This window comes from Crassostrea angulata, chromosome 6 (assembly GCF_025612915.1).
Source record: "Crassostrea angulata isolate pt1a10 chromosome 6, ASM2561291v2, whole genome shotgun sequence".
NCBI classification, from domain to species: domain Eukaryota; kingdom Metazoa; phylum Mollusca; class Bivalvia; order Ostreida; family Ostreidae; genus Magallana; species Magallana angulata.
The window spans coordinates 48,466,344-48,610,522 of NC_069116.1; the positions used below are offsets into that span (position 1 = coordinate 48,466,344).

A 144,179-nucleotide genomic window follows, 5' to 3' on the forward strand; every position below is an offset into this window, starting at 1 on the left:
TTGTGAGCAAATCTCTGTATCTTGCTTATAAATCGAAGCGTAACACTCAAATATGGTTAGTAAATAGAAATTGTAAACAATTAAACACAAGAAACATGCACTATAACAAATAAAGAACACAATTTATTTTTTCGAAATGAATCATATATATACATGTATATACCTACATATTTCCGTCAGCGATATCAAACTCTATTTAAACTGAATAAACTCGAGAAAATGCCGAGCGACTCAACAAAACCTATTGCATTGTAATCTACCATTACGCAAAAGATAATGCCGAATTACCGATAGAATGAATTGTATTTCAGTACTTTTTTGATACATCAGATTTTGCTTAATTTGCGCAGGTAAACAGTTAACTGTTTGATTTACCGAAGTATCTGTTTGATTTGATACGTAAAAATCACGAAATACAGACGATAGTCTCCAAGTTACAAAGCATAAATAATGAAAACGAAACGAAAATCAGAACAAGCTAACACCAACGTCATGTGTGAAAACTGTCAACGCATTGAAATATTTAGCCTCAATTTACTTCACAAAATCGGCACCAATATATTTTGCATGTTTCAAAAATTTCTCTTCATACGCGAACTGTTGCATAACAAGCAAATTTATCATAGTCAGGTCGACCCTTTTTCGTATAATGTCATAGCTGCTTTAAACAAAGAGCCTCGTTTTAGAAGTATGGAATACGAGTCTTGGTAAAATGGGTATGCAAACCCGGGCCGTGGCAAAATAAAAGCCGGGGCAGATCGGCAATCGTCAATTACAAATACGCATTATTTTGCGGCATATTTACAGCGAATACAAATATTACTGGTCCATCAAATATCCTGAAATTTTAATGAGATTGGCAGATTAATAACTGCCAATCTTTTGTTTTGCCCAGGCCAAGTCTTGCCTACCCATTTTACCGGATGCCGAACGCGAAGCTGAAACACGCCTTTCCTTTATTATTGATTTCGTAATAACTCAGATTTGAAACAGAATTAGACCTTAATTTTTGCAATTTATATTTTCCTTCCCATAAGGATAATTTATGCTAAACTACGTTGAATTGAAATCAGTAGTTCTTGAGAAGAAGATTTTTAAAAATGCACCCCCCTTTTTCTACAGTTTCAAGGTTTTCTCCGCTTTGAATACAGATCGGACTTTTATTTCTGCAATTTATATTCGCCATCCCTTAAGGATGCTTTGTGCCAAATTTGGTTGAAATTGGATAAGCGGTTTTAGAGAAGAAGTTCAAAATGTAAAAAGTTTACAGACGGACGGACGGACGGACAGACAGACGGACAGACGGACGACGGACAAAATGTGATCAGAATAGCTCACTTGAGCTTTCAGCTCAGGTGAGCTAAAAAAGTATTTGTAATTGAGTGTAATTAATTACATTTTTCAAAGTAATTGAAAGTAATTTGTAATTGAGTCTGTCTTCAATTACAAGTAATTGAATGTATTTAAATACATTCCAAAAATATTGTGTATTTTCAATTACTTTTCAATTACATCTCAATTATTTTTTTCCAATTTAAAATATAAAAAAGGTGTCTTATAATGATAAATAGATTTTATACATGTTTGGCACGGACTTTTGTTTATACAATAATTAAATGTCCCATAATGTTTCATATGTTTATACAGCATAACACACTGCCCAGGGCAATAGGTAAAGATCTAACTTTGTGGAGGTGTGAACTCCTCTAATACCCAAGAATCCCCATTGATTTTAGACTTAAGGGTGTCAAAATATCTCATTCTTGTGAATTATAGCAATTATTATTTATATACTGATATGCTGTACTGTCGAAAGTTGTACTTTCTGAAAAAACATAGTTTTAATATGTGATTAAAAATTAATTCACTATAGAGAAAATATTTTTCAGAACCAAAAATGAACTCAATGGTACTTAATGAATTTAATGTAAAAGAATTTTTTTCTAGAAATTTTCAAGAAATCTGATCTGAACTGAACTATACAACCTTTAAAAACATAACCGTACATAAAGCTCTGTATATCTTAATGCTGTTAATATATGTATAAGTTCTCAAGATTTAAAGAAATAAAACTAAAGTATTAGAAATTTAATTAATTACATTTATCAAAGTAATTGAGAGTAATTAATTACATTTTAAAAAATCAATGTAATTGTAATTGCAAGTAATTGATAAAATTGTCAATGTATTTGAAAGTAATTAATTACTTTTCAAAGTAATTGACTCCAACTCTGATATATATATATATCTGTGTGTGTGTGTGTGTGTGTGGTATGTAAAAATCTTGCTTCTTGCTGCGCTCGCCACAACGGTGGCACCGTAAACCATAATATTTCTACAGAACGTATACTCCTCTTTACACAGGCTTATGATACAGTTGTATATGTATGAACACAGTCCTTGTTAAGATAGAAGTAGAAATATGTTTACACGGAATTTACAGTAAATGATAAACTGATTGATTTATATAAGGGAAATTATATTCAAGTAGATATGAAATGTATACAGACTGGAATTTAACGTGTACTAATCTACCAAACAACGCATTTGTCTTTTGGATTCATATAACTTCCCAGTGGACAATTAAACGCATTGCTGAACTCTTTGTTGTTCTGTAGAGGCCCGATAACCCTGGAAAAATATTTCAAACCTACAATTATCTTATTGGATAGTTTTTATTACAGTAACTGTGATAACAAGTCGTTAACTAGAAACACAGCTAAAAACTTTGGTACGTAAACAAAAAAAAAACAATATTCACAATAGAGCTTGACAATTATTGCTAAAAGTTGCTATAAATTGAATCACTTGAAAGTTTTACCGTGATTTGAAATCTGCGTGTTTGTCTGTGAGGATTAAGTTTGCTGCCTGATCTGGTCATACTAAACCGCACCAGATCTGTTGGAAATGTGAATAAAAAGGATAAAGTAAATAATACGGTAATGACAGGTTCAGTGGTAAGCAGGGATTAGTTGACCCCCTTTTCCTACCCCAACTCCACAAAAAAAACCACACAAAAATATCAAATATGTAAATTCAGTAGTGTATTAGTTTATTTAAAATCGGTTTAAAAGCTTTAGAGACAATTCAAGAATATCTTTTACAACATGCACAATATCATAGCATTTAAATCTCATACATGTACCATAGCATCGAAATCTTACCACAGCATTGGAATATCATAGCATATCATTAAATTCTCATGTGACATAGCATAATATAGCATACAGTCATTCCAGTAATATCTTTCACAAATTTATGCTATGCTATGATATGCGATTCAAATGATATGCTATGAAATTTCGATGCAATGCCATGAGATTTGTGTGCTATGCCATGAGATATTGAAATGGGAGCTTAATGATATGGTATGTTATGCTATGCTATGCTATGCTATGAGATTTGAACAAAACGCCTCCATACACAATAGAGTTCCAAACAATTTAAAGTAAAAATGATAAGAAGCCAAAGTTTACCACTAATCTGCAATTTGAAATTTATTCTTTTTAATTAAAGCATTTTTAACGGAGCTAAAACCACGCTGTACATGTATGCTATGCTATGGTACTCGTATGGTATGCTATTCGTATGATATGACGAATAAGGATCTATGAGATTGTATGCTATGCTATAAGATTTCAATGTTATGATATGAGATTCGAATGTTACAGTGGTAACAACGTTATTGTTGACAAGCCAATCGTGTTAAATGGTGTACCGTGGGTGATCGTTCGTGTAACGCGTGGGATCGTGCGTGTATCAGAAAAACCTGGTTTGCGTTTTTTTATTGTGCGTGATCGTGCGGTTTTTCTGTTTTGGAACTTTTTTAGGGAATGCCAGGGTAAGTAATTATTCAGTGTATATCAAGCAGTCGTACTATCTTCACACATAATTTTCATCATATTAGCATGCGAGACCCGCGAATGAAAGCGATGAAGCTTACCCGTTAATCGTTCAAACTTAACAATTATTCCGTAAGTTTTCTTTTAAATGAAAATATGATACACATTCCTCTCTGTTACACTGTATAAACATTCATTAGAAATAAAATTTATTTAGACACTTATAGAATTTAAGTTTACAAAAAATAAAAATTCAATAAATCGGGTACCTGTATATTATGAAAATATGTGAAATTGAAATTCTTTGGAACAAGGTAACATATTTAACTGTATCTCGCATAATTAAATCATATGTAAGGGCACTGGATTATAAAAACATGAACTCTTACATGTATGTAAATAATTTCGTGTAGTTTATGCATTATTATCATTTCTTGTGTTCTTAATTTTCTTTAACTTATAATAGAAGTTCTATTTGTTGTTGACACAAAACAATTTAATTAGTAACTATATGGATTTTATCACATCGTTTACTCGTAAAAATAAAACAGTGTATGGCTTCTGTTCATGCTGCTTTTCAAACTAAAAAAACTAAAAACACAAGCATATAATAATACATTTGAAGCAATACGTTTTCTTGCTTCTTATCTTAAAAAATTATTTTGATTTTGCGAGTTAAATGGTGTAGGGTCGTTCGTTTGCGTGTTTAATCGTTATCGTTCGAGTATCGTGAAAATTCAGTAAGTTAGTGATCGTCCGTGTATCGTGCTTGATTGTTCGTGTATCGTGCGAGATCGTTCGTGTATCAGCATCGTGCGCGTTGTTTGTCAACAATAACGTTGCTACCACTGTATGCTATGAGATTTCACTGCTATGCTTTACTATGCGATGGTGTATGTTGCAAAAGATACGCTTGAACTGACTGTATATATATCATGTTATATATATATATATATATATATATATATATATATATATATATATATATATATATATATATATATATTTATATATACACATATATTATATACATATTATAGCATACATCAGAATTTCATCTCGGCTTCAATGATTGTATTCTGAAAAATTTATGTAGATTAGAGGTAAATTTCAGATATTTATTATTTTACTATGAAATGTTTTGAACTCTTTTGTATGTTGATGCAGTTTTATTAAACTCTCATTGCATACTATTCCATTCATTTCAATTTCTCATAGCATAGCATATATCTTTTAGTATTGCTTTAAAATCTTATAGCATATCATTAAAATTGCATACCATAGCATAGCATAAAGTTGTGAAAGATATGCAAGAAATAAATGTATGATATATACTTAGAGAAGGTTATACATAACAAAGTTAACAAAAAAACTATATATGATTTTAGTCAAATTTGGCCCCGAAATTCGCTATTTTTAAAATGATTCAGGTACATTAATTTGTTGTGTTATTTTATAAAAGAGTTGACATGAAATATGTTTTCACCTATTTATTTGATTTATATGCACTCACTGGCAGTATATGACGTCAGAAGTGACGCTATTTTTATAATTCAATCAAAATCAACCAAAAATTGACATTTTTCTTATCTTTTTTCGAATGGGAAATATAGAGCGACTCTTTGAACAAGAACGGTTTTTTTGTCACTTATAAGTATTGGAAAGATACATCTTTGGTGAAAATATTTTGTTTGTTCAAGTTGTCGCTCAATGTTTCCTTAAAGAAAAACTGCCTCAAAACAAGCCATTTAATGCTAAAAATGAGAAAATGGCGGGAAAAGGTAATCTTTATGATGTCATATTTTTAAATTGTGGGCACTAAAATCAAAATGAAAATTATGAAAAAACTTCAAATGTATATTTGTACAAATAAAACAAAGAATTACAGTAAAATGACAATGTTTATTTTAGGGGGCCATTTTAGGCTCAAACCATATATAGTCCTTTAACTAGTTAACCAAATATTATTTAATAGGGCCAATATCTAATGAATAATTTTAAAGTGTCTATATGCTGCTTGATCCATTATGACCTCATAATTATTTTGTTATGTTTTTTCCCGTACTCTACAGCTTTAAAGAAATTATGTAGAAAACTGTCCGTTTTTGCTATCAGTTTTAAATCATAGGAAAAGTAATCCGGATACCCAATGTTTTTGACATTATTTTAAAGAGCTGTCAAAAGCAAAATTTTATTGGGAAATAGAATTTCCATTTATTGTAAGACTTTGCAATGATTTATCTTAATGAATGTAGGTTTGAAATATAAGCAAAATGAAAATCAATAAATCAAATAAATAAACTATTTTTAAAACTGCAAACAGTTACTGTACAATTTGTATATATCTTAACAAATTTCATTTCACTGTATACATGTATATATCCTCAGCAATTATACACACGTGTGCTGCGTTAAGGAAGAAGAGCTGTTTGGGGGTGTAGTCAAGACCAGGTAAGAATGGCTCAGGTTCCCCGTTTCTAGAAGTCTGGAGCCATTTTTCATATGCCTGAAAAAAATATTACAACAGAATATGTAAAATACATGTATCTTTTTTAATCTAATAACTACATGTAAAATGTAATAATGAGAATATTTTTCTATAACATCATATCATTTAACAATAAGACACACAGCATTCAGAAATACTCCTCATAGGAGGAAATGTTTCAAAATGTTGAATTTGAAAAAAAAAACCGTTCAATAAATGTTTTACCATCCAGCTTTCTTTTAGCCCACCATTATCAGCGATATTTTCATCCAGCGTTAAATCACCATTCAGCTGTATTCGGAAATATCAGTCATAAGATATAAATATGCCTCGCAAAGGTTGCAGAGGTACATGTATACTACATAAAGTTTTTAGAAATGAGATTCAATGGTAAAAATTTATATTTAGGTAAACAAAGATCGAGTCTTATACTTGTTTACAAATACTGAATAGTAAAAAAAGTTACCATGTATGTGACAAAACTACTCGTTACAAAAAAGATAGTCTGATTCATATGTTCTTTGCAGATATTTTCTAAAACAAAAACAACATTTAACCGTAACTTACACTATTACAGTACAAAAACTTGTAAATGATAAAAAGAATCGATTTTTGTTCACAAAACAAAGAATTTCAAACTCTGTTTCTTGCTTGTAACTGGATATTTGACTTTCAAAATTTAACAAAGCAGTCAAAATACATTACGGCGGCGTGGATGGGCCAGATGAGAAAATTAATAAATCTTATTTGTTCGGACGAATTACCTATTTGCTCGGACGAATTATGATTTGTTCGGACGAATTAGGATTTGTTCGGACAAATAAATTATTTGTTTGGACGAATTAGCCATTTGTTCGGACAAAAAAGTTATTTGTTTGGACAAATTACAATTTGTTCGGACGAATTACAATTTGTTCGGACGAATTAAGAATTGTTCGGACGAATTAGTAATTTGTTCGGACAAATTAGGATTTGTTCGGACGAATTAGGATTTGTTGGGACGAATTAGGATTTGTTCGGACAAATAAGTTATTTGCTCGGACAAATTACTCATTTTTTTGGACGAATTATCTATTTTTTCTCTTATTTTTTCGAACGAATAAAATATTTGGTCTGAAAAAGTTAATTATTATAACAGAGAGAGAGAGAGAGAGAGAGAGAGAGAGAGAGAGAGAGAGAGAGAGAGATTAATTTTCATAATCATGGTTACGCAGATGTGAAAAGTCTAAATCAGTTTACGAGATTATGCGCAGATCCAGGAATATTTCCCGATTAGGAGGTGGAGGGGTTATAGATAATTTTATTTTTTCCCCATCCCCCATCCCCCCACCCACTACCTTTGAGATCTTGAGATACATCCCCTGAAGATGCCCATTCTAGGCAGCGCAGGTTTTTCTTATAGTAACTAACAAAAAATCGCGCTATGCCATAATAAATAGTATTACTCCAGCCATTATCGACATGCAAAATTTTGAGACTACAGCTAATATTCTGGCAGCAAAATATGCCAGATTGTGTATAAGTGCAGGGGCATATAAAAATGTTTCATATTGTGGCAGCAAATTTGATCGATAAGTGGGGGCGGGGGGGGGGGGGGGGTGGGCGCGTTGAAACAAATTCAAGTTTAAAATCATTCTACAGTGTGTCAAGTTTATCTTGAATTTGATAAATCATATGGTCGCTTTTTTGATGGCACTTTATAAGAAACCAGACAATGTTATACTTTATCATTATTTCTTACCTTTGACGATATAATATGTGTATCTAGTCAAGATAATACAACTCACATTTATATTAAAGAAGTTTATGTGCATCAACCGTACCCCTTAAAAAATCAATTTTCTTAGATTTACCTGAAATAGGCCCAAGACCTCCCCCTCGGCAAACATAGATATCCCTTAGACCCCCCTCCCCAGAAGCATTTTTGGATCCGCGCAAGTGCATGTATAACAGTATAAGCACAAATTATGTCCACGTAAATTTGATTCAACTTATCAATCTCTGTTGAACTTCAAAGACGTTCAAAATCCTTGAATGGATTGCCGTAAATCGTGTGCTTATATATATATATATATATATATATATATATATATATATATATATATATATATATATATATATATATAAATGTATTGCCATAGCTCATACATGTAAAATATATGAGATTAGTTGTATCTGACTTGTAATTGATCACCAAAGCTGAAGAACGGTTTTTTTTCAATGTCGAACCTATGTAATTAATTCAATGATGAAACACAAATATTTACCCCACTTTTGACCGTTTAAACAATTAATTAAGTTAACACTTCGCCGCTCCATTGAACAAAATCGCCGTTATCATCGCCGCTTCAATGAATACAGATCGCCGTTATAAGATTTCAATTCAGTCTTAATTTTTGGGAGTTGATTTTAATCCACCTCTCCTATGCAGTTACTCTGGCAAACCGAAAGTGAAACAGTGTTTTGACCTAAGCACAAAACATCACCGCTGAAAAGACTTAGTTCTTGAAAATAATACAAAAATTCGATGTAATGTATGCCGAAGAATTGTTTTTCAAGGAAACTTATCTATAAACACTTTGAGAATAGTCAGATTTTATATAATACGAACAATTTAGATATTTTTGTAGTCTTATGTGTTCCTACGCTAGAGTTTTATAAAGTCTCGTTCAACCAGACGCTCGGCTGTCTCCGTAAATCTCCGACAAGCAGAGAGGCTCTCTTGCTTGTCGGAGATTAACGGAGACAGCCGAGCGTCTGGTTGAACGAGACTAGAGTTCGATATCAATAGTGCCTGGATCCATACAATTCTTAGAATTGTTTCGATTACTAATACAAAGTTTGAAATCTATCTTTAAATATTACACAACATGATTCGTACGGGGTTTCTTGAAATTCTTTTCGGAAAAGTCTGAAAATTCATATAATAAAAAAAGCGTAATTCAAATACAGACTAGAAACTAATTGCCATGCAAGATAAGTTGATTTTAATATAAATGATAATCGATAAAATCAACTCCCGTTAGTACTTCAGCACTTTGATTAAATTTATTCTTTGGCAAAATTATAAGGGCGGGTACCGCCTCTGCCGCCCCTGTTGAAATATCCCCCGCCATTGTAGAAATATCAGTGACTAGTACATGTATAACATATAAGTGCAATCATTTGAAGGAAAAACGACATCCAAGGAAAGGCCCGGGGTGGCTTGATCACAAACTCTCTCCCCCTTTATCATATACATTATTGCCAGATCAGATAGTCTTGCAAATTACTCATCAACTATTCTGTTTTTATATACAAACATAACTTGTTCGTCCAAAAAATAGCTAATATGTTCGAACAAATAGCTAATTCGTCCGAACAAATCGTAATTCCTCCGAGCAAATCGTAATTCGTCAGAACAAGTCGTTATTAGTCCGAACAAATAACTTATTTGTCCGAACAAATAACTTATTTGTCCGAACAAATAGCTATTTCATCCGAACAAATCCTAATTCGTCCAAAAATATATTAGCTAATTTGTCCGAACAAATCCTAATTCGAATAACATTTGTTTTTTTTATTTGGCCCTCCACGCCGTTGTTTATGGTAACCATTCTAGACATTAAAGGGGCATGGTCACGATTTGGCTCAAATTTTATTTTTCTGTTTTTATTATTTGCAATGCCTTAGGAATGCATTTCTAATGATGAAATGAAATTTGGGTGCCAGTCGTTGAGTTTTAAGCAACATATAGTAAGGGCTTACAATTCTTCGTCATGTAAACAAGGCTCGTGCCCTGTTTTTTTTTTTTACATAGGTTCAATTTACCAGTAAAAATCTTTTTAAAGCTGGTTTGTGTATCTTATTATACATTTTAAACAAAAATAAACAGTTCCTAACGATTAACACATTCATTTCAGGTCTAAAACGGAAATTTTCACTTCAACATTCAAAATGTAAACAAACGCTTTGTTTACATAGCGAAGAATTGTAAGCTCTGTAACTCGCTTATGACTCATCAAATGACACTCAAATTTTGGTTGCCTATTAAAAATGCCTTACTGAAGCATTGTAAACATTAAAACCGAAAAAATAATTTTTGACCAAAATCGTGACCATGCCCCTTTAAATTAAAATGGAAAAATAAAATTTGAAAAATTTTGAGCTCAGATTGTGTCTAGGTCCCTTTAATGTTGATGAAATGAGGTTTTAAGGACTCTCTAAGCACAGCAGTTCCTGACTTTATGTTAAAATATTGGGCAGTCAAGGTAAATTGTCATTTGAAAATATTTTAATCTGTAATCTACACTATCTGACATATTCTAAAATCTATAAAATAAATAATGAAAGTGAAAGTTTCAATCATGAATACTTCAACGCATGTATTTAAAAAAAATTTGTTTCAGAGAAAAAAGATGCACACACATCCTTTTTAAAATAGTGCACTTAAAATATGTACAAATGTGTCCGATTAAATGTTTCTATAAAGCCCCAAGTATTATCACTGTTACACATACATTGAGGGACATTAAAGTGTAGTAAAACACATCAATTTTCTACATGTAATATGTAGATAGAATTGAAAGGCTGTTCAAAGATTGTTTATACTAGCACAGCAGTTTTTAAGACATTAAAGTAATACTGTAATAATGTGCAGCAAAGTAAAATACAAATCAGATCTTATAATTTTACCTTTTGGCCCGCTTCCCCAACCGTATAACTGTTGTACTGATTAATCATACATTCTATCTTCTCGATGAAGTTAAAGGTGGCCCCATTAGACCACCATTTCCTCAGATTTCCCGATCTATCATACTGGCGTCCTAAAATGTAATAATTACATGTAACTGCTACAGAAAGATTTAAAATAAAACAAAATGAGTTTTGGTGCAATTTAATTGGATGGAATTTATGTACTTTATTTTTTTTGTGTATTATTTTAAGCATGTAGGGTACACACAGAAAGAAATAAAAACCTCTATCATGATTATTTACTATATTTCGAAGAACCAATATGATTTGCAATATGTAACATTTGACAAAATTCTGATTAGCAACAATGTACATGTATATACCTCACTACTGTAAAACACTGTGCAGAAATGATATCATTTTCAAATAAGCTACTTAACTGTTTTACAATCAGGTTTAGCATCTGCTCTATTTCCATTCACTTTGTTTTCTATTTACAGCTACATTTATGTGAACCTTGTGTAAACATATGATTTTCAACTATTTTCCACTTTAAGGATAAATTACTTTTGGAATCCCGGCGTCTTTCTCGATCATTTTACAGTTGTTTTGTACAAATAAAATGGGTAAATATCATAATTATGAAACACCGCTTCATAACTACTGTATTGATTATCATTATTTATTCTACTTGAAATAAATATGCGTACCCATTTTATCAAAACCGTGAGTGATTTCATGACCAATTAAATATCCAATTCCACCATAATTTAGGTACCTGAACAGAAAGTTGATCATCCTTTTTAATAAGCATTGATATAATAATATATTAAACGAAACAACTCAAAATATTAAAAATATAAATACAAACGACGAAACGATGGTTTTTTTTATTTAGAAGAATAAACCTTGAAGCAGTAGATGGTAATTATTATAGCGAGCGCAGCGAAGCGGCGCGAAGCGCCGCTCGCGTAGCGAGCTCCATAGACAACGTGTACGAACGGAGGAAATTCGAGTTGAAATCTGCACATTGTTCAAAGAAAATTTTATGAGGCCACGTGAAAACGTTCTACTATCCCAGTGATCCTTTGCGGTGCATAGCAACATGGTGGAACAGAAAGTGTTTCTACGGAAAATTCTTACCTCTACATCGCATACATCATTTTCATTTAACAATAAAAAATCCGTTTAAAACCATTAAAGTAAACAACACACATGCTTACGTAAAAAACTGTACTTATGACGTCATTTCCTTCCCCGAATTTGTCCGACAGTCTACGAAAAACTGTCGAGCGCAAAATGTTAAGTATGACGTCACAGTGATCTCGCATTTTATAATCCCGCGATACATTTAGAGGTGGATCAAGCATCTGTACTGAATGTAACGTGTAGGAAATACTCAGTGGGGAGTCACCGTTAATACTGATACTGCGCTCGCTATTAACGGTGACTCTTTGGCTGATTAGTTTTGTTTTGATGATTTTTTTTTTGCTCAGTAAATACACATGCAAGTTCCATGCTAAATTTATTGTCAAATTGATCCAATCATTGTATACGTTAGGTATAGGTGACAAATAATTATTTAAAAAGAAAAGTATAATCGTTATTAGATCTACGTGTAGCCACGTCATTTTGTAATGAATAAATAAAAGAAAAAAATTAAACTGTTAAAATATCTTCATGTATTTGTTATAGTTGCATATGTGGTCAAACCTTTCAATAATGATATTGGATATCACACACTAAAAAGAGGGGGAGGGCACATATGTCTACAACGCTTATATAGCGTACAAAAATTAAAAAGATTAAAAACAAAATTGATGTCACAGAGGAAAATAATTAAAACACCGGTAACAACAAGGAACATAATGAGAAATAACACAGACACACAATTTATTGATTTTAATGATCATTATTAAAAGGTAAAGAAGAGATAAAAAAATTAAAAAAAAACCGGCTTTGTGTTTATCAAAATATTTTAATAAGTCTGTTTAACATTTTATTAATGCTCAGTGGTAGTTTTTTGTTTAAGTGTATGAGCCTAGGAAGGGACCATTGCAATAAAAGTTTGATATCTTCCGGTTCCTTGCGGTGATAACAGTTTTCGAGACAAAGCCAAAGTTTTTTGCATGGTTTGGTTAAGTCCACGGGTTGCATTTAAACAGATGTGTTGCTCCTTCTGCGCTCGCCCCAACGGTCACACCGTAAACATATTAGTGAAATAAAGAATGTTGGATACTTACTGCGGATATCCCTTTTTGAAGAATGGTGGTTGTATAATTCCAGCTGGAATCACTAGGAAAAAAAGTTGCATTCATTGGCATGTTAAAGAAAGTAAAGGAAAGTTCACCACTGAATAATTTTGAGAAAGGAGGTACAATTTGTTTAATTTGTTAGGTGTATTGTTAAGCACAATGTGATGTCATATACTATACACAAGAGCTGCATTGAGTCTTACAGATATGGTTCGCAGAATTATCGTAGAAGGCGTTGGTGGTTGTTGGGGGTAAATCCCACCTGTAAACATTGTCACAAAATACACAAGTTCTAGATAATAAATTTACAATACAATGCCTTTTTGATATTTGAACAATTTCTAGCTAAATGTGTATTGACTTGCATCTGCCCATTAACCGAATTTCTATACTTATAAATTTAGACATTTTGCCAATAAACTACAAAATGCCTGCAACAGAGTAACTGCTTACACCTTTAGAATTTCAACACGTGTGATTTGATGTCCGTAAGCTATATAATTTTACCAGATACGTAATTATTGGAAAAAAAATAAAAAAACCTACTTTCATTTTTAAACCAGCTCGAAATATCAAAAATAAGTATAAGGTGGTGAACACGCCTGGCGGATCCAATCAGTGGGAGTTTGCATCAAAGAATAAATATGATTGCAATGATATAATATTGAATGACTACGTAAAGAGTAAATATATTTACTGCGAACTTAAATAGCGTATTTATAGACATTCAGATATGACAAATGCTGAATAGATAAATGATCCATTTCGTTCTTGAATGCACAATTTTAATTTTGATGGATAGAGCTTTCCAGAACGAAGTAACCAGGAACATGGTTTAACTAATTTTTTTCATGGCGGGAAGTGTAGGGCTGGTTATTTATCGGGCAGTTACCTTGGATATGACAACTTTCGTTTAAGATATGCAAATCAATGGGTTTTTAATTACATACATTTTTATATCACTTCAGATTGGAGGTTAACCTTATACACTGAATTGCGACCCACAAACAGATGGTGTTAACAACGTTAACTATACGTTTGTATGAATTAATGATGTGGGAATAAAACGGGGACGTTGAATGGGGGAGGGGGGGCGGGAGTCTTTTATCTAAAATTTATTATTGGCAGTTGTAATAGTAAAAGTAAGATTATATCTTTAAAAAACATATAGAAAAGAGATACGTCGCACTATATACCCACTCCCTAATTTGAAATGAAAAAGAAAAGTTTTTTCCAGCCGCCTGCATAAAAAAGGCCACGTACAGAAAGCATTGTATTATATTAATTTATAAAGTGTTTATTCCCACGCCTGTGCGGGACACAATCTAGTGACCTGATAATTATGACTATACTGTAGTTAGAGCATAAACAAATGACTTCACTTTATAAATTGAACATGTCGATTTTTGTACTTGTATTTTGTTATGGAAAAAAGACGTCACCTACTTGTTTTTATCCACCGGTTTTAAAAGTTCTTTGAAGGTCTCCCTGATGCTTTGTTTCGTCAACAAAAGGAAGTTTTCAAAAAACTTTGTTTCGTTGACTTTATACTGTGAAATAAAAAAATACAATGCTTGTTTTTATTATTTTATTATCATGGAATATAATATTTTTCAATAATTATGAACATTATCATGTGTAAATAAAAAAATCTTTAAAAAAGGAATCATCCTTGCATATATAGCTTTTTTAAATATTCAAATATCTTTTTCAACAAAATGTATATTTAATAATTAACACCATTTAATTTTTTTTAAACCCTTTCATTGATATGATTCTTTTTTTTTGTATGATAATGCTTTATTGATATGATTTGAAGAACCAAAATGTTGTTTCATTTCGTAAGGTTCGAAGGGTAATTTATTAAAAGTTGTATTTACAGACAAATATAATTATACACAAATATGATGTTTATCAAATGCTCACATGTCTATATCTTTCGTTCAGAAACGTCTCATTTTTAATTTCTGCTGAATATCCGATTTTTTCCACCATTTGGTCAGCCTAAAATGTTCAATTTTGCATCTCATTTACACATTGAATGCATCATGCAAGTTCAAACACCTTAATCATCTACAAAATTTGAATATCTAATTCAAATTTTGATTAACTTATATTAAACAATTACAGTCATTTCACTCTTGGACATATCATCTGTATTTTACAGGCTAAAAAACCATGTTCATTTTCTAGGAAGCTTATCGTATACCTTTTCTACTGCCTTCAAAATGGTTCCATTGTCCATCCATTCGCTGCTCCTAATCAATTCTTTCATTGCTAACCGCAAGTTTTCTATCATTTCATCTACCTATTAAGACAAGCATTATTAAGTAGTTTAAAACTGACAGACATTGAGCGCAGCAAAAAGATACCTTACAAAAACGTTAAAGGTTGTGTACCCAGGTTTATACTTGATGTTAATTTGATAAGATTTACAAGAATAAAGCCTTGCCTTCGGGGAATGGAATATCGAAACATATTTCTCCAAGCTGATCGTTTTTATTATTTTTTTTTTGTTGGAAAAAAGAACAAATAACCATTTTATTTTCATGTTTTTATAACTATTATTGACTTTATTCGATTTTTACTTATATTTCTCTTTTTAATTATGCACATGTAAGATAGATTCTTATGATTTATTTTTTACATTTTCTAAGAATGCGTATGCAACAACAATGTTGGATCAAATATACCAAGTATTTGGACTGAACGTCAAAGGTCTCGTCTAGAAAGGGTTTCACAACCGCTAGCCCCATAGCTTTACTAGTCTCAGAAACACATGTCTTCCAGCGAAGAGGTTGTATCGTAGACCCTGACAACACCTATATATGAATTTAAACAATGTGAAAAAATGACGAGAGAGAGAGAGAGAGAGAGAGAGAGAGAGAGAGAATATAAAAGTATGGTTACTTTAAGGAATAACTATTTGTCGGGTTTCAAAAGTTTGTATACAATTTCTTGTCTTTTAAATATTTTACAGATATATGTCTTACTTCAACAATGAAACAATAAATCTTTTTTATTATTTTTTTACTTAGAATCTTGAACATTAATCGAAGCGTTACACAGTACCTTATTGAAGTTGACGTAAGCGTCTCTCGCTTCGGTAGTCAATGCGATCCTAAAGTCATTGAGAGTCCGCCAAATAACGTAGTTTTGGATAGTTCTGTGAATTTAAAATGGTTTTTTTCAGACTATGATACAACCCCTATTTTGTATATCTGGGTTTTCGTCAATAATTAAGGGTTTCGTTTAATGTGCCCCAGCAATTAGCAAGATTAGTCTGCTTAGTTGTTTTCTCAAAACGAAGGAACATAAATCACACAATTTTAAGTAAATGAGTATAAAAACCTTTTACTATATGAGTTGAGTCTATTGAAAATATTTTCTATATAATCTGGATCTCTGTTGACAATAGGTGTTGTAATATCCACACTAATATTGACGTCATCACGCCCAAAAATTGCTTGAATAAACTCCAGCCACTGAAACTGTAGAAGATAAAAGATAATAATACAGAATAAAAAGAGTATTATGCATCTGCATGAGTATTCGTAATAATCGCTTGTCACATTATTTCGCATGTAAAGCATACAGGTATGTTTTAATGCTTTTTCATTGTTATATATAACACGATGCAACAACGATGTCAACCAAACGACGTGTTTATTCTGTCCTCGATTACAAATGTGAGAAAAAGAGCTATTGTGTTTTACTTACATTGGGGTATCTGGTCTGGAGATCTCCTATCGTCATTTTGTTGTACAACTTATCTTGGTCGCGTCCTTCTACACTGGTTGCCTACGAATTTAGAACTAATGTTCAATATTATTGTATGCATGATCAGAATCCTCAAGTGCCATAAAACGTTTTTAAAATTCCATATCTTTCATATCAAATGCAAATCATATTTTTAAAGCTCTTCCTAAATTTTCATCAAACAGTGCGTAGTATTGTAACTATAAAGATACGTAGATTAAGCAGAGGAAAACGTTAGAATCAATAATCTATAGTGTCCTATCAATATCCAGAGGACCGTTGTCTTCTTTTTTTATACACCTTTATTTAATAAGTATCTATCGGAGTATTCTGACGAATCTTAAAAAATACATATAGTCACAAAAAACCATAGGCGTAAGGCAGCATTAAAGATTTATAACTGTTGCATGGTTTTCACGGATATTTTGACAGACATTGACTACTAACACGATCACATAACTTGATAATTGCATTGGTAAAGAGTTAATAAAAAGTAGTTTAAGTAACGTATAAATTTTTTCTCGGAGAAAATGCTCGGTAATGGGATCAAACATACTGAAACGAAAAATATATTACTGCGATAAGAATACATTACCTGTGTTTTGTTAAATGAAGAAGAACATTAGTGGATATTATGGATAACGATTTAAACCTAAGATAAAAAATATCGTACTTCTTAAAAATCAGGCTGATAATATATCTTGTTAATTTTATCGTATTCTCACTATTTAATTTTAACGCAAATTATCTTCACAAACGTCAACAAATCTCATTTCACGTAGATCTGAAGCATGGTTTATTTTTTCGTACTTGTGCTATTTTAATTTCAAAATCCACAATATCTTTGGTATCATTAGAAGCCGTCGTTTCGTCAGCTCCAAAAATGATTGCCATTTCTCGTGCGTATTGTTCATATGCCACTAGTTGCCGATGATCTCTGCCTCTCAGAAAGTACTTTCTGTCTGGTAACCCAAGCGCAGGCTGGTCAATCTAATTGTGCAGAAAAATTGAAAATTGAAATGAACAGGCATACAATGACAATTATAATTAAGCTGAATACTCTGCTTAAGGAGAATGGAGAATCATGGGTAAAATGTAAAAAAAAAAAGTATGATTCACACTTTGTCGAAAACTCATGGATTCTTTATAGTTACCTTTGTAGTTTAGGGGTTTGATAAGTTGTTATTTGGCATTTAAAATTCATTTTCCCCAGGCCGGGGCAACCTACATACAATGTACTTATATAGAAGAAATACATAAAAGTTAAAGATTTCAATACAGGATGTCCAAATCTTTGGTTGCTTTAGTATGATGAATTTTCTTTTCTTTACGTTTAAATTGACCCTGCCCAGGGAGACAACTTTTGTAAACTGTTGAGTGGACTGCTTAATGATTAATATAAATGATGAAAAAAATGAAAAGGAAAAAACTTTTAAATAAATGACTAGACTTTTTCTCTTACTCACATAGAGCATATGGTTTGTTGGATTCTTGAAATCCCTATATACGAACATGAAGATAAGTGGATTGGCCGTGTAAAGTGTTATTTTGATCAGTAGATCGGTAAGATTAAAATTCTCTTCTTTCCAATCCTTGTTCAATACTGGCCATCCTCCTAAATCTTCAATCAACTGTTTGATTGAAGTAAGGTTGTCTTTTTCTATAGCATCTGCAAGAAATGTAATGTATATGTATATGCATACATCATAATTTCTATGACTGACCGGTTCGGGAGGTTTGCAGAAATACATTAAAATATTGTCCGTGTATCCATTAACATTAATCATGGTAAATTGAAGGAATGTGATTAAAATGTATATTTCTATCCAGGTTACACTGGTTTACAATATCACTTAACGTGTTTTCCAGAACAACAATTCCTTAACAATAAGTCTAAAATACATGTACAGGTAAACACCCTTAGATAACATCATATTATTCACCAGTTTAATTATTATTTGTTAAAGAATCACGTTAAAGTCTCAGTGATTTGAGCAAAATTCCCTTTTGGTCTGAATACACAATGTGTACAAAAATTAACTTTTTCTGTAATGATACATGCACACGAAACAATAAAAATCTTTAATAAATTCATTAAAAATGTATAAAAACGTGGATGTTTGTTTCCAATTTCGAGTGAACATTGTATCTACAGTATTGGTCAGATCCAACCTAACAGAAAGAAAACCTTTGGGGTTTTCACTATATAGAAACAGACTATGGTAACACACTTTACCTCAGTCCAAGATGGCGATAAGGAATCACGCTTCGATTATCTTACACTAAATTTACGCTATTGTCGGAGTAGTATAAAGAAATAAATACACTAATTTACACTATTTGTAATGAATAAACGTAACAATTGTAAAAGTTTTGCAGAATCTTTTCTTAAAATAGCGAAAGGAAAAATTTCCACTATGATTAGAACACTGTGCCGGATGATTATTCCAGTGCCAATGTGGGTTTTTTTAACCGGCATAAGAGGCAGTTTTTGAAAAATTCATAAATACAATATGATAGACCATTGTCTAGATAGTATATAACCACTTCTGTTTTTAGTGTGTTTCACCTGACAGGTGAGATATTTACCTTAAAAAATTGATATCCCATAGGAAAATGATCATTCCCACAGGAGAAATGATTCTCCTATATATTGACAATCCTATAAGATTTTCTAAAAATCCTAAAAGAATTATATTTCCTGTAAGAGAATGGTATTTTCTGTGGGAATTTGATTCAGACAGGCAGTTTTCATATAGGAAACTAATATTTCCAATCGGATTTTATTAAATTCTATCGGAATTGAAATTCCTGTAGGAAGTTCTTGTATTCCGATAGGAAATTTCAAATTTCCTCTAGGAATATTGTTTTTCTTATGGAAGATATTATTTCCCTGAAGGAATTTATTTTTGAAAGGTAAATATCTCACCCAACATGTGAGTTACGATGATAGAAAAGGTGGTTGTAAACTCTTTAAGAAATGATCTATCATGTGGCATATTTGAATTTTTCGATATATGCAGCTTAGACGGGTGCAAAAATGCCACTTTGGCACTGGCATATTTATCGGCACAGTGTTTTAGGGTAAAGCAAGTTCGTGACTAGGGTAAAGATTTTTAAAACTTTAAACGTGATTCGGGTAACGCTTTAAGGAATTTCGATCATATAAAGAGTATAAATGTCTTCTTATATACTTTTCAGGGTCTATCTTATGGGGCTATTTTTGTAAGATAAGAAACGCACTCTTGTAGCAAATCGATAACCCGTTGCGTAAAACACCACAACACTGAAAAATACAAGATTTAATTACACGTATTGCTATTTCACGCCTGATGAGGACATATATATACATGATTTATATTTAATAATTAAAAATTGCCAACATATTTCAATAACAATAAAGTTATGAACCAAATATGTGTTCTACAATGACCATCTCGACGTCACGCAATTTTAACCCCCATTCCTCGCAATCATATGCATGTACTTAAACGCATATTCCCGATACCCTGTAATTTGATTTTAGTCTATTCTTTACGATTGAGAACTTGTAATTTGAGAGTTTAAATTTAAAAAAAATTTATTCAGCAAAATGTCTGCATAAAAAAGTATTTTTCACCATTACAGCGAAGTCGTGAATTGCGGGTCAAATCAGGCGCGTAAAGCCTTAAAATGAAAGCGTGCGAGAACTGTGTGAAATGATTTATCAGGATAATGAGAATTCATTAGGAACATTTAACTCATATAAATCAATAATAAACTCTGTACTAATCTTTTAATCAAACTTGTATTCTTTTTCAACAAACAAAAGAATAATTCAATTTTGAAATGGAGGCTGCCTATTAAGAATGTCTATAACGTGTCCGTATCAGTACAATTAATATTTAAATACGAAATTCGTCAACATGTTTTATACTGTTAACAAATTATTATTTTCATAGGCAATCCGAATCAACTTTTATAGTTGACACTGTAATGTTGTAAAAACGCATGCATTTGATTTGATTAATTGATTTTAAAAGCTGTATAGTACAATTTTTAATGATAGGAAATTCAGAAACAGAAAAAAAATAGAGTGAAAACTATACTGTTCATGAATCTATGAAATGCGAGAGAAGAAAAAATGATGATTTTACATGTGATATTTTTACTCTTATAAACCCTCTTAACGGAAAATGACAAGATGTTTAACCACAATGATTACAATTATTTTGTCGAAGCAATTAAGCTAGGAAATACATGTATACGCCCTTACACAGATGTTGGGTCTGAAATCTAAATCATTTATTTTGTTTTTTCCATTAGAATGTTTTGAATATAAAAAAAAAAAAGAAATCATAAAACAGTGATACCTTGAGGAAAGTTCCTTCTATTTCGTTATGTGTATCTTCTATTAGATTTTAATTTTTCTTCTACGCGGTTATTTATGATTAAAAAAAAATTATTATTTGATTGCATAGCATCCCCCGCCATACTGTAAAATTTGAATTTTAATCTCTGTTGGTGTATATACAAAATTAACAAGGTATTTACACCACCAAGTAAAATTAAAATCTACATCAGGGCATGCACCCCTATAAATTCTGTGAATAATTAAATTTCAAAAGCCTAAGCGTTTTGCAAACCGTTTAGCGTTGGGCAAAGCGTGCAGCGTTTCGTGAAAATTGTTAAGCGTTTCGGTGGAACTGCCGTTAAGCGAGCGTGTGCACGTGGTGAAGAAGTACTTTTTAGGGTCTGCAGTTTTATATATATATATATATATATATATATATATATATATATATATATATATATATATATATATATATGTATATATATATATATATATATTTATATATATATATATATATATATATATGAAATCACGATGCTAAAGCACAATGTGATGTGTTTCTTGCATGCAAAGAAATTTAACAAACGTTCGAATAACACTTTATATGTTAAAATAATGAATGTAGATGAGAAATAAAGATGTAATATTTTGTATGTTAAATATTTTAATGCACATTGATAAAACTAGATATAGAAAATAAGCTAATAAAAGGGTCATGCAATCGCTCGGATATCCAAAATTCAAATTATGCACAGCAACAAAATCTACGAAATAAAATTTTTATGATTAAGACGACCTATATTACGTTTGAATACGTAACGTATTCAAAACCCTATCTTAAAGAGTAAACTTTGCGGTGCGTGTGTAACACACGCACCGCAAAGTTTACTCTTTAAGATAGGGTTTTTTTCTTCACGTTATCGCAAATACAAATGCGGCTTGGGAAAAAGAATAACGCCATACAACAGCCAGTGACTGTCTTGCTTTACTTTATACATTCTTGAATTGTTTATTTCTTACTTTTTATTATGTTAAATAAAAATATTTTGATACTTTAAAAATTTATTGCAATATCCCAATCTCCGTAATCTACCGAGATCATAATGGAAAATCCCGAGGCCTCAGTCTCAATTATACATCCGACACCTTAAACAATATCTTCAATCGGTGTGACATCTTTTAAAACGACAGTACATGTAGCAGTGATGAATATCGAAAAAAGTCATTTTCAATTTTATAAATTGTTTAAAAGCAGTTACAAAGTCAAATTATGTAAATATTTAAATGTTATACAAGTAACTTTACCCTAGTCACAAAAATAATTTACCCTAAACGTAGAAACTTCTTGTTCCTAGTTTGGAGCAAATCTTCGGCATGCGTTATCTCTATAAATACGAGCAATTTAAAACAGATTTACGAGTGGACATTCAAAACTAACACCGCCCAACATATACTGCGCAATAATTTTTAGAATTAACCTGGGTTTACTCCGGGTTTACTAGAGTGGACACAGAGTAAAACCCATAGTAAACCCAGAGTGGACACATAGAGCAAACGATACATGTGTATTTATAATAAACGAGGGACAGGAATTACAGGCAGTAAGATACATGTAGTATAGACGGATCTGCTTCTCACTTTAATGTGTACAGTGGACCCCAAAGGCAAACCCCCAAGTAAACCCAAAGTAAACCTCGAGTGGACCCTAAGTAAACCCCGAGTGGACACATTTTCAAAAGCGGACTCGAAGTAAACCCCGAGTTAACCCTGAAAGTAAACCCGGGGTTTAGTTTGGGTCTGCTGTGGTGTAAGGTAGGGTCTGATCGGTACTGTGTCTATCAAAGAAGAAGAGCACTGACTAAGATATTGGAATTATTAAAATTTTATGATTCAAATATTCGAATTTTTTATTTAATAATAGTTTGTGGCTAAAATAAATCATTTTAAAACTTTTACGGTACACTATAGTCTGTCCCAAGATATTTTTGCTGCACATTTGGACGAATTTTAATAAAAATACACATACCTGTAAAAGAAATGCAATTGAAATATCGATGAAAGGAAAATTCCCAAGATAACTTCTTTCACACATTACGATTTTTCCATCGTAAAAATTCATAGGAACGAAAATAGATTTCCTACGGAGATTCATAAAGGGAATATTGACATCTTTTCTCCCTTGTCACTCGGAATACCTCGCACTTTTTTAACGTTATCATCCGGGCTTAATAATGGCTGTTGCAATGCAAAATCTACGACTTTCTATTTTTAGCCGCGTGAAATCTGACAAGCTAGAGGGTGCGTTTCAAAAAGGAAATCTTGGAATTTTTTTATACTATTGAATGAATATTGTTTAAATCAAGAGGTATTTATAAATAATAAAAATATTTTGGGACAGACTTCAGTATTCTATTTTCGATTTGTTGACCATCCAGCTTTTAGCCTAACTCTAATTGCGGGTCAGGGTAATATTGGGTTTTTTCATACCTACGTCCAAACAAGACTGGTAATACCTCTTGGCGTTCCTTACGGGTTCAATGTCACTGTCTTCTATCTTTCTCTCCAGTACATCTGTCAATTTGAATATTTTGAAAAAAAGGATAAGAGAAGCTACATATCAGAAATATAATGAATTACTAAGGAGTTCGAATGAAATTAAAAAAGTAAGTACAGGAAAGAATAAGGCTGTGCCTTTTTTATCTAACGATAATAAAAATCGACATTTAACACAAGCATGAAAAATATAATATTTATTTTATTTGAATAAAGGACATAGTATATTTGGCAATTGAGATTAAATCATATCAAGTTATCTCACGTTTTAAGATGATATCCAATTCGTCGTTTAACTTGTGGGTGACACCTGTAATAGAAGCATATTCTGGAATCACATGCTTTTTTCGCCACTTCCCGCAAGCAAATTGGTAGAAATCGTTACATGGGTCTGCTTTGGGATCTATGGAATTAATCAAATTTGACGCTGAAATGTGAAACAAAAGTGTTATTCAATTTTGAGCTTTTTAATGTTAATATACAGGCATTGTCAATTATTGATAAGAAGGAGAGATTGCCATGTGGTAATAGCTCATAATTGTCTTGCTGTTAGATACATATACATGTATCAACATCTATTTAAAAAATCTAATTAATATTATCAAAACTAACATAACATAAGCTTTGTCTGGTAAGAAGCATTTACAATTGAAATATGATATTTAGATTATGTTATAAACTAAACTCACCAGCGAGTATACATTCCTGGGAGATGCATATTTCTACAAAAGAAATAAAAGGAAAACCAAAAAAGTGGAAACCCCAATGATGACAAAACAGATACAGAGAAACAATTGACATTTTGAATGTTAAGTACCTCGTTTGGAGGATACGAGATTAGGGTCAGCTGTGGTAGAGGGTAAGGTAGCAGAATCATCGTCAGTTTCTTCGTTTTTGATTACTACAACTGCCAGGGCCACAGAAACAGCTATAATGGCGACTAGAGCCAACACCATTAAACAGAAAATCCGAATCTTACTGGACGACTTATTTCTGTTTTCCATGCTATAAAAACAAATCTCATTTAAAGACAGTGTGATAAAAATATTGTAGTGGGTCCACAAATGTGCAAAAATTACCTTTTTCTGTTTTATTTCATTTATTAAGAAACTATAATGAAACACTTGAACACGAATTTTTTAAAGTAAGAAAACTTATTTCTTCGAACATCAGCTCAGGTATTTTTGATTGAATTGCTCTAAATTTGATTTGAAATAATAACCTTTTTCTGTTTTATTTCATTTATTAAGAAACTATAATGAAACACTTGAATGCGAATTTTTTAAAGTAAGAAAACTTATTTCTTCCAACATCAGCTGAGGTATTTTTGGTTGAATTGCTGTAAATATGATTTGAAATAATAAAAAAATATTGTTTTACATGAGGGCTACTGTCTCGAAAATAAGATAAATTTTACCTAGTATTTGGAATTAAGAAATACGCAAAATCTAAACTAGCAGTTTCTTATTAAATCTAGATTATATATTCCATGTATAAAGTTTTCTTTTGCATCAAACACATACACTGGCAGAATAAAATATATCTCTCAAACGAAATAAATTTTAATAGATAATTCGTAATTTTCAAATGACGTCGTTTTGTCATAAGTTTACGCAATGGCATCTGTTATAAAAACAAGAGATTTAACCAGTGTTAGGTAAAACTTTTTTTTCTTACTTTTTCCTTTACGTTTCTTCACTCTGTCTGAGGGATGCAAATACTTTTGGCAAAGCGAAGTGACAGGTTCTATTCAGAATTACATTGATACTCCTGAACTCATGTTTATACATTTATATTACAAGTGCGGTTTTTGCCTTTGGTCTAGGGTTTGTACATTTATTACATTTTTTTGCAATTTTTTCAACTGGATTAGTGCTCATTATCACTGAATAGAAGGAGTCTATAGCTATAGTTTCCTAAAGATTTTTAGAATGAGACTGACGTCGACCTAAATATAGATCAAGAAACATTCTCTGGGTGAGGAATATTTGTTGGTAAAGATTAAGTAATTGAATAGGCATATGGATACACTTATTAAAGCAGTCTCTGCATTAAATTCCTTTAAATTAAACTCTGTCTATAATGCGCAACCAACTAGAAGGTTTGAAAGTGAAATTCAATGTTTATGTTAGGTGTTGCATGCATTTTTTTTTTTTACATCACATGAATAAGCCCAGATCAGTGCAGTCATAGGTTTAAATAATTTTCCAAAAAAAATCTTCAAGGAGCTTAACTAGGGATTCGGTTGATGGAACAAACAGTCCTTTTATCACACCATACTTCTACAGGCTGAAAAACGCAATCGATACAGTGTAATACTATCACCAAAGAACTAGATAGAAACGTGGAACATTGTTTGATTTTTCACTAAAACAAAATTTATGCTAGTCTTTCATTGTAATTTGTTTGAAACACCATGTTAATCAAAGCGGTTCGCTCCTTAGGTTTTGGGTAGCAATTTTGGGTCACCTCTAGTGTGAAAATTCTGCATCACATATTAATTTTAGCAGTATATCTATATTTTACAAAGCCAAATAAACTTTATTGAATAAAATTGTTTTTAAAAAAATTACATTTTACATGTACAGACCGAACTTCTAGATAGTTTGTCCATTACGATATATTTACATTCTCAAAAACATATTTGAGCAATATTTTGATATTTCTATCGATGTATTTTGGCATATTTAGCTTATATTTCATAGAAGTTAAGAAAAAAATAACTCCCATTTTGGCCTAAAATTAGCTTATTTCATGCTATATCTTAAAATTTGGAGAGATGACCCCTACTTGTTTTACTTTTAAATGAGACATTAAATGTAAGTCTTTTGTATGCCAAGTTTTGGAAAGATGACATTACTATATTTAATAATAAAATAATATCAATTCCTCGCGAATTCATTTAAAGTATATTTCAGTGATTGGTCTTACCATTTTATACGCTATTAAGACTAGTTCTTGACGTTTCTTAAGCTTTAAGTCTTTTGGCCTTACGCGCAGGAGAAATTTCCGCGGTTTTTGAATAATTCTGTATAGCAATATAAAATTTAACCCACACGAGAACAACAACTTTTGGAGAACTTAAATTTGGATACATGCATTGAAAAAAAATCAAAAATATGATGTTCTTTCAAACAGACATACCCACGCCAAAGAACTGTTGACAAATAAACTTAAGTAATCTGAAATTTTGTTCAGGGAGCTTTAAAGTTCTAACTATTCAAGGTGCTAGTAGATTACGTTAAGGTAAGGTAAAATACGATTACCGCATTCTTTCGTAAGTTTTATTGTGGGGATCAAAAATGAAATAAACCACTGACACATTAAATTATAGCAAATAAGTTCATATATGATACAATTTAACAGCTACTAGTACAGGTACTGTATATATTTGAAATTAGAATTCACAATGTAAAGGTGATCGATGGATTGCCAACAAACAAGGTTTCTCCTTAAAGGACGAGGCATATGTGCTTTTTTCATACCCTTGCACTTGGTATTCAAACCTGGTTTAATTTTTTTTTAAATCAGTATAACACTAAGCTTGCGATATTGAAACATCATCATTTAATTATTTTTTAATCTCCCTCTTCTTCTTACAGAAACTGTAGTAGAATTTTCTAGATTAACAAACTGTAAAATTTTCTTTAATATGAATTGATGGGAATGTTGAGTCTAAAATGGCCATAAACATATCTTAAGGTTTTTTTTTTAATTTCAACACACCAGCATTTCAACGGTTACCTCATATTTATCCTATTAGAGCCTTTGCTATCGGTACGATTAATCCTGTCGTTTATAAATCAAGAAGTCAAAAAGTACAAAACATGGTATTAACAATTAAAAATCTTACCCAACATGAACATCACTCTCTGCAATGGTCATTGAAGAGGCTGTCAGATTCTGTTTGCTGGTCAACATAACGATTAGGTCTTGTTGTGTGCAGAGCAGAATGTAGACATGGAATCGAATCAATGTCTATGTGACATGGAATGACAAAATAAAATGTGTCAATACAGACGCAATAATGCGTATATGTTCATAAAACGTTTACACTTTATGCCAATTTGTTTTATTATCCCTCATGGGGAAAAGTGTTTGCATTTTAAAGATAAACCAACGTTGTAGACGAAGTAACTGACATTTTATGCTAAATACGTGTTATTAGAAAGCAATTTGAAGGATTTTGATCTCTATGGTTTGTATCCTCTATGACTTGCAAGACAACTCATCAAATATAGGACTGAATTTTTGGTTCAATTTAAAAGATTGACATACAGTACTTATTTTCTTATTACAATGTGTATATTTTGATGCCAATTCACTTTTAATGACATTTCAAGTGATTTAACTATGGCTTATGAGTAAATTAATATACATGTAATAATACAGGTGTTTCACAGCAGCGGTTTTTCTCGAAAAATAAGCGTAGTTGTATATAAAATGAGCAGACTAATTTTCATTTAAAGAAGAAATAATGACTTAACTGATACAAACTCAAACTCAAAGCAAACATAAGCACTGCATTCTTACACGGCAATAACAAGACGTCAGTAAATTTGAGTGATTGGCCGCACTGCTGGCAGCACAATCATGAAGCCAAAGTCTAAATATAATTTATCTCTTCGCAGGAGAGATTATTTATGTTTAAGGATTAATGAAAATTTAGTTAGCTGTAGATATACGCTTTGTGCACCAAGTGTGCACTGCATATGATATGTGCGTCATGTTTTGATGCTGCAAACGCCTTCTATATCACTTGTTCCGCGTACATGCCAAATATACTTATATTATCGGCAACACAAGACACTCATTCTTGTGCACCAAGCATACACGGCTTGCTGCATACATCATGTGAGCCAAGCATACCTTTATCTATTTCTTTTAGTGCACATACATGTACATGTAAACCAAGTAGAATCATTGGCTAATAATCGAGTCCTATGTACACAACGTCTTGTTTACCAAGCATATAGACCTAGAACAATGGATACCAGACTGTTGAACTACAGTTGTCTACATGTCAAATCATGCGCCAATGCTTGAACTCACTTCTATGATTTATTTAAACATTAGATTGACAATTGACACAAATGAGATTGATAGATCGAGTTATTACTAAATGAATATGATTACACTTTTCACATAGAGAAAAAAAATGGTTTGATTATTTCATATTACTGTTTCATGTTGATGTGCACGTTTTTAATATAATCATGCACCTCATGATGTTGCCATGCTATATTTGACTATGTTTGATGATTAAAAGTTTTTTCTTTTAGGATAATAATGATAATATTATAAAGATAATATTATATATTAAATAGTTTTTATAGAACTTCTTACACAAGGAAAAAAACGCAAGTTTTATAGTACATTTAAGGAGGATGGAGAGGGGGGTGTCAACAAATTAACCATCGCATCTTTGAAATATAATTTGTTTGCAATAAGCTTTTGTTAAGTGGAGAAATTCCAAACATTTAAAAATTTGAGCCTTTTATATATATTTTTATATCATATACCTAGTAGTGTATCAGCCCTGATACACGTGTTTTGGACTAGGTGAGACAGCAACTAAAAGCTAGGGCTGTATCGCCCTCGGGGCTGATATTTCTCTGTCTCAGCCCGTCGTCAAGGGGGTGTATTGCCATCAAATTTAAAATCGCTAATCCTAAATATTTTTGCTTTAAATTAAGACTAGCCTGTGAAATAACGATAGAATAACAAATAAATAATACAACGCATCACCTAACACGTCTAAATATTTTTATATATTGCTAAAAAATTGAAAAATAATAATTCAAAAATAGCGCCAAAGAGTGATATGTATCTAAGTAAGGGGAGGTAATCTACACAACGGTTGTGTATTTAGAACAATAGCACGCTTTATTTAATATCATTCAACATTTAAATTATGGAGGTATAGAGAAGGATGGACCGAGACTTAATATTAGAAAACCAGAGTTTAGATTGTAAAAATTAAGTGGTTAATTAACTTAAAGGAATGGATGCGCTTATAAACGTTTTCAAACAACTTGCTCAAACAATAGTATGGATTTTTATGAATGGAATCCGACAGGAAACTTACGAAATCCCAGTGAAAGAATTTGACTCATTACGAAGTTGCGTAGGATGGAAGTTTCTCTCTCGATAATTTTGAATTCTAGAAGATAGTTCTTCATCTCAGACAGACGATATACTCCCTTCTACTGTATTTCAAACAACGATGGTTTGTCAACAAAGTCCAACAACTCTTACAGTTCTTATCACATATAAAAAGGAATAAAAACGAACGAGTTTTGTAAATCCGATAAAAATGTATAGCTTCTTCATGATAAATTATATTTCTTATTTGGGATTTGAATTTGAATAACAATTTTTATTTTAGATACATGATATAAACAACATCACACTGTTTTGATCTCGTCCCTGGTATCAGCCCTCGGATGGTATCGGCCCAAGACCTTCGGGCTAATACCAACCGCTCGGTCTTATACCAGGGCCGACATCAAAACAGCAGTGTGATATTTTATATATACAGAGCACTTCACGCTTACTCATTGCATAAACTGTTATGTTCATCTATCACGCTGTGCATACTGTGGAATCATTAATTTTCGTGGGGGTCAATTTTCGTGGATTGCTAGAATTTTACAGGTTCGTGGGGACGTAATTTCGTGTATTCTTTTATATCTACAAAAGGAAACATGACTTTATTACTTCAATTTATTAATTCGTGGAGGATGTTAATTCGTGGATAAGAGGTACCCACGAATTCCACGAAAATTGAGCCACCACCTAATCTAATGATTCTACAGTACGTCCCTACCCATTGAAGCCATTACGTTTATCATACAGGTTTGTTGTAAGGTAATGATTGCCATTAATTTAACGTCTTTTTCAGTAAAATATCTATATATGAAATATATGACTCAAAATATGTATTATCTTTTATTTCAAGTTCATCTAAACGAAGACTAGGATAATGGCGCAATTGTGGCACCCCAACTTCAATGGAAGAGTGCCACAAAATGTTAAAAACAATATACCACCCACTTTTGAAATGTTTATATACATTGCAATCTTATTCAAATACCGTTCTATCATGCATGTGCATTCGCGCAAAAGAACTGCACGAGAACTTTAGGAATTTGACATTTTTTGTATTGTGCATTCACGTTTACCCATTGCATAAACTGTTATGTTCATTTATAACGCTGTGCATACGTCCCTACCCCCTGTACAACAGTTATCATATACTTGATATGCTGTTTTGCATGTCTGTGCCTTCGCATTTACCCACTGCACAGCAATCACTGTATGTGATGCTTGTGTTTTCGCGGTTACCCATTGCACAATGGGCCTATTGACGGCTCAATGTATTGTCATCTTGTTATGAAGCAGCCCATTGGTTACCTCAAAAGTGTTTGCACCCCACGCTATGAAACCACTGCCTTTTCCATAAACGAATATAAATTGGTGGGTTTTTTTTTGCAATGACATTAAAAAACCCTCCTCCCCCATGATGCGTGTTTATAATTCATTCATACGCAATCTTAGATTTATACAAGGTCTTTTCAATGTTATAATTTCTGCTTTATTTCTTTCCATTTCCATTATTATGATATCTATGAATACTCACTGTCACAACACTATTTTCAAAACTACATTTTTAAACACAAAACGAAAGAGAATCTACTTGTGTATTTAAAATCATCGTAATGCAGAATCTCTAGTAGATTACGAAATTTGGTTAATCTTTTCATAATTGTGTGAGGCAGCTTTAAATTGGGATGAAAAAATTAACATTATTATAAAACAGTTCAGTTCTCATAGAAGAAAATCAATCATGTGCTTATGAGTTGGAAAAAAGAAAGATTACAGAAGTTTGTAATTGTTATAAAAATATGCTAAAATAAAGTCAAATATATTAAGTTCGAACCTTAAAATCAACTAGTTTAAAGCTAAATGATATCTACATGTATTTCAAAATTGTTAGGATAGTTCAAAAGTGAAATCAATTCTCGATATACAAGGATATTTATCTGGAGAATAACTAGAGAGCTTTGGTTTGTTTTGAACTGCTGTTGTCAGATTCTTTCAGGTAATAAGCATTTACACAAATATCATTGAGATACATGTACATGTATATATGGACGTGGCTGGTTTCTTGATTAAATCATGAAAACCCTTAAGGCTCGTGCAAAAATCATTATTACGTCCTCAATACTAAAGTAAGCTCTGAGGCTCTCGGTAAAGTTTAAGAGCAGAAACGATTTCGTTTGCTATTGGTTGGTTAATTTTCGAAATGCTAAAATAGGAATACATGTTCAAGTATACTCGTGGCGAAGAAGCAGGAAAGTAGCTTAAACAAAATATTGGTCATTTATATGCATGTACCTTTCAATGCCGTCAATAATCGATATTTACTATTAAATAAATATATTAAATTTTACTATAAAGTGAGAATACATTAGGCATTGTGTTTAAGCAAATGTCTATAGGACCTAAATCCATATCACTGCACTCCCATACAACGATGACAGAATAAAAGAGAAGTAAGGAGATTCCTTGAAGAATATGACGCCTTATTTTTTGGTTGTTTATTTAATGGTTTTTGTTATTTTGTTTTATTTTTGGAAGTTTTTTAATGCCATTCACACATTTGGGTAAAGTTCTTCAAACAAGCTCATACTTCTAAATTACTAAAAGATGTGGATTTTTAGCAGTTGTTTGACTTGAAAATGACCAGAAAAACCTGCTGGTTGGTAGAATGAAGCCACACCCATTGCGCCACAGAAACATACATCAAAATGATAAAAACTGCTTCACTATGCGTTTAAATCGCCATGTTGTGACGTTCTGTCATAAAAGTTGAAGTCACGGGGTGTCCAGGATCCTTAATAGCAAGTTCACGTTACAATACAAGTACATGTATGCATCGACATACTACGTGTACACGTACATGTATTGATGAACTGCCTATTATTAGTTATGAATAGTGTCATAAGGTTTAATTCAATTCTTATTTTTGTTATCGGTGCACAGCAGTTTCCTCACACACTGGTAATTGTACCATTGTCTTAAAAATGTGCACATTTAATTTTAAAAACTATTTAATAAATTCTTAATCATGTTGAATCTACAAATTTATTTATTAACATTTTACATGTTGTTCTTTTATTTTTCAGAAAATTAAAAACAATACAATTTTTCTTGTGACTTGACTATGTTAATGTCCGAGTGTCATATTGAAAAAAATATGTACATGTATATGAAATCTGGAAGGATTTTTTAAAAAAAAGCATCTGTAGGTGCTTTGTATTAGTTTGATGATATATGAGCTAGTCATTTCCTCCCAAATTATTGTGCTTACGCAACCATTATGAATAGATTTGAATGACACTCTAGTTCGTTCTGTGCTTCTTATGTAGCAAAATTCGTTAAATGCTATATGGGCTTGCCATTTTTAACCGAATAACTATGCTTATGCAATGAATAAATTTGAATGAATTCTTGTTCGTTATATGTTTTATGTAACAAAATTGCAAACCTTTAAAATACGCATTATCATCCTTACATTGTTTATTTTCAAATTTAAGTCGGCAATTTTACAGAATGAAAAGGTGTGTTTAGTGAATACAGATCGCTTCAATTTAATGTCTCCTTTTAAATATTGGAAAGGAAAAAATCATATCGCTACGGCTGAGTGTCAATTGCTTAAAAAACCATTTTCACCGATTTATCAGATAAATGTCGCGATAGAGGTGGAACCAGTTGTAAATACCCAGCCTATACCTTAAATGAAATTCTAATTTTAACATTGCGAAAAAGTCTTTAATGCATACAACTTATCCAACGTGCGATTATTGAGATAGATTTTAAAAAGAAAAAAATCGGGCAACAACGAGCCTACAGAAATATGACCTCGAATAATCTATATGATTTTAATTCCTTCAAAGCATGAAAAGAACAAGTCATGGCAATTAAAATGTTTGTACTATCTGTAACTTTTCTATTCATCTTTAACAATATACAGTGCTTCATGTATGAAATTGTCGCATTTGTTCTTTGGATGTGGCAAAAGTTACATGGTATTAATGTCAGAATTATTTAGATGAGTCTTGTTGGTACAAATTTTAGGTTTTAAGAAATGCACCTACTTCAGCGATAGATGTTCAAAGACAAGTAGCAGCAAGCTGAAGAAACAAATACAGTTACAAAGTCAAACTGCAGAACATCGCAAACCACGGTCAAAAGGTACAACACTCTCAAATCCTGACGTGATTTAGTTGAGATCCATATAAGAATAGATGGACTGTGACCTTTAATGCAACCTTTGCTTTTAAAAGCACACTATGCATATATGCATTTCGGGTTTATATTAATTCAATATACACTGTAGTTAGTATACATTATATACATGTATATTTTTGAACGTTACTAGAGACCAGTGTTTAACATGTAGAGGGACGATTGTCCAACAATGTTAGAACACTAGTCTCTCTGCTAACATTCGTTTAACACAATAGCCTCTTTAACTGCTATAGACAGCTGACGGCAACTGTTTTAATATTTAAGGAATAGAACATCTTTAGGTGGCGTTTGTATTTTAAAGATGTTGTTTGCTTGTGTTAAATGTTAAATATATTAAGGAACAATTGTTATCCCTATCATTTGCAATTAATTATCATCGCTGTATGATATACTCGATGTTAATGCTTGAGTGCCATAAATAAATAGGAAAAGTAGTTTTTTTTTCTTTTCATAATTACTTAGGATGAAAATAATCTTTGGTTGATGTGATTTTTGCACTTAATATAATACTAACATGTTTGATTGTTTGATGTTTTATTCAGATTATACATTAACTCAACATGCCACGTAAAAACAAAGACTCCAAACCTGAAAAATTAAGATTAAACAAATAGTTTAGATCAAAGCATCGTGTATCATCAGTTACAATATATATGACCATAATATAACCATAACTATAATTCAGATTTTACAATCATGATATTTCTTGTATACGATAAATTATGTAAAGATAAAGAAAAGAATATTTGATTTTTAAACATTAAAAATAAAAAAATAAAAGAATTATCGTCACACATAAAAAAATGCTTCTAAGACGCAAAAGTAAAAAGGCAGAATTTATATGAAAAATAAAATCCTGTTGACTTAAATCGAATTTGCTTCTTAGAAATAAACCTAATCTTGCAATTTACAACATGGTTTAAATAGATTAGAAATGTTTACGTCACCTGCCACGGCCGACTGAAAGCCAGCGTTGTAGTCACACGCCACTTCATTGCTCTGGAAGTCCAGACGACTGTCACGGTAGGAATCGTGTCCGTCCGGTCCGCCTACCAACGCGCCGTACAGCACGTGCGGATTTGGTGCATGCTTAGTCTGGTCAGCCCAGCTGCACGGAGCAGGCAGAGTAGGGCAAGAACTAGAAATTATTGAGCTGATTTATCATATAGAGAATATGTAACACATTGACTACATATATTTATATTGCTTCCGATGCATCTCAATATGTGAAATTGTTTCAACACAGTGACATGATATATGTAAGCAATTATGACTGAATAGTGATATACCCAAACTAAAACTGTGTTGAATATATTTTGATGCATGAGAAAACCTAGTGTAAGAGTGGAATATATGATGTGACCATATGTTTAGACTCTTTAGTTTGAATTGTTGCTTTTGTATTAAAAAGGGTGTTTTTGCACAAAAAATGATATGTGAAATATTGTTACTAAAACTGTTTTAACAATGTTTTAATTAGAACCCTATCGTGCTGTTTACCGGACTATATCTTGTAAAAATAGTAAGCTTAATATGTTTGGTTTATGCATGGTCTAAGATGTTTCTATTGATATGTGAAAAAAGTTTTTGTTGCATTAAAAAGGTCGGATGTTAAAATATCAAATTAATCAAGGAGTAGTCATGCAGGCAAATATTAAACAAAGGTGTCACTCTACAGGTATTTTCATGAACTTCAAAATGTTGAAAGATTCATCTTAAAGTGTGTACATACGCCCCTCTATGGTGTGGTTGTACTGGCGGGTTAACACCAAATCCACAAACAAAACTTCTCCCAGCATCCCCAAGTGCGTAATTGATCTGACTCTTGGCCCAAGTACGATAACTGGTAGAGTGGAGACCATCGTCGGCGGCCAACAGGGCCATGAAAGCCATGTTTGCTTTAATCAAAGAACTGATGATGAAGATTCATAAACAATACAAATGCAATGTCAGTGAATCTGGCTAATTAGCGTAAGGTAATGGTGATTAATTGTGATACACTAAAAAGTTCATTTTTCACGTACATGTATGTTGGGCTCTAAAACGGACTTGGGTGCGATAACAACAGTTTTCTAAACAATACACCTTTATTAAGGAAATATCTGCATCAAGCAGTTGAAGTTCTGAATCTATTTCAGCAAGAAACATTAATACCATATAAAATGGAATCTGTCTTACATGCGTATCTTAGTGAACCCCACTGGCTTCTGAAGGCCAGTCCTTTTGGGCTGTATGGCACACTGCCTCCAGGCATCCAATCCTGGAATGTGGCTTCTATATCTTGTTTATACTTGTCTTTTCCAGTCTCCTCGTACAACAAAACCTGAGTAAATCAAAGTACTGAAGTACTGAAAGCCGGGCTCTTTTAGTGTGCCTTTATGCATATTGTGTGACAAATTTCTCTCTCTCTCTCTCTCTCTCTCTCTCTCTCTCTCATGCTTTTAATGTCGGCAAAGCGGCTATAAACAAAAATATGTTTGTCTAGTAGAAAAAAGTTCAACAGTTGCTGCCTTGAACTTTGTAACAAGTCTTGTTTTTAAAATACATTATTAATAAGAAAACTAAAAAACAGACAATTCTCTCGAAATTAAAGAAAAGAAACAAAATAACAATTGCAACACTTTTGACAAAAGGTGGCTCTTTGTGTAATTATTTGGTATAGCGGAAGCTTTTACTTTGACGCTGTTCGGTTTTTTGTTTACTTTTGAAGTTGTGCTATTTATAGTAACATTGGCGATTTGTCTGCCTACAGCCAGGACTCTGCTTTCAGCAGAGCACGGCTAAAAATCACTATTGAGATATATTTTTGATATATTTTCTAAAGCACAGAAAACAGGTCATTGTGGGTGATGTACCTGACATCCTGCTGTCTTGTCGTCCCAAGATTGCCCCCATGATGCACCGGTGACGTAGTATGTTTCAGCTTGGGTCAGGTACTTGGTTTCATTGGTGGCTTTGTATAGCCAGGCGCCCGCCCAGGTTAACTCATCGTTATAATCCACCGACCTGGAGAAATACGTATGTCATTCTGTATCGGTTTTTGGTATACAGTAAATATATATATATATGTATGCATCTATAAACATATCCCATAGATAAAAAAACGTAGTTTGAAAGCAAAACGATGTGAAATAATGTGAAAACAAATCTTATCTTGTGCAAGGCTAACGTTACTTCCTATTTAAGTCGTATACTAATCCAATGGGTATAATGAATCTATATACAACCATCAGGATTTCAAATTTTCAAAACGGAATAATTTTTTGATATATAAAAACATTAAACTACTTTACCTGTAGAATTCAGCTGCGGCGGTCACACTGTCGGAGTATTTGCCCTTGTAGGCTACTGCAAAGTCATTTATTTGTTTGGCATGTTCCAGCAATTTGGTCGCGAATGCAGGATCTATGACAAAATTGATATCTATACAGTTTTGAAAAATTATTGTAATTTCAATGTATAAAATAGAATTACAATATAACTGCAGTCAGCAAACAATTATACTTTATAACAAATATAATTCGAAACTTTCGGCAAATATTTAACTTGTATCTGTATATTGATTCGAAAACATTTTTCAATATTTTAAATCGGTTAATCAACCTTTATCTTTAAAAGCTAGATATCCCGCGGCCATTGCTGCTGCATACTCCCCAGCTACGTCGCTTCCTGGGTGAGTATCATCAACTTTATATGCCTGCTGTTTTGTTGTAATGCCTTCAGGTCGGTCCCACAAAGAGTGCGATTGACCACTTCCCACCTAAGAAATCATTTTTTAAAATTTGAACAAAGTTTTAACATGAAGGACATCTATTTATTTTCAGCAAACGTCTGCTTACATTTTTTAGCATTATCACAATGATTGATACATTATATTTGATATATATAAAGTATTTACTTGTGTTTTATCATATTTGACCAATTTTTAAAAGACATATTCCATTAACACGAATAAATCATTTAAGTTAAAAAATATTAATAACAGTGAGAACGATAGGTTCCGAAATTTCTTGGTTGTAGTTTGAATTCTAGCATTGAATCAAATCAATTTATGAAAATGATTTTTTTAAAATCATACTAGACAATATAACTGGTGCCAATTACAACTAGTAATTTAAGCATTTCAAATATAAAATATTTGTGTAAGAATGATTTTCAGAATAGTGATTACAAAATGTAAATGAATCATTAGAAGTTCACTCAGGATTAAAGTTGGAAATAACGTTTTGTTACCACCACTGCTTATTTAAATATTACTTACTTCTGTCTTCAATAAATATTTTAACTAAAGCTTCCTTATTTTGCATTTCACAATTGCAAATATGGTGACTTAATGCAATGGAGTACCTGTACGTATAGCTCGTTAGGTGCGGTGTGACATTTCAGCATCCATTCTAGCGGCCAACGGATACAGGAGTACATGTGTTCTAACTGGCCGCTGTGCTGGTAGGCGTCCTTGTAACGCAGCAGACCCCAAGTCAGCAGGGTCGTGGAGGCCGCCATAGGGAAACCGAACTTAATGTTGTCACCCGCTATAATACACAGCAAGCGGGACTGAAATGTACTCACATTAACATGTACTCACATTTTGCTAAACACGATATTTTAGAGAGGGAGGTTGAGTTATTTCAAGCATAGAATATACCCAGTAGTCAATATATACATTTTTGTACAAATGAAGCTGAACGTGTTTTGTTATTTACAGGTGATAAGTTTATGAAGACGAATACATTGTCTTTAAGGAATTGAAAATGAGATTAGTTATTAAGATATTAACCAATGTTTTACTTTAAATTTGTTATTTTATTCTTAATACTTCACTAGAATGATTAAACATTTTAATTTGCTTCTTTTAAAATAATTGCATGCATATTTCATCAACTGAACCTATTACATATGCACTCAATGTACCCACCGTCATACCAGCCTCCTGTGAGATCCTCGCCGTTGTCTCCAGCGTCCAGCAGGGAGGAGTCTCCTCTCCAAGGGATTCTGTTTTCGTCTGGTAGTTTTCCTGATCTCTGAGCCTCGTAAAACAAGATGGACTTCATCAAGACCTCATCATAATTGTACTTGGTCCCATCATCTAACAAAATAATGAAAATATTTTTTTTCAAGGTGGTTTCCCATAAAAAGAGTAAACCGCGTCATTTGCATGTATAAGTAAAAGCATGAATCATACGTACAAAATTTAACTTTCCATTGTATGAAATTTATAGAGATTGAATTTAAAGAATTATGTTTGTTTTCATTTTCACCATACAGTCACTACAAAACTTTATACGATGTAAGTTTAGTTTCCCCGTCCCAGGGACTATCCCTCTTATCGCGGAACATTCGTATGTAAAATTTTGGGATATTGACTTTCTACAATTTCAAAGAAACTTTTTTTTAACTTCACGGACACTTCAATGACATACCTACAGCAGATGTCGGGGGAGTCATTCCGTCGTGGGCTAGATTGACCAGCTCAGCAGTGGCCGTTGGGGCCTTACTGCCCGTGTAGCTCGCCTGGATGGTGATGTCCAGGGTTTGTCCGTCTTTCTGTATTCCTGTGTGGGGTTTATTCACCAGGACGTAGACTCTGTTGTCAGTTGAGTGTTTGATGATGTCCCCCATCCATTCCTACAACAACATTGTGATTAAATCATAACAGTTACAACAAATCAAGGCTGTTTTTAAATGTCCATATTTGACGTTGATTATTTTCGATCATGAAATTTATGTTAATAAAGAGATAAAAAAGAAAAATGTTGATCCTGATTAATTGAGGCATGTGATATCGAACGGTTAGTTACAGGTTTCTATCCTATTACACGTACATACACGTGTCACGGAAATTTATGCTTACATACTTTTTACTCTAATATTTGAGAAAAAATCATTGTTCAATATGTATTATATTAATAAGATTAAAAAGTTGGCATGTATCAGTTTAAATTATGTTTCTAAAAAGTATAGATCTATCAACTAAAGATACAAATAAATAAGGCAAAACATGGGGAAAAATGTAATATATCCAATTACGAAATTCTCTTCTTTTTATTTAATTTGATCTTACTTGCTAGATATTTATATCTATATATCAAAATCAAAAGATATTATAATTATTTTTAGGACAAGATGTTGGTTTTAAAATTCATTTGAAAATAACCATTAAAGCTTTAAAAGCAATCATATATGGACAGTGTATACATCTGAACGATGTTGTTAATAACGGTTTTAGCAAAGATAAAGACTATTATACACTTTCAACAATATTTAAATCTATTGATATTTTTGGTATGGTAAATGTTTATGTAAAGAGGAAAAATGCGAACAAGTACAATATTAATTTATATTATAAAAGTTAAATCAAAGCATGCTCTCTGTTATACCGATAGTCCGGTGACGGGTTCTGAGAACGTGATGATACACTCCCAGCCTCCGATGTCCTCACCATGTACCGGGAAAGTCACGTGACCCTCAAACCTTCCATTCCCCCAGTCGTTGACATTGGACATCACTGTATGAAGAGCGTGGCAACATTGTAACGTTGCAATCAAGAGACAGGTGATTATTCTAATCATTCTAGTCTACGTTACAGGTACCTGGAATGTACATGTATCAATAAAATAATAAAAGAATAGATCTAAATGTACAAGTAGTAGTAAGGATGAGAGCAAAATTATTTTTGTTATATTACTAATTGCTTCATTTAATGAAAGGTAAGACAAGTGCATCATTTCAAGTTTTAAAACATTGATACAAAACAAGATGTGTACTATTCAATTTGTATAGTCTAAACTCTCAGTTTGACACTGTGCTAATAGTATGAATATCATCGAAACATTTTACTTGAATATCTAGTATCTATCTTTAAAAAGTGTCAAGCAAAAAATATTGTTTTTAGCAAGTTTATACATGTACGTGTTTTCATTTTGAAAATATAAAAGTATCAACAATATTTAATGCTTTTTAGTCGCATTTAGGATTTATTTGGTAAGACTTACTTGTGTGGTCGACGATGGCTGCCTTATCTACACACTATATGGATTTGGGGTTCCAGATATTGACTTCTAACGCTGTATGTACATGTACATATGTTAGTGCGCATGTCCTCTATTTCAGTGTACGGCCCAAGAAAAGCATTGGAGAAATGTACCGCTTCATGGTGTTTCGTAAAAATATGACTATAACTTGAATTTAGCCTCTCAAACAGAAAAAAACCCATTTTATTGAAGTGAACATCAACTATCAATAATTCTACATAAAGTCGTGTGATGTTGAGTGATATTTTGTGGATATTGTTTTCAAATAACAAAATTTATTTTATAAAGCGCCTTTAATGTTATTCGAAAATTAAAATATTTTTGCTTTTAAAAACATTATTATTTTCTTTTTTTATTATTATAAAAACATATTTTAAATACAGTATTAAATTTTAGGAGATTGGCACCTGTAATACCTAGTTATGTTAATCATCCTATGTTCATTTATTTTATTCGGGATTCATGTGACATGCCATTTTTGAATGTTTGTTTGTTTTTGTTTTTGTTTTTTGTTTAAATATGGGACCCCAAACAGATATGATAATTTTTTTGAAATTATTGCCAAAATTTGATATGGAAATTGATTATTTAGATAAATTAAACAAATATTTATAGTTTGAACTATTATCTTATTCTGATTTCAATACAGTATACAGTTGAACACATGCAATAACCTAAAGTAATATCAAAGTCAAAGTTAAGAATTTTCTTCAAATGCCAGTACATAATGAACACAACAGAAGTTGTTAAGATCATTATCAAATTTATTTATCAATCTATAATGCAAAAAAAAAACCACCATTAGTAATGCCACGTCTTCAAAGCTTTGCATACATAAGGCAAATAGACATCTCACGTAAAACTTAAAAAAGTATTGAGTTATGAAAATTGTTCATTTTCTTCTTGAAAACCTTGAAACGTAGTCCCTTAACTCTGTAAATGTGTAATTTTCTTTTAACGCTTTTATTCAAAATGGTTTATTTGGTATTGTAAAATATAAACATACAAATGTTATGAAAAAATTAAAAATAAGTATTTTATTACACAATAAAAGTTTTAGCTCTTCAATTTTTTTTTTTACAGATTTTACAGGGCGTTTTGTGATATGAAGTGTGAATCCGTAGTAAATGGCAACGTCAGTGTTTGAGGCGGCGCAACGGTAGCTACTTGCATTTTGTAGAGACATTAACACAAATTTTGGGCCAATTTAAGATTGATAAAATTAACAAAACTGCTAAGAAATGCATTTTATGAATCAGTAGCCTAGTGACATCGAAAACGATCGATGACATCAAGGAAATAAAGACATCTCGACCGATAGAAATGATTGGCAAAAATGCTAAACGACATTTAATGAGTACAGAAAGCAACTAACACAGGGCATGTTTGGAGTCGACAGATTGTTTGTTCTTAAGATGTATTTTAAAAACAAAACTATATTTAGATATGCATAGTGAATGTGCACCCAGGAAACATGTTCAAAAACGGTATTTTTTTTAAAGATAATTCGGAAATGAAATGCTAAAATGTATTTTGTAAAGTTATTAACGATGTGAAGGGTTTAGCAACAAAGACTGGAAATTTCCGACATCACACATTGCGTCGCCTAGCAAAACTTGTCTTACTGATTTTTTTCCTAAAAAAAGCAGCACGGTTTTGATTTTTAGGGTACGTACTGCCTGACAAAGTGTCATGGAACAAAAGAGTAGTATAATAAATTGCAGTGAACAAATTTGCAGTTTTGATACGTCATTTTGGGACAACCCTCGTATACCTGTAATTTACTAAAACGGCACACCATAGAAAACTAACATTCCTAAGGTAATTCCTTGTTTCGGTTTCTGTGCGTATACACGGTGGGTGTATATTTTCCTACAAATTGGCAAGCTAGACAAAACTTATTTGTTTGTGTTACATTCAAATGTAAGTTGTATTGAACAATGTTAAACGGTAGAAAGATATACTAAAAGAAGTATATCAAAATATGAACTCTCTACTTTCGTTTTAGTTGTTCAGGTGTTAAACTGCGCAGATTAAACATGACAATGTGCACATATTTTGGCACTTTAAAATTAATCATCATGATCATTTTGTGGACTTCAATTTGTTTACAAGGTAAGTAAAATAATCTACATTGTTCTTTCCTTGGTCTTTATTTATATTTGTCAATGGTGTCTCAATGTTTGAAAAGTATTTTTTTAAAAACCTTGAAACATGATATCATTTATAGTTGAAAAAAAAGGAATATAGAGGTGGCATTTAAATTTATTGTTTGAAACAAGAATCCAACTTTTATATTTTCAAGGTAGTATTGACATCTCAAAATTCTTCAATTAGGGCCCCGCAAGGATTTGCGGGTGCCCTATAGTAATCACTCTGTCCGTCCGTCCTTCTGTCCGTCCGTCTGTCACTCTTCTGTCCACAAATTTTCTGTTTTTTTCTAACTTTTTTTACGGTTGCCAAATCAAGTTCAAATTTGGTATGGTAGTTCAGTAGGCAGAAATACATTTTTTGATGCTAAGTTTGGTTCTCTATGTCTTCTGGTTTGGAGCTGGGGTGGTGGGGTAGATTCTTTAACTATGCATAAGAATGAATGGGCAAAGAGAGATAACTGCTGAGAATGTTACCATTGTATACTTGGAAGGCTGTGCAATATTTGTCCTTTTGGATTAATTACCCTTCCACAGGAAGAAAATCCTAAGCTTTATCTTTATCTGTCACATTGAGATTAATTACTGCACTGCCTGTGTCTGCAAATGAACTTTGTTTTGAAGTTAAGGTCAATTTTGAATGATGTGTAGTATTGTGTACATTCTTTGAAATATGGATTTAAAATATAATATTCATACTTTATTTTGGTTAAAATACTGTACACAATGATTTATGATAATTTATTTAAGGAATGAATTCAATATTTATTTGTTTTATACGATATAAAATGGTTTGGGGCAGTTTACGCTTTATAAACCGCGAAGCGGTTTATAAAAAAGCGTAAACTGTTCCAAACCATTTTATATCGTATAAAACTAATAAATATTGAATTCCTTGCTTATAATTTAATTTTTTTTACTCTTCTTTGTAGATAAAAACGGTCATTTGACCTTTAAAATGACGTAAAATTGTACAAAATTCAAACGTAACGTCAGGCGTATTGATACGTTTTTGACGTTAGTCTTACTATGACGTAGGCAACATTCTTTATACAATATAAAATAATTTTTTAGCCAATTGGAAAGCGCGTTACAACCAGAATTAAATTATTGAATTATAAAATCAAGATATATATTAAGATATCCTTCTTCACTATTTTATTTTTAATTATTTATTTTTATTTTTTTCTGCCTTAATGCTGTTAATTTTAACATGTAATCAGATAATAACCCCATTCTGTCATTTCTGAAAAAAAAATCTTATTGTAAATTTAGAAGAAAAGGATGAGAGAGCAGAACAATTAGTCCCCTGGGATTTATTATCTTGCCTGCTGCAGAAAATTTAGAGGCTTATCTCTATCTGTCATATGAAGATTAATGAACACCTTTGTCTGCAACTGATGTTTGTTTTGAAGTTGAGGTCAACCCTGGGTGATACAATGTATTTGCATTCACTGAAGGATTGCATTTTATAAAACACCTGTGTAAATCTTTTTTAAATACACATTTAAATAAGTTTTTTTATAAGACATGAGGTTATCCCTGTTTTATGCAGATACAAGGTTACTATTTAGAGTTTTTGGACATTTAGGAATTATCTTGAAATTTTAAAAATACAGTTGTTACTTATAATTTTCATTTTTTTTTTACCACCTTATATATATTGCAGTTCTTTACATCTTATGCCGGGCATTTATTTTTCATCATTGTTAATATAAAGAGGATGGATTTTTTTTCACTTCTCTATATTAATTGTCATAGCGGGGCCCTTCCTGACTGGTCAGTTTTCTAGTTTGATTACCGACCGCCGTTGTTTTAAGTAGCTATGCGTTTCGAAAAACGGCTATGAACAAGTTTTTTCAACCAGACTCTTTAAAGCTCGATCGAGAGAGAGAGAGAGAGAGAGAGAGAGAGGTTACTTGAATCGTCCCGCGTTTTATATCAAGAACGTAATCTCTTAAAATTGCTAAATACGCAAATTATACGTAAAATAAATCATTTCGTACGGAATAATCAATTTGGTATTTGGAATCATCTTAAACAAAGTACATTTTATTTTGCGTGTGATATATATCTTTTATCTGTATATTTGATTTATTTTGATTTATCTTATAAAATGATAGTTTGACCTTTCAAACTTTTATTTACTCGACAAGCAAGAAAAATGCATATTTCTCTCTTACATGCATGATGCATGTTCCCGTCATAAATCAACTGGAGAAAAAATAAATTCGTTTTTTAATAAATTTGTGGGATTGTTTTTAAATCAAACCCTTTTGAAATAGTGTTAAGGGACTGCAATTGCACAGAAAGCTGTCTTCAGATGTGATATTTGAATCTGAAATTGAAGACCTTGTTTTAATATACAATAATATTTTAGAGTGACTACTACATGCATTTTCATATTATGTCTGTTGGTGATTTTCTATGTAATCAATAACCAGATATTGGGTTTTTTTTCAAACCGTATTTTTTTGTTTGTAAAAACAATTAAATGATTTCGAGATTTATTAAGTATGCAATGCAGCTGGGCAAAAAGTGCAATATTCACTGAATGAACCCTGTGGATACCATTATAAAAAAAATCAGTTTAATACATGTATAACGAAACACATTTCTTAAATTTTGCAAAATTGCTTACTAGTTGCAATTGGTAGAACACCCAATGCAGGAATACTTCTCCTTTCTTATATGCATTACAATATTATAACATTATTTTGCTTAAATAGATGCACAGGCTATACGAAATCGCTTCGAAGTCGTACAAAGGTGTCCCTTTAATGAGTCAGAATGGAAAGTGAGGGCTGCCCACACGACGTGTAACGGTTCGGAGTCCTACCATTGCTTACTGACCGAGGGCGGAGTCTCACTGAGGGAGCAATGTACAGATGCCAGCCTGTTTACAAGCGGTATCAATTACAACTTCATTATCAATTTCTCAATTTCCGGTTTATGCCATTTTTAGGTCAGTTGGTTAACCATCTTTTTTGTAATGATATACTTAATGTATAATTTTTTGTCTTGTATTGTTGACTTTATTTCTCAACAGTACATGTAAATTACATGTATAAAGAATCGGATTACAACGCTACATGTATATAACTGTTATAGTATTAGCAAGAATACATTCGCAAAGTTGAACGCCATCTGGATCTGCGAATTATTTCATTTTTAAGTACATACAGTGTACTTCATTTACTATGATGGTTCTATACCAAAAAGACGAATGATTAGGGATAGTACATAGGTAATATCTTGCTACTAAGGTATAGTAGCCAGGGTTACGGTTAGACTCTACACACTCTTTATTTTCTATGAAAAACTTGTTGAGAATAAACACATGCACTTCAATTGTACATAAACATGTCTTTATCTAATACTTTGAACCCGTTAATGCATTTCGTTTACATGTAATATCATCTGCACTTTTTAAAGCAATATTATTAAGTGAAAAGAAAAAACCCAAATGCGCCATCTTAAATGAAAATCTTAAGACACCTAGCCCAAAATAGGAAGAGAACATTCCTTTTATATTTTCTCAACAAACAAAAATGACACCTAAATTCCCTACAAAATAATAAGATCTTGCACTGCACATGAAGAATCAAAATACTGTAAATTCCTTATTTTACGCGAGTACTTAATTCCGCGATTCCGCTGTTCTGTATCAAATCGCGAGAATATAAAATCGCGAGCACCGAATTTTTATTATGATTTCCTATAGTTCAAAACTCTCTAGAAATTAAAAGCGAGATTTTTAAATCCGCGAGTGTTGCTTCTCGCGATTTTACGCGGATATTAATTCCTCGCGTTTAATTAGGAATCTACAGTAGTGTTGATTGCATCAATAAGTATATTTGAATACGTCTATGAAAATAATTTGAGACAAAACGTTGACAAAATTGTGCCTAATTGCAGACCTTCATGTTTTCAAATATAAACAATTGAATAAAAATATTAACTTATATGTTCTTAAACAAACCGGCTTTTGTCAATTAATTAATAACTTTGTTTTGTAATCGTCGGGTATTTTGCAGGATTCTGTCCGATCTTTACTAACGAGGGATATTTACAGTGGTCCGCTTGTAAAGACACAGCTTGTCCAACCTCATCGTACAGGAGTGATGAAGTGTACCAATGTAAGTGTGATGTTTCAGTGTGTATCTTTTTTTGATAATATGATGTAAATATGAAACAGTCAATGTAGATGTGTGATAAAAATTAAAGGTTGCTTAAGGTGTTATGTTTTATTTTGTAGATCAAATATGTTATCAGAAAACTGACAATCCAATAGAGAAAAATACAGAAAAAGGGTTAGTTCAATCAAACTGTTGTTTTTAAAAGGAAATAGTATGCAGCTATTTTTAAGCAATATGAGCTCAAGTATTTGTGTAAAATTTATACATGTATTTGAACTTGTAATATACATTTAGCAAAAGCTTCAGTAAAAAATCCCCGGAAATATTAGCACCATTGATTAACAAACAAAAAGTTTAGATTAAAGTACAATGTTTCAAAAATTAAATCGCTTGATTCTAAAGTTGCGTGCTTCAAACTATAAAAACCAACGGTTAACGAAACAAATCCAAATATAACCAAGCACCCCTCCTAAAAAGGGATAAACAAAAAAAAACAAAAACAAATGCACCCCCCCCCCCCACAAAATCAAACAAACAAATTAGCGTAGACAATATAAAGCATTGCAGTGATTCAAGAGTCTTTGAGTGCTAAGAAATACATGTAACGTTGACAAATTATCAAATAAAGCTTTTGAACAAACATGATTATTTTTTTTCACTTTCAATATAAAAATGTATGCTTAGCATATTCATCCGCTCTAAAATCTTGACAAGTACAAGCTTAAAGGAATCCGATATTAAGAAAGTAGTTAATCGACATTCAGATAATAATATGCTAATTGTAGAAAAAAATATCGTTTTTATTCAAATAAACAACTTGGATGTGATTTGTTTTTGTGTTTTACAATAAATTTTTTTAGGACATCCAATCATCAGGATGCATTTGATGACAATAAACAGAAACATGCATTCTTGTCCAAACAATTACAAATAAAAAGAATAGAAATGAGAATATTTATGAATAAGAAGAACATATGTTTCATACAAAACAATTTTTCGGTTTCTCATCGATTTTTTTCCCAGATATGATTATAAAATTTTAGTCGTTTTGTTCTCGCAAAACTTTCTTTCATGTAACATTTTGCACGCATTACTAGATTTGATTTTGCATCAAAAATAAAAGATGTCAAATTGAGCAACACTTTCCGTTCCATACTACTGAAAATTCCTTATGACATGCGATTACTTAATTCCGCAATTCAACCCGTTTTGCATCAAATCGTGATAACATAAAATCCGAATTTTCTTGTAGTTTCCTTTAGTTTACACCTTTCCGAAAAAAAACCCCGAGATTTTAAAATCTGCGAGATAATAATACCTGGCGTTTAATTAGGTGTATTTGCTATAGAGACGTGTAAATTGAATATAGATTTTATACGTGTCATATATTGTTTACAAACTTTAAGGAAATATTTCTTTGATAGAGTGAAAGTCTGTCCCAGCATTTTATTGTTCAGTTCCCATTAATTGATACACCTACATGTACTTATTTGAGTTCTTATAAACATATACAATGTATATATCTTACACGACTTTGAGGTTCACTTACTAGTACATGTATATTGTAAACATTGTGTGTTTCTTGAATTTCGATCTATGTTTAAAAATATATATCTTGAATCTTGTATTTTCGTTTTTAGTGTATCTTTGATTTCTGCGTTATTTTGCAGTTTCATTATTTCTGTGTTAATTTGCAAAATAGCATAAAACTAAAATTTAAGGTGCTTCATAAACATCCCTGCATCAGATCATGGTTTCTAGGTAGATAAATGTAATATAATACTTTCGTTGTGCTTTCTTCTGAATAAAATGCCAGCGAAAATTGAAATATGGTATTTTTCTTTGCAAAGATAAATGCAACTGTCTTTTAACCAAGAAACACCACATGAATGTTGTAAAAAAAAAGACACATTATGTTATATGATATATGGATGGTTGCTACAATAATTCCAAATAAAATAAATAAAAAGACTGGCATTGGTCTGTACAGGATCAAACGATCAAGGAAATATCCACGTCCCTGTCGTATAACAAGTTATTATAGCATAAAATTCGACACCAGTGCATAATAAAACATCACTTAAACACTTGGATACACATGGTGACTACATGTAAGCATCACAAATTTAGGCGCCTGGAGCTGTTAAGATTAACGGAAATCTTTATTTGTTGGACAAATTTGTTATATCGAGATAAGGTTTTATCACTATTTAATAAATGTTCGCCGTGAGAATCAACATTGCTGCATATATATTTGGATACTTTCTTGAAAAAATTCTGTTGCAATTTAAAAATCAAACAGACATGGTCTTCAATATATAGGCATCAATGGGAACGAAAAAGTTTTACTTTGAAAAATGATAGAAACAGTAATACAATGTACTTGTGGCAAGTTTGTAAACAATATATGACACGTTGCTTTTGATTACTATACAACATTGCTTCAGATTTCACTGTATATTTCATGAAATTCCTACAGTGAGTTTTGCAAACAGGTTGCTGCAATATTTGAAATAACAATCAAAGATTAACAATTAGTTTGTTTTTGTCAAGAATATATTTAAAGGAAGTGAACATGAAAAAAATAATTGTTGCTTAATAAATTTTAAAAGCCTTTTGAAACTTAAAAATGAGGTCCGTTACCTTTTTGTTTATTTCTGTCAAGAGATTTTATCAATTTAACACTCTCAGTGAAAGGTTTATGGAGGTAATCCATTATTCCCCAGCATGCATCTGTTCTCTGACGTAGATAAGCCACATTGCTGCTGGTGACTGGGTCAATGTTGGAACTAGGCCAGTGTTTATGTACAGAGTTGATAAAAGTTACGAAGAAAAAATATGCCTTGATGTGAAGAACATTTTGTGTACTGTCATGAGAGGACAAGGATTTAGTACATTTCTATAAATGAACCTCAGATAACTATTTATGATTTGTACAAAAAAATGAATAGATAAATTAATTTCTGAAATATAAGACCATCGCATTCCAGATGTTTGTACGGAGATGTGGCAGTCAGTGTTTACATAAATAAAATGCTGTTTTTAGATTTCAATTTAAATTAATATAAAATTGTAATTTCATTTTCTTTGTGGGGTTTCTTATCGTTACTTTTTATTTAAATTCCTCGGAAATTTTTCTGATTTGTTTTTTTTTTATACATATTAAGATCTTGATATGTACGCCGGTTCTGTTTATGCTGTATGAAGAATAACAGGACTAAGGCACTTTTTAAAAGTCAGGATGCTGTGCAATGCACCTTGTGTGCTCATTTATGTAGCACACATAATGTTCAAACTCATAAACAAGAAATTACCGAGTGCAAGAAAAAATAGGTCACAATAACACTGATCCACGGACACTCCATTCTAGTTACACGTCACATTAACTGCTGGTGGGAATGCATCATTCTGAGATCCAAAATCTTCCTCCATAAACACTGTTTAAAATGACAACTCTTTACATTCCTTTCAAGTTTCCATTCACATTTTGATGATGGCATTTTATCTCTGTTACTTAACGTGTGTAAAAATGCAATGTGTCTCACTGACGGCAGCATCAGTGCTGCCCTCTCTTAGATGCTTAGAGATAACCCAGCAGGGAGGTAATGATTTTAACAATATGGCAGCGCTCATGGATTGCAAGAATTAGTTATTCTAAGTGGTATATCTTTTTACTGAGCAAAGCTCTGTCTAAACGGTTTTCAAATATCATTACACACATCAAACAGTCAAATTTGAGCCCTTGATAATTTTTTCATGTTCACTTCCTTTAAAAAATACAGATAACGGAAATGGTAGAAATTCAAACATTGTTTCATTTAAGCTTAAAATAATCCAGTTCCCTCTATCAGAACAGTTATAGTTCCTGGCAGCTACATGCACATGTGAATGTAGTTTTTTCTCAATGAAACAATTAGGTTTCGTTCAAATACACGTCAGAATTGAAGAATTTTATTCAAATGCAGAAATTGATGCATATTCTGAGGTTGAACGACTTTAAAAAAATCAGTAATATAATTGTAACCTATCAAATGGACCATAAATTTTTACTGTGTGAATATCTTGTGATTAATACATTGATGTTGGTCCATCAATGGATTATAATAGTTCAAATACTCTGCATGTGGTTGATTACAATCATTGCTTTTGATTACTATACAACATTGCTTCAGATTTCACTGTATATTTCATGAGCTTCCTACAGTGTAGTAAAGGTAACAACATTTCCCTTATAGAAGCAACGATGTTACAAGTTCAATTTATAATTGAAGGTAACAAATAAGGTTTGGCTCTTGTCATGTTTGATCAACATGTACCAAGAGTTTATTTTTAAATTTAAAGTAACTGTACGCCTTACCAAAAATGTTTCCATCCAAGATCAATATTCCCAGTTACTAGTATTCTAAAGTCTTGATGTCATGAAAATGGCATTTTTTTTATTTTACAGGTCAAATGACAGCAGTTCTGTGACTGTAGTAACAATAATCATAGTTGCTATTTTATTGACTTTCGTGTTGGTATCAGTATTGGTTTCCTACAGAAAGAACCTGTTTGGATTCAAAGATAAAGTCCAACCATGCATTGTTGGTATGTATCGAAGGGAATCATTGTTTTTAGCTCAACTGAGCTGAAAGCTCAAGCGAACTATTCTGATCGCATTTTGTCCGTCGTCCGTCTGTCCGTCCGTCCGGGTTTACGAGAGCTACATTGTGGGGATGAATACAAGTTCAAACATACATTGTGGGGAAAATTAGAATTGTGGGGATATCCCCACAAGGCGGAGTGTCTTTAAATGAATTGTGGGGATGATTGTTCTTCAGTGACAAAGACATCCCCAGAGTGAATTGTCCGATGTCCATAGTCAACTTTGTCTTTATTGAAAAATGTCTGTAGTACAAGAGTTCCTTCCCCCTTGACCGTGAAATAGTTGATTTCGGATCTCTTCGGATTTTTTTCGGAGAGCCTCTAGACGTTAGGTATTGTCAATCGGATTACTTTGCCACTTCCGTCGTGTGACGTAATTTTTTGCGCATGCTCATTTTGATGTAACATGGCATGGTGGAAACCGTGAAACGTAGAAGGTGAGTGTGCTGGTAGAAAAGATAAAAAAAACACCTGTATTTCATCTTTGAGTTTATATACATTGATAACCACCTAATTCTTACTAAACTTAGACATTTGTTATTACATATACAGTTTAAAAATAGAAACGGGAAAGTTTCGTAGGACGTTCATGGTTGGATCAGAGGAATCTCGGATTAATTGACGCGTCAAGTTGGTTGTGCTTTTCGATGCCACGAAAGCTTGAAATAATAAGCTAACATACATTTACTACTATTTTCTAATATGCATTAGTATTACTTATTATCGTGAGGGGTCATTTTCGTTGTGTTAGAAGCATGGACCCAGGAGAGACATACAAATTTGTGACGGGTAACTACAATTACCGAACTGCCCCCCCCCCAATATACCGAAATGCCCATTGAAAACACCGAAATGCCCTTTAAATGTTCATTTGTTATTCTTTATGTTTCCGGCAATGAATATGACTATATATGAAATAATTACGTTTTTCACATGTAAACACATTTGAGTGAAGAACAATATATACGGTGAATTGTTCAAGAAAAAATATATCATCAAACCTATTGTTTTGGTTTAGTGTTTTTACAAGAAAATGATTAATAAAAGATAAATTTAACAAAATTTTAAAGGAAAAAAAAATGTATAATAACATTAAAGAAATGGAAGAATTATTGTCCTAGGATTTCATTTGTCCTCTTTAACCATGGGCACTATCTAATATTTCTCATATTTTGGAATGTAATGAGTTACAAAGTTGTATATTAGGTGTCCTGAAATACATCTTTAATGATTGAAAATTGAGAATTTTTTAATGGCATTTCGGTGTTTTCATCGGGCATTTCGGTAAATCGCGGGCATTTTGGTAATTCTATATACCTAGTTGTGACTTCCACAAAATAAAAAAAATTGTATGCATTACTACTTAACATTCGCCAACCACGAAATCAAGTCCTAATATAAACGTCAAACTGTTGTTTTAAAAAAGTCATAATTGGAATCTACAACGTATAGATACAGATGTACAGAAAGCAATATTTTATCATCCCTAAACCTCGAGAATTTAACCCGCGAGAATATGTGATTTTACAGTAGGGTCATAAATACAGCAAATAAGTTCTTTGTCAGTGAATTAAAAATAGGTATGAATTGTTTAATTGATTTTATAATAAGAATTAACAGTTTTAATCAAAAAAAATTTTTTTGCCAAATATTTTAAATTTTTTTTTCAGGGGAAATATGGAAAAGTTTGAGTTTCTGTCTATTTTTGTTTACTTTTTATTGAATTTAGTATTGCGTGTCGCTTGTGTTTTCTTCAAGTTCCCTGTCCTATTTTACACTTCCCTGGTTATTGACATCCTTTTACTGTTTTGTTTTGGAGTTTACGTGTCAATTTTGTACTGCCAAAGGGGTAAGAATTTTAAGATTGGTCCATCTTAAAATGATGTTTTCTTGTCCTTTCCTGACTCGGGGTGAAATTACTGGGTGGTAGGTAGGTGAGAAAATCTTTTTTCCAAAAAAATTTGACTTATTTGATGACGGGATAAAAGAATTAAAAAGAAAAAAATATGTCCTGGAATGTAATAAAAAATTAAATAGGGCCATTTTTGGTTACCGGTAGTCGATTTGGAAAGGGCAACAAAACATTTTTTGTAAGATAACCATATAGGCATACAACTAATATGAAATCTTAGATAAAAGCATATACATGAATATTACAGGATTCCTTTTCTTATTACTGCTAAACTCTAGCTCTGTGACTGATGAAATTCTGAGAGAGAGCTACAGGATACAAGTTTTGTAAAAACCTCGATTTATGGCCACCGTGTTTTAGTCACTTGCTTCAAGTTTTATTTCTTCTATTAAATGATTTCTCACATGTTCTCATTTCATCCCCTGTACATGTAGCATTTGAAATTTTAGCTGTTTGCAGGAGCAATCTTGGTGTAACAACACATCTATAGTTTTGAAGAATATTCAGGCTTAAAATAAAAAAAAAATGGTTTGTTTGCAGTTGCCTATCAACCCACTAAAAATGCGCCCGACTCAAACTTTTTTACAGCCATTATTTGATTGTTTTTGGTTTTTTTTTTAAAGTTTCAAATTTTTAGGATGTTCAAACTTTTTTGTCTATTTTCAAAATTTTTGTTTCTGTCAATAAGTGGCATAAAGTAAGTAGAGCTTTATTTACCTACAATAATCCTATAATCCAATAAATCTCTGATTTGTAATAAGGTTGGCCTCATGTATGAATAAAGTTATTTGATTTATTGAAATTCTATTTTAATCCCATAAACAGGAAGTAATCAATCACATGTGAAAAACATTCAAGATGGAGGACTGTGATTTGCCATGTGCAGTTATTCTATTTCATTCTGATCTTGATTTCTCTCAAGCATGTGCATTTTGCTCTGACATGGATATAGATGTTTTAGAAACTGAAATATATGGTTATAGTTGTTTAGTATTTTTTTTACAAATGGAATTTAGTGCAGTTTTGTTTTTTTGCAACCTCAGTGGTTTTTCTGTTCATAAGTATATTCAGCAGTAAAAAAAAAAAAAAAAAAAGGAAATTAGTAGATGTTAAGGTAAGAATTTTATTTTTTGTTTGGTATTTCTTTTGGAAATTAATTTAAATTCAGTATTTCAAATGAGGCATTCAACAGTAATCCTAGATTGACTGCCCAGGCCCACTCTGTTAGTCATTTTATCCTCGTAATGACAGACTGACATGAAACACTTGGCAGACTCTGAATGACACAGATTTTTATAGGGAGAGAAATGGAGGTTTTGCTGTTAATGATATTAGTGACAAGTATCATAATTATGATGATCTTAGGTATTGGTATCATTTTCCTTTTTATCTTCTTTCGAAAGTGGACAAGTTTTTTCAGAAGGTGGAATGATATTATTCAGTAATGAAGAGGTACATATCTTGTATATAATTTAAGATAATTAAGACTTTATTTTGTGCGTGTTAATTGAAAAGTAATCAAATAATTTATTTTTATGTTGATTGTAATTGTTTAACATATGTTTTACTAGAAAAACTTTGATAACTTGTGTATTTATATGCTCAGAAGGCTAGTCGATAAAAAATCCCAACAAAAACAGTCATAATCTGATAATGAAAACAGATTTTAACCCAAAATGAATAGACCAAGAAAGGCAGACAGTTTGGCCCCACAATAAAAGACATTCAATTCCCAAAGTGACAGACAACATAATTGATCTAATAAGAGAATATAAGGCCAAAAAGAGTAGACGCAGAAAGACAGACAGTTTGGCCCCATAATAAAAGACATTAAATTCCCAAAGTGACTGACAACATAGTAGATCTAATATAAGAAATATAAGGCCAAAAAGGGTAGACCCAGAAAGACAGACAGTTTGGCCCCATAGTAAAAGACATTCAATTCCCAAAGTGACAGACAACATAAAAGATCTAATAAAAGGAATAGAAGGCCAAAAAGGGTAGACACAGAAAGACAGACAGTTTGGCCCCATAATAAAAGACATTCAATTCCCAAAGTGACAGACAACATAATAGATCTAATATAAGAAATATAAGGCCAAAAAAGGGTAGACCCAGAAAAACAGACAGTTTGGCCCCACAATAAAGGACATTCAATTCCTAAAGTGACAGACAAAACAAAAAGGAAAACTTAGATTAAATAAAAGGAATGTAAAACAAAATAAAAAAGATCCATAAGGACGGATAGTTGGACCTCCCAATAAAAGATTTAATTCCAATTTGACAGTCATAGTCAACAGTACATAGGAAAACTAAACAACATAAGCCCACATAAGCTGACAGACCAAAAACCCCCACTGTGGCAGACAGAATAAGCCCACAATGGCTTTGACAATAATCCCCATACTGATAGACAAAAAACCCCACTGTGTCAGACAGAATAAGCCCACAATGGCTTTGACTATAATCCCCATACTGATAGACAAAAAACCCCACTGTGTCAGACAGAATAAGCCCACAATGGCTTTGACTATAATCCCCATACTGATAGACAAAAAAACCCACTGTGTCAGACAGAATAAGCCCACAATGGCTTTGACAATAATGCCCATGGATAAAATTAATCATTTTAATGTATTAAATAAGAAACATCTGTAACCATTTTAGTGTTATTATTAAGAAAAATGATTTAAATGTAATTTCTTTGTTCTTTTCAAGAATCTGAAGATGCCAGCTCAAACAAGGAAGAGGAAGAAAGGTAAACAGTCTTAGTTAACATGGGTAAACTTGGTTAATTAAAAATTAATAGCAAAGTGTGTTTTTTATTATAATCGTGTATGAAAAAAATTAAATATTAATTTGGCCACCCCCTATGGAGTATTTAGGATGATGCAAATACTTATTTGAGTAGAAATACCTTGCAAACAAATTTTCCCATGGTTTGATGCAACATTTTAGATAGTGTATAATAAATGCATTTTTTAAAATTTATTTTAGAAAGTAGAAAGACTGAAGAAGTTACTTATGTAAAAGGTAAGTGTTGAATATTATAAAATATTGATATGTCCCCATATTCTAGTGCTGTAAGCTATCAGTTAGTCATTTTTCGAGTGACAGAAAGACAAAACAAATTTAACTGAAGGGATTTTAGCAAGACTAAATTTTAAAATACAAAAATCAAGTTTTACTTCCAACTTTTAACATGCATATCCTAAAAATTGTTTTGAATATTATGTTTCTACGTGAGTTCTCTTCTACCTGTTATTCAGCAAAAGCACCACAAAGTATTAGATTTAGTAATGAGAAAACAACCATGTTCTTTATTAGGCAGAAAAATTCAAAGATACTTATTAATGATGTGGTGACCTTTTCTCTTGGATGATCACGATGGCTGAAGTATCTTTATTTATTTAACAGGCCAAATTGTATACTGTTACTGGAAGGGAATATGGTGGCCAGGTGCTGTGCAGAGTGTTTTGAAAAACGATGTGTACCAAATTTCCTTTTGGAAAGAGGAGGAAAGGTAAGGAATAATTTGATTTAAAAGGATATAGATTTTTTTCATTTAAAATGTTTTATATGAAGGTCTGTGATTTATAAAAAGGAATTTATTGTAAGCAAGATACTAGTATATGATTTTAAGTACCAGTAAATCTGATCTATAATTATGTTAAGGTGTACAAAAATTTACTTTGTGTTGAAAATTCACTGCATCAGTAAGACTTTAACAAACTTCATATCTTTGTTAAATAGTTATACTCCTTCATGTACAAAAAAAGTTTTTGCAAATGTGTATACTTAGCACACAATATATGTAATTGTTTTTCACATCTGTAGGATTACATGTAACAGCCACAATCTCCGTAATTTTCAATGTGACACAGACACAGACTTGATTGCTTCAAGTTTAAGTAAATAAGTTTGGTTTAAATTAGTTCCTTTTGTTCAGAATGTTTTTTCATTTAATCTTAAGTCCAAGAAATGGATATTTTTCTAAGATACTTGTTCATCAGTCAAACATAAGTTATTCCTACTTATGAAATAATCACTGATGAATATTTATTTGTTTTTCTTTTATAAGTACTACTATCCCAGAAGAAAAAATTCCACATCCATATAAAAAATGTTGAATTGTTAACATTAACCAGACTGTTTTTGTTTTCTACTAATGCATGCTATGAGAAGAAGGGCAGGGTTGGACAGTTAAACTTCTAAAATGTGACAGAATTAAATTATTACATCATGTGGTGTATTATAAATGTTCAAGACTATATAACCAAACAATTTTATTTATTTTTTAGGAATCGGGCAACTTAAATTTATGTGTTTTCAAACATGAATCATGTCTTGGCAATGTGTTTCATTAAATTGATAATTCGTACAAATTTGTCCTACCATGTTCCTATAAGATGCAGCGAAACAACTGTCCAATACTCCCAAAGAATGATAGATGAATGAAATTACTAGCGTGAAACAAAGCAATAAGAGTTGTTAATAACAGATAATTTATGATTTACTGGTTCTAAAACTGCAGAAAAATGTTTAACATTAATGAAAGCTCAGGATTCTGCAACCCTTGTATTTTCTTAAAGTATTTTTACTAAACTTTGCAAATGAACAAACTTAATTTTACTAGTTAAAAATACAAGTACTCGCATATTGTAATGCAAGAAATTGAATGCATCATTACTAATTTCAGAAAAAATAAAGAGGCAGGCTGATCTGAAAAATAAATACATGGAAGATGTAGAATATGCTAAATCTTTGAGTAAAAACAAACCGGCACCATCCCATACCTTGAGTTCACAGAGCCCTTCAGCTTGTGAAGAGGTACCTACCACAAGTGATAAGCCGGAACAAGAGAGGACACCACCCCACACCTTGAGTTCACAGAGCCCTTCAGCTTCATGTGAAGAGAAGCCTACCACTAGTGATAAGCCGGAAGAAGAGAGGGTACCACCTCACACCTTGAGTTTACTGAGCGGTCCAGCTTCATGTGAAGAGGTGCATACCACAAATGTTCAGCCGGAACAAGAGAGGTTACCACCCCACACCTTGAGTTTGCAGAACCCTCCAGCTTCATGTGAAGAGAAGCCTACCACAAGTTATAAGCCGGAACAAGAGAGGGTACCACCCAATACCTTGACTTTACAGAGCCCTTCAGCTTCATGTGAAGAGAAGCCTACCACAAGTGATAAGCCAGAACAAGAGAGGGCACCACCCTACACCTTGAGTTTACAGAACCCTCCAGCTTCATGTGAAGAGGTGCCTACCACACGTGATAAGCCGGAACAAGAGAGAACACCTACCCACACCTTTAGTTCACAGAACCCTCCAGCTTCATTCGAAGAGGAGCCTACCACTAGTGATAAGCCAGAACAAGAGAGGGCACCACCCCATACCTTGAGTTCACAGAGCCCTTCAGCTTCATGTGAAGAGAAGCCTATTACAAGTGATAAGCCAGGACAAGAGAGGGCACCATCCCATACCTTGAGTTCACAGAGCCCTTCAGCTTCATTCGAAGAGGAGCCTACCACTAGTGATAAGCCAGAACAAGAGAGGGCACCACCCCATACCTTGAGTTCACAGAGCCCTTCAGCTTCATGTGAAGAGAAGCCTATTACAAGTGATAAGCCAGAACAAGAGAGGGCACCACCCCATACCTTGACTTTACAGAGCAGTCCAGCTTCATGTGAAGAGGTGCCTACCATAAGTTATAAGCCGCAACAAGAGAAAACACCACCTTACACCTTAAGTTTACAGAGCGGTCCAGCTTCATGTGAAGAAGTGCCTTTCACAAGTGTTCAGCTGGAACAAGAGAGGGCACCACCCTACACCTTGAGTTTGCAGAGCAGTCCAGCTTCATGTGAAGAGGTGCCTACCACAAGTGATAAGCCAGAACAAGAGAGGTTACCACCCCATTCCTTGAGTTTACAGAGCGGTCCAGCTTCATGTGTAGAGAAGCCTATCACAAGTGATAAGCCGGGACAAGAGAGGGCACCACCCCATACCTTGAGATCACAGAGTCCTTCAGCTTCATGTGAAGAGGAGCCTACCACTAGTGATAAGCCAGGACAAGAGAGAGCACCACCCCTTACCTTGAGTTTACAGAGCAGTCCAGCTTCACATGAAGAGGTGCCTACCACTAGTGATAAGCCGGAACAAGAGAGGGTACCACCCCATACCTTGAGTTTACAGAGCGGTCCAGCTTCATGTGAAGAGGTGCCTACCACAAATGTTCAGCCAGAACAAGAGAGGTTACCACCCCATACCTTGACTTTACAGAGCGGTCCAGCTTCATGTGAAGAGGTGCCTTCCACAAATGTTCAGCCAGAACAAGAGAGGTTACCACCCCATACCTTGACTTTGCAGAGCGGTCCAGCTTCATGTGAAGAGGTGCCTACCACAAGTGATAGGCCGGAACAAGAGAGGTTACCACCCAACACATTGAGTTTACAGAGTGGTCCAGCTTCATGTGAAGAGGTGCCTACCACAAGTGATAGGCCAGAACAAGAGAGGTTACCACCCCACACCTTGAGTTTGCAGAACCCTCCAGCTTCATGTGAAGAGGAGCCTACCACTAGTGATAAGCCAGAACAAGAGAGGGCACCACCCCTTACCTTGAGTTTACAGAATCCTCTAGCTTTATGTGAAGACAATACCATTACTGGTGAACAGTCCCTTGAGTCTTTATTACCAACTTCATCTACTTTCTCTGCTAGAGATGAAAAGTTACTTAAAGACCTCATGGAATACATTAATTTTAGCAGTGATGAGGATGATGATTGGATTGATGAAATGGATTTGGATTCAGAGTTTATTCCTTCAGAGTCAGAGGAAGAAGAGAGTACTTCTGATGAGGATATATCATCCTCCACCTGTGTTAAAGGTGTTAAGAGAAAGAGTTTTGAAGATGATGTGCTTATTTCATCTACAACAAATAAGGGCATTGACCAGGATCTTGTAGAGAATTCTGACAGTGATGTGTCTGACGAGATCCCTTACCTTCCACCATTAGGTCTATTATGTAACCCACAGTCCACTGAAAGTGATGCATCTTCTTTGGAGTCTGATAGTGACATAGACATTGTTGAGGAGGAAATTATCAGAGATATTACTTATCCCTCAATCTTTATTAGAAAAATCATCACTTCAAAAACAACAAAATCTGGAAAATTCAAAAAATCTGACCGTGTTTATAATACTAGACACTTCTGCCCATTTTGTTACAAGTCAGTATCACATTTAATACAACATTTGAATTCAAAAGCACATAGTAAGGAGCCAGAAGTAGTTAATCTCAAAACCCTAATTGGTAAAGAACGCCAGAGGAATATCTCAATGTTGAGAAATAAAGGTGATCATCTGCAAAATGAAAAAGCAATATCAAAGAAACGAGGGGAGATAGTTCTTGCAAGAAGAATAGGATCGAATGAAAAACTCAACATTTCAAACTATGGCCCATGTCCTTTATGCTTGGAGTGGCTTAAGCTAGATGTTTTATACAGACACCAAAAGAAATGCTGCGGCTTATCAGCTGATTCAGGTCAACCGAGCTCATTTATCTCCAAGGGTAACATCATGGTACAGAGTGCAATGATTGCTGGGAGGCTTAAAGAAACTGCATGTAAAGCACTTGTTAATGAAGTTTTCCCTATTATGCAAGATGATAAAATTGGGCATGAAGCTAAAAATGACAGTCTGATTGTTGCACTTGGGAATCACTGGCATAAACGGAATGTAGGAAACAAATTAATGCGTAAACATTATGTATCAGCAGTAATGAGACTAACAAGTCGTCTCCTGATTGAAATTAGAAAGTTAACTGAATCAGAGCAAAGATTGGAGTTTTACCTGCAACCAAAATATTTTTCAGAGGTAGCACATGCAGCTTTGAAAGTAGCTAAACAGGATGATGACAACGATGACAATTTACAGGCCCCTTCAAATGCCATTAAACTGGGTTATCATTTGAAGAGATTGTGTAACTTGAAACTGGGCTTAGCAATTAGACATGGAAATGATGACCAAAGAAGAGCATCTAAAAACTTTTTGAAGCTTATGGAGTTAGAATGGTGTTCAAAACTTGCTAGAGTCAATCTCGAAGAAAGAAGAAGAAATAAGAAAGTTGAACTTCCTCTACCTTCAGATGTGAAAAAGCTTGCAGATTACTTGAAGGTTGAAATAGAATCATTCGACAAAGGAAACCTCACTTATGAGAATTTCAAAAAGGGGTCGACACTGACTGAGGCAGTACTTATTACCTATAACCGACGGCGTCCAGGGGAAATTCAAGCAATGAGGTATTTTTAAGGCTATTAATCAAATTTATAAATGTACAATTATAATACAATATGGATATACTCCTTGAATTTAGGTGAAAATATTATGTTTTGATAGACATTATCTTCATATCAGTATTTTTAAGCTTCACATGGGAATAGAAGTCCTTGTTACTTTTCTAGAGGTCAGATTGCTGGAAAGGATGTGTAACTGGTTCCCTTGCTTTTCTGGAGGGATATGATATTAATATTTTTTGTAATATTATTAAATTGTGTTGACATAATCATTGATTTTACAGGTTGGTTGATTACCACAACAGGAAGACTGGAATAGATCCTGGTGTTGGAGAAGAAATAGTGAAATCACTGTCAGAATTTGAAAGAAAACTTGTAGAAGAACAAGATGTGATTGAAATAAGGGGAAAGGTTAGCAACTTTTACATGCATATGTAAGCTGTAACTGAATTTTTTTTAGCATTTAAAAGTATATTGTGTATAAAACAATTATTTTGTGTATGTGTTTTTAATTTTTGCTGTTAATTGTACTGTTGTAGCTGTAGACACATACATGTACATTAAGACATCATTCTTTTGGAAGTAAATGCACTTAAAATATGTATCATGCAATCTTGTGCATTTAATTTTGATCTTTTTATTTTCTAACAGTGTGGAAAATGTGTACCAGTGATCATTCCTAAGCATGTACGGGGGATTCTGGCACATCTATGTAATCAACGTGTAAGAGCAGCTGCAGGAATACCAAGCTCAAGTGTCCATATCTTTGCAACAAACAGTGAGTTTTAACAAATTACAGTTGATCTGGCTTTATCTATATATTTTCAATTGATCTGGTATTCTCTTTATATAATTTGTATACTACACAATTACAGACCTGTTTATTCTTATGATTTTCAGTGTATTTTGTACTGATTTTAAGTCCAAAATACATCTCATGGTTTGCTGAAGTGAAAATAAAGAAATCTGTTTTGATTTTAACAGCTAGTTTTCATTATGATCCGTCTATGTTTGACACTTTCTGATCGCTAAAACAAGAGATAGTTTTCAAACACTTAAGTGATGTCAGGTGGCCAAAATGCAGTGGTTTAAAAAGATGAGAAATGTAGTTGTTCTTTAGTGATATATAAAAAATCGATGTAAATTGTAATCTTTCTTGCAAATGCCAAATCTTGCTGACAAATCTAATAAAAAATACTGAGAGACAGCAATACAGGTAAACAGGTCTGTAATTATCATAACCTCATTTCAACTAGAAACTAAAGGAGTTAAATTTTAGTATTCAAAATATAACTTTGCATTATGAAAAAAATTGTGGCAAAGATGGGGAAAAGAGTTTTGGGGAAAGATGCCTTAAATTTGCTTTCAATCTCTACTGCAGATGACAGTTAATGCTTTTGATTCTGTTATAATTGTCAAAGAAAAAAAAATGGAAACAAAATACTGAAACATTCATTCCTGATTATGCCATCATTGAAATTGATGAAAAATAAATATTGTTTGTAGGGGCAGGTGTTTTTAGGGGATATGATTCTGTACAATTTGTGACACAGAATGCTGATCTTCAATTTCCGGAACGCATAAGAGGAACAAACATGAGACGTCTCATGGCAACTTTATGCCAGGTAAGTTTAGTTTTTATCCTTTTAAACATACAGTGAAATTTAACTTTTGTTTAAACGCCCTACTTAAACCATGTTTTGTGCTAAAGACTGTAAACCCCTTCCCTGCAGTCCCGCATTTTAATGCATATGCCATTTCCTATTTCTAATGCGAAATCACGCATATACTGTTTCCTGCAATCACACATTTTCACGCACTTTAAAAAGTTCATTTAATCTTCACTTTATTGCCAAAGTCCTTTTATTTTATACCTAATAAAATCTAATAAAAGAAGAAAATTTATTTTCTTATTGAAATGTTACGTCATAATATTATTTACACTAAACTTAGAGAAACTTGTACCAGGCTATAAAGTGCTTGTGGGGAAACAGTAACGTCATATTCTATTACGTGACATTAAATGTATGTTGCATAACAATTCAAGTTGTAAAGAGTTAAACTTAAGTCTCAGAATTGTATACCGCTCTGCAATTATAATCAGTTTCTCTCTTGTAAAGGTTTAAATACAGATTTTAAGTATCTTTTTCTTTAGGCCTTGGATGTGACACCACAGCAGCAAAAGTGGATCATCGATCACATGGGCCATACTCTAGATGTGCACAACATTCACTATAGATGTACATCAGATATCATAGAGAGATCAGACATTGCAAAATTATTAATGCTCATGGACAGGAAGCAGGTTGGATATTTCAAAAATAAAAGATTGGAAGAAATTAGCTTGGAAGGTAAGTGCTTAGCAAATGTTTTATATTATTCATAAAACTATAAAAAATTATCCCATACATGTAGTCAAATGAATACCAACTATACATAAAACATATTTCTTATTTCATTATTGCTTACTCTTATTAAATAAGGAATCATTCTTTGAGTATTATGAGGTGATAATTTGGTCGGGGCGTGATCAAATCCAATAAAGCCCGAAGGGCTTTATGTTAGATTTGATCACACCCCGACCGAAATTATCATCTCATAATATTCAAAGAATGATTCCTTATTACTTATATTTATATAATTTTAAGCCATCGTACCATTATACATTTAAATGATAGATTAGCAAACACCGCTGGCGCCTCGATTTGGCGTCATTTGTATTATGGGTTATATAGTACAAAATCGATATGTAGTGTTATCACAGGCGAAGACACTGGAAAATGTAAATATAATAGGATAATGTTCAAAATGATATGACCAAACATTTTTATTTAATAAATGCAATAAAATCATTCTTTTTAATCATAGAATTAATTGAAGAACCAGACGAAACAAATGATGTTGATGAGAATGATGACAGATTCTTGGACAGAGATGAAGTGTTCATCCCAAACCTGTTAGAAGATGAAGAGGAAGAAATTCTAGTCAGTAAGTAATATGAATCCATGGTGAGAAATATTTGGCCAAAAAATTATTTTTTTTTATTAATACAGTAGTTGTTTTTCAAGACTGGTACAAATTTGGAAGAATTTGAAAAAAAAAAATTTATTAGTTGAATGAATTTAGCCAACCATCATATAATTCATCTTAAAAAGCAGCATAAATAATGTGAGATTTCAACAATCTTTGAAAGGGGGACTTTTTTTTTTTTATATGTTTTCAATCTTGTGGGGTGGGGTGGGGGGTAGTATTACTTTAACATTTACAAATTTATTTCACATGTGCTTTATCAGATAACTGTTAATCCCATTGGTCTCACGATTTTCTTGCTGGTAATCACTGTATGCAAATTGTTTTCCATCAATATCTTTTTCTTATACACTGTTCTGTGAAATGGTAATGATTGAAGTATTTCTTACAGAGACAAGCAAGAAGAAAAAGGCCAGTTTTACGAGGAAGAAATGGACAGTAGCAGAAGAAGAAGAAATAAAGAAGAGGTTTGCAGGTTTTCTTGCCCAGGACAAGTGTCCTAGGCAAAAAGACGTTGAGAAAGTGATGGCCCAAAGCAAGAAATATGGGGGTCTACTGCATACAAGACCAAGGGACAACATTAAGAAGAAAGTCAGTTGTATGCTGGTTAAAGCTAGAAAAAATAATAATGATTTGTAATGACATAATTGAATCATTCCGAAAAATGCCTCATATTGCAAGTGAATAGAGTTTTAAGAGCTATTATATACTAATATACTAAGATACTTAAAACTTATTTGTTTTTTTTGTTACCAAAAGTTAAGGTCATTGTATATTCATTTTTCAAGGGTTGTATTAGATTTTTTGTAAAAACGAAAGAAGTCTATCTAGACTTTAATTGACAAAAATAACTGGAAGTTACAATTCAATATTAGCATTAAAAAAATCGATAATAAAGTCCCCATTATTTCAAGTACATGTAAAATGCGAAACATAGTTAGTTTGATATGTTTTGTTAAATTAATGATCAATTGTTTTGACCCACCTTTTAGTATGATCACCTACAAGTACAAACTAACTTTCGCTAATATTAGAAATAGAGAAAGTCCACTTTTCCTTTCAATTCAACATGGATGAAAATATAGTGAATATTTTTTTTTCACTTTTTGTTGACCAGTTGACTACTTGATTTTTTACTTTTGCTCACTGATTCCTGAAGTTAGTAGCACTGGTGATGATTATTGCACATCCTGTTCATTACATATTTTTGCTGTGTAGGTTTTGTACATGTACAAAAGCATCATTTCTGAAAGATGGTATTATTAAATGTGAAAGTGATGTTTATCACAAGTTTTAAAATATTTCATCTTAACTTTTTGTCTTGCACTTTCTTTTGTCAGATAATTGAATTTTTTCAATTGTCTATATTTAGAATAATACAACGAAAACTTGGTTTAAGGTAATTCAAGGAAATACCCTTACATAAGGGCTTTAAAAATAGATTTTTTTTTAAGAATTAGGCTGTGGAATAGTTGATAGAAAGCAGTGCAGTATTGCCACATGTACACTTTTTTTCATGTGTTCATGACTTTCCTTTTCATGTGCTCTCTTAAAAAGATGTTACATTATCTGCTGTCACCACTTGAAACATGTTCAATTTATGCTACATTTATTGATGTTTTGGGAAGAAAATTTTGTTTATAGATTAGAACGAGAGTACACAAATATTTTATTCAATAATTGGTTTAAATATTAAAGATGTGAATAATGGTTGAAAAGAGTATTTACTAAAAAAAAACCTGTGGTCTTTGTAGACCTTGATAATGTAACCCTTTAAATATTTTATTTTTTAACCAAAGAACAGTTTTTCTGTAATAATGATTAATGTTCAATGTGCTTTCATCAAAGGCATGAGAAAGTGTTAAGCTCATTGTGTTACATGTATGCTTGCATGCATTATTTGTAGAGATATACATTTAACTATTAAATTATGTGAAAATTATGTATTGTTGTGTGTCAAATATGTGGCTGACATATTCTTTTCATCTAAAGGATAGAGGGACAATAAATAGGAGACTTAACATGGAGTCAATTTCCATTGCTGTTAACTTCTTCATGGACATATAGTAGGATAAATAATACGAAAAAAATCACTGTTTTGCACAAAGTCGAAATATACCAATTTAAAAGAAGAATATAAAAAGGGAGAATTCATAGTGAAGTGTATTGCACTGGTGTTGGATCAGTTTTTTCTACATATTGAAATCAAAGAAAATAACTTGATGGAGTAACACTTAGAACTAGAACTATCAAAGTCTGCAAGCATAGTACTGTTATACTTGAATCATGTGATTCTCACCCACTGTGGTTTGGAGCCAGAATGGTTACCCAAAATCTGAGTAAATAAACAAAATACTGATTTTGAATGAAAACTGTAGATCACAAGGTTACTGAAGTTGCAAAATGAACATCCATTCTTTCCATTGTCAGTACTAAGGGGACTTGGCAACCCCCTTTTTTGCAAAGTTAGACTTGCATGTAATTACCAGGAAGTAGCTTGTTTGTGTTAGTTTAACCCCCTCCCCCCACATTCATTCAATTTGCTTCCGACGCACATGCTATTGATATTTGCTACATTTTAAAGGAAAGTTACGAAATCACATTAGCGTCAAAAGCAAATTAAATGTAAGGGGTGTGGGGAGGGGTGACTGTCGAAGGGAAAAAAATATTCAAACCTGAAAGAAACTTGTCAAGCTAAAGAAAAAAAGATGAAACTATGTCTATTGTACAACAACGAAAATCTTATTGGGGGAGGGGGGGTCGGAACTTCTTTCAGTACAAAATTTTTCTTTCATACACTACCAATTACACTTCCTCGACTTCACTGCAACGTGCCTGTTGAAAGAGGAGTGGGGGGGGGGCTAAACCTACACCCCAATGTTGGATACCTAAATGATGTCTATTTTGCAAAAACATGGGGGGGTGGCTAAGCCTCCCTTAGCACCCACAGTTCTGACGCCTATGAATCTAATTAACTTGATAGTTTCATTTAAATTCCCCATAGTACAGACACAACGACGGACATTTCATTTGTACCTATGAATGTGGTACCCACTGTGAACAGACAAGAAATTTTCATAATGACTAATTGTACCAACAGAAAAATTAATACCCATACTGATTTTTTGTACCAATCATTCATTCCCCACAAAGTACAGACACCAAAAATCACACAATGTACCTTACGTTGGTATGCCCGTCTGTCCGTCCGTGCGTCTGTCCGTCCGTCCGTCCGTCCGTCTGTAAACTTTTTTTTACATTTTGAACTTCTTCTCTAAAACCGCTTATCCAATTTCAACCAAATTTGGCACAAAGCATCCTTATGGTAAGGCAAATATAAATTGCAGAAATGAAAGACCTATCTTTTTTCAAAGCTGAGAAAACCTGGAAACTGTAGAAAAGGGGGCTGCATTTTTAAAAATCTTCTCTTCAAGAACTACAAAGTCAAACTCAACGTAGTTTAGCATAAATTATCCTTATGGGAAGGAAAATATAAATTGCAAAAATTAAAGGCTAATTCTGTTTCAAATTTGAGTAATTTACAAAAATGATAATAAGATAGAGAGAATGAGGGTCAATCAGTTTTTAACATCGGGTTCGGTATTCCATATCTCAGAACCCTCTTCGAAAGAAAGAAGCGGCCATTTTGAACGTATAAGGAATGGATCAATCTGACCAAGATGAAATTGGTTGTTGTGGAACAGTTTGCATGCGAAAGGAATATTTGAAACGTGCAAGATACATTAATGCCGATTTTGTGAAGTAAATTGAGATTAAATATTCCAATGCGTTGACATTTTCACCTTTGACGGTGGTTTAAATTTAGCTTGTTTTGATTTTCGTTTCGTTTTCATGAATTACGGTTTATAACTTAGGGGAACTATCGCCTGTATTTTGTAATTTTTACCTATTAATCAAATATAGACATCGGAAAGTAAGACAGCTGACTGTTACTTGCGGAAAATAAGATATATTAATAGGTACGGTACTTTAACAACTAATATACAAATACCAATGGTAATACGGTATGGTCTTTGCGTAATAGTTGATTACTGCTATGTGTTTTAGGCTAGTTGTAAGTATTTTCTCGTCTATTCAGTCTAAACGCAGATTAATATTGCTGATGGAAATACTAAGTGTGTGTACATGTAGCAGAAACATAAATAATTGTTAGCTCACCTGATGTGAAATATACAGAGAAACATCTTTAAAAATATTCTTTTCAAAAATCAATCGGCCAGAAAAGCTGTAGCTTGTGTGGGACATCCTCAAGTAGTGTAGATTCAAGCTTGTCCAAATCATGATCCCCGGGGGTACGGTGGGGCTCCACTGGGGGATCAACTTTTTAGATACAAATGTATAGAGAAAAATCATTAAACTCTTCTGTGCAAAAACCAGTTAGCCAGAAAAGCTGGAACTGTGGAAGCATCTTCAGGTAGTGTAGATTCAATTTTTTTTTCAAATCACGATCCTCGGGGATAAGGTGGGGCCACAATGAGGGGTCGAAATTTTTACATAGGAATACATAGAGAAAAATCTTCTCAACAAAAACCAGTTGGCCAGAAAAAGCTTTAACTTGTTTGGAAGCATCCTCAGGTAGTGTAGATTCAAATTTGTTCAAACCATGATCCCCGAGGTAGGGTGCGGCCACAGTGGGTGGGTCAAATTTTACATAGGAATACATAGCGAAAAATCTTTTAAAAATTTTCTTCTCAAAAACCAATTGGCCAGATAAGCTGTAACTTATGTGGATGCATCCTCAAGTAGTGTTGATTCATTCTAGTTTTTTTTTTAATCATAATTTCAGGGGATAGGATGGGGCCACCATGGGGGATCAAGATATGGTGGTGCGTGTAATTCGGTATTATCTCTTCGTAATAGTTGATTAATGCAACATATTCTATTAAGATGTTCAGCAATTTTAATCTAAACGGAGATTATTCTCGCTGCTAGAAATATATAACTAAAGTATATATTATATATGATGAAAAATAAATTGAGTTTTCTCTTTGTTTTAGTGCAGTTTTCTCTTGTTTTAATTGTTTAAAAATTCCTATAATTTTACTAACCTAAGAGTCAAGCTTCGAGTTATAAGCAAGATACAGAGCTTTGCGTACAATGCTACTATATGTTTGTACACAAAGCTGAGGTCATGCGTTAGTTTGTTTATATTTTAAATGCAGCTATGCTGAATAGGAAATACCAAGTTTAAAATTCTTAACTTGAAAATAATAAAATCATGTGAACAAAAACTTGACTCAAAGCAAGCTATGATTCTTGCTTATGATTCTACGATTGACATTGACATTTTGGTTGATCAATAGAAATGTCTTGCTAAAAGGATGATACGCTGTAATTACTTTCTGTTGCCCCTTTTTAAACGATGAATTGAATAAAATTTACACTAATTAATGATAGTTTTTCGAACACAAGTAAATGGAAACAATGCCTTTTAAACAGTTTCCACAGGCCTGATACATTATTATTATGAGGATAAAAGCAATATCGGTGTTCTTAAAAATTATTGCAATGGAAAATCATCTTTGTTTGTACACATTTGTTGTTTTTTAATAAAGATGAAAATAATGGAAGGGCCTTGGTACAATAGAGCGACATGCCTGCCAATACATTAATTTGAATTATAGCTCTTTAACATATGTGACAACATCTTCACTTACGTTTATTTTCTTCAATCAAGTGACTAAGGATATGAAAGGTCATACGAAATGAATTCATGCCTGGTAAATGACAATTGTCTATAATGGAGAAGGCCAATTAAATTTTTCAATGTTTTTAATTTGAGGAATTGAGCGCATTCATTCTGGTGCATTGAGGTACACTTTTTTTCTTTCACATATAGAATTTTTTAAAATACAATAACTAGCAAGTAGTGGATGGAGAAAATGTACCTTCACGCTCTCATGTATTTTAATTGTTTTTTAAAGTGATGGGGGGGGGGGGGGGGTGGCCTAAAATAAAGGGAACTGGAAGTTAACCATGAACACCAACTGAAAATTTAGTTATTTATATTGCATATGATCTTATTTTCGGTAAAAATGTTATTTATGAAGGTAAATATGTCTAAGATTAAGTATATGCAAAAAAGTGAAAATTTAGATATTCATTTTTGGTTCATCTACATGGCACAATATCCTTTGAACGCCCATGTAAAGCCAGTGTTGCTCAGGTGAGCGATGTGGCCCATCGGGGCTCTTGTTAAGGATTAGAATAGAAAATGCTTATTGTTGAAATGTATTCTTGTATTTCCATTCAATATTCCATGGAATAATTTATATTTGAATATTCTGAATAGTATTAATAATGTAACCACTAGTACATGTCTATAAAAAAGAAAATTTAGGTTAAAATACTGTTGAGTTAGTTTCTTGCATACTTGAAAATTTACAATTTACAGCACACAAATAATTATGAGTGTGCTAATATTTTTGTGTCAACAATTCAACATTCTAATTCAATAAAACTAAAATTTTAATATTGGCCACATTTAGTATTTACCATATATAGAAAGAGAAACAAGTGAATTCTTAAGGTTAACACCCCCTTAGGTATCATGGACCATATAGATTATAAATGACCAACAATATTTTCACAAATTTTGTGAAATTCAAAACCTCAAAGCCAGGTGTTAGGATCGGGATCTAATGGTCATATAACAAATATGAATTATATTTTTATAAAAACTTCTTCACTGCTTGATATTTAGCAGACAAACTGATCCCATGATTATGACAAAACCAAGGAATCCACAACAAAAACTGTGAAACACAAAGCCTAAGTTGTTGGGGGAGGGGTGTTAAATTTTGTTTTATGGTGGGGATCTATATATATGAATGTTTTGTTTGGAAGATTTTTTCTGCAACAGGACGACTATTAGCAGTAAAACCAAGCATAAACAATATATTGTGGTTACAATTAGCAACTAAGCCTATAAAATAAAGTAATTGTAAAATTTACAACCCCATGGTTGGTGAAGGGCTCTATTGATCGAAGAGAGGATCAAGGGACCGATCTTAATTAGCTTTGGCCTCTTTTTGAAATCAAATGGGATGGTAAACATTCAAAATGCTGAGTCTCATTCCTTTTTTCAAAATTGTTTAATCAAATGTTAATAAATTTTGCATTGTAAACTGGATTTGTTTAAATAAAAAAATATTCATGCCTTCTAGAAGGCTGAAATAATAAATGATTATATATGTAAACCAATCTCCTCTAAGCATTTTGATACATTTTGGAAGTTTATCATTTTCCACATTAAATCTTGATTCAATTTTGCAATTTATTGTTTTAGACTTACGAACATATTTCCAGCAAAGAAATGATACAGAAGGTCCCAAAGGTAAGACTAGGATTTTTTATATTTCCTTTTCTTAAATGAATTCTTCAATTCATAATCTTGGTTTACGAGAAATTTTAAGACCAAAGAATCTGGGGGAATAAGCCAAAAAAAAAACCGCACACATGTAGGTTCATAAAAAAAAAATTATTTCTAGCAAATTTCACTTTCGTTACATTTATTAAACATATGTGATCATATACATTCAGTGCTGCCATAACCCACAAAAAGTAACTTCACATTTAATTGATATAAAGAAAACAAAATAGTTATATGCTAATTTGGCAACAAAATGATTTAGAAATCGGATGTTCAAATTATATTTTTTCATAGAGTGGGTCATCGTACCATTTTTTAAAGAAGGAATATTGTTAACACATATTAACGTCTATCTTTATCAATTTTCCAAAATATGGTACGAAAACCTACTCTAAGGTAAAAAGTAAGTTTTATTCTTTTAATTTTTAAGATTGGCCTTTAAATGACTAAGTCCAGTCGACTGATAACAATAGAATCAGCTATATTATAGTATCTAAACAAGCGAATCGGCGGTGTAGTGGTAAGCAAGGAGTTCTTTGAACAATTGTAACTGAAAAAGGGGGTGTTCGAATCGCACGCGTTATGGTTTTTTTGTTTTTTGTTTATCTTTTTGTTTACATTGTTAGAATGTTATTTTTATTTTTTACTTAATAATATACATTTTTAAAATGTAATTTAATGTTTCTTTTTTTCTTTAGTAATAAAAATTTGCTTATAATAATTTGAAATTAGTTGATATGCGTTTTCTACTACTTTTATAAAATAAAAAATGTATGTTATTCTCTTTGAGTTTGCACAATTTCATATTGTAAACAAATGGTTGTTGTGCATGCAAGAAACAATTAAATGGGAAGATAAAACGTTCCATCTTTTAATCCTTGACAGTCTTGTTAACACAACAAGGACATACGCTGGACAAAAGCATGTAATTGTGCACAAAATGCAGAATACAAGCTATAAGTCAAATGTACAATATGCGCCTAAAGAAAATTCAACGATTAACTAGGCATGTATTTCACTTCCAATTGTATCGGCAGGAACATCACATTAGAAATGCGTGTTTTGTTGTGAAAGAAAAAGCATAGTAGTTCTACCAAAAAACACAAAGACCACTATGACCAATGACCAACACAACGTTTGACCAGTGACCTATACAAGCCCCCTTGTTATACGTTGCTGGTTTGACTATCCTTGTCTTCCGTGTGGTATATATTAAGCGGGGGGGGGGGGGCTAAGGTGGACTTAGCATCTCACCCCACTTTTTTGCAAATTTATACATAGCAAAGACCTTTTTTTTTGCTTGTCAAGATTTTTTATAAGTCAAGCCCATCCCCCCTTTCAATTTTCTTCCGACGCGGCTGTATATTGTTTTTTGAAAATACTGGTTTTGAATGCCTACAAAAGGGGATAACTAAATTCTTTCTGCCTCCGATTCGGAAAAATCGACTCCCCCATACTCTTTGTCGACTCCCCTGCGTTGGGGGTTGTATACGATGACTGAGGTAAATTAGTAAATTAAATATTGTTTGAAAGAACATTTTTGTACTTTAACTCTTTAAATGAGTATGTGATTGTCATTCTTAATTTGCCAGTTTAAAGTATATGTAAATACTACAAAATTTAAGCACATTTACGCCTTTCAAATGTCGATTGCCCCTTTCTCGAATTTTTGACATTTTTTTTTGGACAATACTGTCCACCATTTAAATGCCCAGTTAGCTCGTACGTTTATTACTTCTTACAAGACGTATGAGAGGTTCGTGGGCATTTTCAACGGCTTATTCCCCCAGATTCTTTCATGTTACTCAATTACTTTTAAGCCGAATACCGAGTTATCCTTTTTCATTTTAAAAGAATGGAATTACTTGTAATTCTCTTTAATCAATGTAATTAGTAGAATTTCACTTTAAAAAAATAATAATTTTGGGGGTTTGGGTACACAACTGCTGAGAACCGCGCTCTAAATAGCTTCGAATAGAATAATGTGTTGGAGCAGGCCACACATCCTAGAAGATATTAGGTTTTTTTACCTATGATCTTGATTAAGGGTAATTTAAAATGGCAAAATCAGCATCAGTCTCTGACATTAACATAAATGCACCATTTGGAAATATTTGTCCTTAATTGACAGTTATATAATTAAAGCTATCTTGTAAAAGGTTTTTTTTTTATTTTAGATGTAAAAAGAGGTGAACAACCTGAACAAATACACCCGCTGATATCTCAAGGTATACATTGTCTTTTTTTCATTTATAAAAAATACAATGACATTGGCAGACATTCTTTTAGAAATCACAACATTTGAGTGAGAGTTTGAATTCTGAATGATGTATTATAAAATAATAAGATTATAAAGCTGACAGAAGTGAGATAAATTTTAAGGATTTCCCCCTTAAAAACAAGATGTTAGGCTATAAATTAATTTACAATTACTTTGTTTTCAGACAGTTTTTGTTCTGAAATAGATGCAACAGAGAAGTTTCCTTTTTAAGTATCCTGAGTCAATCAGGTGGCATGTTGTATTTGGTCTTCGTCCATCATCGTGCGTCGGCTGTGCTCTATCTGAAATTTCAAAGTCTTCTTGAAAACTACAAGACCAATTATTACCACGTTTGGTTTATAGCATCTCTATATTAGGATTAGTCTAAACTGTGAAAGCTGTGACCTTTCCACCCAAGGGTGGCAGGGATAAATATGCAAAAAAGACCACATATTCAAAAATCTTTCTCTCTACTTCCACTCCTGTAGGGAAAAAAAACTAGGTGCATGGTTGCAGAGGTACATGAACATTAGAAGCCCAATACCAAAACTATGAAATTCATGGCCCTTGGAACATAGCGCGGTGCCAAATTGGCCATATATAATGAACATGTATGAAATTTTATATCGGGGTCATCAGCCGAATTTTTCCATGCATGCGAAATTGTACCTCAAAAACTTTGACGACATTAGCAGAAATACTTTTGAAAATCAATACATTTCATGACAGTTTGAATTCTCAATGATTTATTATTACATAATTGGATTATAAAGTTGTCAGCAGTGTGATACCTTTGAAGCATCTCTATATTAAGACAAATCTAAAATTATGAAAGATGTGACCTTGCTTTCATAAGGTGGAAGGGACACAGGTGCCAAAAAGGACCAAATTTTCAAAAATCTTATTCTCTACTTCCACTCATTTAGGAAAAAAACTATGTGCATGGTTATGAGGTACATGAAGCCTTGTACCAAGCTAATGAAATACATGGCCCCTGGTTAGCGATTGGGAAACGAGACTGGGGCCAATTAGGCCATATAATGAACATTATGAAATCTTAAATCGGTGTCATCAGTTGATTTTTTCCATAAATGTGAAATTTTCCCACAACAACTTTGAAGTCCGACATAAGATTTAAGCCTATAGTTTTAAAGTCTTAATGTAATTTGACTAAGTGCTGACAGATTACAAAATATTAAAGTAATATATGTATATTTAGTTCTTAAACAAAATTAAAAAAACAAAAAAAAGTTCCTTAAAAAGATGAAAGAAATAATAGGAAATGGAGATAAACATAAGAGGTTGAATGTGATTAAATATGACACCATCTATTGTCATGAATGAAAAGAAAACTCATAATTCTGTACTTCAGAGAATTACATGATTCTAACTAGAGAATATTTCAAAGTAACCTAAACACAATTTGTATATTTTTAAGTTATAAATCAATATTTATAATTATTTATTTTTATTCTGAATGATTGATAAAAAAAATATTGAATGTTAGAAGTCAAGTTACAAATAAGATACAGAGTTTTGTAAACAAATTCGAGTCTTATATTTGTTAACAAATAATGCAAAGTACAGCCATTAAAATTTCTTTGACAAAATGACTTGTGCAAAAGACAAACTGATTCAATGTGTTGCAAAATTATTATAATTCTCAACAATAAAGCAATATTTGATTATAACTCATAACAATGCCACTCATATGTAAATAATAAGAAGCCTCGAGCTAGTTTTATAAAAAAAAAAAATCGAACTCTGTATCTGGCTTGTAATAAATGTTTGACGTACAAATTTGGACGAATCATTACAATACCCATATTTACCATTCTAGGCACTTTAAATACAAACATTAAAATCTAACAAATGTGAGCTCAAATTGTTTTATTTCATTCATTTATTACAGAGCCAGTGTATGCTAAACCTTCCAAGAATAAAACAAAAAAAGGTAAATTCTGCAGTCCTCTTGTTTGCTATGAATTTCAGAATATTCAAATTTAATAACTTTCAAACAATAGTTCATATATTGACATTTTCTGGTTTAAGTTAGATCGCTTTTTATTGTAAAAACTGATGCAATCTCCATGGATTTTAAACCCAACAACAGAAATATCTGTTCTAGGTTGTAACTTTATGTTTTAAATAAAAGAAATAAATAAATAAATATAGAATTGGTGGGCCTTACTACAAAAGAAAATATACATATGTAAAAGTTCAATAGAACGAACACAATCTGGTAACGTTTAAATATCACATGGCACTGTTTATTGGAAAAAATCTCACAAGTCGATAAAAACCCATAGCACAATTTCAAAATACAGCTTATACATAATGTATTGGGATAAATATATTTTAAAATATCAAATTCAGTCTACGTTGCACGAGCAATACTAACAAGTTATTAAGCGAGTCTACGCCGAAGACACAACGTCAGTTTATATGGTAAAAAACCAAGTGTAGTTTTACATAATTCGAAATATTACGTACAAATGTACATTGAGGCATATTTTTTCCATTAAAATTTTGATTGGTTTTAATCAATCACCTTTACAAGATGCAGGAGAAATAGAATTAAGGCAGTAAGACACCTATGAAATTAATTATTTGAAATGTTTTTCTCAATTAATTGGTAAAAAACCAAGTGGACTTTTACGTATTTCGAAACGTTACGTACAATTGAACCTTGAGGCACATTTGTTTCCTTTCACATGTTGATTGATTTTAACAATTAAAGTTACAAGATGCAATAGAATATGAAATTAATGCAGTAAGACACCTATGAAATTAATTATTTGAAATATTTTTCTCAATAACACAAAATATTAGTTTTGTATTAAGTGAAAGTTAATTAAAATTTGATAGTATAGTTGATGAAACAGGACCATCAACTGTCTCGTTTGAAGTAATTTTTTCGTAAGTTCTATGGTCGATACAACGACCTTGTCAGCAAGTACAATCTTGCACTGGGCTGCATGCTGACTGACGGTATTGTTTATCGTAGCAATTATTAGACCATAAAACATTCACCTTATTGTTTACGGACTTTTCCGGGGTTTTTTTTTTCGATTACGACAAAGAGCACACGGCAGGTGTGACTGGTCAGCAGAGGATGCTCACTCCCCCTAGGCACCTGATCCTGCCTCTATCTTTCTGGAGGTCTGTTTTGCTCTTCTTTGAATTTGTATTTCGATTTGTGAATTTTTGAGATGGTTGACAATTTGTTATTGTCATTTTTTATTCAATTATTTAATAGAAATTAAAGAAAATAATTTAAATCATACCCATCAATTTCTCAAGGTAGGAAAAAATTCGGTACATCGTATTTTAGTGATTTGGAAACCTACATGGTGTCCCAGAATATCTGATACCATTTACTTTTTAAATATCTCTTCATTGAATTTATTCAACAAACACTCAAAAGCATTTTGATAAATGTATATGACGTACATTTTTACATAGACATAAAGTTTTTGACAAATTGAGCTTTGTTTATGAAAACACAACAACAAAAAGAGTGCGTCAAAATGACGTCCTTTTCTATCAATGACAACGTCAATTGGAAGAGTAAAATTACTCACTAATTACAACCAATCTACAGTTCCCATCTCGTCGAAGCTTCTCACTATTCCCCTCAGGGTTTTTTTTTATCATGATTCGAACAATTATACCTGAAGTCTATGTTAAAAAGTACAGTTTTAAAACGAAAAATACCTGCTTTATTGGCCGATTCATCTGGAATAAAATTCATTTTAACCAAAGATATATATTGTGTGCAATTTTGTGACTCATAATTCAATGAACGATTTTCTTCTAAATTTTTCGTGGGAAAAATTAAACGATTTTAATTTTTATAAAAGTCATAATTTACAAGTTTTTGCTCAACATTATTTGATTTATATGACTATCAAATGGTATTTTGGGACAGTCTGTACATTTAAAGGGTGTTTTTTGGAATTTTGTGCAATTGACCTTCTAGTATTTAACATGTGTAACTTGTAATCCGTTCAAAGTAAAGACATGGAATTTGAACATCACCACTTACAGTTTTCAGGCCTTATGTCTATAAAAGTTCAAATCAAAAGGCCAAGGTCAAATTTAACGACATCATTTAGGTTTTTTTTTTTCATTTTTCACCTCCGTCAAATATGCTTAAACCTGAATTACAATATAATCTAAAACCTACGGTAAAACATTCATTATTTTGATATATTTTCATTACGAGGTTATGACAATAATTCTGCTAAGTTTTATTTAAATATTTTAAAGACCGTTAAGTGTTGAAAATGTCAGTCTTAAAATGATCAACAAGTGCTATTTTTACATTATATTACAACAGAAAAAAACCTTAAATTACCAATTAGAATTTACTTCCGTGAAAGTATCTCGCAAAAAGTTATCCTGTATAAACAGCAGTGCAATTATTTGTAATATTTAAAACACTAACAAATTCGTACAGTGAATTCAAGTAAATATTTTTTTCACTTGACCCTCCACTGAAAGGCCATCCGATTGGTAGGTTTGAGACGATGTGGACAAAAATTGTTAGGTTAAATGTTTTTAAATATTATACATTTATAGACCTTTTATTTTCTTCAAATTTTACAAATTAATTTTATGGATTTAATTCCAAATAACACATTATGAATTATTCAGCAAAATTTAACAATAGGAAAAATCGAGCTCAATTTCTATTTAGTACCTTCCTTGTATTTAACAAAAGTTTTAAATATAGAACGGAGCTTTAGTCTGCAGGGAATTTTGTTAACGGTGTATGCCTGCTATAATAAAGTTTACATCTTTTATGCGATCGCTTTATATTGAATACAAAAATTTTTCATCATGCCCTTTTGTGGTATGTAACCAAATCAATTTTTTTAAAAAAGTTAATATTACTAAAGTTTATCACACGCGGGTATGATAAGGCAACTCTCAGCGATAAAATTTCCTCGGATCCATATGACGTTACATTAAGCAGCATGATGTCATATTTTAAACAGAAACATGTCAATTTATACTTTATTATGGGCCGCCAGAAAGTGGTCCGTTATTTGATATACATTTAGATATTGTAACTGAGTTTCTGCCGGATAGTTTTTTTTTTAATTATATATGCCTATTTTTATGAATTAAAAGTAAATTTGCATATAGAAATATGTTCTATGCCTTTAAAAAATATTACACATTTTTTTTGTTTTACTCGTAAATGTAAACAATGTATGTCATAGACCGTCGTGTTAGGTGCGTTTTTATCGAGACTATAATCTATTCGGAAAATTTCGGAGTTTTTCATTCTTTACAAAACATTGCATCGGGATCGGTTCACGGGACATACTAAAGACGTGAAATACGAAGTCCTGAATGACGTGAAATTTTATATAAAAGATATATTTGAATTTTTGTGTTCTGCGTCAAATAAAATGCATTTGTGTGTGTATTTATTGTATTTCCACGTGAGATGAGGTAGAAAAAACATCATGAAATGACATCCATATCAATTATTTACGAAAAATATGAAAGACCTGAAAATTTGAATTGACCTGAAAATTTGAACTGACCTGATTTATTTTAATATTTTTGAGAACCTCATGCAATTAAATAACCATGATTATCTTCATACACTGAAGTGTGGATACGATTTATAACTTCATTTAGGAGGGGAAAAAAATGATGATTCATACAACAATTTTATTTTTTGCGGCCCATTTGACGCTTGCGCCAATATGTTTAGCTTGTTTCTGATTTTAATCATAATAACTACAGGCGTAAAATGTCACTAGAAACTCTTCCAACTAAATATATCTTCGATTTCTCTGTATTACGTATATTTGTCATTGATGACGTCACATGCATGTTTAGTAAAGAAGATCAATGTCGGGAGACAAATCATCGGAATTCAGTGTAAACAATACCGAAATATGACATCTTTGTTACTGATACACAACATTTAGATAAATATCAGTTCGGATATAATCAGGATAGTACGGGCATAGATTAGGCATGCCAAGCAAATTTTAAAATGGTATTATGACATTAAAATCTTTGTACAATTAAATTTTGTTACCTGTTATTAAGCTTTAAAATGCATTGCTTTTGAAAATTTCCAACATTATTTATTTTTAAAATGTTTTTGAAGTTTGCACTTTTAACATTTACAATTGAATTTTTACATATAAAATGTTACCTTCATTTGCATACATGTACCTTTAAACCACTCAGATTTTTTTTCTTAGTACAAAACTCAAGAGAATTGATAAAACAACAATACCCAGTGTGAAATTTCATTGAAAATAAAATTTTATTTTATAATTTTATAATTGACAAAAAATGAAAACTTCAGTCTGTTTTGGTCGATCAGCTAGATCTCTGGCCCCATGCAATGTCTGTAAATAGAATAAAAAAATGTTAATTCATGTGATATTTGTAAATCAATAAATAAACAAGAAAATCTCAGTAATACTTTTAACTTATACATAATAACCTGTTTATAAATTAATCAGAACAGTATATGGTAGTCTTTACTCGGGAACCATGAAATCTCTGCTAATATGTTTGAAATCAAGCAAAAGCAAATTTTCTAAGATATTTTAAATTTTAAACAAATTGAATGATTAATGAAATGTATTGCTTTAATAAATTGAAACGTTAAGGTTTTATTTTCAGTGATGAACAGTAAATGCAATTGTCATAATTATCATACAGTGTATTATAAATACTAGCAATTACATAAAAATTATATCTATAAATACTAGCACCAATATAGAAATGTGAAGTCTGAATTGAGAAAAAAAAAACTAGACAAGCATGCAACTTCTATCAGTTTTCAATATTACCTACAATGTAATTAGTTGGAAACAAAATCGTTTTTTTTTAGTAAAAAAGAAATAAAAATGTACTATTCCGTCAAGTAGGAAATTCACAACTGTGAAGGTCTTTTCCAATATTTTCAACAACAGAAAAAACAACCGAATTGCCATACATTCAACTGATTCTTCTGGTATAATCTCAAAATCACCCTTTTTATGATCATTCAAAAGTTTGTAAGTGTACACACACTTTGTAATTCCATCTTCTGCCACATCATTATCAGACACAATATTATAGAAGTTCACAAAACCTGGCATAACACTTATAACCCTTCCTATGTAATTGCCATTTGAAAATCTATGTTTAACCCTTCTCCCAACCAATAAAGGAGTCCTAATTCTTTGTGGTTCAGTATGTGGGCCATGATAAGCAGCATCTATAAGCTTCAGCAAGTTTTCGCTTAATATAGAAATAGGATGTTTTTCACCTTTGGAGCTAAACTTGAAAACCTCTTTGTTATCATATTTTAGCTTCAACATCTTTTGTCTAAATCGAAGTTTAGCCTCAAGTGCTTTCCTTTTTCCAATCTCTTTTTCAACTCACCGAGTGCTGCATCAACTCTTTCCCTCGACTGCCAAAGCCCATAATATGCTATTTCATTTGTTTGTTTCTACCGCTATGCAAGTAAATTTTGCTCTTTTTTAGCAAGTGCAACCTTTTTTTCTTCTAAAATCTGTCTTTGCTTTAAAACAATGTCATGGCACCGCCTTTTTAATTGTGCTCTAGGGTCCCTTCCTTCCGAAATACCCTTATTTATCATGATCAGCTCGTGTTTTTCTTGATCTGGTAAAGAATCTAACTATTTGGATGTTTTGTTAAATGAAAACATTATGAATGCCTCATTTGTTATGATTGATGCATTTGGGCGAAAAGTTATAAAGTTGTCTAACATTCCAAACACTCTCTCACTCATTTCATTGTGTGGAACAACATATTTGCTTTGATCTTTGAGTTCATCAGAAGGTTAATTAAATGTATGCTCCTCTAGGTAAATGTTCTCTTTAGGCAACGGAAACAAGTTTATGTCAAATGGGTACTCATCTCCATTCACAAATCCTGATGCATCTGTGCTCTGTCTTTCAAGGTGTTAAGGTCTCAAATATTGAGGCTCTTTTCCATAATTCTCCAAAACGATGCAGTTATCAATATTGATATCAATTCCTACACCTTGCAGGCAGCGAAGTAAACTGGATTCGTAATTAAATAAGCAATTATATTATGCAGATTGTTTGTAACTCCATGAACATTGTTTAGAAATGTACTGATTGTGTCTCTGTGGTAGCAAACTACCTCAGCAATACAAAGATTACAATGAATCTGTTTCCATGGAATGGAATAAATTCTACTTTTTCATCCCTTTAACTGCAATACAATTGAATTCTGAAAATGCACAACATTTCTCATTGCCTCCATAAGAGAAACATTTTGAGCAACATCTCATTAAAGTTAATGTTTTAGCTTCGCTTTTTAGCTCACATGAGCTGAAAGCTCAAGTGAGCTATTCTGATCACATTTTGTCCGTCGTCCGTCTGTCCGTTCGTCCGTCTGTCCGTCTGTAAACTTTTTACATTTTTCTCAAAAACCGCTTATCCAATTTCAACCAAATTTGGCACAAAACATCCTTATGGGAGGGCAAATATAAATTGAAGAAATAAAAGTCCGATCTTTATTCAAAGCGAAGAAAACTTTGAAACTGTAGAAAAAGGGGGGTGCATTTTTAAAAATCTTCTTCTCAAGAACTACTGATTCCAGTTCAACGTAGTTTAGCATAAATTATCCTTATGGTAAGGAAAATATAAATAGCAAAAATTAAGGGCTAATTCTGTTTCAAATCTGAGTAATTACGAAAATAATAATAAAGGAAAGGCGTGTTTCAATCAGTTTAATAACGTTGGGTTCGGCATCCGGTTAAATGGGTAGGCAAGACTTGGCATGGGCAAAACAAAAGATTGGCAGTTATCAATCTGCCAATCTCATTAAAATTTCAGGATATTTGATGGACCAGTATATTTGTATTCGCTGAAAATAATGCTGCAAAATAATGCGTGTCACAAATAGCCTGTTTCAGAATATGTGGTACTCAAAAATTTCAACCTTATCATTTTATGAATATTTCATTATAAAATTAAAAGGTTTGGTTATAAATACCGGATACTTCCTTTTTTTTAATTATAAATTCCATATTTTATTATTTTGGCAAATAACTTGACATCTAAATGCATTTATAAGGTTTCTGTTTGCCCTATTATAGTTTTTTATGTAAAACTACGAATACGACATATTTTGATACAGTCTATTTATGACCTTGACTGGAACTCTTCAGCATTGGAGATGTGAATGAGTGTGGAAATGAATTGAAAAATAAACAAGTTCATATTTTGTGGGATATAAATCTTTTAACCGTAGGAACCAAACATTTTATGTTGATAGGGAGTTAAAGGGATGTTCAAAGTAAAAAGTTGAAGCAAGCAGATGATTTAATTCAGCGTATTTCTAACATAACAACCGGCCGAAGTTGGGGCAAATTTTCCCGAATCATTTTGTGTGGCACTGGTCTGAGATTCGGAAGAGACGTCCGTCAAAATATTTTCAGTCTCGACGAATCTCGCTGAGATTACGTTAACCTGGGAACTGTCGCTTGTATTTCCTGATTTTTACGTATCGAATCAAACAGAGACTTCGGTAAATCAAACAGTTTACTGTTTACCTGCGCAAATTAAGCAACATCTGATGTATTAAGAAAGAATTAAAATGCAATTCATTCAGGCTATCGGTAATTCGGTATCATCTTTTGCGTAATAGTAGAATAATGCAATATGTTTTGTTGAGATGCTCGGCATTTTCTCGAGTTTATTCAGTTAAAATAGAGTTTAATATCGCTGACGGAAATATGTAGGTATATACATGCATATGATTCATTTTGAAAAATAAATTGTGTTATTTGTTATAGTGCATGTTTCTTGTGTATAATTGTATACAATTTCTATTTACTTATGTAATGAAGTTCTTTTTGGATTTTGTGGGGGTGATAGCGAAAACAACAAACAGTAAAATAAACAAAACAAAATGAATTTATTTATCAACAAAACAAATACAAATAATAGAATATGAAGAGATTCACACTCACAAACACACAGTCTCACTCTCTCACTAAGAAAGAAAATATAACTTTAAAAAGTTAATCAATCAACACTGACAATGAAACAACAGTGAATTAAATTTTCAACACATTCAATTGTCAGTATATATATATATATATGAAACAAATGCTTTAAACGTTGGCTAAATATAGCTATAACAGTATGTAAAGGAATAAACCAACAAATCAAATTACCAATACTGTTATATGTAACTTCACAGAAAAAGTAAATTGGAATGTTATCTGTAATTAAACAATCAACTTTTATCACTAGGTAAACTGATAAATCATTTAATCATAAAATAGAATTGAAAGTTTGGCTTCAAATAATTGCAAAAGCCACCCTAAAATAGTCACCACTGGGCCTCCATAGCACACAAAACACATCAACAAAACGTTCCGTCTCCAGTCCCGGACTCGAAGGTCTCTCACTGGAAGACTATCCACACAGGGCCTCCTAACCACAAACGTCCATCAAACACGAGCTCCCGTGCGTCCCACTTGCGTCACGCTCTGCTCCGTTATTGACTCTCGGTCCTAGTCCTGCCCCACATATGCTACGCTAAGCAAGCCTTCAACTGACGTTGCACCACTGACCCACCGGCTGTAACGATATAACTATCCCTGCACTGAAACAATAATTACCTATTCTAAAACCTATAGACATACTCATTTATACAACGAAAATAACAAAGACCACACCCTCGTAAATATATCATGAAACTGACAAAATATATACAAAAAACTTACCGGCTGGAGAAAAGCAAATGCCCAATCAGATTTACAGTAATTTAAGGCTACCCGTCTACCAGACTAACTTCTGGACTTCGCCAAAATTAACAAACTGGAGGACGAATTCAACAACGTGGCCGCACACTTGACAAGCAGCCACTGCTCTCACTCACCAAACCGGTTATACTAAAAATAACCCTAATACCGAACACTCTCGATTAACAAATATGGAACACAACTTGGTCCAAAATTACAACTATTTACACAAACAAATACAAAACTGACATAAACTGAATTCCACTTCATCACAACTTACCATATTTGAGTGTTAAGCTTCGAATTATAAGCAATATACAGAGATTTGCTCACAATTCTATGTTTGTACACAGATCTGAGGTCATTCATTTTTTAGCTCACATGAGCTGAAAGCTCAAATGAGCTTTTCTGATCACCCGTTGTCCGTCGTCCGTCTGTCCGTCCGTCCGTCCGTCTGTCTGTCCGTCTGTAAACTTTTTACATTTTGATCTTCTCTAAAACCACTTGGCCAAATTTAACCAAATTTGGCACAAATCATCCTTATAAGAAGGTAAATATAAATTGCAAAAATAAAAGGCCAGATTGTATTCAAAGCGGAGAAAACCTCGAAACTGTAAAAAAGGAGGGTGCATTTTAAAAAAATCTTCTTCTCAAGAACTAGTGAGTTAATCTTAACGTAATTTAGCATAAATCATCCTTAGGGAAAGGAAAATATAAATTGCAAAAATTATAGGAAAATTATGTTCCAAATTTGAGATAATTGCAAAAATACTAATAAAGAATGGCTCTTTATTCTATATATCGTAGACTGGCAATTCATTGCGATAGACTGGTCTTATGAAAGGCATCGCCAGTCTACCGCATCTCGAAAACGAGGTTCGTTGTTTGAAGCAGGCAGTTTGTTGTGCAACAGTTCACGTGCGAATATAATCTATGAAACATGGAAATAACATTGGTGCCGATTATTGTGAAGTAAATTGATGTTAAATATTTCAACGCGTTGTCATTTTCACTTGTGAGGGTGGTTTTAGCTTGTTTTGATTTTTTTGTTTCATTTTGCTTTTTAACTTGGGAAACAATCGCCTTGTATTTGGAACATTGACTTCGGTAAATAGGCAGTTGATTGTTTACCTGCAAAAATGATAAAATCTGATGCATTAACAACGTACTAAAGTGCATTTCCCTCTGTTTTTATTGTTTATTAATTTCTAATTGTGTCAACAAGGATCAAACAAGGGAGCGACTTTGGTTGAAATAATCAGTTTTTGATCGGTAACTTCGCTGGAATTTCCTTCGAAAGAGAATTTGAAGTAGCCATGTATTCCGAGTTCATAATCGTGTAAATTAAATCCAAAGACAATAAAAAGATGTTTATGAATTTGAAAAGACGTTTTCACAGCCTCAGTTAAACCCTGTTTTGATTAAGCACCCGCGACTGTCTTATCTTCAAGGTATCACACCGGTAATTGTTTTCACTATATAACACTATAGAGGGGAAATCATTCTTAAAAATCAGTTTGTATTCCTCATGACAAAATATTCGGAGGAAATGTTGTTTGTTACCTATCTCATCAGCTAACACCATAAAAAGGGCAAGCGATACTGCATTTTCTCAAAATATCTAGCTCCAAACAGGTCTACGCTCAAAACCACGTGTTTTCCATTTGTATGTAAACAGACTGCACACTCCCCAGGAAGCTGCTGCATGTGCCCTGAAAGAAGTAGTCCCTGTGAAAAAAGATCATCACCTAACAAAATACATGAAATATCCTACTCAGTGGTACAAAAAATTTTAAAACTGAGTAAAGGAAAATGTAAAAATGCAGTCAAGGAAAAAAATAATTCTGAAGAATATATGGAACTACAATTGACTAAGTTCATTTTGATTGGCCGATTACCGGTGTGATACCTTTAGAGGTGATAAATACCGGTGATGCAAACACATAAATTACATTCGATAATCATTACATTTCTTGTTGATAATAAAATTAGAAGGTAACTTGTAATTATTTAATAACTCTGCCAAATTAATGCAAAACCGTTTGTTTACAGTTATCTTCAGAACTAAAAACTCTTGTAATTGGGTCATAGGGTAGGACTAATTTCCCGAAAATACACAGTGCAAAAACTGATTTTGTGTCACCTGGCTAACTCAATTACAAAACATTTTATCTATATAATGTATGAATGCATTAAAAAAAATGAAATTAAACAAATTGGATAAGTTTTTAAAAGTTACCTATCATTCTACGACTGACGCTGAAATGTTAGTTGATCATTGGAATTGTCGTGCTAAACATTATATACTTGTGTACAGAAAAATCAAAAGGATGATGTACTATAACTACTTTCTGGGGTCCTTTCTCATTTGATAAATTATTTGAAATCTGCAATAATTTTGGTATTTTTCAAACGAGTAAATAAAAACTTCTTTTAAACAGTTCTGACACATTATAATTATGAGGATATCCGTGCATTATCATTATTTTAAAGAAAATATTGCAGCAGAAAATCATCTTGGTTTGTAGCCGTTTGTTGTTTTTGAGGGAATTTGAAATAATTAATGGGCCTTAGTACAGAACTGATACCTGTATGCCTGACAATACAATAAATTATATAGCTTTTTAACACATCATGTGACAACATTTTCCAGTCAAATGTTTTTTATCGATTAAGTGAGTAAGGATATAAAACGTCACACAAGTTTACATCAGGTAAACAATTATTTAAGTGAAGACCAATTAAGTTTTTTACTGTAGCCTTAGCAACTTTTGCCACAGAGTTCAAACACTGCGTACTGCCTTTCAGACTAGCTGGCAATTCTCTGTCCGTCAATCTTTGTTAACTTTCACATATGAGATATCAGCTGTGAAAATGAAATGTATCTCATCTGCATGGTATATTCATAGAGCTTGGCATCTTAAATAAACACACTTAAAATATTCACTTAGATGTGGAAAATGAAAATTACACTAATTTAAGTTCGATATTTTTTTTCATAAATACCAATATAACAAACAAGAAATATTGCAGGTAAATGGTAACTACATTTTCCAGTATTTTCATCATATAAAATAAATATGCATTGCATGGCCTCTAAGACAACATATTAATGAAATAAAATGTTGGCATCCTTTAATTGTGTAGATTCAACATGTTCAAATTATGATTAGACACAATAAGGTAGGCTCACAATGGGTGCTGATTTTTTAACTGATATACGTCTTAGGATATGTATGATTTTTTTTATCTTATATGAGCTAATACTTTTCACATATGTGCAAAAACTGTAGGAAATAATATACCGGTGTTACATATAATTAATATATCACAATATATTTTCACCCCTACCCCTTTATAAAATATTGAGTTTTAGGTCAGAAAATTATCATGGTACTTAACTTTGCTAAATATTAAATTTTACTGTTCTTAATTATTAAAGGACTTACGAGACGTTCCTCAATTTTATATAATTTTCCTTGATAAATTATTCCTTATTTATTAACATTTAAACCTGTAAATTCCCAAAAAAATTCAAGGTTTATTACCAGGCTATTTTTAGGGCTATTTCCTTACAATAGCATGCAAAATGCATTTGAATGCTTATAAATAAATTTATAGTATATATTTTCAATTGAACACTTTAAATCTAAATTAAAAAAGTATCATATAACAGGAAAATATAATTATGGAATGAAATCTTCACATTGTGGAGATAGGAAAAAATAGAAAATAATGGAAGATAGGTCGCGTCTGACCGTAAAGTGTGTTAAGTCAATGTAGTTCGCCATTGTTGCTCAGGTGAGCGATGTGGCCCATGGGCCTCTTGTTTCCATTTTAAATGCTGAATAGGAAATGCTAAGTTAAAAATCTTAAGCTGAATGTAATAAACTCATGTGAACAAAATATGACTCAAACCTAGCAAAATTTTGAGCTCATCTTATAATTCTACGATTGACACTGAAATTTTGGTTGATCATTAGAAATTCTATATGAATTAAGAGTATGTTATATACTTGTACACAAAAAATTAAAGAATGATATGCTGTATATAACTACTCTCTGGGGCCCCCTTTATACAATGAATAATGTGAAATGTGAGTAAATAAAAACGACATCGTTAAAACAGTTTCCATAGTTCTGACACATTTCTGTTGCGGGGATAAAAGAATTATCGCTATTCCTTAGAAAATATTACAGCGGAAAATTATCCTGGTTTGTAGCCTTTTGTTATTTTTGAATAAAAATGAAAAAAATGGGTGGGCCATAGTAAATTAGAGTGATGTGCCTGTCAATACGGTAACATTGATTTTTATAGCTCTTTAACATGTTACGTGACAACATTTTTCATTCCAGTGTATTCATCAATCAAGTGTGAGTAAAGTTATAAAAGTCACGAGTTTACGCGAGGTAAACAACATTCATTTCATTATAATGGAGAAGACAAATTAAATTGTTGAATATTTTTAATTTGAGAAATTGAGCGCATTGAGGTGCAATTTTCTTCTTCACATATATACATGTAGGATTTTTTTGATAAAATACAATAACTATTGTATTTTAAAAAAATACAATAACTAGTAAGTAGTTGAGGAGGATAATGTACCTATATGCTCTCATATATTTTGATCGCTTTATTAAGTGGGGGAGGGTGGCAGAACGAAAATACAGGGAATTAGAAGTTATATAACAGTGTACGCCTACCAAATATTTAGTTCTATATCTTGCGTAGAATTTTCTTATTCTGTGTAAAAACAGTATTTTATGAAGGTACAATTTCAAAGATTACGTGTATGCAAAAATAAGTGTAAAATTCGAATACTTTACAATATTTATTTTTTTGTTATTCTACCGAGGGCCATATGGCACACTATCTTTTGAACGCCCATTGTTGCTCAGGTGAGCGATGTGGCCCCATGGGCCTCTTGTTTAAATATAACACTCACTTTCCGGGTCAGTTTCAGGATCTTCAACAACATTATATTCAGAATTTCCTTGTTTATCTTCAAATTTTTTGAGAATAGGTGATGTACACTCTGCCATATTTAAAAGAAGATGAAGTGCACAAAAGAATTTATTTACTTTGCTGCAAACGAGTTTTTGTTCATTACTGAGTACTTTTCAGTCCTTTTTAACATTAGACAAAACTTCGGATTTATACTGTTGCAGAAGTTTTGTGACTGATATGTTTACTTTAGCCCTATCAGACTTGAAACTTTGGATGTTGCTTATGATTGTATGACCAACTGATACACCTTCATTGATTATCATTTCCTCACAAGCAGATGATATGTCATTGAGAATTTCTTTGAAAGTGTCCAATGTTGTTGAGACTGCTTCATGTTGCATGTCTCTTAGTCCCAGGCAAAATACCTCATTTTCTTCATTGCTTGCAAGGAATATTTGGTAAGTCTTGCCCTTCTATCTCGTTTCATCTCCATACAAACAAAAGTTTTTCTGTTGTTAGAGTTTCACACCAATGTGTTGTTGTCCAATTGCTACATTTTCACACACAATGATGTCCACTGTTTGTCTTGATGGCAATTTATTCGCTACTTTTTTCCTAACTTTAAAACACTTTCAATAACTAATTGGATGTTTTTGTTGGCAACATTTAGAGAGGTCTATTTCATTATACATTCTCAAACCTTGGGGTAAATGATCCAGAATCTACATCAAATATTTTCATTTGAACATCATCATCCAAACAATTCAACGAATAATGTTTTTCATGTTCCAGGGCTTTGATATCACTTTTTAACTTCAGTAATTCTTTTGCAGAGTCATCATTACCCTCTGGTTTTGTCTCTTGAGAAACAGATTGTAGTTTTGTAAGCTCAATCTGCATAATTTTATATTCAGACAATGCCTTTGATCTTTCTTTTTCTTTTGTTAGCAAATATAAGCAATATCTCTCCAGTTTCTGATAATTTCTAGTTGTTTTTATTTATATTTTATCTCGTTTTCTTTTTCTCTTGAGAAGTAAATTCTCATACCTAAGTTTTTTTGTTTTTGCTTTCCATTCATCAACCTCTTTTTAATTTATTTTCTTTTTCTTTTATTTCTTTGACTTTATTTTGCTGTAAATGTTTAGACACTTTTATTTTCTCTTCACAAAGAAGTTCTCTATACTTTATTTTTTCATATTGTTCCTTTAATGTGTTGCTTAAAGACATTTATATCAAATTAACTGCTTCGGACTCAAATGTTGCCATAATCGTCTTTTTAGCACCTCGTGCAGTTACTGTCCCTACCGGAATTTTAAATATTGCAGCTTCAAAATCAGTTCTATGTTTTTTTTAAAATTTTCATTTGTGCGTCTTAATTTTCCAACGAGAGAATCTGAATTGATACTTTCATTTACTCCTTTATAATCTTTAAAAAATAAAAAATTACATAGAGGGACATTGTAATTTTTCATTTTTTCATACATGTTTAAGGCTTCTTTATTGGTTATGAGTGGCATTTTTTTTTTGGGGGGGGGGGGTATTTAGCAGATATCATCACAGTCATCCAGAATTGTCATTTTTCCTCCTCCATTTTCAATCAATGCCTTATTTATTTCAAAAATGCTACTTTGGATATCTAGGAATCCAATGATTTTTTTCCACGCTTGAAAAAAAAATTTCGTCAGCAATATCTTCTATCAACGTTTCGATGAACTCTGTTTCCTAGTACAGGTAGTCTTCTACCTTCTTTTCGAAAATGTCTCTAGCTTTAAGATGGTTGTTATCACCATAAATCTCTTTTACAAATTTGCCAAAAATGTAGTTTCCTGGCATTATCTGAACATGTGTTGCTGGCTAAACGGCCATCCAAAATTTTCCTTACAAAGGAAAGTTTGGGAACAAAAAATTCCGCTCTTCTTCTTTCAATTACCTCACAAAGATGAGTACTCTTTGACATACTCTTGATCTGTTGTAAGTAGTGAATGAATGTCATTACAATGTGTAAAACGCCTACCATAATTAATTCAATATGCATTTCGAATTTCCTCTGTTGACATGTCGAAATTTAAATCTTAATATTTGATCAAAGATAATCCAGTGAAAAAAGGTGAAAATCAGTGTGAAATATGGGAGCCGCCATTTTTGAACGGAAACGAGGCTATCAGCACACCACATATTATTTCGTTAAAATATACATATTGTCCTTCGTCCTTACATCATTTCTTTTAATAATTAACAACATTAAGTATTATATATTTTATCTATCAAGTAAAAAGGGTGCCTTTGCATTTAAAAAGACAAAACACACTTACATGTACCGCTCTCTTTTAACTTTTTTTCCTTTGTTAAAACACATGTTTCTCCAGAAGTAGAGTGAAAGGCATGTGCTCGGTCATTTCGCAAACTGGTTCCTTTAACATCCCGAACATATCGTACGTATTCGTCGAGTAATAAGCCGTAAAAGACAACAACCCCTCATCCCTAAAATACGCATGACGTCAGAGACATATAAAAATAGAGAAAAGCGAGTTACGGCCCTTTGCTTTAGCATGCCTAAATAGATATTTTGTTTTATTAGCGAGTGTTATAAGGTAAGCAGATAGACATTTATGGGTCAGTGAGTACAAAAAAGGCAAAAATGTATCACAACTCCGAATATTATGAAAGTTGAATAAGGCAAATTTCAAAAGCATATAACTTAAACTACTTGAAAAGTGCTGCTAGAATCCCACGATTCGTTGCTGTAAATAAAAAATACGAATTATTTTCAATGAGGGTTTCATATAAATAATGACAATATTTTTTTATTTGATTAACAATAGGATTGTAGCGGTAAAACTATTAAAAATGAACTTATTGCCGATCGAATTATTGTATAGTTCATACAAATGAACTTCGGGGTAGTGGTACACATTTTGATTTTTTGAAAAGGTAAAAGTTATCTATTTTTAACTTTCACGTGATACCATGGCACGGCAGTTTCAAAGATCGACAAGATTCCAAAGTAGAAAAATAATATACATGTATCATGGCGAACACATTCACTTGATATTAATATTCAGCACTGTTTTCATAAAAATAAAAAGGTTTAAATTGATCATAATATCAACGGTCATTTAACTTGGAGTTGTCTTAACCTACCCGCACGGTATATACATGTATCAGTATGATTGACAGTCTGATTTAAAATACCCCCTTTCTCCTTAAACTCCAGATGAAGTTCATTAGCTTTTGTAATCTGTGACACATTGCAACTGCTGATTTGTTATACAAAATGTAACCATATTACAAAACAAAATATTTCATGGCAAAATCATTATACAGTTTTATCTTGTACCGATCTTTAAACATTTTGTAACGACTCTTGAATTTCATTTGCATTTTAATTACAATGTTCATGTAACTTGAAGGATCCATATGCTATGATATCTAAGACTTATTATTAAATAATTTGGCAGGAATTTATTGGAATGAATTAGCTTGTTGGTGAATTTCAAAAAAATTATATTATTTGATATATTAGTAATTACGCTATTTGGTGGACATCGTCAACATTCAAAATGACAAACATTTGTTTCTATCATATTTTATCTAGGTTGTTTATCATATGAATAAGTTTTTACACAATGGAAATGGTTTTACATTTGTGTTTACCTTTAACTTTGTCTAATATAAACATTCAAGAAATGTAAAGTTTGTGATTTTAAAATTATCAAGAAATGAGTTCATAGAAAGAAAACGATTTTCTTTATCAGTAGCTTAATTTGATGGATAAATGATGTTTGATGTGTCTGTAAACTAATAAACAATAAAAGGTAAAATATAAACAGGAATTAATCATAAATTCGTCAGTTCCAACTTGTTCATACTTTGATTTTAAGATACAAAAGTATTGAACCCGTAGGGTATGTAATACATGTAATTGTGTTTTCCTATATAATTGACAAATATAATAATTTCACCCAACTCAACCAAAATACGTGATTATTATCTTTTCACAATAGTTCTAATTTTAACTTTTTCCCGCATAATTATCGTTTATAATCAAAACATGTTTGTGTTCTGGTTCAAAATGATGATAAAAAGGTCACCCAACAACAATTATTTTTATCGAAATCCACGTCATTATTATAATATGTATATGCAAGACAAGATAATACTTATCGTAGCCAGCGAAAATTTATAATTGTTTGCATGAAAGAATGTGGTTCAAACTTACAATTACATGTATAATCTTGCAGACATCGACCCTGCAAGATTATATTTGTGATCGACAAAATTATAATTTTGAAGCTTTTACAACGAAGAGCATTTGGTTTTCAAGCGTCTAAACTATAATATCTCAGAACATATGATTTGTACGCTTGAAAAAAAAACGCTCTTACAACGGAGATCAATTATGATCTCGCGGACAGCGGATCTGCAACAATATTATTATATTTTAAAATAAAAACTTTAATAGAATTGTTTAGATAAACGCAGCTAAATTTTAACTGCTTTCTAGGAGGACCCTAATTCTTTGTTTACACTTCGTTGTTTTTGACGAGTAACCATATCGGAAACACTTCTTTGATCGATCAGTGTTACATGTATGCGTCATTTCTGAATAATGGAGGTTTGATGACATGCAGTTATTGATCTCTTTTACACTATGACTCAAATTCATAAAAAAAAACAAGCCAATATCGAAGTATTTGCATAACAATTTAAAATCATCGATGTCACCTGGATATCTGGAGCAAATCAAATGTTTTGTTTTTGTAATATATTGCAATTTTATTTATTTATTAAAGAGCCAGTATATCCTAAGCCTGTTATATGCTATGAAAAGGATAAAACGACGAGAGGTAAATTTAACATATGTTTATTGAAAATAACATTGTTTAAACAAATAAAATAAGAAGATAACTTAAATTTTAATTCGAGCATCAATGTAGCTTTTGCTTTAAACCTCATAAATAGCTTATGCTAATACCTTATTTATAAACGTAACATGAGACAACATTTCTAGCTTATATAATTGAGATAATACATCATACCGGTATATCCACATCCTGAAGCTTTTACTTTTTATTAATTCTTTAATTTTTTCCCAACCCTATAACGTTTTATGTTTAGCAATATTCTTTGAGTACATGTAGCAATTATTAGACTTGAGTTTATTAGCTTGTTTGATTGGAGCAAAGGCGTAAGTCCTTGTTCCATATAAAAGGGACGCTTGATGGTAAATACAATTTATTTTATAGGCCTAATGTGTGCAGAACATGTTTCAAAGTATACATGCACTTATTTTTTTGGCAATCATGTTAATATAAATTAGGTTAAGAACGTTCACCTTGCATCACCTTTTGCTGAACTATTTGATATTCATTAATTCATAAAATTATTCATTATTAAATTCAAAAAATCCCTATATGTCTTCGAAATGTTTCTTTTCATCAATGTGAAGGACACAGCTAAAATAAATAAATATCTGTTTGTGTTTATATACTTTCATATAGTGAATAATCAGAGCATATTATGCACGCAAACATATACCTTTAGTCAGTGTAAGTTAATCCTTTTAAAACCACAATAAATAACATCTCCTCAACACATTTTCACAAGCTCTTGCCATGGGGGTGTACACCGGAATACCTATACACTGGAGAGCGGGGTAGTAGCATTTATGGAGTCTTACAGTTTCCACTATTTCTTGCAGAAACACAACACAAATACTTACAAGTTTATGCTAATGTAGGGTATTTTGTAAATTAGAACTGTGCATTAGATTAAGGAGTAAAATGATAAGCATACGATTACCAAGCGTAAAATAGCATTGCTTTCGTCGTATTTTAAATTTAAAATAATTTACCTCTTTTTTGGGTGGGGGTAATCCGGACTCACATAATTGAAAGTATATATCTATGAATAGTATTTCTTTTGAAAGAACATTAAACGTATACGCTAATTGCTACATGTATATTCCGATATATTTTGAACAAGTTTAGTAGGAGAATATAATTATTGTTTTTGGTCTCTTTCACAGGCAAACATGATGAGACATGTCAGAAAACATGTAAATTGAACGACCTTCTAAATTATTTAGTTCACATATTGAAACGAGAACTTAGTGTCAATGATCTGAAAGAGAACGCTGTTATTCATTCAAAATCTATCAATGAACATTTCTCTGAACCACTCATAAAAGACCTTCAGAGTCTAAAAGACATCAATGATTATAGCCAATTGGATACGTCCTTGGTATTAACATTCCTACGGAACTTCTGTGTTGGTATAACGACCCCAAGAAGAGGATGGGATTATGAACCTCCGGATGATGAAACACATGTTGGTGCAGACATTGAAAGAATAAGATTTATGTGGAACAAGTATTGTGATGATGACTTTGAATTTAAACACCTTGATGATGTTTATAACCGAATGAAACAAAAGTATGGAACTGTAGCAATTCATGGAGATGATGGTGTTAAAGACTCTCCACTTGAATACAAAGAGAACGCAGAGCGATTGGAATCGATGAAGCTCAAATTACAAAGTAATGGTATTTTATTGCATTTAAATTCACTTGTTTTGAGAGCTTTTAAAAGAGATCTGTCAAATATCAATTGCTTTTTTCGAGGTTAAATTTGTTTTAATTTGTTTTCCCCACTTCTATTTGAACGAGCACGATCAATTTTTAAAACAGTTGGATTCATTATAGCCATGATTGATTTCTGATGCTATTATCTTTACATGTAATTTTGTGAATGACTGCAGGACTGGTCAAATTTTGAAACTTTATAAATAGAAGCCTTGGTTTTTTTTAGTTCAACCGCGATTCATATACAATTACATGTATAGCCCATGTAACAAAATAAGAGCGATATGTCAGACTGCTTGCTTTGTCTTTTTTGTGTACCTCGCCCAAGTAGGTATCTTGTTTGTTGTCGTACTTAGTCATTTGCCAAAATATTACGCCATACCTGGTCGATATCGAAAGGCTAAAATTAAATGCGTCTGAATAATGACTAAAACTTACAAATGCATATGGAATAAATAGGTTAGAAATAATGCGAATATAAAATTTACGTATGAAAGCCTTAATTTTGTTTATACTTTTAAAGTAAAAATGTATGTTTACCGTGTTGAGTCGCATTCCCTAGACATGGCAATTACAAGGGTAATTAAAATATCCAAATATAAAGCTCGTAAGTTGATTCTTCCATAAGGCCCAACATTCTAACTGTTTGGAAATGAAAAGTGTTGATTTTCCTTGCACTTTCCGAAAACGCAATTATTACGCTATTTGTTATTTATTAATTCATTAATGATAAATAGACGAGCCAGAAAACAAAGAGTTTTTCATTTAGGAAAAAATAACATATACAGTCATTTCAAGCATGTCTTTTACAACATATACCATAGCATAGCATAGAATTTAACTCTCATACCATATCATTGAAATCTCAAATCACAGCATTGGAGTATATATCATATCATATCAATAGAGTTTCATCCGACCATCATTGCATACCCTTAGCATAACATGTACAGTTACTTAATTTCAACTCGGTTTTTAAATATATTTTTTAAGAATAATAGTTTTCATTGCAGATAAGTGGTAACCTTTTGGTTTTATTATAGTTAGAAATATTAATGTTAGTAACTCCACTATATGCAGAGGCGTTTTTTGTTTAAATATCATAGCATACCAAATCACTAAGTCTTTAATTTCATTTTATCATTCCATAGCATTGCATTTAAATCTGACAGTATATCATTTAAATGTTCGAGAGCATTGCAGTAGTTGTAAAATGACATGCATAAACCGACTGTACATATTTATCTTTTAAAATATATTTTATATGAAATGTGCTCATTACAGTTTAAAAAAATTACATTACGCATTAGATTTGCCGTCATTTGCCCGATACAATTTATTTGCCAAAAATATCTAGGTGCATAAAAAGGTAGATTGTTTTAAAACAAATATGACTGACGATGAGCCTCGCCTCGTTTATACGTCAGTAATGGGGTAATTAATAAAAAAAACATTTTAATACACTTTAGATAAAAAAAATTATAATATTTGAATTAAACAATATAAATTGAGATATGTGAAATAATTATAATTTTTTTTAAATCGCTCGGCAATTTAGATAACTTCTTTCATGAAAGACTGCCTGGAACATTAAGTACGACAGACAAGGATTGGATACTTTGATTATTTATCTTATCATGTAGTAATTCAAGCTGCATTAATGTAGCCCTTTCCCGATTTTTTTTTTCGGGTAAGGAAGAGTTACAAAGGAAAAACGTTTACTCACAACTCCAAAAGTCATCCTTATTAGTGCATAAATAATGCGGGAGTAATTCACTCTCGATTAGATTACGTCTCAAATCATAAATAAATGTCAATTACATTTGCATTTCTTTCCTGAATTCAAACATTACGGTTGTTTAGCGATTAATTTTATCCAAAGAATCACATATAGTCTAATTGTTGCAACCACTTTTGAAATACAAACACTACTGTAATAAATATTTCAAAAATGGACGTAATGAAATACATCCCCAACCACCATTTAAATAATTTATTTCAATAGTGTTTGTATTTCAATAGTGGTTGCAAAGTGATTCTCATAATGAAATACACACCAACTACTATTAAAATAATTTGTTTCTGTTGTACATGTAATGAACGAAAGTGTACACCCAAACAGAATAAGAGACTAAAGACTGTCAGACGGATGGTCACATCCCCAACCCCCCCCCCCCCCCCCCCCACCAACTTTGAAAGTAAAAGTAAACGACAATATTTATTTCTACAGTAGTTTTGTTGAATTAGTTGAACATATTGCATATTTAATATGCCGGGTGTTTGACAAGCAGTTCTAGCAACTAACAAGATGTCACTCTTGTACTAATGATTAACAATTTCATGAAACATGATATATCTATAGAAAGGAAAAGGTAAAAAATATATCTTAACAATTTTTTATGTATGTAAATCTGCGAGAATTGGTTATTCATTTTTGCACAGCAGTGAAAATCCTAACATTGGTACATTACTTTCATCGTCTCAGTTATTATTACTTTAAATTGCAAGTCCATGATGCCTAAATTGTGTATTTGGAATTGTTCGCTAGATAAAAAGAATTTCTAAAAAGTTATATTTTAACAATGTAATATTAATATGTATTGATATAGAAAATCAAACCCAACTACGATTCAAAAAACAATTTTTATGAAAGTAGCAATTTCAATAGTGGCTGTAAAATGAATCTCCTATTGAAATACATCCCTATCCACTATTAAAATAATTAGTTCAAAAAATGTTTTATTTCAATAGTGGTTGCAAAGGGATTCTTCTATTAAAATACATTCCAAACCACTATTGAAATAATTTATTTCATTGTGGTGTTATTTCAATAGTGCTTGTTTATTTTAATAGCGGTTGCAACAGTCTATAGATAGTTTTTTACGTACAGGTCAGCAATACAAGTTGAATATGTCCGTCATTTTACTTACTTTTATCGATTTTATTTTGCGACAGTCAATGAGAATTCAGGAGTGGATCTTAAACTAAATATAGGAATTTTCCGCGTTAAGTGTAACAGACCCCTGAACTTTATCAAACACTGTCACAGTTAAGCGTATAAGACCTCTTAACATGCAATAAAGTTAAGTGTATAAGACCCCTTAACATTACAAAACAGTCAATGTATGACCAATAACGCCGTATAAAACTACAAAATATAAACTCACAAATAAACTAGTAATCCACGATTGTCACACAAACGCACAATAACCCTACGGTAAATAAACAAGTATGTAAAACGTTTACACGAACATATTATTGTATATTTACATTTTCCAGTGTCTTTGCCTGTGATAACACTACGTATCGATTTTGTACTATATAACCCATAATACAAATGACGCCAAATTGAGGCGCCAGCGGGGTTTGCTTATATATATTTATATATTTAATCGTACGATGGCTAGAAATTATATAAATATAAGTAATAAGGAATCATTCTTTGAATATTATGAGGTGATAATTTCGGTCGGGGCGTGATCAAATCTATCATAATGCCCTTCGGGCTTTATTGGATATGATCACGCCCCGACCAAAATTATCACCTCATAATACTCAAAGAATGATTCCTTATTCCTTATATAACACGTATACAAAAAACAGATACCTAAAGTCTTAAATATAGAAACAATACTAAAGTATAAAGGAAAAACAAACTTACCCTTAATGGAGATTGGTTACCGAAAAAATACGTTAAGCTATGCATCGTGCTACTACTACAGTGCGTGCTAAATGACCCCGGCTCACTGACCCAAATTATGGGTATGTATAGTATCATAGTAAACTAGATGCTGTCATTAGACAGTAATACCCGCACCAAGTGTTTGCCCCTAAATAACACTGTTTTGTACCAGTTTAATTAAAAATAAAGGCCACATGAAAGTTCCGGTAATACATTTAAATTATAATTTTCATAACTGACGGATGAGACCCCTTTCCATATGATAGTACACATGAGCAGCACTTTATGTGCAATTTGGTGTTGAACTGTTTGCAGTGAAATTTCAGTTAATCAATAATCTTAACATTTCATGTCATAGAAAGTACAATGGTCTATAAAATTATTACAAACAAAATTAAAAATTAAATTATGCCCCTTCCCCGTTGCGGTTGCCGGTTTTAGATTTGCTTCTGTGTGCCTACATGTACATCATCGTGTGCACAGATTTAGAGAAGGGGTGGGAGTGAGGGGTCCAGACCCCCCCCCCCCCATGAAAATTCATTTATATCAATTGTAAAATTACCAAAAATACACCTTGGACCCCAATGCTCTTACAGACATGTAAACGCTCTAACCCATTGCGCTTCAATGTTAGGTAACATTATTTGGGGGATGAATACTTAATTAATATTTAATATACTTTACTGGCGTGCGACCAGTTCTCGCCGAGTACCATTTCATGCCAGTACATTGTGACGTCATTTTATCAACACAATATACGAAAAATGACGTCAGAATGTACTGGCAAGAAATGGTACTCGGCGAAATCTAGTCGCACGCCAGTATTGTTTATCTCAATAGGAAGTATACATTACAATATGCAGGTGTCCCGCACCACCTTAAAGCTGTTATTTACCTAATAAAATAGTGCAAGTGGATTTGAAGAATAGGCCTCAGGGTTAAATTTAATTTTTCAAAACCGTAATGCACATCTATGGATCAGTTCCTATCATATCCCAAGATATGATGTGTCTATCCATTAAATCATAAGAGGAGTTCTAGGATCTATGTTTTTTTGAAGTGATAAACGTCAATTTTCTGCTACTCTTTGACTCCCTGGATGAAATTTAAATTTTTAAAACCTTATTGCACATCTATAGGACAGTCCCTATCATATCCCAAGATATGATGTGTCTATCCATTAAATCATAAGAGGAGCTCTTGAATCTATGTTTTTTTTAGAGATAAACGTCAATTTTCTGCTACTATTTGACTCCCTGGATGAAATTTAAATTTTTAAAACCTTATTGCACATCTATAGGACAGCCCCAATTATATCCCAAGAGATGACGTAGCTACTCCAAAAGTTGCAAGAGGAGTTCTGGGAACCATACTTTTTTTGCAAAAAAACGTCATTTTTTGTTGCCCACTGATCCCCTTAATAAAAAGAAAAATCTGGAACCTGATCACACCTCAATATGACACCCCCAATCATATTCTACAAGATCATTTGGCTACTGCCAAAAATAGTGACGTTTTTTAAACCATTTTAAAAAAAAAACCCGTTATTTTTCAGCCATTAAATGACCCCCAGGACAAAATTGAAAATTCCGAAACCTTATTGCGCATCTATAGGATACCCTAAAACATATTCCAAAAGATGATTTGTCTACTGTTGAAAATGTAGGAGGAGTTCGAGGAAGAAGGTTTTTTGTGAAAAAACATCATTTTTTACCAATTATTTGACCCCCAGGACTAACAGAGAATTTTTGAAACCTTTTTACAAAACAACATGATACCCCAAATCAAACTCCAAGAGTTCAGTTTGCTGGTTTATAAGATGTAAGAGCAGTTGGAGAAAGTAAAACGTGACAGACGGACGGACGGACGGACGGACGGACGGAACAGGGTAACAAAAATATACCCGAACTTTCTTTAGAAAGTGCGGGTATAACAAATAGAACAGTCCGAGTATAGTCCATTAATGACCAATACCTGAAGCGACAAATATTGAGGCATCAAAAAGGGTATGAACATAAAATATAAGTCAGAGGTACCCTACAGACAAATGTATCCATGAATAAATCTGTTGATTGTGACATAGTGATAGAACGTAGAAAGGTCACTTATTTACACCGATACTGTACTAAATTCATCAAGCTCATCTCATCATGACCAAAAGACGACTGGTAAATATTTTAGTGTGTTTTATCTGGTTTTGATTTATTTACGGTTAGTTTTTGCATCGGAATAAAATAAGATTTTTAAGGAGGTCAAATATAATGACCGCAAAGTCAACCGGACTTAAAAAAATATTTTGCACAATTACGGAGACCTTTATGAATTGTAGCTGCAGAAACCATACGGTAACAAGTATTCCTTTTAAAGGAATGATCGGCAATAATGATATATTGATAGCTAGAAACAATCAACATGATCAGTTTGATGTAAAATAATTAAAAAGTTCTGTATTTTTACAAAATATAATATACTTTGAATCTGTACACCATAATTTCATAATTATAAACCGTCAGCAAATTTAATTTCCAAATAAATTTGGGGAAAGCCGTTTGTAAACTCCTTGTCTAGTTTTATATTTTTAACGTAATTATTAAATGTTAATGTATCTTCTTCTTCTTCTTCAGAATACTGAGTATGGCTTTTCAAACACGAATACAAAGAAAGGGTTGTATTAAAATAATTTAATGCGACTGAAAAACATTAAATGCCATCATAACTTGCTATTGAGGTCGCATTATAACGCAACCTTGTTTATAAATCAAGCCGTCTTCCTAGCTACTATTATGCAACATCAATAGATCGAGGTCAGTTCATGGAGCATCTTCTTATGATTGTGTTCAGTTCATCGAGGTCAACTGCATTACTGAATGAATCTTTCGATCGAAATTCTTACGCGTTAGACAAAATGTGCATTCTTGAATTAACAGGTCGAACTCTATTTTATGTATGTTTGCATTTCTTAAGGTAAATGAATTGAAATAAAACTAAGTAAAATGTAATATAAATACTAAACCAAACTTTGAGTTTTTATAACAACTACTTATGCAAGCGGAATGTGTGGAAGCATTTGCCGGATGCATTATATGGACACAACAGCGATCGACCGAAGCCGATCACAAAAATTCGGAGAGGGTTACATTACTTGTACCCTGCTCAGTGAGCGCCCTATAGTGATCAGGCCGTCCGTCCTTCCGTCAAACTGTTCATCCGAGAGCATTTGCCATGAGTACCTTTTCTCTTCTTGGCCAAATCTGGCTCATACCTTACCAACATAGTGCGTTGTCTATGTTAAATGTTGAATTTAAAGCAGAATTATTCATTTCCGGATCATGGTTACTCCTTCCCCTTGACACCATATAGTTCATACTTTATAACAGAGTGCTTTTAGTCAAAGGATGTTATGCAGTGATCTTACGAAAAGTTTCTAGGTCCAGTATAAATGTCATACTAGCTTTATTTGAAAAAAAAATATCCAGCAAATATAGTTTCTCCTCTTAGCCCTATCCGGCGCATACTTTACAGAAACAGAGCTATTAGCTAAAGGTTTAAGTGACTTTGAACCGTATTTTTTGACAAATGCAAGGGCTATAACTTATATCTTAAATATCCAGTTCTGGAACATAGCCATAGCTAAGCCATATCTTAGCTCATTTTTTTTCAGATTTAATTAGAGGTTTGTAACGAGTTTTAATTCAAGTTTTATGCCAACTCAGTAATTCATAATGTCACAGCAATATGTTCTGGAGTACTTTTAATCCTTATGACTATCATTTTAGCATGGTTCTTTAAGTATGCCACTATATGAATCTTAGTGATGATGTCTAGTCTCAGCTATAGTCTTTCATGTAGCTTTATTGTAAACCATGGCCAATACATACTATCCTCTCCCATCCGGCATTTAATGAGAGCTCGTAGTTCGACAATCAAAGTTTACAAAAAAACATAGCATATTGTATACTGGTGAATAGCAAACAGCGATGTCGAAGACAGTTTGAAGTTTGCCCATCGCTTGGCTCAGCTTTCATATAGTATTTTTTGACAAGATTTAAAAAGAAACAAACCCGCAGTTTAATTACCGCTTAATTACATAATTTAGCCCCCTGTCTGCAAATTCTTTTTTCTATAAATTATGTATACATGCAATAAAATATGTCGAGTAACACGATAGTTATGTTAGATTAATTGTTGATATGTTATTGACTTTTTTTTTAATTTAATAAGAATTCGTAAAAAGTACAAATATCGCCAACTTTTCATATCCAATTCGCACACGTAAGATGCAACTTATTTATATCGACATATGACTTTTATGTTGACATGCAAAATAAAAAATATTAACGTGCCACTTCTTAATGTTCACATACGAGATAAATATGCTGACCTGTAACTACTTATCTAACATGTTAACATGCATAAGTTTTATGTCGACCAAATAGGTTCCATGTTATCATATTTAATAACATGTTAACATTAATAACTTGTATGTTGACCAATAAATTGCAAATAAACATATTCAACTTGAAAATCATCATTTATTATTTGTTTCTTAAAATATCTATTTCCTGTCAGCAATAAAATCCCTGTCGTCATAAATAAGTTAAATATGGCATGGTGGAAGTCACATTTCGGCAGTTATTGATAGTGTTTAACGTTTTTAAAAATTATCTGATTTTTTGGTTTTTTTGTTTTGTTTTTGATTTTTTGCATTGTCACCATCAATATTTTGAATGTAGACATATGTATTTTGCATCCAAATCATAATTGATTAAAAAAATTACTTCCTATTAAAAGAGAAAGGCATGCCACTATAATACCGCAACATGCCAAAGTTTGAGAAATAGAACATTAAAAACTTTGATATAATATCTAGAGATTCTTTAAAATTTCACCATTTGGTTATTTGTATTTTCACATTACGTTTTATGTATTTGTTTTATAGGACAAAAATAAAACTGATATTTAAAAAATTGTAAAAACAAAAAATGATGCGTTTTCAGGATATATTGCCATAGGTTTAAAAACTAATAACGTTCAAGAAGACCCTTAAGAAATTAGAATAGTCAAAGAGAATCCTTTTTATCCAAAACAAATTGTTATATAGATGTAAAACCTTTAAAATGCAATGAGTTTATCAAAATATTAAAGGTAGAAATAATAAGGTAAGGCCTCTTTGAAATAAGTTTAAATGTCACATACATGTAATAGATGACAGGTGAATTTATGGGTTCAGGCAGCCACAATTATGAGAGAGCTGTGCGGATTCCAGACAGTGATTTGAGACGATCTAGTCATAGGGATAAACAAGTTTATTGTAAAATTTCTACGTGACAATTTAATATCAAACATTTCTATATGTACATGTTTACATCATGGATTTAGCAAAGTCAATAAATTACATGTTGTTGTCTGAATAAATTCGTCGTAATCAAGGTTAACGGTCTACAATAATGTTTTCAATGTTATCCGTGGTACATGTACCTTTACTAATGATTTCAAACGTGTTTAATGTTTTACACTTTTTTTTGAAGGTATTAAGCTGAATCCCGATTGCATTGTGAAGAAAGGCATTGTAATTACAGATGGAATAATCGCTGCCTTGAAAATTCTTAACTCAAGGAATGTTGTGATACTAAAAGGTGTAATTGGGTGTGGAAAAACGTATGCTTTAAAGGCCATTCAAAACCACTTTCAAGAAGGAGACTGGGACACAGAATGGGTAGAATCTGAGAATTTCCACAACAAAACCGCATATGAAAGACCAACAATCCTTCTATGTGATAATTTCTTTGGAACATTTGGGAGTAATGTATTTTCACAGGATGATGTTGACAAATCTGAACAGTTTCTTATAGAAATTGCAAATTCTGAACAAACAAAGGTTGTCATTGTAATTCACAAGCATGTTGATGATGAAATCAAGAAAGGTTTAAAACTAAATTTTCTGAAACAAAAGAAAATAACAGTGGATATGGATAAACTCTCAGAAGCAGAGACATTATTGATTTTCAAAGAACAACTAAGACGAGGACATTGTCAAAAAGAAGATAATAATGATTGTTGGTTTACAACTGTTGGATTTCAGTCAGTGTTGGATAAGCTATCAAAGAACCAAGGTCACATAGGAGGTCCTTTCCTAAGTCTGATGTATTGTAATCAACACGAGCTTTTTTCTGATGAAGCCTTTTCTGTCAACCCTGTTCAGACATTGGTGCAGCACTTCCAAAGAATGAAACATGATTCTCCTACAGATTACGCTTGTCTTGTTTATTTGATGTGTGTCCAAGAGCACAACTGTGAGGAAGAACCAACAGAGTGGGCTGGGCTCATTAGTGCAGATATATCCAAATATGCACTCGCGGAGATTTTTTCAACTACTGGTTATGTTCTTTTCGAGACCAAGACAGCAACTCTTGCTCATGATATTTTGACAACTGCTATATATAAATCAGCAGCAATGATGCATGAATATTTAATAATAGTTGTGCAGCAATCTAAAATTGACATGCTGCTTCAGCTTTTGAGACCTCCAGGTAGCTCCAATAATGATCTTTCCTGTGATTTTATAGATGTACATAAAAGTAGAGAGTTTAAAAGAATTGGAAAGGTGTTTGTCGAAAGATATGCCTCCAAATATCGAGAACATGATATAAATGATATATTTCATCCCTTGCAGACATTATATTTTATAAGAGAAAAATACCTTAAATATTTAAGGACCCCCGACACCCCGTGAGTTGTATTTTGTGACAGTACGTCAAAACATGACAACCCTTGAAAGCACTACTCAGATATAATATTTTCTAGAAATGTGGCGATAACCATGAAAGAAAAATAATAAAAGTACCATTATCCGGATTTTTTTTTCAGATCTCTTCTTATTTTTTTTCCTTCAAGACTCAAACTTTGATCTTTAATATCTCGTTCTATTGTTCACCGTTTTGTCTGAAATTTTCTGTTCTGATAGCATGCCGTGCAATGTTGTCGTTTCATTTGATTGAAACATCCATTCGGGTTTGAATTATTCCGCATATAGTAAAATTTATCGGCCAATTTTACGCCTAGCCTTCTATTGACTTTACTGACCCCACAAATTTCTGTAAACAGTCAGTAACGAACCTAATAAGTGTTTTGTTTTGTCAAGGACCTACAAACAAAAGATAATATATAACGTTTGAATTCATAGCTTAATTCTTTAAATTTTTACCTTCCTCGTCAGTTGTTTGTGCAAACCTCGATGCTATTGTAAGATCATAATATTACGTCACGGGCAAAGGGGGGTCACTCTAAATATTTTGGGGCTTAAAAATTAAAGGTATGGTTGAACGTTTGTGTAAAAAATCAGCTCAAATAACGTTACGTCCGCCATGTTGCCGTTTAAATTTTGACGCTTTATAATAATCATAATGCATTAAAACTTTTAGATCTGAATTGATTTAGGTAGATATCTCAAAGCACAAGTTTTTGTCACGTTACGCGGATTTTTCACGATTTCATCGCATCTGTGACATTACTTTTGGATCACCCCCGGTAATATACATAGTAAGTTTTTGCAGAAACAATTTTAGTCGGTTTGGCCCATTTGGTGGGGTGTTGAAAGGGCTTCTTCTAAAACACTGGGTGATAAATGCAGATGATTCCACAGAAGTTTTCAAATGTTTTTATTATGTACATTTTCATTTAATAAAAAAGAACTTCGACTTTATCTTAGTTGTTTGAACTTCAAAACGAGACTGTTGTTAAACATGTCTCATGTAATCTTGCAACGTTTTACTAACTTGCACGACTTACTAGCCTTAACGAAAAAAAGCTCGTTTGCTTCGAAATGCGGAAAATGACAATTTCCAATATATTCCTATATTTAATTTACCTCCTTTTTGAGATGGTCCTTCAAAAGAAGCAGATGGTCGATTTCCTTAACACTTCGTATATAAACTAGAGCTGGTTTGAATAACATATGGTTTAAACATAAAGAGGTTTGCTATTGCAGTTTTTCCGCAAAAAAATAAACAAAAACAAATCGGCCTCCTTAAACAAAGTAAACAAGAACATTATGACGTCAATCTCGTGACGTTAGGTAGGAAACGTTTTACAAACAAAGTGTTTAAGACGTGATCATGACGTAAAAACATAGTAACGTTAAACAATACACGGTGTGTATTAAGAGTCAACACAATTATTATGATAAAAGTCTAGTGTCTCTTGCAGATAATTATATACATGTATGAACAGTTGAAGAGATATTATACGTAGATGTTAAAAATGCATAATATTAGGAACTTTTGTTTAAACAGTTTAACAAACTGATTGTCTTCAGCTTTTTTTTACGCAGGTGTTTATTGTTTTCTTATGAAAAGAGAAAATATAAAACATTCCCTTACCGCATACATCGAAATGACCGCTGCATGGCGTGTTCCTCACATATGGGTTTCTCATCTCGTATATACACTACGGCATAATTACAACTTGAAAATGTTGACTAGCAAGAATCGGAACATTATTAACGGTCACCGTGCTAATAAATAGAAATGAAGATATCAGCTAGAGAAAGCAAAGAATGTTTTACTTAAAGCTGCTGTATAGTGTTTGTAGGGAGGATGGCCTGTACCGGGAGTGAAAAAGCTGATACATTGTATATGAATGCATACGTGCAATAAAACCAAGTATTGTCGGTGCATAGATATTGCAGACAAAAGACATTAAATAAAATACAGCTTATTGATCCTTCGAAAACAATAACCATAAGCAGAGACGTATATACTAACGGGACAGGCAACTTCCAAATTCGCCATGTTTACTTCCCATACCTGCCAACTATCACGCGAGCCTTGACAAAATTGTAAATCTCGGTTCAATCACATGCAGTAAAATATATCGGGTTTTTTAAGTGATCTGATTTAACCATCGTTTGGAAAACACTCGTTTGTGCATCAACATCTTAAAAGTACCGAATGTTTTACCAAAGATCACAGGTGTTTCTTTTAAAGTTTATTTATAAGCGCCTTATATAAACGCTGCGATTAGATCAGCTACTCGCAGCTGCAGCCAATCATAAAACACAGCGTGTCACCGAGTTTTCGTAATGAGATCTGCCAAGGGTGTATGGGGAGCGAAGTATTACCCGTTGATTTGATTTGATTTGAACATATTTTTATTGTACAAAATACAATTGGGATTGGGCACAAGTTCTATAACTTAGACCGCCCTCTCCCAATACAAAGATATAATACAAAATATGTGTACACAACATAAATAAAGGTCAGTGGATAGAATGGACGTATACATAAATGCAATTGACATGTATATAGTAAACAACGGTGTACTAATAGTTATAAGATCAGTTAAATCTTTCAGTATTTTTGATAAAATTATAAACTAATGTAAATAAATGCTTGTTATCATTGTCACTTATTGAACTGTCACCCCAAAGTAAAACATGAGTATTGACAATGTTAAGATTTACAATTTGAAAAACGTCATTAAATAGAACATTTCTAGCATCTTTATATTTATTACATGTGAAAAAATAATGGTAAGTATCTTCGAGCTTACCACACGAACAGAGTGGACTGTTGATAATATTACATCGAAATAAATCATTATTTAGTGCACAATTATGACGAAGTTTAGTGTGAATGATACTCAAAAATCTATCCCCATATGTAAAAAAATTAGGTCTAGTTCTACATGTAAGTACATTTTCATTTTTGACAGAAACATGTATGTTTTCCTTAAAAATGCGAACAGAGCCGCTTCCACGGACATCCGTTGAAAGCGCATTCCATTCATCAACAACAGTAGGAACAAACGAAGATTTATACAATTCCAAACGACATTTTGGTATAATGTAATTATGTGCATTTCTGGTAGAATAGTCAGATACATTAGCACGCTTATTTGGAAAAATATCCATTACATAACTGGGTAAAAGGTTTCGGTCAATTTTATACATTGTTTTTAGCCTGGATATTTTCCTTCTTCTATAAAGCGTTTCCCACCCTGTTTCAAAGTAAAGAGATTTCCGAGATGCAAAAATAGGTAAACCTGTAACAATTCTTGCTGCAATCAATTGTATTTTTTCTAATTTGTCTGAATCATTAATAGAACAACCGCCCCATACATCAGATGCATATTCTAACTGAGGCCTTATAAATGAAGTATATAATTGTGACAGTGATTTTCTATTAAGTTTAAATTTAAGTTTTTTAATTAATCCCAATTTCTTTTGAGCATTTGCTATAATAGAATTTATATAAGATGACCAGGAAAGGTCCTCAGAAAATATAACACCTAAGTGTTTATGGGTGGGTACGAATTCCAAATCGCATCCTTGAAATTTTAGCGTAGGGGTTACTGTGTTAGGTTTATTACTAAAATAAAAAGCCTTAGTTTTTGAAGGATTAAAATTTAAAAGCCATTTCTTAGACCAAGCCTCTAAAGTTAAAAGATCCCGATTAAGATAAGATTCCATATCGTGTTCATTGATTGCAGCATGTTGAAGGCTATTATCATCTGCAAAAAGTCTGCAAAATGTTAACATGTTATCTGCTATATCGTTTACATAAATAAGAAATAACAATGGACCAAGGACAGAGCCTTGAGGCACTCCGGCATAAATAGACTTAATAGACGACAGCACTTCACGATACATAACCCTTTGCTTTCTATTTACAAGGTAACTATTAAACCATTTGAACAGATTTCCAGTAATACCATAGGTATGGAGTTTAAACAATAAACCTTTATGCCAAACGCGGTCAAATGCTTTTGACAAGTCGCAAAAAATCATACAACAAGATTGACCTTGATCAATTGCTCTTAAAATATGGTCGTACGTTTCTATTAGCTGATAAACAGTAGAGTGACCCGGTAAAAATCCAGCTTGATACTTATAAAAAAGATTATTATCATGAAAAAAGTTATATACATGTCTAAAAATAATTCGTTCCATTATCTTAGAAACACAACTTAATAAGGAAACAGGTCTATAATTCGACATTACCCGTTGTTTTATTCCATTAAACTGTAAATATTTAAGTGGCGCAACTCAAGTTGCTCGCTAGATAGCGCCACCGCATCACCGAGTTTTCGTAATACATACCTCTATTATAAGGTATGTGCTTTAGTCAGATTGTGGGTTTCATACGATTTGATTTAATGACATAAATTGTTTTAAAACCATGAAATAAATGTACCAATCCGAATGCTGCACATGATTTGCGCACATATTTTTAGGGGGTTAAAAATTTTCTTGATTTGATTAAGTTTTCGAGAACCTTATGTGCATGTTTCTATTTAAGCATTGTCAATGATTGAATCAAAGATGTTAACTAATTTTGTATATAAGTTAAATTTTAACGTAAAAGCAAATTGACATTATAACAATCAAAAGTGTTTAATATATGAAACATCGCTCAAAATCAAATCTTATCAAATTCAATATCTTAGTATCTGATCAATCCGTCATATAAGCTAAAACAAATTCCCGACTTCTTAGTATTACCAAATTCGATAAAATGATAAAAACGAATAATCAATAATCCTTCGTAACAAAATAAAATAAACAATCTTTAAGATAAAAATACAAATAAAAAAATTATAGAATGCAAATAACTAGTTTACAATGCAAATACAATATTTCCAATACAAATTTCATACAATACAAATGAAAATTTGTAGAATGCAAATAAGAATTATACAATGCAAATGAAAATAGTACTTTACAAATGCAAAAATTATGCAATGCAAATTGAAAATTATATAATCTAAATGGAAAATTATAGAATACAAACTAGAGCAAAGCTCGTTGCAAAGCAACGAGTGGGTCTTCCGTTAATGTTGGAAGTAAAGCTGTTAGTTCCTGTAAGAAGCAGAGCTCTTATACCAATAGTAAGAAAAACTAAAATAAAAAGATGAAAATAATCGAATTAGTCCTGGTACGACTTAACAAAATACGAATTATTTTAGGTACGACTTAACAAAAACCTTTCTGATTTCAAGAACGACTTAACAAAAAAAATCCGATTGTGTTTAAGTACGAATTAACAATTTCCGAATTATTTTAGGTACAAGTTAATTTATCTTTGAACTCAACACTATTTCCTTAACCAAGAACGTGGAATCAAAATTTCCGGAAAACTCAATTTTTAAATCCCAATATCTCTGTAATGCATCGTCCGATTTTAAAACGGATATCAGTTTAAATTAAGTTTTATAAAAGCCCCTTTGTTGCTTTATGATTTATATCAAATTATTGATCAGAAAATAGTTATTATAAAAAGACTTAGTAGCCCTTCAGGCCCTTAATTTGAAGGGTCAGCCCCTTTTTCTTGATATATAAAAAAAAAGGTCTTGCTAATATAAACATATTTTGTTCTAGAAGTGTTCATGAATTGTCAACCGTTCTCGAGATATCTAAACAACTGTATTTTAGGGGCCGACCCTTTAACCCCTTACCGGGGCCACTAACAACAAAATATTTGGTATCATATTGTAAAAAACATTATTTCTAACCACTTTTGTACTACATTGCTTTTCAAAATATTTCTCCTTTTTCAGATATTAATGATCAAAATATTGAATTATGGCCCCTTGAAACCCCTAATTACATAATTTATGACTTAGGTATGGTACTGTATAGATGAACAGATGTACAAACAACATTTTTGCTTCTATATTTAATAACAAATTATTGTTCAGTAAAGAGTTATTGTAAGAAGACATTAGAGCCCTCTTGGCCCCTAATTTGAGGGGCCAGCCCCTTTTTCTTGATATCAAATGAAAGGTCTTGCAAATACAAACATATTTTGTTCTACAAGTGTTCAAGAAATGTTAACCGTTCTTGAGATATATGTACAAATGTGTTTTAGGGGCCGACCCTTTAACTCCTAAATGGGGTCATAAACAAAAACATTTAAGGTAGCATACTGTACAAAACATTATTTTGAGCAACTTTTGTTCTACATTGCTTTTAAAAATATTTCTCCTTTTTCAGATATTAATGATCAAATTTTTGAATTACTGGCCCCTTGAAACCCCTAATTACGAAACATATGACTTAAGTATGGTGTTGTATAGATAAACAGCCCAACAATGAACATTTTTGCTTCTATAATTAATAACAAATTATTATTCAGTAAAGAGTTATTGTAAGAAGACTTTACAGCCCTATTGGCCCCTAATTTGAGGGGCCAGCCCCTTTTTCTTGATATTAAACGAAAGCCCGTGTAATTTGAAACAACTTTTGCATTATATGTTTCAACAAAATATTTATACATCAAAAGATATCACAGAAAATGTGCAAAAATTTCGTGAAAAAATTTGGTGCTAATTTTCAGGTTCAGGCGAGCTTTGAGGCCTTGAGAAATTTTCATCATTGGAAGCATGGGGGTACATCTACATACATTCATCTACAATCCCTGAAAATTTCAATCTTCTATCTTGATTAGTTTCGGAGGAGATGCGTGGACAAAATGACCCTTAAAAATTTACAAAATCGTCAATATCTGAAACCGGAAGTGACGTCATCATTTAAAAATTTTATTATATGTAGCACCGATCATGCTTTGTCCGTCCTAAAAATTTTGTGCGAATCGGTTGGATAGTTTTTGAGAAATAGCGCTCCAAAAAAGTCAGAAAAAGAAAAAAAAGAATAACTAGAGCAAAGCTCGTTGCAAAGCAACGAGTGGGTCTTCCGGTAATGTCGAAAGTAAAGCTAGAAGTTCCTGTAAGAAGCAGGGTTCTTAAACCAACAAACATAAGCAACTAAGACAAATAAAATCGAATTATTCTTGGTACGAGTTAACAAAATCCTAATGATTCCAAGTACGAATTACCAAACCTTTTCGATTTCAAGAACAACTTAGCAAAAACAAATCCGAGTGTGGAAAAGTACGATTTAACAATTTCCGAATAATTTTAGGTACGAGTTAATTTAACTCTGAACATAAAACTATTTTTTTAACCAAGAATGTGGAATCAAAATTTCCGGAAAAATCAATTTTTAAACCCCTTTATCTCTGTATTGCATCGTCCGATATTAGAACGGATTTCAATTTTAAATTATGAATAATAAGCTCTTATTTTCTGCTTTATGATTAATAACAAATTATCGCTAAAAAAATAAGTTATTATAAAAAAAAAATTGTGGCCCTTTTGGCCCCTTATTTGAGGGGTCAGCCCCTTTTTCTTGATATCGAATGAAAGGTCTTGTAAATATAAACATATTTTGTTCAACAAGTATTCACGAATTGTTGATCGTTCTAGAGATATCTGAACAATTGTGTTTTAGGGGCCGACCCTGAAACTCCTTACCAGGGCCACTAACATAAATGTTTTAGATACCATATCGTTAAGAACATTTTTGAGCAACTTTTCTTCTACAATGCTTTTCAAAATATGTCTCCCTCTCCATATATTAAAGATCAAAGTTTTGGACAAATGGCCCCTTGAAACCCCTTATTACGTATCATATGACATAGGTATGGTACTGTATAGATAAACAGATCTATAATGAACATTTTTGGTTCTATAATTGATAACAAATTATTTTTCAGTAAAGAGTTATTGTAAAAAGACTTTACAGCCCTCTTGGCCCCTTATTTAAGGGCAAGCCCCTTTTTCTTGATATCAAATAAAAAGTCTTGTAAATATAAACACATTTTGTTCAACAAGTGTTCAGAAATTGTTGACCGTTCTAAAGATATCTGAACAAATGTGATTTAGGGGCCGACCCTTAAAATCCTTAATGGGGCTACCAACAAAAATTATTTAGGTGGCATATTGTTAAGAACATTATTCTAAGCAATTTTTGTTCTACAATGCTTGTCAAAATATTTCTCCTTTTCTAGATATTAAAGATCAAAGTTTCGGACTACTGGCCCCTTAAAACCCCTAGTTACGTAACATATAACTTAGGCATGGTACTGTTTAGATAAACAGATGTACAATGAACATTTTTGGTTCTATAATTGATAACAAAATATTTTTCAGTAAAGAGTTATTGCAAGAATACTTTAAAGCCCTCTTGGCCCCTTATTTGAGGGGCCAGCCCCTTTTTCTTGATATCAAACAAAAGATCCAGATAATCTGAACAACTTTTGCATTACATGTCTTAACAAAATATTTACACATTAAAAGCTAGGGCCGAAAATAAGCGAAAATTTCGTGAAAAAATTTGTGCCAATTTTTGAGCTCAGGCGAGCTTCGCCGCCTTGCGCATTTTTCAAAATATACAATAATTAGGATCATCTACAGACATTCATCTACTATCCCTGAAAGTTTCACGTCTCTATCGCAATTAGTTTTTGAGAAGTTACGTGGACAAAATGGTCCTTAAAAATTCACTAAATCCTCAAAATCTCAAACCGGAAGTGACGTCATCAGCGAGAATTTTTTTAATATCAAGTACTTTTAATGCTCAATACATCCTGTAAATTTCATGCAAATCAGTCGAGTAGTTTACGAGAAATAGCGTTCGAAATAAGTCAGAAAAAAAATAAAAAATAAAATAATAATAAGGAAAAGAAACAATAGAATAACAAGAGGGTCTTCCGTCGGAAACGGAAGACCCTAATAAAGAAAAAGAAACCGTAGAATAACAAGAGGGTCTTCCGTTGGAAACGGAAGACCCTAATGAAAATAAAACAATATAGCGAAGTACATAGAAGCATTTATTAGGGGTTAACTCCAGAGAAGTTTCTACGTAATGTGATGACTGACCTTTGTCTAATCAGATCGTATCTGGGCGGAGTTAGGACATTGCCGCTCGTGACTTGAATGAGAGAGAGAGAGAGAGAGAGAGAGAGAGAGAGAGAGAGAGAGAGAGAGAGAGAGAGAGAGAGAGAGAATTGAGTTAATTAATAGTAATGCCGATGAAGAATTCTCGATATGAAAATTACACGTATATCCTATATTGGTATAACTTTAAATAAGGAATAAGGAATCATTCTTTGAGTATTTTGAGTATATTAGTATAACTTCGGTCGGGGCGTGATCACATCTTCGGGATATATGATAGATTTGATCACGTCCCGACAGAAATCATCATCTCATAACATTCAACGAATGATTCATTATCACTTATATTTATATAATTTTAAGCCATCGTATGATTGAATATTTTAAATATAAAGAATCAAACCCCGCTGGCGCCTCAATTTGGCGTCATTTGAAGTTATTGGTTTTATAGTACAAAATCGATACGTAGTGTTATCACAGGCAAAGACACTGGAAAATGTAAATATAGCGTTTTAAAAATCGACTGTGAATATTTCTTTGGCCGTCGACAACAGTGTCGTTATACATGTTTAAGAATGAAGTAACTAACCAACTTAATTTCCTGGCATGGAGTCCGAGAATGCAGGCATTAAATATTTTGAAATGCGAACGAATGATAATTTATTAATTTAGATCTAGTGGAAAAGGAAGGCAACGCAGGCGGATGCTTAATTAGTGGAAAAATAAAGCAATGGCGGACAAATTCGTCCTTAGATAAAGAATGTTTTACACTGAGTGACCATGAAAAAAGTTTTCATACAAAGTAAATTTACAACCTATATTCCAGGAAGATTTGGCATATTTTGATTCGAATACTAACGGTAACACTTGTAATGAAAACAGTTTCTTAAATATTCGTACAGTCTTCGATGTTTGATATAACCTCATCCCATTATGTAGTAGTTACCCCATATAATATTGTTGGTTATGTGCAGATACCCGATGGGCGTGGTCATAATGACACTCGGGAGCTACGCTCCTTCGTGTCATTATGACCACACCCATCGGGTATCTGCACATAACCAACAATATTATATACCCCATTTAATATTGTTGGTTATGTGCAGATACCCGATGGGCGTGGTCATAATGACACTCGGGAGCTACGCTCCCTCGTGTCATTATGACCACGCCCATCGGGTATCTGCCCATAACCAACAATATTATATGGGGTAAGTTACTTGTACCATAGTTTACGATTATTCATTATATCTTTTTATTATAGTAATATCGGGAGTGTACTTGCCCCAAAACAATACGGTGCCAATGCGCTGGTCTTTATATATGTACAATGTACTTCGTGAATTTCCAAAATGACTTTCTATCCTGGACAAAGATTAATTATTCTTCATTTTTTTTTTTAAAAAAATCCATAGTTATAATGACTGGATCGACTTCTCATTGTTATACTTTTATTTCATATTCATTCATTTTCCGACTTATAGTATCGATATTTGCTTTAAAGAATTAAATTTATTAACACAATGTCATATGTACGAACCCTGAATTGTGCAATGCTTCTGTTTAAACAATTGAAATTAAATTTAAATTGATGGAGGTAATTAGTTTTTTTTCAAAATCTTATTTGCTACTCTGTTTCAATGCATGTTTTTTAAAAGTGGCTGTAAAATCATGTACATATATATTTTGAACAAAATCAATCAATAAGCAAAAAAAAAATATCATTTGAGAAATGCATGTCGCGAAACCGTGAATGATTAATGTCAAATCCGATTGGCTACCGCTATTCACTCTGTCAACAAAACAAGTTTTCTATTCAAACGCTTTCCTATCACGTGATTGACTTTCTATAAAACCTTTAAACAGGATACCCCTATTTCATTTAATACGCGTTTCTCTACTTGTTCACACACATTAAGAGGAATATTAAAATGGAGTCTTTCTGACAAATCCATTGCCGATATTGTTTTGTCTCGAGCTAAAAATGAGATTCATTCGACGAACTAAATAAGTCGAGTCATTTTTCCGTGTTGCGTTTTTGGCAATTTTGATCTGGAGGAACCTCTTACTGTGGAGTATTATGGACGCGCTAAAAACAACTTTGTTGATGTTGTTTTTACTCGAGATAGTTGGCGGAGTTTTAAAAAGTGTGGGGTATGTACATATAACCCACACTTTTAACAATAGAAAACTCGCCAAGCTATGGTACAAATACAGATTAGAAACTACTTGCCATGCAAAATAACGTATCGTTGATTTTAAATTTAATATTAATCGATAAAATCAACTCCCGTTAGTGCTTCAGTACTTTGATTTTAACCTATTCTTTATAGTTGAGATAAAAAAAATACAAACTGCATTGCTGGATATTTAGAAAAGAGATGACAAATTTATACTGAATTGGATGATACATGTATATACATGTACCTGTATGAACATGTCCTTGATACTTAGGGTGGGAAATGATTACAATGGATTTTTTAAACCAATGAGTGAGTATTTAGGACGTCATTTGTCTAAAATTGGTTATTTAGGTCACATTTTACTAAAAATGTTATCCCTGTCCCAGATGTGAAGTTCAGGTAAAAGACTGTTTTGAAAAAAAAATTAGGGAGGGTGATACCCCCCCCCCCCTTTGTAACTTCCCCGTTTAATAACAAAATCTGTTCTTTGTTTACAAATTAATGTGTAAAGTTTACTACCAATCTAACGTGGAAATTTAAATTTATAAAATTAAAATTAAAAAAATACACTAGTGTATATATGCATAATTATTAATTTGCATTTTTAAACCAAAATTGTCATATCCAAAGTATCCCGCCCTTCAGTTTCCGCCATTGTGTAAATTAGTCAAACCGCGTTCCTTGGCACCCCGTTCTGGAAATAAATTCTTTTGTTCAAAACTAAAATCGCATTAAATTTTCCCATTTTATTTATTAAGTGTTTTGTATTAACCAAAGATGTCCCATCCAAGGTATGAATATCTGCTCGCGATGTATGATGAACCCGTCCTACACTCTTCGCCACGACGATTTTAAATAAAAGTGGTCAAACGTTAACTGGGTCATTATCAAAATATGCAGCCTTTTGTGTCAGTGTCAATTTAAAGGGGGGGAAATAATGTTCTGTGTAATATATACAGTACCATTGGATTTTAGAAACTTAAACCTATATTGTTGAGCAAATAAATCGACAATTTTACTGCTTAAAGTATAACAAAACAAGAGGCCCATGGGCCACATCGCTCACCTGAACAGCAGTTCCTTGTAACATTACATTTCGTAGCATATGCTTTTTCTATTTTAAACATTGAACCCCTTTCTGGGGACCCAGTTATGGTCCGAGGTTTATGGTTGGCTTGAACAACATAAATAGTAACATAGGAATGAAAATGTGAAGCACTGTGGTGGGACCGCACGTACACAACCTGAAAAACTGAACATAGCAGAGTTCCACTTCAAGAGGAATAACTCTCAGACTGTACAGAACACAAGAAAGATAACTCTTGGTTCCACTACATTAGAGTTTACACAATTTGAGGATCCTTGCATAGTAATCTCACAAACTGTAGCATTATAGTTCTCGAGAAAAACTTTTTAAAAACATTTTCAATATATCTTTCTATGTTAAACTTTGAACCCCTCTTGGGGCCACAGTATTAGTCCAGTGCTAAAGTTTTAATTATTTGGAATCTACATTATTTAAGGATGCTTGCCTAGTTATCTCACAAGCTGAAGCATTATAGTTCCCTAGAAAAAGATTTTTCAACATTTTCCCAAACTTTGAACACCTCTTGGGGCCCCAGTATTAAATTGAGATCACGGCTTTTATAATTTCGAATCTACACTATTTGAGGGTGCTGACGTAGTTATCTGACAAATTGATGCATTGTAGTTCTCGAAAAGAAGATTTTTAAACATTTTCCATATATACCGGTACTTCTACATTTAACTTTAAACCCATCTTGGGTCTCTAGTATTAGTCCAGGGGTCACTATTTTAAAACTGTCGAACCTTCATTATCCAAGGTTGTATGCATGATAGTAATCTCACAAATTGAAGCATTGTAGTTCTCGAGAAGAAGATTTTTTAACATGTTACCTTTATATTTCTTTAATAAATTTTGACCCCATCTTGGGGCCCCAGTATTGGTCCGGGGGTCACGATTTTACCAATTAGGAATCTACATAAGCGAAGGATGCATGCATAGAAATTCCACAAACTAAAACATTGTAGTTCTTGAGAAGAAAATTTTTAAACTTTTCCTTTATGTTTTTTAAAATGTTTAAATTTTGAACCCCTCTTGGTGCCCATCAATTGTCCGGGAGTTACAATTTTTTGAATCTACATTATTTAAGGATGTACATGTATGCATAGTAATATCCCAAACAGTTGCACTATAGTTCTTGAGAAGAAGATTTTAAAACATTTTTCTACCTATGTTAAAATCTAAACCCCTACTGGGGCCCCACTTTTTGTTCGGGGGTCACGATTTTTACAATCTTCACTATGTATACAACCTTTTGTGTATGTATTGGCATTTTTGGTGAAGTGGTTCTTGAGAAGAAAATTTTTAAACATTTTTCATATGTAGTTCTATGTTAAACTTTGAACCCCGCCTGGGGCCCCAGTTTTGGTCCGAGGGTCACGATTTCTACAATTTAGAATCTTCATTATACATACAAGCTTTTGTGTAAATATTGGCATTTCTGGTGCAGTGGTTCTTGAGAAGAAGATTTTTTAAACATTTTCCTAAGGTATTTCTATGTTAAACTTTGAACCCCGCCTGGGGCCCCAGTCTTGGTCCGAGGGGCACGATTTTTACAATTTAAAATCTTCACTACATATACAAGCTTTTGTGTAAATATTGGCATTTCTGGTGCAGTGGTTCTTGAGAAGAAGATTTTTAAACATTTTCCTATGTATTTCTATGTTAAACTTTGAACCCCGCCTGGGGCCCCAGTTTTGGTCCGAGGGTCACAATTTTTACAATTTAGAATCTTCACTATGTATACAAGCTTTTGTGTAAATATTGGCATTTCTGGTGCAGTGGTTCTTGAGAAGAACATTTTTTAAAAAATTTCCTATGTATTTCTATGTTAAACTTTGAACCCCGCCTGGGGCCCCAGTTTTGGTCCGAGGGTCACGATTTTTACAATTTAGAATCTTCACTATATATACAAGTTTTTGTGTAAATATTGGCATTTCTGGTGCAGTGGTTCTTGAGAAGAAGATTTTTTAAACATTTTCCTATGTATTTCTATGTTAAACCTTGAACCCCGCCTGGGGCCCCAGTTTTGGTCCGAGGGTCACGATTTTTACAATTTAGAATCTTCACTATATATACAAGCTTTTGTGTAAATATTGGCATTTCTGGTGCCATGGTTCTTGAGAAGAAGATTTTTAAAGACATGCACCCTAAACTTACTGTTTCGCAATTATCTCCCTTTTGAAAAGGGCTGTGCCCTTTATTTTAACAATTTATAACCCCCTTTCCATAAGGATGCTTTGTACCAAATTTGGTTAAATTTGGCCCAGTGGTTTTTGAGAAGAAGTTGAAAATGTGAAAAGTTTACAGACGGACGGACAGACAGACGGACGGACGGACGGACGGACGGACGGACGGACGACGGACAACGGGTGATCAGAAAAGCTCACTTGACCCTTCGGTTCAGGTGAGCTAAAAATTATTTGTTATGAGATTTCAGTGCATTTATGTTGTCATTAAATTTTTCCAACGTCTTTAACCTACAATATCTTCAATAATATTGATGTTTTATTCCAAAAATCACCGTTTATTTTCAAAACAACATTCATATTTTAATTTCTGCTATGCTCCTTAACAAGTTCTCTTTTAAAAACAATGAATTTGAACAAAAAAAAATTTGACATTGGTGTTACAAGGCAAATTATACAAAAATATCTTAAAATACATCAAGTAAGTAATATTGTACTACAGTTGGAATCCCCCAGATCATAGTGACATCATTCCCTGCTACTAAAAAGATAAATGTATCAGTGATGACATCATTGTGGTAAAAAATATGGCAGAAAATGTTAGTATGCTCCGAAAAATACAATGTAAACTGTGTCAGTGGGATAACGTGCTATTTAAGGTTTTCTATTATGAAAGAACAAAAAAGTTTTTCACATAAACGATGAATGTTTATCACATTATAACATAGGCTATGTAGCTTTGTGTAATATCTGTTCTCTTGGGTCATACTGCTACATTTACTATGGATACATCAGTGGTATAACGGTCAGTGGTGTAACCAAAAATTGTTGTTACACCACTTTATTTAGGGACCAAGGCACTCGGAAACTCTATAAAAAATAACTTAAAAACGATAAAGATTTTGTAATGCATTATAGAGACAAAGTTGTTGATCGTACCAATATCTATTAGAAAAAATATTGCCATGCCCCTTTATAACGTAATTAGGGATTTTTAGGGGCCAAAGTACTTAAACTTTGACACAATATAACTAGAGAAGTAGACATATTTTGTTAGATATCATAGAAGAGAAAATGTTTAAATTAATGATTTAAATTGATTCCACATATCAAAACACGAATTTCTGTCCCCATAAAGGATCTAGAGGGCTTGCCCCTAAAATATTCAATCATTTGTATCTCAAAAGTGATCAACAATTTAAGACGTGTGTAAGAACAAAAAGTGTTTGTATTAATTCTCAAGACCTTTTCAAAGAAATCAAGAAAAAGGGGCTGGCCCTTACATTAGGGGCCAAGGCACTCTTAAACTCTGTTACAAATACCTTAAAAACGATAAAGATTTTGAAATGCATTAAAGAAGCAAAGTTGTTGATCGTACCAATATCTATTAGAAAAAATCTTTTGCCATGTCCATTTATTACGTAATTAGGTACTTCTAGGGGTTAAAGTACTTAAACTTTGACGCAATATATCTAGAGAAAGAGACATATTTTGTTAGACATCATAGAAGAGAAAATGTTTGAATTCATAATTTAAATCGATTACAATTATTAAAACACGAATTTCTGTCCCCATTAAGGATCTAGAGGGCTAGCCCCTAAAATATTCAATCATTTGTATCTCAAAAATGATCAACAATTATAGATGGGTGTAAGAACAAAAATTGTTAGTATTCTTAAGACCTTTTCAAAGAAATCGAGAAAAAGGGGCTGGCCCTTTTTTGTTGGGGGGGGGGGGGGGCAAGAGACTCGTAAAGTCTATTACAAATTACATAAAAACGATTAAGATTTCGTAATGCATAATAGAAGCAAAGTTGTTGATTGTAGCAATATCTATCTGGAAAACTCATTCCCACCCCATTTATTACGTAATTAGGGATTTGTATACATTATCTGAAAGTGTGTGTGTGTTTGGGGGGGGGGGGGTAATTCTGAAATTGTATCGATTATTTATTGTATGATTTAAAACAGAAATCGCAAGGAAGACCTACTCGTTACACGTAACGAGATCGTATCTAGTTATTTTACTTTTTCTTCCATTTCATTTATATTTTGAGCATTTTGAACAATTGTTATTTATCAATTTTACAAGTTAGACACTGTCACAATAAAGAAAGCTTGACTATTTAATTGCAATTGTGTTTTCTTAATCTGGAAAATGAGACCTGTTACACCATTGACATTATTTGAAACACCATTGACATTTTGTATGCTCTAATTATGTTTTACTCATTTAAATACTTGATTAAAAGATAAAAGTAAAAACAAATTTATTCTAATAAAGAAATGAAATTATCCACATTTTATTTTTATTAAAAAATCTTTTTAATGACTGATAGTGTATTGTAAGATATGTTATTCCACTGATATTTCACATTCCCTATTATGTTATACTAAAATCTTTCAAATGCTTAAAGGTAACAAATGCTAGCTGAGCTTCAACAAACATATATAGACAAACAGAAAGTGTATATGCGTTGTATGCATTGATTTTGGAGAAAATTGGAGAAAATTCAATTTGATTGTCCAAAATGTATGATTGATATGAGCTGGTATAGTATTGACGATGTTGTTTGTGAGATTGATGAGGCAAAGAAAGTTCGAACTCGGTACAAGGTGGATAAAAGTGTGTGGATACCAATAGTAAAAAATATAACATCAAAGAATGAGTGAATTCATGTAAAAAAAAAACATCTACATGCAATTTTTCCGTCGTTGGTGTAACACTGATTATAAGTGGTGTAACAGTGTGTCTATCTTCAGATTATGAAAGAATGAGGCACAAAAACTTTTATCTAAGATCAAATTTATCACGTTTTAAATGCAATCAAAAATAGAAATTAGTTTATTTTAAAAAATTTCACCCGCTTATCTCTTATTTATTATCGCTAGGTCAGTGGTGTAACTTTTATGTCAGTGGTAAAACATAATAATCAGTGGTGTAACATGTACAGTTTTCTCCAAATAAAATGAACTGACAATAATACATGTATATTTGAAAACACCAGTGCATTTATAGTAATGTCTTTTTTATGCTCCATTGAAAGAAAAATCCAGTTGTGTTCTTTTTAATGCTCAAATTAAAAATTTGTTGAGTAACATCAAGACTTAGTCTCAAATGTTATGTTGGTCAGTATGTAAATGTGTCAAATATTTTCTGTTATCAAATTCTAATAACTTTAAATGAATTTTGTTGGTATAAACCTTATGTCCATCATTTTAAAAGAATTATTTTATTTTATTTAAGAACTTTTTCCTATACTATATACCTGTTACACCACTGACAAAATGTTCACAGTTCATTAAATTACGGTCTAATTATCAACCAAATGGTAGATTCCAATGTTTGCAAATTTTTAGATGTTATACTTCATTGTTTGTTAAATGTGTTTTTTGCAATCAAAGTAATTTTTTCAGCAATAATTTTCTCATGTTTTTCATTTTTCAAAAGTCTGCATATTTTGATAATGACCCAACTGCGTTCTTGGTTACCCCGTACTGGAAAGTTCTATTCCATTCTTTCGTAAGAGGTTGCGCTACGCTAGCTTCTTTATCCATCAAAACTTAAATGATAATCGCTCACTCAAGAAACAAATTACCTTATTTCATTTATTCAACGTTTGTCGAATCTTAACTTCTATGTTTAATCCGGTTATGTTCCTAATTAATATAATCACTGTATAAGTAATCATTCAACATTACTTCAGTCATTGCTAGCATATATTTTGATGCAAATTACCCCTGACTTGGATCCTCCAAAGCGAGTCCGCCATATTACTCAAATTTTTGCTTTTTCGAGCTGGTTTATCGAAAATGAAAGTAGGTTTATAAATAATAATTACATTAATTACATATCAGGTAAAATTCTACTATACCTTACGGAAATCTTATAACACGTGTTGAAATACCAAAGGTGTAAGCAATTACGCTGGTGCAGGCATGTTTTAGTTTATTGGCAAAGGTCTTAATTTATAAGTATAGATAGTACAATCCATTAATTTTAATTTAAACATATTTTATTGAGTAATCAAATGGATTAGGCAACAGGCAAAGCCTATATAAACCCTCTCCAAAATACGAAGTCAAGAAGTGGTGTTATAAAATAATCATAGAATATAGTATATAGTATGTAGTATAATTTACCAGTTTACAGAGAGATATATTATTGATATATTTGTATACAAGACAAAGGATAATTGGGTAATAAATAATAAGCTTGACTTTTGTCATATGATGATAGATTAACTTGTTGTTTTACATATACACAACTGTACATGAACACATTCATTCCTACATTTATAAACCCATCACCTCATTCATTCATACTGACAGACAGACATAGAACATTGGTGTCATGGTCCAGCCCATTTGAAAAAAAAAAAAAATCAAAAACGCTTAGAAGCTATAATATAACGATGAACATAAGAAACAATTTTACAATTTAAGTTGTATGAAAATTCAGAACTACCATAAAGAATATAGTTAATATGAAAAGGTACACTAATATCATTAAATTGATTAAAAAGTTTAACTCTTTGTTGAGTGTATCTTGGACACTCAAGAAAAAAATGTATATTATCTTCAGATTCAGACCCACAGTTTGTACATTGACTATCAGCAGTTAAAAAATCCTTAAATAAATGAGCATTTAAATTGCTAGCTTTATTCCGTAATTGACATAAAATAATATTTTCTTTCCTATTGCCAAAGCTGTAGTGTTTGCAAGTTTTGGGTATATTTTGGTTTTTGAGTTTTGACTTAAAAATAGACAAAGATGATGAATGTTTTATTTCTGCATCAAGATTATTCCATAATTTAATTGTAGACGGAATAAAGTAATTGTAATAAGAAGTAGTCCGACATAGGTAGAGAGTAAAAATTGCCATTAGACCTAAGATTATATGCATGTTCAGTTGGAAAGTATGGTTGAATTAAGTCTAACAAGTACTGCGGTGCTAAACCATGAATTATTTTGTAGAAAAGAATAAGCTTATGGTTATCCCTTCGAGATTGAAGGGTTTCCCAGCCAAGCTCGCTATATAAAATACTTCTCGATGAGTTAACTCTCAACCCTGTTATTATTCTGGCTGCTTCAATTTGCACTTTTTCAAGCAATTCAGAGTTTTCTTTGGTACAGTTGCCCCACACAACATCAACATATTCCAGTATAGTTCTGATAAAAGCCATGTATATTTTAACCAGTGTTTCTCTATCAATTGTATGCTGAGCAGTCTTAATATATTCAACCTTTTGCATGCTTTTTCATGAATACCATTAATATGATTGGACCAACCACCATCAGACTGTAGATGCAAGCCTAAGTGTACATGACTTTTTTTATTGTTTATGATTTCACCATTATATCCAAACAGAATTGTAGGATAGTTTATATTTTTTCTCGTAAAGTCACCATTTACAGTTTTATTTGCATTAAAATCTACAGCCCATGTGTTGGACCAATTTTTTATTATGCCAAGGTCATAAGTAATTGATAAAGTTTGTTGTATGACATCGTCATCAATAATAGCAAATAGAGAAGTATCATCTGCAAATAATCTAATATTGTTTGAAATGCCATTAGTAATGTCATTAATGTAAAGCAGGAATAGGAAAGGACCAAGTACTGAACCCTGAGGAACCCAGCATCTAACATCTGAAATGTAGATGTAAATCCTTCTAATGTTACTCTCTGTTGTCTAAGAGTCAAGTAATCTTCTATCCAGCCTAATATGTTACCCCCAAAACCTAGCCCCTTAAGTTTATGGATAAGACCAAGATGCCAAACTCTATCGAATGCTTTAGAAATACCACAGAAGATAAAACGAATATCTTTTCCTCTATCTAAACTTGATATAATTTTATCATAAATTTCTACTAGTTGGTTTACAGTTGAATCCCCAGGTTGGAACCCTGACTGAAATTTTGTAAGGAGCTCATTGTCTTTAATGTAATTAAACATATATTTGAACAATACTTTTCCATAATCTTACACAATGAGCTTGTTAAAGAAATAGGTCTATAATTATTAAGACTATCAGCACTACCCTTGTTCTTAAACACAGGTGTAACATAAGCTTGTTTCCAAATATACGGTAGACATTTTTTAGTAAGAGATAGATTGAATAGTTTGGTTAGAGGTTTATATATAGAAGAAGAAGTTGCTTTGAGAATTCTTTGAAAAATACCATCTGGTCCTGGAGGTTTAGTTACATTAAGTATTTTTAATTGGTCAATAACATCTTGCTCAGTTATTATTATATCATTAAATTCAAAATTAGGGGGTCCAGGCACATGCTCATGTAGCTCTGGGACATTATTAGGTCTTTCCACCTTTCAGGTGAAAGACCTCTTGTTAGGTCTTTCCACCTTTCAGGTGAAAGACCTTTTGTATTTCTTATGTTTTTTATTTTTTTTCTTCTCTTTTTTTCTAGGGACAGCTTTTTTGTTTCTAGATGTATTGAAACAATTTTTTCTTTATGCTATTAACCATTAAAAGTTATGGTACTAAATGACCCTTTTCGTGATAACTCCTAGAACTTACAAAGTTATTGCCCTTTGTGTACGAAGTGATTGTTATCGCTACTCCTCTGAAACCATAAGAGATAGAGACTTGGAACTTTTACCAATGTCTTCATTACACTTAGAGGGTTCTTCAACCTATGCATACCGAAAGGATCTGAGGCCCCCTTCTAGTAGTTATTGCCCCTGAAAGTATTTACATTTCCATAAAATCACTTCCAACTTTTTTATTACTTATCATAGAGACTTCGGACCACTTGTGATGGAAGCGCTTACCTTGGCCAAACAAAATGACGTAAAGGTCAAAGGTCAAGGTCATTTGGAAATCTCTAAATTAATGCGTTTTCAGATCTCTTTTGTTGGGGGTGCTAGAAAAAAACTTTTCATGGATGTAGTAGGACATCTCAAGACATTTCAAAACATAACCCATTGACCCTTACCATGTAACAATTATAGAGTTATTGCCCCTATTGTACAAAATGCTTGTTATCGCTACTCCTCATTAACCGTTAGAGATAGAGACTTGAAATGTTGACTAATTATTCAGTACACTTAGACACTCCTTCAATTTATTCATACCGAAAGGGTCTCAGGTCCCTTTTTAGCAGTTATTGCCCCTGAAAGTTTCTAACATTGAATAAAAACACAAATAATTTTTGAGTCAATAATTAAATATACATCGGACCACTTGGTATTGAAGCGTCTACCTTGTCAGATCAAAATGACGTTAAGGTCAAAGGTCAAGGTCAAGCAATAAAAAATTGCAAACTTAATCGTTTGACAATTTTTTATCAAAGTAACACAGAAAAAATACTTTATTCTATAAAAGCAATCTTATTTCAAACATAAAAAACAATAATGTGGAAAGACCTCTAATTGTTCGAGAACAATTAGTCTACTAGTTAGGTCTTTCCACCTTTCAGGTGAAAGACCTTTTGTATTTCTTATGTTTTTTATTTTTTTTCTTCTCTTTTTTTCTAGGGACAGCTTTTTTGTTTCTAGATGTATTGAAACAATTTTTTCTTTATGCTATTAACCATTAAAAGTTATGGTACTAAATGACCCTTTTCGTAATAACTCCTAGAACTTACAAAGTTATTGCCCTTTGTGTACGAAGTGATTGTTATCGCTACTCCTCTGAAACCATAAGAGATAGAGACTTGGAACTTTTACCAATGTCTTCATTACACTTAGAGGGTTCTTCAACCTATTCATACCGAAAGGGTCCGAGGCCCCCTTCTAGTAGTTATTGCCCCTGAAAGTATTTACATTTCTATAAAATCATTTCCAACTTTTTAATTATTTGTCATAGAGACTTCGGACCACTTGGGATGAAAGCGTCTACCTTGGCCGAACAAAATGACATATAGGTCGAAGGTCAAGGTCATTTAGAAATCCGTTAATTAATGAGTTTTTAGATCTCTTTTGTTTAGTGTGGTAGAGAAAAACTGTTTCATGGATGTAGTAGGCCATCTTAAGACATTTCAAAATATATCCCCTTGGTTCCTTCTTTTAAAAAATCTATAGAGTTATTGCCCCTATTGTACAAAATGCTTGTTATCGCTACTCCTCAAAAACCGTAAGAGATAGAGACTGGAAACTTTTACCAATGTCTTTAGTACACTTAGAGGGTTCTTCAACCTATTCATACCGAAAGGATCTGAGGCCCCCTTCTAGTAGTTATTGCCCCTGAAAGTATTTACATTTCCATAAAATCACTTCCAACTTTTTTATTACTTATCATAGAGACTTCGGACCACTTGTGATGGAAGCGCTTACCTTGGCCAAACAAAATGACGTAAAGGTCAAAGGTCAAGGTCATTTGGAAATCTCTAAATTAATGTGTTTTCAGATCTCGTTTGTTTGGGGTGCTAGAAAAAAACATTTTCATGGATGTAGTAGGACATCTCAAGACATTTCAAAACATAACCCATTCACCCTTACCATGTAACAATTATAGAGTTATTGCCCCTATTGTACAAAATGCTTGTTATCGCTACTCCTCATTAACCGTTAGAGATAGAGACTTGAAATGTTGACTAATTATTCAGTACACTTAGACACTCCTTCAATTTATTCATACCGAAAGGGCCTCAAGTCCCTTTTTAGCAGTTATTGCCCCTGAAAGTTTCTAACATTGAATAAAAACACAAATAATTTTTGAGTCAATAATTAAATATACATCGGACCACTTGGTATTGAAGCGTCTACCTTGTCAGATCAAAATGACATTAAGGTCAAAGGTCAAGGTCAAGCAATAAAAAATTGCAAACTTAATCGTTTGACACTTTTTTATCAAAGTACCACAGAAAAAATACTTTCTTCTATAAAAGCAATCTTATTTCAAACATAAAAAACAATAATGTGGAAAGACCTCTAATTGTTCGAGAACAATTAGTCTACTAGTTTTCTTTATGTTTTTTCTTCTTCTTCTTTTTTTCTATTTAGCTCGGGGTGACTTTTTTATTATTAGAGTTATCCAAACAATTTAAACTTTATGTAATAGCTCATTAAAAGTTATGGTACCAATTGACCCTGTGTCAAAGAACTCCCAGAACTTACAGAGTTATTGCCCTTTGAGAAGAAAATGCTTGTTATCGCTACTCCTCTGAAACCATAAGAGATACGGATTTGGAACTTTTACCAATGTCTTCATTACACTTAGATGGTTCTTCAATCTATTCATACCAAAAGGATTTGAGGCCCCCTTGTAGTAGTTATTGCCCCTGAAAGTATTTAAATTTCCATAAAATCACTTCCAACTTTTTTATTATTTATCATAGAGACTTCGGACCACTTGGGATGGAAGAGTCTACCTTGGCCGAACAAAATGACATAAAGGTCAAAGGTCAAGGTCATTTGAGAAGCTGTTAATTAACGGGTTTTTATATCTCTTTTGTTTAGGGTGGTAGAGAAAAACATTTTTATGGATGTAGTAGGACATCTTAAGACATTTTAAAATATAGCCCCTTGGCTCAAACCTTTGAATAATTACAGAGTTATAGCCCCTATTGTACGAAATGCTTGTTATCGCTACTCCTCTGAAACTATAAGAGATAAAGACTTGGAACTTTTACCAATGTATTCAGTATACTTGAAGGGTTCTTCAATCTATTCATACCGAAAGGATCTGAGGCCCTCTTCTAGTAGTTATTCCCCCTGAAAGTTTTTAATTTTCTATAAAATCATTTCCAACTTTTTTATTATTTGTCGTACAGACTTCGGACCACTTGGAATAGAAGCGTCTACCTTGGCCAAACAAAATGACATAAAGGTCAAAGGTCAACGTCATTTAGAAGTCTTTTAATTAATGAATTTTCATATCATTTGAAATACAGAATTATAGTAAGGGTTTCAATAGCTTGCTGGATTGCGCAATAAGGTATTCAATTGGGTCAGCCAGGTATCACATCAAGTCCTGTGGCTACTCAAGTGGAACTTGTTATTCATTTTGTACAAAGACAGCTAGCCTGTAGAACACTCTCTTCTATTGTTAGCTTTACTGTTTATACGATTGTGTAAAGAATATTCACTTGGCTCAGTTTTGTTCATAGTAAGTGGAAAAAAATTCAGAAAAGTAATTAGATAAATCTTTACCGATATATACAACATGGAATTTTAAAAAAAAATGGCTTGATAATAATAAAAATAAAAAATCTCTTTTAAAACCATTTATCAATTAATGGCCTTGTGGTTTTCCCATTTTATAGTACAACATATATCATAGGTATAGTAATGTTTTGTAAATCTTATAGAGCAATCTAGCAATTCATTAAAATATTAGGTGGAAAGACCTCTAATTGTTCTCGAACAATTAGCCTACTAGTTAAGACTTGAAATGCTTGAGAAAAAAGAGTTAAATTCATTGGCCTTGTCAATGGGATGAACAAGTATTCTACCATCCTGACATACAATTGAAGGAGGAGAAGGATTTTGTTTCTTTAGTCGAGTCACAGATTTAGCAATGCGCCACCATTTACCAGGCGGAATAGATTTGTCAACAAGTTGGTTAGCAAGTTTAATTTTGTAATTTCTTTGGGCATTGCGGAGTAAGCTTGTTATTTCATTACGAATGGATCTAAACTGTTGCCAATGTTGTGGGTTATTGGTGCGTACAGCTTTTTTATGTATTCTTTTTCTTTGTCGCATTCGTTTGCGGATGGCAGTAGTTATATAAGGCTTATCAGTAGGTCGAATAGTAACAGTTTTGGTTGGTACATGCTTTTCAATAAGTTTTGAGTATTTTTCAGTAAAATTATTATATATATCATTAATAGTTTCTGTATTGAATACTTCTTCATCCCAATTGACAAGTGTCAAATCAGCATTTAAGCCCTGGTAGTTAGCAAGGTTATAATTTTTATCACACGTTTATAAGCTTTTTGTTTTGGGGTCCTAAATGATAAATGAATAGTAACAGGGGAATGTGAACTACATATGGGTTCATCTACAATAACATTTTCAATACAATGCACATCATTAGTAAGGGCAAGATCTATACAAGAATATGAACCACTGTTTACTATAAAGTTAGTTGGTTTGTCAACAACATTGTAAATATTTAAACACTGTAAGAGTGTTTTAAAAGTATTATTACCTGATGCAAGCATGTTAACATTAAAATCACCAACCAAAAATAGCTTGTATTCAGTATCTAGTGCTTGCTCCATGGTTGCCGTAAATTTTTTCCAATAATCAGCACAAGATTGAGGAGGTCTATATATGACTCCTACTAAAAATTTATCACTGGAGGTATGAATTTCACACCAAAATATTTCAATATCAGAACGGCATAGATCATTTCTAATAACATACTTGAAATGTTTAGAGATATGTAAAGCCACCCCACCACCAAATCTATTTCTGTCCTTTCTAAGTGGGGGTGGTAACCATTCAAAAGCAAAGATGCATCACAAATACTATCATTTAAGTGTGTTTCTGTTATTGCAGTTATGTCATTACCAGATAGCTCATTGCTTATTGTATCAATCTTTGGTAGTAAACTACAGACATTGTTATGTACAATATTAACATTTTTTCTATGCACATGTTGTTGAGGTCCTGGATTGGTTTCAACACAACCACAAAGTAGTAATATATTTTTGACCAGTAAAAGAACATGATGATTACTAAAGTAATATTTAGGTAAAAGACGGAAGTAACACGTACAAAAAACACAGGTACCTTTTCTCGAGAGTTGCACACTTTGAATATACAGAACATCGCTGTTGTGCTTGAGAAAAACAAAATTAGATCGGGCTGGATCAGAAATAAGCAATAAAGAAAAACACAGGGCAAAAAGCCAATCAAAATGTAAACAAAATTTGTAGAATGGCTTAATACAAATAAACAACAAAAAAAGAAAAAGCAAATATAAACACGTCATGCTATACTTTCAAAGTACTATAAAACTGAAAGTAGCGTAAGGCTGTTAGGGAAGACGTAAGCGACTATATCTGATAAAACTAACTAATGAGCACTTGTAGCTCTTAGAAAAACTATTGGTATGTATAGATAAACAAGATAATTCATTTGCGCTGTAACATTATTTCAAGTACGTTTAAATAAGTAGAATTAATTCATATGAAAGTAAGTAAGTATGTAGCACCAGCTTGCTATTTATATCTTTGGAAAACACCTTGAGGAAAAAATAAAACTTCAAACATTGGGAAGACTCATGCTTGTTCTCAACAAAGTTAAGCGTTTAACAGAGGTGATTCAAATCACATGATATAAACAACATAAACACAGACACGTGGATATTGTTTACAGTGTGTTTATGGAACACTTAGAATCGAGAAAACGGGGTCGATGTTTTGGCAGATGCTGCATTATCCAGGAAACTGTGGAGCACATCGGAGGCTCCAGGGATGAAACGATCGATGTCGCTCTCACGAGTTATCGACACGATGGTTTTGTCTAGAAGTTTGGCTTTTATGCAACCATCAGCAGTCCACGCGTTTTCAATGGTTTGGTTCTTAGCCAGCCTTCGCACAGCAGCAAATAGCTTGGATCTGTGTCTAGTAAGGGCCTCATTGATGTAAATTCTGCTGTTATTTACGAAAGCCGAGAAGGATCATTCGAGATTCGAGATTCGAAATACGAGATTCGAAATACGAGATTCGAGATTCGAAATTCGAGATTCAATATCTAAATTAACCAATCAAATCATGGATCTGAAACCTGTATCCTAGCGACATCAAACTGTTCTAAATAAAAATCATACGTACATGCTCTTATATACAAATAAATGCTATGTTCACTTCTCCCTACCTAACTAAATAATTATTTGTATTTACTTTTACACAGAATATCTAAGTAGACTAGTAATAATGCAGTGTGCTTCGCGGATCTAAGTGATTTTGTTTGCCCTGGTGCATTTCCACCTGATGCGTTTGAACCCTAAGGTATTTCACCACCAGTAATAGTTTAAAACCCGGGTTTATTCACCCCTTTTGTGTAAAAATGCTGTTATGGTAGAGAACTTCATAAGCGTAGCTAATTTTTTCTGTAAGGGGTCCTCGGCCAATTTTAAAAAATTTTACTATGTAAATTTAATAAGCTCAAATTTTTCCGAGGAGGGGGTCCAGATCCCCTGACCCCCTCCTTTCTAGATCCCCGCATGAAGATTAGTACATGTATCTAAATAATCTAAATATAAATAATCTGTCCTGTTTCACTAATAAATATAAGCATTACTTATCGTATTTATGTATGCATAAAGTGATACACTAGTACTATGATTATAAACAAATCATGTTGAGATATTATCACATCATACGGAATTATCAATAAATACAATTTTTTTTCCTTTTCCTCAGTTAACAACTTATTATGAGTCTTACTTTTGGAATTGTTTTCAATATAGAAGGATACCTACTCTCTACAATTAAAGGTAGGGATGATAGGGTGCCAATTTGTTCACATTGCCGATTTCTTGTGCAGAGAACAGTAAAACCTTTTATTTGATTGTGCATGAATATTTCAAAATTAATTGTTGTACATATATTTTGTTATAATTCATTCATTGATATATCAACAAGAAAGAATAAAAGCATATGTTTCACAGCCAAGTTAAGTTTCTGTGTAGTTTCCTACCCCCCTACCCCCCACCGCACCAAAATTGACAATAGTTACAAATAAGTCATACAAATGTTTACTTTTTTTGTAAGTAAAGATCTAAAGATGTAAATAAGCACTGCAAACAAAGATGTGTGTATTTAATATACTACTACATTACACTTAGCCAGATAAAATGTAATCAGGATGAAGCTACAAGGGGTGAGTGGTGCAAATTTACCAATTTGTCGCCATACACACAGAACAAATAAAGAAACTGTGAGTGGTGTGTGGAATGCATAAAAGATGGCGGCAAATTATCTCAAATAATCAGTGCAAAAACCCACAAATAGGCTGTTATTTGTTACATATCCTGCAAAAACATTGATAAAAAATGTTATCGTCCCATAACACAGCCGATTAAGTTAATGTGTACATATGGTCAACGTACATGTAATTCTAATATACAAGAAGGCGGACGTATCAGGCGGGGATCCAGAAAATTAAATTTCAGAAATGATCGGTTGATTTACATTGAATGCTTTGTAAATTGTTTTAAACTATCGCACGGGTTAAATGCGTGATAGAAGCTATGTACAGTGTAATTGGAAACTTTCATTTTATATCAATATGTAGTATTACCTATTATAACAGATGAGAGTATAGCACAACTGCCACAAGCAATACATGTGCTTTACCGGCACCACCTCCCTCCCCTTAAAAAAATGAAACCATTGCCGTTTTATTTGCTAAAATGTGTGTGGTTCAAGATTTTTCTAAAGGACATACCCGATTAGAATTGAAAAAGAGTCGTACGTTTAAAACTAATTTTGTCAAAATTTTTAGATTCATTTGGTTATATATTGGTCCATTTGGGTAAATATATACGAAAGCCGAGAAGGATCATTCGAGATTCGAGATTCGAAATACGAGATTCGAAATACGAGATTCGAGATTCGAAATTCGAGATTCAATATCTAAATTAACCAATCAAATCAAGGATCTGAAAATATGTATCCTAGCGACATCAAACTGTTCTAAATAAAAATCATACGTACATGCTCTTATATACAAATAAATGCTATGTTCACTTCTCCCTACCTTACTAAATAATTATTAAGGTCTTCCGTTTCCAACGGAAGACCTAATTGTTATTGCTTTGTTTCTTTTTCCCTTTTATTATTTTTTTTTTTTTTCTTACGCTTTTTTGTACAAGCGATTTCTTGAAAACGACTTGACCGATTTTCGTGAAAATTTCAGATCTTGTAGATATTGATAAAAAGCTTATATATAATTTTTTATTTTAATGACGTCATTTCCGTTTGGGAGATATTGACGTTTTAGTGATTTTTAGAGGGTCATTTTGTCCTGCTATCTCCTCCTAAACGAAAAAAGATATTGAATTTAAATTTTCAGGGATTGTAGACAAAAGATTGTAGATGTGTTTAAAGGCATTTATGGTTGTCTGGCTTCAAAGGCGTCGAAGCTCGCCTGGATCCGAAAATGGAGTTTGAAAAAACAACGTAATTTTTAATGGTTTTCGTTCGTTATCTCCTTTCCTGAAAATATTTTACCATAACATATAGAGCAAATAAAATTTATATTTACAAGATCTTTCGTTTGATAACAAGAAAAAGGGACTGGTCCCTCAAATTAGGGGCCAAAAGGGCTCTAAAGTCTTTTTTCCATAGCACTCTACTGAGAAATATTTTGTAATATGTTTAAGAAGCAAAAATATTCATCTTTTACTAATGAAACTGTACATTATAAAATTTTTATTATGCGTTACGTAATTAGGGGTTTTAAGGGGCCAGAAGTCCAAAACTTCGATCGAATATATCTCAAAAAGGACAAATATTTTGAAAAGCAATATAGAATAAAAGATGCTTAGAATGGTGTTTTAAACAATATTCAATCAAAAAAATTTCGTTATCTGGCCCCAATAAGGAGATTAGGGGTCGGCCCCTAAAACGTCCTATCCCAGATAGCTCTAAAACGGCAAAGAATTTCTAAACACTTCTTGAACAAAATATGTTTAATATCAAAAGAACTTTCGTATGATGCCAAGAAAAAGGGGCTGGCCCTTCAATTTAGAGGCTTAAAGGGCTCTAAAGTCTTTCTTCCATAGCACTTTACTGAGAAATGTTTTGTAATATGTTTAAGAAGCCAAAAAGTTCATCGTTCACTAATGAAACTGTACATTATAAAAATTTTATTATGCGTTACGTAATTAGGGGTTTCAAGGGGTCAAAAGTCAAAAATTTCGAACGAATGTATCTCAAAAAGGACAAATATTTTGAAAAGCAATATAGAATAAAAGATAATTAGAGTGATGTTTTAAACAATATTCAATCAAAAAAGAATCATTATCTGGCCCCAATAAGGAGATAAGGGGTCGGCCCCTTAATCATTATATCCCAGATAGCTCAAAAACGGCAAAGAATTTCTAAACACTTGTTGAACAAAATATGTTTAATATCAAAAGAACTTTCGTATGATGCCAAGAAAAAGGGGATGGCCCTTCAATTGAGGGACCAAAAGGGCTCTAAAGTCTTTCTTCCATAGCACTTTACTGAAAAATATTTTGTTATATGTTTAGGAAGCAATAATGTTCATCTCACATTTATTTAACAATATATTATAATTATTTTATCATGTGTTCCGTATTAAGGGGTTTTTAATGGGTTTTAAGGGGCCAGAAGTACAAAACGTTGATAACATACCTCAAACAGAACAAATATTTTAAAAAGCATCATTTTGAAAATCAATATAGAATAAAATGCTGAGAATGATGTTACTAACAAAATTCAACCATCAATTTTTTTTTGTTGTTGCCCCGATAAGAAGATAAAGGGTCAAATATCAAAGTCAAGGTCATATAACCTTCAAAAAATCGCACGGAAGACCTCCTCGTTGCTCGCAACGAGATCGTGTCTAGTTTGTATTTACTTTTACACAGAATATCTAAGTAGACTAGTAATAATGCAGTGTGCTTCGCGGATTTAAGTGATTTTGTTTGCCCTGGTGCATTTCCACCTGATGCGTTTGAACCCTAAGGTATTTCACCACCAGTAATAGTTTAAAACCCAGGTTTATTCACCCCTTTTGTGTAAAAATGCGGTTATGGTAGAGAACTTCATAAGCGTAGCTAATTTTTTCTGTAGGGCGTCCTAGGCCAATTTTAAAAAATTTTACTATGTAAATTTAATAAGCTCCATTTTCCCGAGGAGGGGGTCCAGATCCCCTGACCCCCTCCTTTCTAGTTCCCCGCATGAAGATTAGTACATGTATCTAAATAATCTAAATATAAATAATCTGTCCTGTTTCACTAATAAATATAAGCATTACTTATCGTTTTTTGGTATGCATACAGTGATACACTAGTACTATGATTATAAACAAATCATTGAGATATTATCACATCATACGGAATTATTAATAAATACAATTTTTTTTTCCTTTTCCTCAGTAAACAACTTATTATGAGTCTTACTTTTTGGAATTGTTTTCAATATAGAAGGATACCTACTCTCTACAATTAAAGGTAGGGATGATAGGGTGCCAATTTGTTCACATTGCCGATTTCTTGTGCAGAGAACAGTAAAACCTTTTATTTGATTGTGCATGAATATTTCAAATTAATTGTTGTACATATATTTTGTTATAATTCATTCATTGATATATCAACAAGAAAGAATAAAAGCATATGTTTTACAGCCAAGTTAAGTTTCTCTGTAGTTTCCTACCCCCTACCCCCCCCCCCCCCTCCCCCCCCCCCCCATGGCACCAAAATTGACAATAATTACATATAAGTCATACAAATGTTTACTTTTTTTGTAAGTAAATCTCTAAAGATGTAAATAAGCACTGCAAACAAAGATGTGTGTATTTAATCTACTACTACATTACACTTAGCCAGATAAAAGGTAATCAGGATGAAGCTACAAGGGGTGAGTGGTGCAAATTTACCAATTTGTCGCCATACACACAGAACACCAAATAAAGAAACTGTGAGTGGTGTGTGGAATGCATAAAAGATGGCGGCAAATTATCTCAAATAATCAGTGCAAAAACCCACAAATAGGCTGTTATTTGTTACATATCCTGCAAAAACATTGATAAAAAATGTTATCGTCCCATAACATAGCCGATTAAGTTAATGTGTACATATGGTCAACGTACATGTAATTCTAATATACAAGAAGGCGGACGTATCAGGCGGGGATCCAGCAAATAAAATTTCAAAAATGATCGGTTGAATTACATTAAATGCTTTGAAAATTGTTTTAAACTATCGCACGGGTCAAAATGCATGATAGAAGCTATGATTGTACAGTGTAATTGGAAACTTTCATTTTATATCAATATGTACATGTAGTATTACCTATTATAACAAATGAGAGTATAGCACAGCTGCCACAAGCAATACATGTGCTTTACCGGCACCACCTCCCTCCCCATAAAAAATGAAACAATTGTCGTTTTATTTGCTAAAATGTGTGTGGTTCAATAGTTTTCTAAAGGACATAACCGATTAGAATTGAAAAAGAGTCGAACGTTTAAAACTAATTTTGTCAAAATTTTTAGATTCATTTGCATAGGCGTCGGAACCGGGGGGGGGGGGGGGGATAGGGGGGGCCCCCACTTTTTTTTGCAAAGTTATACCTAACCATTAGAAACATAGCATGATAGAGGGTTCAGCCCCCACCCCACCCCCCCACTTTTTCTCGAAGGAAAGATTATTGTTCCTAAAATTACCTTGAAAGTTTGAGAAGTTGGATTCAGAAGCATACTAGCCCCCCCCCCCCCCCCCCCCCCCCCCCCCGCCTACGGATTAGGAAATTCATGATTTTGAAAAAAAAATTGGGTAAGTAAGTTGGAAGTATAGGTAAACTCCCCCCCCCCCCCCCCCCACGGATTAGGATTTCCATGATTTTGGGAATTACTTTTTTCTCAATATTTCTGAGGATTAGTCTAGCCCCCCCCCCCCCCACTTTCAATTTGCTTCCGACGCCAGTGATTTGGTTATATTTTGGTCCATTTGGGTAAATATATGCACCAGCGCAGCTCTAATTTATATATAATCAGGCCATAAATTCAAAATATTTTCAAAAATTAATAGCTTTAAATCCAGTGGATGAAAGAAAAGGAAAGCAAGTCGAACTCGATGAGTGCTAATACCTGTGTTGAATGAATGGTACAGTAGGATATGCGCAAAAAAGTCCCGTCTACTCTTTCCTACCCTATTAATATTGGAATATTAAATCCGATTACAAGAGTCATATTTAAAATCAAGTACGGATATGTACCTGTTTATCAAAAGTAAAACTACACATAATTTATCTACAGTGCATCGTTATGGAGCTACACAGAAAGTTTTATATTGATTTGCCGAGCCTAATAAAAAAACCCTGGAAAACGAAGAGAAAACAAAGCGGGACCAGAATAACTGACAAATTAATTAGGACTATATAGCCCCCCCCCCCCCCCCTCTTGAAATGTATATACTGAAAACAGATTATTGGCGTACAACATCCGCACGCAATTTAAAGAAAATTTCATGTTTTTTTTTTTCATTTACGCTAGCTAATGTAAGACATCACAAATACCCCAAACCCCCTCACGGAAAAGGAAATGCTAGGTGATGAGAGAGAGAGAGAGAGAGAGAGAGAGAGAGAGAGTCGATGTAAATCACAGGTGCGCTAACACCGTAAAAATTAAAGCTTGCTAGTTGGTCTGCCCTACCCTAGCTACCTCCTCTCTTTTCTCGTTTTAGAGGCTTAATTATTGTCTATATATGCTTGTAACAAATCAAATCAATTTCAAATTCTAAATCAAACTGAATTTGACACTACAAAACTCTCTCTGTGTCTGTCTGTCTGTCTCTCTCTCTCTCTCTCTCTCTCTCATATCGACAATGGCATTGTCATACCCTACAATATACTATTCTTATCTAGCTGGATTTTTGTCTTTGAGGTTGTAAATCATTATATCTTCTATGGTTTAAAACTTTATCATAACCTATATTTTGACATGTCGATTATTTCATTGAGTTTCGTTTCATAGCTAAAACATTTAGATTAAACAGATGTTTCTTCGCGAGCCGATTTTTACACGGTTGGGGCGAATACACTTCGGGTTAAAATTGTTCGGGGGGAAATACATACAGGGCAAACAAAACCACTTAGATTCGCAAAGCCAACAGTGTTATTTCTAATTTAATTGTTTATACTGTGTGGGGTAATTCATCAATGTTAATTTAACCATTTTATAACCACTAAGAGCTATTAAGACATTTATTTGTAGGAAAGAGCATGTAAGAATGATCTTTATTTAGAACAGTTTAATGTTGCTAGGATACAGGTTTCAGATCCATGATTTGATTGGTTAATTTAGATATTGAATCTCGAATTTCGAATCTCGAATCTCGTATTTCGAATCTTGTATTTCGAATCTCGAATCTCGAATGATCCTTCTCGGCTTTCGTAGTTATTTGAAGGGTTGCGATTGTAGCTTTTGATATTTCGTTTGTAAGTGAACACTAGGTGTCTATCACGATAGCTTTGGAATTTAACAATGATGTCCCGATGGTTTTTCCCCCTCTGTGGCCCAACACGGTGTGACCTCTCAATACTGGACATGCTCAACTGAACTTGTGCATCTTTAAGAATAATGCCATTTATGACATTGAGTACTGCTTGGTCAGTGTTTTCGCCTTCGTGTTCCTTTATTCCTGTAATTTTTAGACAATTTCTCCTTGAATATTGTTCCATATCATCAAGTCTATTTTTAAGATCTTGGATTTCATTATCCATTTGGTTTAGTTTTGATTGGAAACATTCAAGTAAGCATGCTTTGATTGATTTATTATCAAATATAATGTCCACCGCTTTCTTCATTTGTTCCATGTTTCCCGATCTTTCAATGGTATTTAATATAGAACTCAAATTGGTAAGTGATAAATTACTTTCATTAGAACTAGAGTCGGGGCAATGGCGTTTTGCACCATTACTATCAGTAACAGTTTTTATCTTTCCTTTCCCATTCATTGTTTCTATTGTTGCTTCTATGGCTATTGTTGTTGTGGCCATCTTTACCCATTTCAATAAAAAGTAAAGAGCTTCAAGGGCAAGTATATTGTGATACATAAAGATAGGGTAGAGTCACAATGCAATGGCGGTGAACACTTCTCAATGGTAGAATAATGAGGTAGCAGGGCGTCGTACGTTTTTTAACAATATCATCATTGTATTTCAAACAATTGTTTATTAACGTGAAGTCAAAGTTTGGGGTGATTAGCCTTTAGTTATCTCGTTAAATTTTGTTCAGCATGAAACAGTCTGAACAGCCATCCTCGATTTTGTCAACAATCTAATACGTGCTAAGGAGTAGTCATTCGTCGGTAAGAACATACTTACTTACATTGTTAAACTACTCAAAAACTCTTTTAAAAGCCTACAATGCATTAAGTCTAGTACCCATGTTACAAAAATGTCGATAATTAATGGTCGTTGTGAAATGTGACTTGAAAGACATGTTTTAGTATGAAATGTGTATGCAGGTGTATTATAGTCAGTTTTTACACATATTGTTACGTAGCATACGTTAAAAAAATATTTTATGTTTTTCCTAGAATATTGAGTTTTTGTCAATCATGCTTTCAGTCATTTCCATACAGAATTTCCTCGACACGTACATGTACAATTTACACTGTACATGTGGTTTTGATATCTGTATCTCATTAAAACTGTTAACTTTATGTCTTATTTATCTATTAACGATGAAAGTGTTTATGAATCAAGGGTCTGCATTTGTTATGTATATATAACATTATACGATTGAGAGTATGAGAGAGAAATACTCTCAGAGAGAGAGAGAGAGTGTGTGTGTGTGTTATTACAGTGTACATGTAATTGTTATTGATTGCCTTGCTTCCATGAACCATATATATGTTTCAATAATGCCACATTGCACTAGAAATATTGCTGACAAAGATGTTGAGAGAGATCATGGAGGAGAGAGAGAGAGAGTACGAAAAGCCATAACAAATTTTATAGTTTTATGTCATTTCCCACTTAATGAGTTGTTATAGCTGTTATCATGGTAATGTTTTGACCATGTCTCAGATACTGCATGTGCCCATAAAAAGTGTAATCTAGGACACACCCTTTTGTTTTGATAATGACTGCATTTAGCTTTGTAATGATAGCTAGTGTATCTTTTTTCTTCTAATCTACAGATTTACCTGCGGCTTCCAGATGATCTGAAGATCGGGAATATAGAAAATATTGTCAATTTGATATTGCTAATGACCCAGTCATGTCTGCTGAAGCCCAGAAGGTA

The 144,179-nt window shown here is 32.5% G+C and overlaps 3 protein-coding genes and 1 pseudogene across 5 annotated transcripts; 2 read left to right on the forward strand and 2 right to left on the reverse strand.

Annotated features, from left to right (window-relative positions):
* Positions 1-2,515: 2,515 nt before the first annotated feature.
* Positions 2,516-27,825, reverse strand: LOC128190300 (neprilysin-1-like; annotated as a pseudogene).
* A 6,913-nt stretch (positions 27,826-34,738) lies between these two features.
* On the reverse strand, positions 34,739-41,332 carry LOC128188816 (endoglucanase E-4-like). Its single transcript, XM_052860094.1, has 12 exons — positions 41,214-41,332; positions 40,599-40,811; positions 39,642-39,846; positions 39,137-39,307; positions 38,569-38,753; positions 37,825-37,981; positions 37,515-37,626; positions 37,077-37,227; positions 36,400-36,544; positions 35,954-36,119; positions 35,169-35,359; positions 34,739-34,809 (listed from the first exon to the last, which is right to left on the reverse strand). The coding sequence occupies exons 2-12, from the start codon at positions 40,788-40,790 to the stop codon at positions 34,772-34,774; spliced, it is 1,713 nt and encodes a 570-aa protein (XP_052716054.1). The 5' UTR covers positions 40,791-40,811; positions 41,214-41,332; the 3' UTR covers positions 34,739-34,771.
* Positions 41,333-43,080: 1,748 nt separating this feature from the next.
* Positions 43,081-108,705, forward strand: LOC128187251 (uncharacterized). The gene is made up of 12 exons (XM_052857550.1): positions 43,081-43,175; positions 43,261-43,367; positions 46,132-46,311; positions 47,440-47,541; positions 47,661-47,715; positions 51,989-52,128; positions 72,734-72,781; positions 74,995-75,045; positions 76,990-77,031; positions 95,597-95,650; positions 96,832-97,341; positions 106,597-108,705. Exons 2-12 carry the CDS (start codon positions 43,292-43,294, stop codon positions 107,799-107,801), a joined length of 2,463 nt encoding a protein of 820 aa, XP_052713510.1. The 5' UTR covers positions 43,081-43,175; positions 43,261-43,291; the 3' UTR covers positions 107,802-108,705.
* LOC128187249 (uncharacterized) lies at positions 52,200-67,366 on the forward strand. Of its 3 annotated transcripts, XM_052857549.1 has the most exons (12): positions 53,202-55,549; positions 56,816-56,855; positions 57,095-57,130; positions 57,515-57,620; positions 57,935-58,008; positions 58,797-62,400; positions 62,679-62,805; positions 63,046-63,172; positions 63,901-64,019; positions 64,550-64,745; positions 65,263-65,382; positions 65,816-67,366. In XM_052857549.1, the coding sequence occupies exons 1-12, from the start codon at positions 55,526-55,528 to the stop codon at positions 66,061-66,063; spliced, it is 4,821 nt and encodes a 1,606-aa protein (XP_052713509.1). In that variant the 5' UTR covers positions 53,202-55,525; the 3' UTR covers positions 66,064-67,366. The 3 variants fall into 3 exon arrangements, with proteins under 3 accessions (XP_052713507.1, XP_052713509.1, XP_052713508.1); XM_052857547.1 differs by lacking the exons at positions 53,202-55,549; positions 57,935-58,008 and adding an exon at positions 52,200-52,622; XM_052857548.1 differs by lacking the exon at positions 57,935-58,008 and having other exon boundaries at positions 53,203-54,034.
* Positions 108,706-144,179: the final 35,474 nt, after the last annotated feature.

Excerpts from the sequence above, each read along its gene's own strand:
- LOC128187249 (XM_052857549.1), top strand. The coding sequence starts at position 55,526 with ATGATATTATTCAGTAATGAAGAG. Across the intron at positions 62,401-62,678 it reads GGGGAAATTCAAGCAATGAG|GTTGGTTGATTACCACAACA; the intron begins GTATTTTTAAGG and ends TTGATTTTACAG. Across the intron at positions 64,020-64,549 it reads TCATGGCAACTTTATGCCAG|GCCTTGGATGTGACACCACA; the intron begins GTAAGTTTAGTT and ends CTTTTTCTTTAG.
- LOC128187251 (XM_052857550.1), top strand. The coding sequence starts at position 43,292 with ATGACAATGTGCACATATTTTGGCACTTTAAAATTAATCATCATGATC. Across the intron at positions 47,542-47,660 it reads GAGTGATGAAGTGTACCAAT|ATCAAATATGTTATCAGAAA; the intron begins GTAAGTGTGATG and ends TTTATTTTGTAG. Across the intron at positions 72,782-74,994 it reads TGATACAGAAGGTCCCAAAG|ATGTAAAAAGAGGTGAACAA; the intron begins GTAAGACTAGGA and ends TTTTTATTTTAG.
- LOC128188816 (XM_052860094.1), bottom strand. The coding sequence starts at position 40,790 with ATGATTAGAATAATCACCTGTCTCTTGATTGCAACGTTACAATGTTGC. Across the intron at positions 39,308-39,641 it reads TCCCCCGACATCTGCTGTAG|ATGATGGGACCAAGTACAAT; the intron begins GTATGTCATTGA and ends TTATTTTGTTAG. Across the intron at positions 37,982-38,568 it reads CTAACGAGCTATACGTACAG|GTGGGAAGTGGTCAATCGCA; the intron begins GTACTCCATTGC and ends ATGATTTCTTAG.